General features: G+C 46.9%; 1 protein-coding gene, 1 long non-coding RNA gene and 1 pseudogene across 4 annotated transcripts; 1 reads left to right on the top strand and 2 right to left on the bottom strand.

Annotated features, from left to right (window-relative positions):
* Window positions 1-43310: 43310 nt before the first annotated feature.
* Window positions 43311-82015, bottom strand: LOC117721386 (guanine nucleotide-binding protein G(s) subunit alpha pseudogene; annotated as a pseudogene).
* Window positions 82016-84497: 2482 nt separating this feature from the next.
* On the bottom strand, window positions 84498-87963 carry LOC143434757 (uncharacterized). Its single transcript, XR_013104516.1, has 2 exons — window positions 87827-87963; window positions 84498-84979 (listed from the first exon to the last, which is right to left on the bottom strand). It is a non-coding gene; the product is annotated as an uncharacterized LOC143434757 (long non-coding RNA).
* A 241-nt stretch (window positions 87964-88204) lies between these two features.
* On the top strand, window positions 88205-138599 carry Capn2 (calpain 2). 3 transcript variants are annotated; one of them, XM_034519954.2, is made up of 21 exons: window positions 88205-88644; window positions 93503-93572; window positions 113256-113374; window positions 113931-114064; window positions 115013-115181; window positions 116055-116138; window positions 117117-117202; window positions 118538-118612; window positions 119606-119766; window positions 121806-121975; window positions 123579-123590; window positions 124380-124591; window positions 126318-126354; window positions 127512-127577; window positions 128941-128998; window positions 131907-131971; window positions 132844-132912; window positions 133269-133347; window positions 134785-134901; window positions 135367-135425; window positions 137647-138599. In XM_034519954.2, exons 1-21 carry the CDS (start codon window positions 88408-88410, stop codon window positions 137668-137670), a joined length of 2103 nt encoding a protein of 700 aa, XP_034375845.1. In that variant the 5' UTR covers window positions 88205-88407; the 3' UTR covers window positions 137671-138599. The 3 variants fall into 3 exon arrangements, with proteins under 3 accessions (XP_034375845.1, XP_076770754.1, XP_076770755.1); XM_076914639.1 differs by having other exon boundaries at window positions 123561-123590; XM_076914640.1 differs by lacking the exons at window positions 133269-133347; window positions 134785-134901; window positions 135367-135425; window positions 137647-138599 and having other exon boundaries at window positions 123561-123590; window positions 131907-132024; window positions 132470-132912.
* The last annotated feature ends 4395 nt before the right edge of the window (window positions 138600-142994 follow it).

Genomic DNA, 142994 nt, shown 5'->3' with positions numbered 1-142994 from the left:
GGAAAAACCGGACAAACTGGACAGACAGGAAAAACCAGACAAACCGGACTGACCAGATGGACATGAAAAACTGGACGGACCGGAAAAACTGGACAAACTGGACAAACCGGACAAACCCGGCAAACCGTATAGACCGGAAAAACCGGACAAACTGGACGGACCGGAAAAACAGGAAAAACTGGACAGACCAGACAAACCGGACCGACCAGATGGACCAGAAAAACTGGTCGGACCGGAAAATCCGGACAAACAGGACGGACCGGAAAAACCAGAAAAACTGGACGGACTGGAAAAACCAGACAAACTGGACGGACCAGAATAACTGGAAAAACCAGACAAGCTGGATGGACCGGAAAAAACCGGAAAAACCGGACAAACCGGACCGACCAGATGGACATAATAAACTAGACAGACCGGAAAAAGCGGACAAACTGGAAGTACCGGAAAAAACGGAAAAACAGGACCGACCAGACGGACCGGACCACCCAGAGGGACCAGAAAAACTGGAAAAACCGGACAAACTGGACAGACAGGAAAAACCGGACAAACCGGACCGACCAGATGGACATGACAAACTGGACGGACCGGGAAAACTGGACAGACTGGAAAAACTGGACAGACCGGAAAAACAGGAAAAACCGGGAAACTGGACGGACCGGCAAAACCGGACAAACCGGACAAACGGGTCGGACTGGAAAAACCAGAAAAACTGGACAAACCGCACCGACTGGACAGACTGGACCGACCAGACGGACTGGAAAAACTGGACGGACCAGAAAAACCGTAAAAAACGGACAAACTGGATGGACCGGAAAAACCGGACAAACTGGACGGAACGAAAAACCGGTCGGATCGGAAAAAACAGAAAAGCCGGAAAAACTGGACAGACCGGAATAACCGGACAAACCAGACCAACTGGACAGACCGGACCGACCAGACGGACCGGAAAAACTGGACGGACCAGAAAAACCGGACAAACTGGACAGACAAGCTGGACGGACCGGAAAAACCGGACAAGCTGGACGGACCGGAAAAACCGGACGGACCAGACCGCCCGGACTGACCGGACCACCCGGACCGACCAGATTGACTGGACCGACCAGACGAACCGGACCGAATGGACGTACCAGACGGACCGGACCAAACCGACGGACCGGACCGACCTGACCGAGGGGACGGACTGGACGGACCGCACCGACCGGACCGACCCAACCGACCGGACAGACCGGACCGACCGGACGAACTGACTAGACTGACCGAAGCGGACCGACCCGACAGACCGGACCGGATCAGACCGACCGGACGGACCAGATCGATCAGACCAACCGGTCAACCAACCGCACCCCAGTTTCACCAGACCAGACACAGAACACCGGACCAGACCAGACAACAGACCAGACCAGACCCCAGACCAGACCAGACACCAGACTAGACCAGACCAGGCCAAACGAGACCAGACGAGACCAGATGAGACACCAGACCAGACCAGAGACCAGACCAGACCAGACCAGACCCCCAGACAGACCAGACCACTAGACCCCAGACCACCAGACACCAGACCAAAAGGCACCAGACCACCAGACCACCAGACCAGACCAGACCAGACCAGATGAGACCAGACCAGAGACACCAGACCGGACACCAGACTGGACAACACTGTCCACCAGAGGGACGTCCTTTCCACTGTCCTCCACAAGGAGTTCCTTCCTAATGTCCAAAACATGGACGTCCTTCCCACAATCCACAACATAAATATCCTTCCCACTGTCCAACACATGAACTTTCTTACCAGTGTTCACCACAGAAAGGTCCTCTCTACTGTCCACCACAAGTATGTCCTTACCATTTCCAAACCAGTGACATCCTCCCCACTGTCCACCACAGAAACATCCTACACATGTCCAGCACAGGGAGGTCCTTTCACTATCCACCATAGGGACACACTCCCCTTGGCCACAACATGGACATCCTTCCAATGTCCACCACAGGGACGTCTTTCTCACAGTGTACAACATATAAGTCTTTCCAATGTCCACCACAGGGAAGTCCTCTCTACTGTCCACCACAAGTATGTCCTTTCCACTGTTCATGAAAGGGTTGTTCTCTGGTCTGGTCTGGTCGTGTCTGGTCTGGTCTGGTCTGGTCATGTCTGGTCTGGTCTGGTCTGGTGTGTCTGGTCTGGTCTGGTGTGTCTGGTCTGGTCGGGTGTGTCTGGTCTGGTCAGGTGTGTCTGGTCTGGTGTCTGATCTGGTGTCCGGTCTGGTGTCCAGTCTGGTGTCTCTGGTCTGGTGTCTGGTCTCATCTGGTCTGGTCTGGTCTGGTCTGGTCTGGTCTGGTCTGGTGGTCTGGTGGTCTGGTGGTCTGGTGCCTGGTGGTCTGGTGTCTGGTGGTCTGGGGTCTGGTGGTCTGGTGTCTGGTGGTCTGGGGTCTGGTGGTCTGGTCTGTCTGGGGGTCTGGTCTGGTCTGGTCTGGTCTCTGGTCTGGTCTGGGATCTGGTCTGGTCGTCTGGTCTGGTCTGGTCTGGTCTGGGATCTGGTCTGGGGTCTGGTCTGGGTTCTGGTCTGGGATCTGGTCTGGTCTCTGGTCTGGTCTCTGGTCTGGTCTGGTCTGTTCTGGTGTCTGGTCTGGTCTGGTGTCTGGTCTGGTCTGTTGTCTTGTCTTGTCTGGTCTGGTCTGGTCTCTGGTCTGGTCTCTGGTCTGGTCTCTGGTGTCTCTCTGGTCTGGTCTGGTCTGGTCTGGGTGTCTTGGTCTGGGGGTCTGGGTCTGGGTCTCTGGGTCTCTGGGTCTCTGGGTCTCGGGGTCTCAGGGTCTCTGGGTGTCTGGGTGTCTGTCTGGGTGTCTGGGTATCTGGGTGTCTGGGTGTCTGGGGGTCTTGGTATCTGGGGGTCTGGAGGTCTTGGTGTCTGTATGTCTGGGTGTCTGTGTGTCTGGGGGTCTGGGTGTGTCTGGGTGTCTGGGTGTGTCTGGGTGTCTGGGTTTGTCTGGGTGTCTCTGGGTGTGTCTGGGTGTCTGTCTGGGGGGTGTCTGGGTGTCTGTCTGGGTGTCTGTCTGGGTGTCTGGGTGTCTGGGTGTCTGGGTGTCTGTCTGGGTGTCTGAGTGTCTGGGTGTCTGGGTGTCTGGATATCTGGGTGTCTGGATGTCTGGGTGTCTGGATCTGGGTGTCTAGCAGTCTGGGTGTCTGGGTTTCTGTGTCTGGGTGTCTGGGTGTCTGGGTGTCTGGGTGTCTGTCTGGGTGTCTGAGTGTCTGGGTGTCTGGGTGTCTGGATATCTGGGTGTCTGGATGTCTGGGTGTCTGGATCTGGGTGTCTAGCAGTCTGGGTGTCTGGGTTTCTGTGTCTGGGTGTCTGGATGTCTGGGGGTCTGGGGGTCTCGGTGTGTCTGGGTGTCTGGGTGTATCTGGGTGTCTCTGGGTGTGTCTGAGTGTCTCTGGGTGTGTCTGGGTGTCTGGGTGTATCTGGGTGTCTCTGGGTGTGTCTGGGTGTCTCTGGGTGTGTCTGGGTGTCTGGGTGTCTGGGTGTCTGAGTGTCTGTCTGGGGGGTGTCTGCGTGTCTGGGTCTGGGTCTGGGTGTCTGGGTGTCTGGGTGTCTGGGTGTCTGAGTGTCTGGGTGTCTGGGTGTCTGGGTGTCTGGGTGTCTGGGTGTTTGGGGCTCTGGGTGTCTGGGTGTCTGGGGGTCTGGGGGTCTGTCTGGGTGTCTGTCTGGGTGTCTGGGTATCTGGGTGTCTGGATGTCTGGGTGTCTGGATGTCTGGGTGTCTGGATGTCTGGATGTCTGGGTGTCTGGGTGTCTGGGTCTGGGTGTCTGGGTCTGGGTGTCTGGGTGTCTGGGTCTGGGTGTCTGGATGTCTCGGGGTCTGGGTGTCTGGGTGTCTGGGTGTCTGGGTGTCTGGGGATCTGGGTGTCTGGGTGTCTGGGTGTCTGGGGATCTGGGTGTCTGGGTGTCTGGGTGTTTGGGGCTCTGGGGGTCTGTCTGGGGGTCTGTCTGGGTGTCTGGGTATCTGGGTGTCTGGGTATCTGGGTGTCTGGATGTCTGGGTGTCTGGATGTCTGGGTGTCTGGGTGTCTGGGTCTGGGTGTCTGGGGGTCTGTGTGTCTGGGGGTCTGGGGGTCGGGGGCCTGGGGGTCTGGGGGTCTGTCTGGGTGTCTGCCTGGGTGTCTGGGTGTCTGGTCTGGTCATCTGGTCTGGTCTGTTAATGTCTGGTCTGGTCTGGTCTGGTCTGGTCTGGTCTGGTGTGTCTGGTCTGGCCGGGTGTGTCTGGTCTAGTCTGGTGGTCTTGTCTGGTCTGGTGTGTCTGGTCTGGTCTGGTGTGTCTGGTCTGGTCTGGTGTCTGGTCTGGTCTGGTCTGGTGTCTGGTCTGGTCTGGTCTGGTCTGGTGTCTGGTCTGGTCTGGCCGTCTGGTCTGGTCTGGCCGTCTGGTCTGGTCTGGTCTGGTTGTCTGGTCTGGTCTGGTCATCTGGTCTGGTCTGGTGGTCTGGTCTGATCTGGTGTCTGGTCTGGTGTCTGGTCTGGTGTCCGGTCTGGTGTCCGGTCTGCTGTGAAGAGTGGGAAAAACTTTTCTGTGGTGGACAGTGATAAGCAAATCCCTGTGGTAGACAGTGGGTAAGAAATCTGTTTTGGACAGAGAAATGGACATCCCTGTAACAGACAGTGGGGAATATGTACTTGTGGAGTAAAGTGGAAAGGACATCCATGTGGTTTACAGTGCAGAAGATATCCCTGTGGAGGATGGTGGGAAGAATGTATCTGTGGTGTACAGTGGGGAGGACATCCCAGATGTGGACAGTGGGGAAGATGTCACTCTGGTGGACAGTGGGGAGGACGACCCTATGGTGAATAGGAGGTTATCAATGTGGTGGGCAGTGGGGAGGACATCACTGTGGTGGACAGTTGGGAGGACGTCCCTGTGGTGCTCAAGATCACGTCCCTATGGTGGACAGTGTGGAGGACATTTCTGTGGTACAGAGGAGGACATTCCTGTGGTGGACATTGGAAAGGACATTTATGTGGTGGACAGGGTGGAGGACATTCCTTTGGTGTAAAAGAGGACGTCCCTCTGGATGACAGTGGGGATGACATCCCTGTGGTGCACAGAAGGACATCCCTTTGGAGGACAGTGGAGAGGATATCCGTGTTCTGGACAGTGGGAAGGATGTCCCTTTGGTGGTCAGTTGGGAGGACACCCTGTGCGGGACATTGGTGAGGATGTCCCTGTGGTTGACAGTGTGGAGGAAGTCTTTATTGTGGACAGTGGAGAGGACATCCCTGTGGTGCACAGTTGGGACTATGTTCCTGTTGTGGACAGTGGGGAGAACATATCTGTGTTGGACAGTGTGGAGGATGTCTCTGTGGTGTACAGAGGTGATGATGTCCCTTTGGTGGACAGTGGGGAGGATGTGCCTGTGGTGGACAGTGAGAAGGACACCCCTTTAGTTAACAGTGGGTAGGATTTTCTGTGTTACACAGGAGGATGTCCCTGTGGTAGACAGTGGAAATGATGTACCTGTGGTGGACAATGTGAAGGATTTACCTGTGGGGGTAAACAGTGGGTAAAATGTCCCTGTGGAGTGCGGTGGGTAGAACATCTTCATGGTGGACAGTGGAAAGGACATACCTGTTGTGGCAAGTCGGAAGGATGTCCCTGTGATGGACAGTGTGGAGGACATCCCTATGGTGAACAATGGTGAGGACCTTTCTGTGGTGCACTGGAGAATGTCCCTTTGGTGGACCGTGGGCAGGATGTCCCTGTTTTAGAGAGTGCAGAGGACATCTCTGGGTTGGACAGTAGTGAAGATGTCTCTGGTGTGCACTGAAAGATGTCCCTGTGGTGCACAGTAGTGAGGATGACACTGTTGTGCACAGGAGGATGATACTGTGGTGAACAGCAGGGAGGATGTCCATGTTTTGAACAGTGTGTAAGAACACCCCAGTGGCAGACATTGGTGAGGACAACCCTGTGGTGGACAGTGGCGAAACATCCCTGTGGTGGACAGTGGGGTTTACGTCTCTGTGGTAGACGGGGGAAGAATGTCACTGTGGTGGACAATTTGGAGGATGTCCCTGTGGTGAACAATTGGAAGGATGTCCCTTTGATGGACAGTGGGAAGGTTGTCCCTGTGGTAGACAGTGGTGAGGACGTCTATGTGATGGACAGTGGGGAGGATATCCATGTGGTAGACATTGGGAAGGATGTCCCTGTTGTGGACAGTGAGAAGGATGTTTATGTTGTGGACATTGGAAAGGACCAATCTTTTTGGTGAACCTCTTTGTGGTGAACAATGGGAAAGATATCCCTGTGGTGGACAGTTGGGAGGACATCACTGTGTGGACAGTGATTAGGACGTCTCTGTGGTGGACAGTGGTGAGGACATTTCTGTGGTTCACAGGAAAACATTGTTTTGGTGGACTGTGGGAAGGATGTCCCTGTTTTGGAGAGTGCAGACAACATCTCTGGGGTGGACAGTGTTGAGGACGTTTATGGTGTGCACCAAAAAAAGTCCCTGTGGTGCACATTCATGAGGACATCTCTGTTGTGCACAGGAGGATGTCCCTGTGGTGAACAGTGGGGAGGATGACCCTGTGGTTTACAGTGGGAAGGACGTGCCTGTGTTTGACAGTTGGGAGAAAATTGCTGTGGTGGACTGTGGGAAGGATGTCTCTGCGGTGGACAATGGTGAGAGAATTTCACTTGGTGGACAGTGGGGATGATGGCCTTGTGGGCAGTGGGGAGGATGTTCCTGTGGTGCACAAGAAAACGTCTCTTTGGTGGACAGTGGGAAGGATTTCCCTGGAGTGGAGGGTGCAGAGGACATCTCTGCAATGGACAGTGGTAAGAACATTTCTGTTATGCACAGAAGAATGTCTCTGTGGTTCACAGTGGAAAGGATATTCCTTTGGTGAACAGTGGGAAGGATTTCTCTGTGGTGAACGTTGGTGAGGACGAACCTGTGGTAAATAGTGGTAAGGATGTCCCTGTGGTGGACAGCAGAAAGAACCTTTCTGTGGTGGACAGTGGGTAGGATGTTCCTGTGATGGAAAGAGGGGATGTAGTCACTGAGGTGGTCAGTGGGAAGGACATCTCTGTTGTATAGGATGGTAAGTACTTCACGGTAGTGCTCACTGAGAAGGACATCCCTGTGGATTACACTGTGGAGGACATCCATGTGGTGGACTATGGGGAGGACCTACCTGTGGTGGATGGTGGGGAGGACTTCTCTGTGGTCAACAGTGAGGAGGACTTTTCTGTGTTGGACATTTGGGATGACATCCCTGTGGTAAATATTGGGAAAGACATTTCTTTGGGGGATTGTGGGGAGGATGTCCCTATCATGGAGAATGCAGAGGACATCTCTGGGGTTGAGAGTGTTGCTGACATCCCTCGTGTGCAAAGGAGGATGTCCCTGTGGTTCACAGTGGTAAGGATATCCCTGTTGTGTACAGGAAAATGTCCCTGTTGTGCAAAGGGGGTACTATGTCCCTTTGGTGAACAGTGAAATGGATGTCACTGTGGTAAATGATTTGTGGGATGTCCCTGTGGTAGACAGTGGGAAGGATGTCCTTTGGTGGACAAGAGGGAGGACTTCTCTATCATGGACTGTATGAATGACATCCTTGTGGTGGTCAGTGGGTAGGATGTCCCTGTGGTGGACAGTGGGGAGGCTGTCTCTGTCATGGACAGTTGAAAGATGTACCTTTGGTGGACATTGTTAAGGACATCCTTTTGGTGGACAGTGGGAATGTAGTCCCTGTGATAGACAGTGGGTAGGATGTTCCTGTAGTGGGCAGTGAGGAGAACATCTCTGTGCTGGGCTGTGGGAAGGACATCCCTGTTGTGGACAGTGGGGAGAATATTTCTGTGGTGGACAGTTGAAATGACGTCCCTGTGTTGGACAGTGGAGAGCACTTGTGGTGGAGATTGGGGAGGACCTCCCTCTGGTAGACAGTGGTGAGGATGTCCCTGTGGTGGACATTGGTTAGTATGTACCTGTGGTGGGCACTGGCAAGGACATCCCTTTGGTAGACAATGGAAAAAACATCCCTGTTGTGGACAGTGTGGAGGACGACCCTGTGGTGGAAAGTGGAAAGAACATCACTTTGATGGACAGTAGAGAGGACATCACTGTGGTGGACAGTGGGAAGGAGGTCCCTGTGGTGGACAGTGGGAAGGACATTTATGTTGTGGACTGTGGGAAGAACATTGCTGTTGTGGACATTGGAAAAGACCTCCTTGTGGTGAACTGTGGGAAAAATGTCCCTCTTGTGGACAGAGGGAAGGACATCAGTTAGGTAGAGAGTGGGAAGGACATACCTGTGGTGGACAGCATGGAAGACCTTTCTTTGGTGGACAGTGGGAAGGACATCCCTGTTGTGGACAGTGGGGAGGATGTCACTATTTTGGACAGTGGTAAGGACATTCCTGTGGTGGACAGTAGAGAGGACCTTTCTGTGGTGAAGAGTGGGAAGAAGGTCCATGTGTTGGACAGTGAGGAGGACATTTATGTGTGGATTGTGGGAAGGATGTCAATTGGGACATTGGGAAGGACCTCCATGTGGTGGACAGTGGGAAGCATGTTCCTCTCATGGACAGTGGGGAGAAACACCATGTGGTGGACATTGGGAAGGATGTCTCTGTGGTGGACATAGGAGAGGACATCATTTAGTGGACATTGGGAAGTATGTTCCTGTTTTGGACAGCAGGGTGTACCTTTCTGTCGTGGACAGTGGGAAGGACATGTCTGTTGTGGACAGTACAAAGGATGTCCCTTTGGTGGACAGTAGAAAGGACATCCCTGTGGTGGACAGTAGAGAGGACTTCCCTGTGTTGGACAGTGGGAAGGAGGTCACTATGGTGGAGAGTGAAAAGGATATGCCTGTTGTGGACAGTGCAGAGGAGATCCCTGTGGTGAACAGTGGAAAGGACATCCCTGTGGTGGACAGTAGAGAGTATTTCTCTGTGGTGGAAAGTGGGAAGGGGGTCCCTGTGGTGAACATTGGAAGTACATATATGTTTTGTACTGTTTGAATGACGTCCATTTTGTAGACATTGGGAAAGATCTTCTTTTCATGGACAGTGGGAAGGATGACCCTCTTGTGGACAGTGGGGAGGACATCCCTGTGGTGGAAAGTGGGAAGGACATCCCTGTTGTAGACAGTGGGGAGGACATGCCTGTGCTGGACAGTGGGGAGGATTTCACTGTGGTGGAAAGTGGCTGGATGTTACTGTGGTGCACTGGAAAACGTCCTTGTGGTGCATAGTCAGAAGGATGTCCATATGGTGGAGAGTGCAGAGGACATCTCTGTGGTTGGCAATGGTTAGAACATCCCTGTTGTGCCCGGTGAGGAGGATGTCCCTTTTGTTTGCAGTGGGAAGGACCTCACTGTGTTTGATAGTTGGGAGGACATCCCTGTTGTGGACAGTTGGGAGGATGTCAGTGTGGTGGAGAGTTGAGAGGATTTCACTGTGGTGGACAGTGCAGATGACAGCCTTGTAGACAGTAAGAACAACGTTCCTGTGGTGCACAAGAGAATGTCTCTTTGGTGGACAGTGAGAAGGATGTCCTTGTAGTGGGGTTTTCAGAGGACATTTCTGGGGTTTACAGTGGTAAGAATATCCCTGTTGTACACAGGAGGATGTCCCTAAAGTGTACAGTGGGGAGGACATCACTGTGGTGGACAGGCAGAAGAATGTTCCTGTTGTGGACAGTGGGGAGAAACTCCCTGTGGTGGACAATGTGTAGGATGTCCCTGTGGTTTACAGTGTGGAGGATATTCATGTTGTGGACAGTGGTGAGGACGTCCCTGTAGTGGACATTGGTGAGGACAACCATGATGTGGACAGTGGTAGAAATGTCCTTGTGGTACACAGGATGATATCCCTGTGGTGGACAGTTGGGAGAACATCTCTTTTGTTGACAGTGGAGAGGACGTTTCTGTAGTTGACAGTGGGATGTACATGTTTGTTGTGAACAGTGAGGAGGATGTCAATGTGGTGGACAGAGGAAAGGACATCCCTGTGGTGGACAGTAGAGAGGACTTACCTGTGGAGGACAATGGGAAGGAGGTCCTTGTGGTGGACAGTGGAAAGGACATATATGTTGTGGACAGTGAGAAGGACGTCCTGTTGTGGAAAGAATTCTGTGGTGGTCAGTGGGAAGGGTGTGCCTCTTGTGGACTGTGGGAAGGACCTCCTTGTGGTGGACAGTGGGAAGGATATCCCTGTTATGCTCTGAGGAGAGGATATCACTGAGGTGGACTGTGGGAAGGACGTCCTCTTGGTAGACAGTGGGGAGGAGCATTCTGGTGTGAATAGTGGGAAGGACATCCCTGTTGTAGACAGTGGGGAGGACATCCCAGTGGTGGACAGTGGGGAGGATTTCACAGTGATGGACAGTGGGGAGGATGTTACTGTTGTGCACTGGAGAATGTCCCTGTGGTGCATAGTTGGAAGGATGTACACATGGTGGAGAGTGTGGAGGACATCTCTGTGGTGGGCAGTGGTTAGGACATCCCTGTTGTGCACAGCAGAATGTCCCTGTGGTGCAGAGTGGGGAGGATGTCCCTGTTGCTTACAGTGGGAAGGACTTCGCTGTGTTTTATAGTTGGGAGGACATCCGTGTTATGGACAGTTGGGAGGATGTCCCTGTGTTGGAGGGTTGAGAGGATTTCACTGTGGTGGACAGTGTGGATTACAGCCTTGTGGACAGTAAGGACAACGCTCCTGTGGTGCACAAGAGAATGTCTCTTTGGTGGACAGTGAAAAGGATGTCCTTGTAGTGGGGAGTGCAGAAGACATCTATGGGGTAGACAGTGATAAGAACATTCCTGTTGTGCACAGGAGGATGTCCCTGTGGTGTGGTATAGAGTGGTGAGTACTTCACTGTAGTGCACACAGAGAAGGACATCCCTGTGGAATAAACTGCGGAGGACATCCATGTGTTGGACTATGGGGAGGACCTCCCTCTGGTGGACAGAGGGGTGGATGTCCATGTAGTCGACAGTTGGAAGGACATCCTTGTGGTGGACTGTGGGAAGGACATTTCTTTGGTTTATAGTGGGAAAGACATCCATGTTGTGGACAGTGGGGAGGACCTCCCTGTGGTGGACAGTACGAAAGATATCCCTGTAGTGGACATTGGTGAGGACGCCCCTGTGTTGGATCATGCAGAAAACATCCCTGTGGTGGACAATGGGGTGTACGTCTCTTTGGTTGACACTGGAGAGGATGTCCCTGTGGTAGACAGTTGAAAGGACGTATTTCTGGTGGACAGTGGGAAGGACAACCCTGTGTTGGATAGCTGGAAGGAAGCCCCTGTTGTGGACAGTGGAGAGGACTTCCCTTTTGTGGACAGTGGGGAATACGTCCCTGTGGTGGACAGAGGGGAGGACGTCTTGTGGTGGACAGTGGTGAGGACGTTTCTCTGGAGTAAAGGAGAATGTCTTTGGTGTACATTGGGAATGATGTCTCTGTCGTGGAGAGTGCGGAGAACATCTCTGGGATAGACAGTGGTGAGGACATCCATGGTGTGCACAGGTGGATGTTCCTGTGGTGCACAGGGGTGAGGACATTTCTGTTGTGCACGGGAGGATGTCCTTGTGGTGAACAGTGAGAAATACATCCCTGTGGTGGACAGCTTGGATGAAATTTCTGTGGTGGACAGTGGGAAAAACCTCTCTGTGGTGGACAGTGGGAAGGACATCCCTCTGGTAAACAGTTGAGAGGATGTACCTGTGGTGAACAGTGGAAAAAATGTTTGATGGTGAACAGTGGGAAGAATGTCCCTGAGGTGGGGAGCAGGGAGGACCTCTCTGTGGTGGACAGTAGGAAGGACATCCCTGTTGTGAACAGTAAAAGGATGTCCCATTTGTGCACATTGAGGAAGATGTCCCTCTGGTGAATAGTGGGAAGGACATCCCTGTGGTGGACAGTGTTGAGGACGACTCTGTGGTGGACAGTGGTTAGGATGCCCCTGTGGTGGACAGCAGGGAGGACCTCACTTTGGTGGACAGTGGGAAGGATGTCCCTGTGGTGGACAATGCAAAGTATGTCCTTGTGGTGCATAGTGGTGAGGACATCCCTGTTGTGCACAGGATGTTCTTGTGGTTGACAGTGGGGAGGACCAAACTTTGGTGGACTGTGGGGTAGGACGTCCCTGTGGTGGACAGTGGAAAGGACATCCATGTGGTGGACAGTGTAAAAGATGTCTGTGTTTTGGACAGTGGGAAGGATGTCCCTTTGCTGGACTATGGGGGAGGAACTCTTTGGGGTGGACAGTTGCGAGGATGTCCCTGTGGTGGACAGTGGGTAGGACCTTTCTGGTGTGGACAGTGGGATGGATATCCTTGTGGAGGACAGTGGGGAGTACGTCCCTATTGTGTACAGTGGGATGGATGTTTTTGTAGTGGAAAGTTGGGAACATACTTGTGTGGTAGACAGATAGGAAGACATCCCTGTGGTAAACAGTGGGAAGGAAGTCCTTTTTGTGGAAAGTGAAAGGATGTCCATGTGGGGGACAATGGGAAGGGCGTCCCTGTTGTAGCCTGTGGGGAGGTTCTCCCTTTGGTGGAAAGTAAGTAGGACGTCCCGGTGGTGGACAGTGTGGAGGATGTTTCTGTTCTGGACAACTGAGAAGACTTTACTATGTTGGACAGTGTGAAGGAAGTCCCTGTGGTGGACAGTAGGGAGGACCTCTCTGTGGTGGACAGTGGTAAAGATGTCCCTGTGATAGTGATGTGGATGATTTTGTAGTGGACAGTGGAAAAAAACGTCCCTGTTGTGGACAGTGGTGAGGACCTCCCTGTCATGGATATTGGAAAGGACGTCCCTGTTGTGAACAGTGGAAAGGATGTTTCTGTGGTGGACAGTGGAGAGGACCTCCTCATGGTGGAAAGTGGAAAGGACGTCACAGTGGTAGACAGTGGTGAGGACGTTTCTGTGGTGGACAGTGGTGAGGAAGTTTCTCTAGTGCAAATGAAAACATCACTTTGGTGGACAGTGGAAAGTACATCTCTTTGAGGGACAGTAGAGAGAAACACACTGTGGTGGAGAGAGGGAAGAACATTTATGTTGTGGACAGTGGGAAGGAAGTCTCTGTTGTTGATATTGGGAAGGACCTCCTTGTGGTGAACAGTGGGAAGGATATCCCTCTGGTGGACAGTGGGGAGGACATCCCTGTGGTGGACAGTGGGGAGGACATCCCTGTGGTGGACAGTGAAGAGGACTTTTTTGTGTTGGACAGATGGGATGACATCCCTGTGGTGAATAGTGGGAAAGACGTTTCTTTGATGGATATTGGAGAGGATGTCCCTGTCGTGGAGAATGCAGAGGACATCTCTGAGGTGGAGAGTGTTGCTGACATCCCTGGTGTGCAAAGGAGGATTTCCCTGTGGTGCACTGTGGTGAGGATATCCCTGTTATGCACAGGAAAATGTCCCTGTCGTGCAAAGTGGGTAGCATGTCTCAGTGGTGAAGAATGAAAGGGATGTCACTGTGGTGGACAATTTGGAGGATGTCCCTGTGGTGGAAGTGGGAAGGTCGTCCCTATGGTGAACAACAGGGAGGACTTCTCTATATTGGACTGTATGAAGGTGTGTCTTGTGGTGGTCAGTGGACTGTATAAAGGACTGTTCTTGTGGTGGTCAGTGGAAAGGAAGTCTCTGTTGTGGATAGTGGGGAGGATGTCTCTGTGGTGTACAGTTGAAAGATGTACCTTTGGTGGACAGTGGGAAGGACGTCCCTGTGGTAGACAGTGGGTATGATGTCCCTGTGGAGAGCAGTGGGTAGAACTTCTCTGTGGTGGACAGTGGGAAGGACATCCCTGTTGTGGACAGTATGGAGGATATTTCTGTGGTGAACAGTGGGAAGGAAGTCCTTGTTGTGGACAGTGGGAAGGACTTCCCTGTGATGGATGGTGGGAAGGACGTCCCTGTGGTTGGACAATGCAAAGTATGTCCCTGTGGTGCACAGTGATGAGGACATCCCTGTTTTGCACAGGAGGATGTCTTTGTGCGGGACTGTGGGGAATACCACACTTTGGTGGACTGTGGGGTAGGACGTCCCTGTGGAGGACAGTGGGAAGGACGTCCATGTGGTGAAAAGTGGGGAAGATGTCTGTGTTTTGGACAGTGAGTAGGATGTTCTTTTAGTGGACTGTGGGGGAGGAACTCCCTGGAGTGGACAGTTGTGAAGATGTCCCTGTGGTGGACAGTGGGTAGGATGTCCATGTGGTGGACAACAGGGAGGACTTCTCTGTGGTGGACAGTGGTAAAGATATCCCTGTGATAGACAATGATGAGGATGTTTCTGTGGTGGACAGTGGAAAGAACTTCCCTATTGTGGACAATGGTTAGGATGTCACAGTTGTGGACAATGGTGAGGACGTCCCTGTGGTGGACAGAGAAAAAAATATCATTGAGGTGCACATTAGGAAGTACGTTCCTGTTTTGGACAGCAGGGTGTACCTTTCTTGGTGGACAGTGGGAAGAACATGCCTTTTGTGGACAGTGCAGTGGATATACCTGTGGTGGACAGTGGAAAGGTCATCCCTGTGGTGGACAGTAGAGAGCACTTCCCTGTGGTGGACAGTGAAAAGGAGGTCCCTGTGGTGGAGAGTGAAAAGGACATGCCAGTTGTGGACAGTACGGAGGACATCCCTGTTGTGAACAGTGGAAATGACTTCCCTGTGGTGAACAGTGCGAAGGAGGTCCCTGTGGTGGACATTGGAAGGACATATATGCTGTGGACTGTGGGAAGGACGTCCCTGTTGTGGACATTGGGAAAGACATTTTGGTGGACAGTGGGAAGTATGACATTCTTTTCGACAGTGGGGAGGACATCCCTGTGATGGAAAATGGGAAGGACATTTTGTTATGGTCTGAGGGAAGGATATCACTGATGTGGACAGAAAGAAGGACGTCCCTGTGGTTGGACAACAGGGAGGACCTTTCAGTTTTGAATTGTGGGAAGGACTTCCCTGTTGTAGACTGTGGGGAGGACCTCCCTGTGGTGGACAGTGGGGAGGATTTCACTGTGGTGGACAGTGGGGAGGATTTTACTGTGGTGCACTGGAGAACGTCCTTGTGGTGCATAGTCAGAAGGATGTCCATATGGTGGAGAGTGCTGAGGAAATCTCTGTGTAGGACAGTGGTTAGGACATCCCTGTTTTGCCCAGTGGGGAAGATGTCACTGTTGTTTACAGTGGGAAGGACTTCACTGTGTCAAATAGTTGGGAGGACATCCCAGTTGTGGACAGGGGAGGATGTCATTGTGGTGGAGAGTTGAGAGGATTTCACTGTGGTGGACAGTGCAGATGACTCTTGTCATCTTGTCAGCCTTGTACACAGTAAGAACAATGTTCCTGTGGTGCACAAGAGAATGTCTCTTTGGTGGAGAGTGAGAAGGATGTCTTGTAGTGGGGAGTACAGAGGACATCTCTTGGGTGTACAGTGATAAGAACATCCCTTTTGTACACAGGAGGATGTCCCTGAGGTGTACAGTGGGGAGGACATCACTGTGGTGGACAGGCAGAAGAATGTTCCTGTTGTGAACAGTGGGGAAGACCTTCATGTTGTGAACAATGTGTAGTTTACAGTGTGTGGTTTATGGTGTGGAGGATATTCATGTTGTGGACAGTGGTGAGGACATCTCTGAAGTGGACATTGGTGAGGCCAACCATGTTGTGGACAGTGGTAAGGATGTCCTTGTGGTACACAGGAGGATGTACCTGTGGTGGACAGTGGAAAGGACATCTCTTTGGTGAACAGTGGAAATGATGTGCCTGTGGTGGACAGTTGGGAGGACCTCCCTGTTGTGGATAGTGGAGAGGACGTTTCTGTGGTGGACAGTGGGATGTACATGTTTGTTGTAGACAGTGTGGAGGACGTCAATGTGGTGGACAGTGGAAAGGACATCCCTGTGGTGGACAGTAAAGAGGACTTCCCTGTGGTGGACAGTGGGAAGGAGGTCCCTGTGGTGGACATTGGAAGGACATATATGTTTTGGACAGTGGGAAAGACATCCCTGTTATAATCTGAGGAGAGGATATCACTGAGTTGGACAGTGGGAAGGACGTCCTCTTGGTGGACAGCGGGGAGGACCTTTCTTGTGTGAATAGTGGGAAGGACATACCTGTTGCAGACAGTGGGGAGGACATGCTGGTGGTGGACAGTGGGGAGGACATGCCAGTGGTGGACAGTTGGGAGGATTGCAATTGTGATGGACAGTATGGAGGATGTTACTGTGGTGCACTGGAGAATGTCCCTGTGGTGCATAGTTGGAAGGATGTCCATATGGTGCAGAGTGCAGAGGACATTTCTGTGGTGGACAGTGGTTAGGACATCCCTGTTGTGCACAGGAGGATGTCCCTGTGGTGCACAATGGGGAGGATGTCCCTTTTGTTTACAGTGGGAAGGACTTCACTGTGTTTGATAGTTGGGAGGACATCCGTGTTGTGGACAGTTGGGAGGATGTCCCTGTGTTGGAGGGTTGAGAGGATTTCACTGTGGTGGGCAGTGTGGATGGCGGCCTTGTAGACAATAAGGACAACGCTCCTGTGGTGCAAAAGAGGATGTCTCTTTGGTGGACAGTGAGAAGGATGTCCTTGTAGTGGGGAGTGCAGAAGACATCTCTGGTGTGGACAGTGGTAACAACATCCCTGTTGTGCACAGGAGGTTGTCCCTGTGCTATACAGTGAGAAGGACATCCTTTTGGTGGATAGTGAAGAGGACTTCCCTGTGGTGGATCATTGAAGTGACATTCTTGTGGTGGACAGTGGGAAGAACATCCCTTTGGAGGATAGTGGGGAGGACATCACTGTGGTGGACAGGCAGAAGGATGTACCTGTGGTGGACAGAGGGGAGGACCATTCTTTGGTGGACAGTAGGTAGGATGTCCCTGTGGTTTACAGTGCGGAGGATATTCCTGTGGTGGACAATGGTGAGGACTTCCCTGTAGTGCATATTGTTGAGGACAACCATGTTGTGGACAGTGGTAAGGATGTCCTTGCAGTACCAGGAAGATGTCCCTGTGGTGGAGTGTGGGAAGGCCATCTGTTTGGTGGGCTGTGGAAAGGACGTCCCTGTGGTGGACAGTTGGGAGGACTTCCCTGTGGTGGACATTGGGGAGGATATTTCGGTTGTGGGATGGACGTCTCTGTGGCGGAATGTGGGGAGGACATCCCTTTGGTGGACAGTGGGGAGGAGGTTTCTGTGGTAGAATGTGGGAAGAATGTCCTTGTGGTGGACAGCAGGGAGGACATCTTTGTGGTCTACAGTGGGAAGGACATCTGTGTTGTGGATAGTAGAAAGAATATTCCTGTGGTAATCAGTTGTGAGTATGTCCCTGTTGTGCATAAAAAGATGTCCCTGTGGTGAAAAGTGAGGAGGATGTTTCTTTGTTGGACAGTGGGAAAGACGTCCATGTGGTGGACTGTGGGGAGGTCCACTCTGTAGTGAACATTGGGGAGGATGTCCCTGTAGTGGACAGTGGAAAGGATGTCCCTGTGGTGCATATTGGTCAGGATGTCCCTGTTGTGCACAGGAGGATGTCCCTGTGGTGAGCTGTGGGAAGGACGTCACTGTGCTGGACATGGGTGAAGATAACTCTGTGGTGGAAAGTAGGGAGGACCTCTCTCTGATGGACAGTGGGGAGGAAATCCCTGTAATGGAAAGTTGGGTGGACCTCCCTGTGGTGGACAGTGTGCAGAACATCCCTGTAGCGGACAACTGGGAGGACTTCCCTGTGCTAAACTTTGGGAATAATGTCCTATTTGTGGACAGTGGAAGGATGTCCATGATGTGGACAAGGGGAGTACGTCCCTATGGTGGACAGTGGGGAGGGCCTCCCTGTAGTAGACATGGATAGGATGCCTCTGTGGTGGACAATGGGGAGGACATCCCTGTTTAAAGTGTGGAGGTCATCCTTGTGGTGGACACTGGGGAGGACATATCTCTGGTGGATAGTGGGAAGAATGTTCCCGTGGTGGACAACGGAAAGCACCTCTCTGTGGTGTACAATGGGAAGGATGTCCCACTGGTGGACAGTGGAGAGGATGTACCTGTGGTGAACAGTGGAAAAGACGTTCTATGGTGGACAGTGGGAAGACTGTCCCTGTGGTGGAGAGCAGAGAGGACCTCTCTGTGGTGGACAGTGGGAAGGATATATCAGTTGTGGACAGTAAAAGGATGTCCCTTTTGTGCACATTGTGTAATATGTTCCTCTGGTGAACAGAGGGAAGGACATCCCTGTGGTGGACAGTGGTGAGGATGACCCTGTTGTGGACAGGGGTAAGGACGCCCCTGTGGTGGACAGTAGGGAGGACCTCACTTTGGGAGGCAGTGGGAATGATGTCCCTATGGTGGACAATGCAAATTATGTCCCTGTGGTGGACAGTGGTCAGGACATCCCTCTTATTCACAGGAGGATGTCCTTGTGGTGAACAGTGGGGAGGACCACACTCTGGTGGACTGTGGGGTAGGATGTCTCATGTGGTACACTGTGGGGAAGATGTCTGTGTTGTACAGTGGGAAGGATGTCCCTTTGGTGGACAGTGGGAAGGACCTTTATGTTGTGGACAGTGGGATGGATGTCCTTATGGTGGACAGTGTGGAGTATGTCCCTTTTGTGTACAATGGGATGGATGTTTCTGTAGTGGACAGTTGGGAACATATTTGTGTGGTGGACAGTTAGGAAGACATCCCTGTGGTAAACAGTGGGAGGGAAATTCTTTTTGTGGACAGCGAAAAGATGTCCATATAGTGGACAGTTGGGAGGACCCCTCTGTCTTGGACATTGGGGAGGACATTTCTGTTGTGGACAGTGGGAAGGACGTATCTGTGGCAAAATTTGGGGAGGACAACCCTTTGGTGGACAGTGGGGAGGATGTTTCTGTGGTGGAAAGTGGGAGGAATGTCCCTGTGGTGGACAGTGTGCAGAACGTCCCTGTAGTGGACAATGGGGAGGACACCCCTGTGGTACAATATGGGAATAATGTCCTTTTTGTGGACAGTGGAAAGATGTCCATGTTGTGGACAAGGAGAGTACGTACCTATGGTGGACAGTGGGGAGGACCTCTCTGTGGTGGACATGGGTAGGATGTCTCTGTGGTGGACAGTGGGGAGGACAGCCCTGTTTAAAGTGGGGAGGTCATCCTTGTGGTGAACAGTGGAGAGGACATTACTGTGGTGGAGAGTGGGAAGAATGTCCCTGTGGTGGACAGCAGAAAGGACCACTCTGTGGTGTACAATGAGAAGGACGTCCCTCTGGTGGAGAGTGAAGAGGATGTACCTGTGGTGGACAGTGCAAAGGACGTTCTATGGTTTACAGTGGGATGACTGTCCCTGTGGTAGAGAGCATTAAGGACCTCTCTGTGGTGGACATTGGGAAGGACATCCCTGTTGTGGACAGTAAGTGGATGTCCCTTTTGTGCACATTGGGGAACATGTCCCTCTGGTGAACAATGGGAAGGACATCCCTGTGGTGGACAGTGGTGAGGACAACCCTGTGGTGGACAGTGGTAAGGATGCCCCTGTGGTGGACAGCAGGGAGGACCTCACTTTGGTGGACAGTGGGAATGATGTCCCTGTGGTGGACAATGCAAAGTATGTCCCTGAGGTGCACAGTGGTAAGGACATCCCTGTTGTGCACAGGAGAATGCCCTTGTGGTGGACAGTGGGGAGGATCACACTCTGCTGGACTGTAGGGTAGGATGTCACTGTGGTGGAAACTGGAAAGGATGTCCATGTGGTGGACAGTGGGGAAGATGTCTGTGTTGTGGACAGTGGGAATGATGTCCCTTTGGTGGACAGTGGGAAGGATGTCCATGTGGTGGACTGTGGAGGAGGAACTCTTTGGGGTGGACAGTTGGGAGGATGTCCCTGTGGTGGACAGTGGGTAGGACCTTTCTGTTGTGGACAGTAGGATGGATGTCCTTGTGGAGGACAGTTGGGAGTATGTCCCTGTTGTGTACAGTGGGATGGATGTTTTTGTAGTGGACAGTTGGGAACATATTTGTGTGGTGGACAGTTAGGAAGAAGTCCCTGTTTTAAACAGTGGGAAGGAAGTCCTTTTTGTGGGAAGTGAAAGGATGTCCATGTGGTGGACAGTGGGAAGTAAGTCTGTTTTTTGGACAGCAAAAGGATGTCCATGTGGTGGACAATGGGAAGGACGTCCCTGTTGTAGACAGTGGGGAGGTTCTCACTGTGGTGGAGAGTAAGTAGGACATACCTGTGGTGGACTGTGGGGAGGACGTGTCTGTTTTGGACAGCTGAGAGGACGTTTCTGTGGTGGACAGTGTGAAGGACGTCCCTGTGGTGGACAGCAGGGAGGACCTTTCTGTGGTGGACCGTGGTAAAGATGTCCCTGTGATAGACAGTGATGAAGATGTTTCTGTGGTGGACAGTGGAAAGTACGTCCCTTTTGTGGATATTGGGAAGGATTTCCCTGTGGTGAACAGTGGAAAGGATATTACTGTGGTTGACAGTGGAGAGGACCTCATCATGGTGAAAGTGTACAGGACGTCACAGTGGTGGACAATGGTGAGGACTTCCCTGTTGTGGATAGTGGGAAGGAGGTCACTGTGGTGGACCATGCAAAGGACATGCCTGTTTTGGACAGGGTGGAAGACATTCCTGTGGTGGACAGTAGAGAGGACTTCCCTGTGGTGGACATTCAAGGACATATGTGTTGTGAACTGTCGGAAGGACGTCTCTGTTTTGGACACTGGGAAAGAACACCTTGTGGTGAACAGTGGGAAGGATGTACCTCTGGTTGACATTTTGGAGTAACTCCCTGTGGTGGACAGTGGGAAAGATGTCCCTGTGGTGGAGAGAGGGGAGGTCGTCACTTAGGTGGACAGTGGTAAGAACATTCCTGTGGTGGATAGTAGAGAGGTCCTTTCTGTGGTGAACAGTGGCAAGAATGTCCCTGTGGTGGAGAGTGAGAAAGACATTTATGTTGTGGATTTTGGGAAGGACACACATGTTGTGGACATTGGCAAGGACCTCAGTGTGTTCTACAGTGGCAAGCATGTCCCTCTGGTGGACAGTGGGGAGGACCACCATGTGGTGGACTGTGGGTAGTATGTTCCTGTGGTGGACACTGGGAAGGACGTCCCTGTAGTAGACAGTGGAAAGAAAATCCCTGTTGTGGACAGTGGGGAAGTCCTCCCTGTGTTGGACAGTGGAAAGGACATCACTTTGATGGACAGTAGAGAGAAACTCCCTGTGGTGTACAGTGGGAAGGATGTCCCTGTGGTGGACATAGGAGAGGACATCATTTAGTGAACATTGGGAAGTATGTTCCTGTTGTGGACAGCAGGGTGTACCTTTCTGTGCTGGACAGTGGGAATGACATGCCTGTTGTGGACAGTGAGGAGGACGTCAATTGGTGGAAAGGACATCCCTGTGGTGGACAGTAGAGAGGACTTTCCTGTGGTGGACAGTGAGAAGTAGGTCCCTGTGGTGGACATTGGAAGGACATATATGTTGTGGACTGTCAGAAGGACGTCCCTGTTGTGGACATTGGGAAAAACCTCCTTGTGGTGAACAGTGGGAAGGACATCCCTATTGTGAACAGTGGGGAGGAACTCCATGTGGTAGAAAGTGGGAAGTATGCCCCCGTGGTGGAGAGTGAAGGTCGTCACTTAGGTGGACAGTTGAAAGGTGTACCTTTGTTTGACAGTGGGAAGGACGTTCCTTTGTTGGACAGTGGGAAGGATTTCCCTGTGGTAGACAGTGGGTAGGATGTCCCTGTTGAGGGCAGTGTGTAGAACATCTTTGTTGTGGACAGTGGGAAGGACATTCCTATTGTGAACAGTGGGGATGATATTTCTGTGGTGGACAGTGGGAAGGACATCCTTGTTGTGGACAGTGGGAATGACATCCCTATGGTGGACATTGGGAAGGATATCCCTATTGTGGACAGTGGGAAGGATGTCCCTGTGGTGGACAGTGGGAAGGGTGTCCCCTTGGTGGACAGTGGGGTGGACATCACTGTGGTGAACAGTAGTGAAAACGTTTCTGTGGTGCACAGGAGAACGTCTCTTTAGTGGACCATAGGAAGGATTTCCCTGTTGTGGAGAGTGCAGAGGACATCTCTGGGGTGGACAGTGGTGAGGATGTCCCTGGTATTCACTGGAAGATATCCTTATGGTTCACAGTCATGAGAATGTCCCTGTTGTGAACAGGAGATTGTTCCTGTGGTGAACAGTAGGGAGGATGCCCCTATCTTTAACAGTGGGAAAGAACACCCCAGTGGTAGACATTGATGAAGACAACCCTGTGGTGGAGAGTGAGGAAACATCCCTGTGTTGGACAGTGGGGTTTAAGTCTCTGTGGTAGATGGGGGAAGGATGTCACTGTGGTGGATAATTTGGAAGATGTCCCTGTGGTGAAAAATTGTAAGGACGTCCCTTTGACGGACAGTGGGAAGGACGTCCCTGTGGTAGACAGTGTTGAGGACATCCATGTGATGGAGAGTGGGGAGGATGTCCATGTGGTGGACAGTTGGAAGGACATCACTGTGGTGGACACTGGAAATGACGTCCCTTTGGTGGACAGTGGAAAGGATATCCCTGTGGTGGACATTGGGAAGGATGTCTTTTTGTGGAGAGTGGAAAGGACCTCCCTGTGGTGAACAGTGTGGAGGATGTCCCTGTGCTGGACAGTGGGAAGGACATCACTGTGGTGGACAGTGGTGAGGACATTTCTGTGGTGCACAGGAAAATGTTATTTTGGTGGACGATGGGAAGGATGTCCCTGTATAGGAGAGTGCAGAGGACATCTCTGTGGTGGACAGTGCTGAGGACATCTATGGTGTGCACCAGAAGATGTCCCTGTGGTGCACATTTGTGAGGATGTCACTGTAGGGCACAGGAGGATTCCCTGTGGTGCACAGTGGGGAAGATGTCCCTGTTTTTTACAGTGGGGAGGACGTCCCTGTGTTTGACCTTTGAGAGGAAATACCTGTGGTGGACTGTGGGAAGGACGTCGCTGTGCTGGACATTGGTGAAAGAATTTCACTGTAGTGGACAGTGGGGATGATGGCCTTGTGGACAGTGGGGAGGATGTTCCTGTGGTGCACAAGAAAACATCTCTTTGGTGGACAGTGGGAATGATTTCCCTGGAGTGGAGAGTGCAGAGGACATCTCTGCAATGGACAGTGGTAAGAACATTTCTGTTATGCACAGAAGAATGTCCGTGTGGTATACAGTGGAAAGGATGTTCCTGTGGTGAACAGTGGGAAGGATTTCCCTGTGGTGAACATTGGTGAGGACAACCCTGTGGTAAATAGTGGTAAGGATGTCCCTGTGGTGGACAGTAGGGAGAAACTTTCTGTGGTGGACAGTGGGTAGGATGTCCCTGTGATGAAAAGAGGGGAGGTAGTCACTGAGGTGGTCAGTGGGAAGGACATCCATGTGGTATAGAGTGGTGAGTACTTCACTGTAGTGCACACTGAGGAGGACATCCCTATGGATTACACTGTGGATGACATCCATGTGGTGAACTATGGGGAGGACCTTTCTGTGGTGAACGGTGGGGAGGACCTCCCTGTGGTGGACATTGGGGTGGATGTCCATGTAGTCAACAGTTGGAAGGACGTCCCTGTGGTGGAGTGTGGGAAGGACATTTCTTTGGTTTTCAGTAGGGAGGACATCCATGTTGTTAACAGTGGGGAGGACGTCCCTGTGGTGGACAGCAGGGAGGATCTCTCTTTGGTTGACAGTGGGAAAGATGTCCCAGTGATTGACAGTGATGAAGATGTTTCTGTGGTGGACAGTGGATTGGATGTTTTTGTGGTGGACAGTGGAGAGCAACTTTCTGTGGTGGACAGTGTGGTGGACATGCCTGTGATGGACAGTGGAGAGTACCTCACTGTGGTGGACAGTGGGAAGGATGTCCCTGTAGTGGAGAGTGGGGAGGACGTCCCTCTGGAGAACAGTAGTGAGGATGTTCCTGTGGTGGACACTGGGGAAAAAGTATCTGTGGTGGTAAGTAAAGAGGACATCACTGAGGTATACAGTGATAAGGATTCCCCTGTGGTGGACAGCAGGGAAGATATCACTTTGGAGGACAGTTCGAAGGACGGCCCTGTGGTGGACAATGCAAAGTATGTCCTCTTGGTGCACAATGGTGAGGACATCCCTGTTGTACACTGGAGGATGACTTTGTGGTGGACAGTGGGGAGGACCACACTCTGGTGGTCTGTTGGGTAGGATGTCCCTGTGGTGGACAGTGGGAAGGACGTCCATGTGGAGGACAGTGCGGAAGATGTCCGTGTTGTGGGCAGTAGGAAGGGTGTCTCTTTCGTGAACAGTGGGAAGGACGTCCCTGTAGTGGACTGTGGGGAGGAACTCCTTGGAGTGGACAGTTGGGAAGATGTCCCTGTGGTGGACAGTGGATAGGACCCTTCTGTTGTGGACAGTTGGATGGACATCCTTGTGGAGGACAGTGAGGAGTACATCCCTGTTGTGTACAGTAGGATGAATGTTTCTGTAGTGGAGAGTTGGGAACATATTTGTGTGGTGGACAGTTAGGAAGAAGTCCCTGTTTTAAACAGTGGGAAGGAAGTCCTTTTTGTGGACAGCGAATAGATGTCCATGTGGTGGACAATGGGAAGGACGTCCCTGTTGTAGACAGTGGGGAGGTTCTCACTGTGGTGGACAGTAAGTAGGACATCCCTGTGGTGGACACTGGGGAGGACGTTTCTGTTTTGGACAGCTGAGAGGACGTTACTGTGGTGGACAGTGTGAAGGACATCTCTGTGGTGGACAGAAGGGAGGACCTCTCTGTGGTGGACAGTGGTAAAGATGTCCCTGTAATAGACAATGATGAGGATATTTCTGTGGTGGACAGTGAAAAGGACTTCCATGTTGTGGACAATGGTGAGGACCTCCCTGTCATGGATATTGGGAAGGACGTCCTTGTGCTGAACAGTGGAAAGGATGTTTCTGTGGTGAACAGTGTAGAGAACCTCCTCATGGTGGAAAGTGGAAAGGACATCACAGTGTTGGACAGTGGTGAGGACGTTTCTGTGGTGGACAGTGGTGAGGAAGTTTCTCTGGTGCAAAGGAAAATGCCCCATTGGTGGACAGTGGAAAGTACATCTCTGTGGTGGACAGTAAAGAGAAACACACTGTGGTGGACACAGGGAAGAACATTTATGTTGTGGACAGTGTGCAGGAAATCCCTGTTGTTGCTATTGGGAAGGACCTCCTTGTGGTGAACACTGGGAAGGATATCTCTCAGGTGGACAGTGGGGAGGACATCCCTGTGGTGGACATGGGGAAGGACATCCCTGTTGCAGATAGTGAAGAGGACTTTTCTGTGTTGGACATTTGGGAAGACATCCCTGTGGTGAATAGTGGGAAAGACGTTTCTTTGGTGAATAGTGGGGAGGATGTCCCTCTCGTGGAGAATGTAGAGGACATCTCTGGGGTGGAGAGTGTTGCTGACATTGCAGGTGTGCAAAGGAGGATGTCCCTGTGGTGCACAGTGGTGAGGATATAACTGTTGTGCATAAGACAATGCTCCTGTTGTGCAAAGTGGGTAGGATGTCCCAGTGGTAAACAGTGAAAAATATGTCACTGTGGTGGACAATTTGGAGGATGTCCCTGTGGTGTACAGTGGGAAGGACGTCCCTTTGGTGGACAACAAGGAGGACTTCTCTATGGTGGACTGTATGAAGGACGTCCTTGTGGTGGTCATTGGGATGATGTCCCTGTGGTGGACAGTGGGGAAGATGTATCTGTGGTGGACAGTTGAAAGATGTACCTTTGGAGGACAGTGGGAAGAACGTCCCTTTGGTGGACAGTGGGAAGTACATTCCTGTGGTAGACAGTGGGTAGGATGTCCCTGTGGAGGGCAGTGGGTACAACATCTCTGTGGTGGACAGTGGGAAGGACATCCATGTTGTGTACAGTGGGGAGAATATTTCTCTGGTGGACAGTTGAAATGACGATCCTGTCGAGGACAGTAGAGAGGACCTCCATGTTGAGGAGTTTGGGGAGGACCACCCTGTGGTAGACAGTGGGTAGGATGTCCTGTGGTGGACACTGGGAGGACATCCCTGTGGTGGAGAGTGGAAAGAACATCCCATTATGGACAGTGGGGAGGATGTCAGTATGGTGGACAGTGGAAAGAACATCACTTTGATGGACAGTAGAGAGGACCTCCCTGTGGTGAACAATGGGAAGGAGGTCCCTGTGGTGGACAGTGGGAAGGACATTTAAGTTGGGGACTGTGGGAAGAACATCTCTGTTGTGGACATTGGAAAAGACCTCCTTGTGATGAACTATGGAAAGAATGTCCCTCTTGTGGACAGAGGGAAGGACATCACTTAGGAGGACAGTAAAAAGGACATCTCTGTGGTGTTGGGAGCCGTGGTAAGCGGTGACAACATTCGCCATTACAAGATGGCGCGGGCATCCTGTCCTCCCACAAGTAAACAACTTACTACGCAGGTGCAAAAGGCAAAAAGTGCGCCAAAGTCACTGCCCATCCCAGGGTGTAACATGGGTAATGAGTGAACAGCCAATCAGAAGTGAACATGCCACTCTAGGGTGTATATAAGCAGTGCCTTTTCCGGGCTTAGCATCTTCCATTTCTGCTGATACAAGATTAAAGCTTCGTTGTAGTAACCACCCGAACACTGTCTCACGTGTCTCTTTCGTGGGCAAAAGGGGACTCAGAGGGGCACGGAACATCTGGAGCCAAAACCTGGGAATTTCAAGGCGCCACAGAGACCCCCCGAAATTCGGGGCGGGTTAAAAGACTACAGGATCGAGGTATGTCTCTGAGAGATATGTTTGGGGTGGAAGCCTTCATTGCCGGCGGATTCTCACCCATTGCCGCCGCTGCAATAGTTGGCCTCTTGCTTGCGTTGCTTTCACTTTTAGCTTATTTGTGTTGGGGGGATCCAACTCGCAGCACAGCTATTAGTACAAGTCAAGAGGTTTCAGGAAAGATCCACTCCAGGCTATCAGAAACAGTGCGTGTTAGCCAGCATCAGGCCAAGGAGCCTGGGGAAAAAGATAAGGCCAAAGAGCCTGGTCATAGGAAAGAGTACTCAAAAGGAACAGAGGCCACTGCAGGGCCTATTAACACTAAGGCCGCTTCACTGGCTGGTGGAGAGAGGGTGGAGGTCAAAAGGACCCCCCCCCCATATCCCATTAAGGAGCTTGCCACCACAGATCTTAGCAGCTCCAAAGAAGAAAGCCTAGAACAGGAGGCAGCTGCCTATGCAAAGGATGGCCTTTCTGAGATAAGACTGAGAAAGACCTTGAGCCCCTCGGCCCTGCCCTTGCCTCCGGCCTATGCCTCGGGTGGCACCTCTAATTCATTTCTCAGCCCAGGAAATCGGAGGCAGCTACAACTGGCATTTCCGGTCTTTGAAGCGGCAGAAGGAGCCTGTGTTCATGCCCCAGTAGAGTATAGCCAAGTCAAAGAATTAGCTGAGGCAGTACGCGCATATGGAATTGGGGCTAATTTTACTATATCCCAAGTGGAGAGGTTAAGTGCAGCTGCTATGATGCCAGGAGACTGGCAGGACACAGTGAAGGCGGTACTTAACAATATGGGCCAATACCTAGAGTGGAAGGCCTTGTGGCACGAGGCACTACAAGCACAAGCCAGGATTAATACAAACACTGAGGGACAGCAATTATGGACTTTTGACATGCTGGCTGGAGTTGGCGTACATGCGAACGACCAGACCACTCATACCTGGCAGGTCTACGCACAGATAGCATCAGCTACAATAAAGGCATAGAAGTCTCTCCCTAGGAAGGAAGGCAGTAACCTTTATTTGTCCAAGATAATTCAGACATCGAATGAGTCTTTTTTCTGATTTTATGTGTCATAAGGATTTAAGTACTTTACAGACCTCATACCCCTTATTATTAAACACCTTGGAACAGTGGGGTCTGCATGTTGCTACTGAGAAAGTACAATTTTCAGAAATTGGCTCCTTTTTAGGGACGGTTATCTATCCAGAAAAGATAATTCCTCAGAAATTGGAGATTCGTAGAGACCATTTACATACTTTGAATGATTTTCAGAAATTATTAGGTGATATAAATTGGTTAAGACCATTTTTAAAAATTCCCTCGGCCGAGCTGAAACCTTTATTTGATATTTTAGAAGGAGATGCTGATATTTCCTCACCAAGGACATTAACACCGGCTGCGAGCCATGCTCTGCAAGTAATAGAAAATGCGTTACAAGTTGCCCAGTTGAAACGCATAGATGAAACCAAAACCTTTGACTTTTGTGTTTTTAAAACCAGACACTTACCAACTGCTGTATTATGGCAAGAGGGGCCTTTGTTATGGATTCATCCCAATGCTTCTCCCGCAAAGACTATTGAAATGTATCCAGATTCAGTTGCTCAGCTTGCCCTTCGTGGACTAAAAGCAGCCATTACTCATTTTGGAAGGGAGCCTAAGGTTTTGAGGGTGCGTTATACTACCCATCAAGTCCAAATATTAATGGCGACCTCTGATGTTTGGGCAGTGCTGGTTACTTCCTTCAATGGTCAAATAGATAATCATTATCCTAAGCATCCCATTTTACAATTTGCCTTAACTCAAGCTATCATTTTTCCACATATTGTGTCTCAGGAGCCACTCCCAGATGGAATGGTGGTTTATACGAATGGGTCTAAAACAGGAGTGGGTGCCTATGTGGTTAATGCTAAGGTTACATCCAAACAATACTATGAAACCTCACCTCAAATTGTGGAATGCTTAGTGGTGTCAGAGGTTCTGGAAATCTTTCCAGGTCCCTTAAATATTGTTTCAGATTCCTTCTATGTGGTTAATGCAGTGAAAGCATTAGAAGTTGCTGGGTTAATTAAGACATCTAGCAGACTTGTAGAAGTTTTTCAAAAGATTCAGCTTACCTTGGTTAATAGAAGATTCCCTGTCTTTATAACTCATATTAGGGCTCACTCAGGCTTGCCAGGACCTATGTCCCGTGGAAATGACCTGGCAGATCAAGCCACAAAGTTGATTGCAATTGCCCTCTCACCAAAATTGGATTTGGCTAAAGCCTTTCACAAAAGGTTTCATGTGACAGCTGAGACGCTACGAGGTCAATTTAACATTACTAGAAAGGAGGCTAGAGATATCGTGACTCAATGCCAAAACTGCTGTCAATTCCTACCTGTTCCCCATACCGGAATTAACCCTCAGGGAATTAGGCCATTACAGATTTGGCAAATGGATGTTACCCACATCCCATCCTTTGGCAAATTACAATATTTGCATGTCTCCATTGATACCTGTTCTGGAGTTATGTTTGCCTCTCCATTGACTGGAGAAAAGGCGGCCCATGTTATTCAACATTGTCTCGAAGCTTGGAGTACCTGAGGAAAGCCTAAAATCCTTAAAACGGAAAATGGACCAGCCTACACTTGTCAAAAATTTCAACAATTTTGTCGCCAAATGGAGGTGGCACACCTGACGGGTCTTCCTTACAACCCTCAGGGACAGGGCATCATTGAGCGTGCTCATCATACCCTTAAAACTTATTTGATAAAACAAAAAGGAGAAGTTGAGGAAGCTCTGCCCATGGTGCCATGGGTTACTGTTTCTCTGGCACTTTTTACACTCAACTTTTTGAATTTGGACAGTCAGGGCAATACAGCGGCTGATCGCCATTGCCTGGAACCAACTAGGCCAAAAGAAATGATAAAATGGAAAGATATTTTGACTGGTCAATGGAAAGGCCCAGATCCTATTTTAATAAGATCCAGGGGAGCAGTTTGTGTTTTTCCACAGGAAGAAGACAACCCATTTTGGCTGCCAGAGCGACTGACGTGGCGGCTCACGGTTCCTGAAAATGACCCCCCCAAAGGATTCATCTGAAGATGCTCGCAGTTCTCACTTGGACTCTCCTAAATTGGGTTCCTAGTATATATAGTGAATTTAGATGGCTATCCTATCTGCTTTTCCAAAACCTACTCCCTTGCCTTCTTAAGAGGCGCCGCTTCTACTAAACAGAATTTCTCCTATACCCTTAACTGTAATGCCTCACTCCAGTTTGTGTGTATCCTCCATTTCTTTTCATCCTATCCAACAACTCCTTTAATACTTCTACCTATGTAACTTGCTTTATGTCCCAGTGCCGGTCTGCTCTTGTCTATAAGCAGGCCCTAATAGCCAGTATACCACTTGGATTCCTGTTCAGACGTCTGGAACCTTGACCTTATTTTGACAGAAGACAGATTTTGATATAACTGCAGCCATTATCACTGCTGTTGCCATCTCTGCAGCTGCAGCTGTGACAGCCAGCATGGCCTTGGCTGATCAGGTTACAGCAGCTACTGTTGTTAATCAAATTTCAGAAAAGACCTCTGAGGCTTTGACCACTCTACAGAAAGTGGATGCATACTTGGCATCAGGCATCCTGTTGGTCAATCAGAGAGTTGATTTGCTCCAAGCCCATGTGGAGCAGCTCACGGATGTGGTTCAAATGAGCTGCATGTCAGCAACCCCACATCTATGTATTACACCTCTGAGATTTATGAATGATATATTTATTCAAAGCCATAATCTTTCTGCTTATTTACAAGGGAATTGGACTAGGGAGCTGGACCAGATGCAGCAGCAATTGCAGGTCTGGATTTCGAGCCTTAATGGAACACGAGTGGACCCTGTTACCCCTGGCGATTTTACTTCTTGCCTTACCTCTGCCTTTTCTTTCTTTCTTAAAGGGTGGGGATAGGCCTGTTTGGTGCAGCCCTATGTTGTGGATTAGTGTTCATGTTATGGTTGGTCTGTAAGCTCAGAGCCCAACAGAAATGTGACAAGGCCGCTATCACCCAAGCACTAGCAGCCTTGGAGCAAGGATCTCCCCCTGAAATTTGGCTATTTATGCTAAGAAAGTAACTGATGACTGAGACCCTCAGTCGATGCACCCCAAGGGTTCAGCCCATTGTACTGGGTCGATGAGAGGTCTAAGTCCAGCCAGCTCTTGCCTGAATAACTGTGGTACCTGAATATTTAGAGGTGTTTGGGAGTGGGTACTCGACAGGGAATGTTCCACGAATGTGGATAGATTTCCTGAAAGTATGCCTGATTGCACAAAGTTTTGATGCCAAAACCTCCTCTCCGCACACAGACGGCCGCTGGGCGCTCCAGAGTGGAGGCTCCCTTTCCCTGACAAAAATGCATTGAGATGGGTATGGGAAGTATTACTCATTGCACAGTGACAAGAGAAGAAACCCATTACAATATCTCATTTTGCACAGGGGATCAGGCCTCTGTTTTCCCTCACTGAGTTGGTGCCGCTTGATAGGCAAAAGGCTGTTCCATCTTAATAATATAAATAGGGGGAGATGTAGGGAGCCACAGTTAGCGGTGATAACATCCGCCATTACAAGATGGCGCTGGCATCCTGTGCTCTCACAAGTAAACAACTAACTGCGCAGGTGCAAGAGGTGAAAGCACGCCAAGCCACTGCCAATCCCGAGGCGTAACAAGGGGTGATGAGTGAACAGCCAATCCGAAGTGAACATGCCTCTCTAGGGTACATATAGCAGTGCCTTTCCCGGGCTTGGGGTCTTTCCACTTCTGCTGATACAAGAATAAAGCCTTGCTGTAGTAACCACCTGAACACTGCCTCACATGTCTTTTTTGCAGGTGAAGGGGACACAGAAGGGGCCCGGAATATCCTAGTTTTTGTAGATACCTTCTCAGAATGGGTGGCGGTTTTTCCTGTCAGGACTGAGACTGCCCAGGTGGTGGCTAAAAAGATTTTGGAAGAAATCTTTCCCAGATTCGGGATCCCCAAGGTAATAGGCTCTGGCAATGGCCCTGCCTTCATTGCCCAGGTAAGTCAGGGACTGGCCAAGGCAATGAGGTTTGATTGGAAATTACATTGTGCTTATAGACCTCAAAGCTCAGGACAGGTAGAAAGGATGAATAGGTCTCTAAAGGATTTCACTAAAAGAGACCTTAACTAAATTGGCTTTGGAGACCTGCGGAAATGACTGGACATCTCTCCTACCTTTTGCTTTTTTCTGAGTATGGAACACTCCTGGGAGGTTTGGGCTTACTCTGTTTGAACTTCTCTGTGGCAGTCCACCTCCTCTCACTGAGGCAGGGGGAATACATGACCCTGATGCTCCCTTTTCTCAGCCTCTGTATGCTAGACTCAAAGCTCTTGAGTTGTTCCATCAGCAGGCATGGAAGCAGCTCCAGGAGGCATACACTACCTCAGATACTTTGGTGCCTCATCAGTTCCAAGTTGGAGATGCTGTTTATGTCTGACTCCACCAGACCAGGAATCTAGAGCCTCGCTGGAAAGGACCTTATCTGGTACTGCTGACTACACCTATGGCTGTCAAAGTAGAAGGAATCCCCCCTGGATCCATGCATCCCATGTCAAGAAGGCCCAGGCTCCAGACCCTCAGGAATGGAGGGTGAAAAGAACTGCTAATCTTTTTAAACTTAGGGTGGTGTGTACAATGGGAAGAGGGGACCCCTTATAACTCCCATGCCCCTCAAAAGCTGATTTGGCAAATCTCATCACAAACTGGTGAGGTAGTGGGGTCCATCTCCAGAACAGCTCCATCACACACCTGGTGGCCTGACATGGTCTTTGACTTCTGCCTATTAGTTGCCTGATTAGACTCGTGGGACATCCCTGAGTTTGGTCCTGATAAGTTACCGGTGTTATCTGAGGCTACCCACTCCCAAGGAACCGGTTCCTTGGGCTGTGCCAGACCCTGGTCACAGTGTCAGCTGTGTTGACTCCCTTCTATGTGTGCCCCCATGACAGGCACAGAGAGGGAGGTATGTGCCATTCTCTGACGCCACTTGCAACAGAGGGCAGTGCAATCCTATAGTCATCTACTTTACTGAGAAGGGTAAATTGTTCACTGACTGGATTCCAGGGTGCATGTGAGGAATCCAGTTTTATGTGTCTGGCATTGATCCCGGAGTTGCATTCTCCATATGGTTAAAAAATTGAAAGTCCAGCTGACCAACCCATAGGACCCAATAAAGTACTACCCAGGAAAGGCCCTTCAGCCCCAGTAACCCCACCCATTCAGTCAACAAACCTACCGGCTCCACCAGAACCCACTAGAAACACCCTCTCCCTGTCAGCCAGCCCAATATCAACTGTCAGCCAAACTGTAAGCAGTACTGATCAGAGACTTCTCAATTTGATCCAAGGGGCTGTAAAGGGGCAGTAAATGTCTTAAACAATTCTAACCCCAACATGACTGAGTCCTGCTGGCTGTGCCTGGCCTCAAGACCCCCTTATTATGAGGGGGTAGCAGTGTCTGGGAGATTGAACAGCACCACTAGCCATGAGGCCTGTACCTGGGGAACAGGGAGCAAATTAACCCTGGCTGAAGTTTTATGTAGGGGAACTTGTTTAGGAAACCCCCCCAGCAGCTTATCATCATCTGTGTTGTGAGACTAGTGAGAGTTCTAAAACCACTGACAATAGATATTTATTCCCTTGGATTGATAAGTGGTGGGCATGTGGCTCAGGATTGATACTTTTTGTATCTACTTCAATTTTCAGTGATAACCAAAGATAATTATGTCCTGGTACAGTTAGTGCCTAGAGTTTTGTACCACCCTCCAGATGCCTTTATAGATGAATTTAACTCCCATCCTAGACAGTTCAAGTGGGAGCCAGTCTCCTTGACTTAAGCGGTGATTTTAGGGCTAGGAGTAGCAGCTGGAGTTGGAACAGAGACAGCTGCCCTCATGCAGGGCCTTCAGTATTTCGAAGAACTTAGGTCAGCCATGGATGAAGATCTTAGGGCCCTCAAACAGTCAATTTCCAAACTAGAAGAATCTTTGACTTCCCTTTCTGAAGTAGTGTTACAAAGTAGGAGAGGATTAGATCTGCTGTTTTTGAAGGACGGAGGTCTTTGTGCCACCTTACGTGAAGAGTGCTGCTTTTACATGGACCATTCTGGAGTAATTAGAGACTCTATGAATAAACTTAGAGAAAGGTTAGACAAAAGACAGAAAGACCAGGAAGCAAAACAGGGATCATTTGAAAATTGGTTTGGCAGGTCCCCACTGATGACAACTCTTGTATCCTCTCTTTTGGGACCCTTACTGAGTTTACTTTTACTCCTAATCATAGGTTTGTGTGTTCTAAACAAATTAGTAACTTTCATTAGAGAAAGAATTAGTGCTGTCCAGATATTAATGCTCAGATAGCAATACCAGTCAGTACCACGACAGGAGCTTGGAATTGAATAAGGTGATACTACAAATTAAAGTTCTAAGATGAGAAACTTACATATGAAGACCCCCTCCCTGGGGAGACCCTCACTCAAGTCTTGGGAAGTCATGGCCACTCAAAAACTCGCAAGACACCAAATCTGGATGCAAACAGCAGAGGCTTTATTTGGGAGAGTTAGCCGGCTAACGGTCAATTCATTTGCCCACACAGGAGCTGAATTGACAAAGACCAGCTGGCTGAGGGGCTTTTTAAAGGGGAAAACCACAAACCAGGGGAGTGAGGAGGGGGTGAGGGGCTGCTAAGGAAATATAACATAAAAATAGCAGAGAATTCCAGAGGAACCCAACCTAAGTGAGTCAGGGTCTGTATGTTCATTCTTTTCAAAAATGTGGTCTTGCCATGTCACTGTGACCTTGCCCTGTCATTGTGGCCTTGCCTTGTCACTTGCTCAACTATTTCTCAGTTGCTCCGGATGCAGCCCTGCCCTGTCATCATGCTTACTAGTATCTCAGTACCACCTAGATGACTTGCATTCTTTTCTTCCCTTTGTGCTTTAGCTGGTTCCTGAAACCAGCCAGTCTACATTTTTAGCTTTCATCAGAGAAAATTTTCCATGTCCTTTAAGGTGAGGCCTAAAGAAAAGCCTATATACATTTTATAAAATGATTTTTATAATTTTTCACTCTATACATAAAAGGAAAAAATTGGGACATGAAAGATAGAAAAATTTAAGTTGACCCCCTGAACCCTACTCTTAAAAGCAAAGACATAAAAACCTATAAGTCAAACACTGTGGCGCCTCAGTCCCAAGAAATTAGCTGACCATTTGAACAGATGGCCCTAACTAAAAAAGCCCTGAGATTAATGGTGTCAGGATAATATGGACCTGAGATAAGCCTGACTGTGCTTTGAACTAACAGCCCTGAGACAATTGGTACCAGGATGCTAAAAGTTTGAGATGAGCCTGACCCCTTTGAACCAGAGCTCATGATAAATAGTGTGAAGCTAGTCTGAAATAGCCAATTATAAAGTGACTCACCATCCATCTTAAGAATTTGAGATCAAATGTATCGATGACCTAGTGACCTGTTCCCCCTCCTTCCCCCTTCCCTAACTCCACCCCCACCTGGTTTGTAGATTCTCCCCTTAAAAATTGTAAAAATCTGTTGCTGGTGCTAATTTCCTCTACCCCTGCATGGGTTACGAGTGAAGGATGGGTGCCCTAGCATGCTAGTTTTGAGTAAACCTCTTGCTATTGCATGAAGCCATGTTTCTTGTGAGTGATTTGGGGTGTGTCTGCAGTTCTCCACAGATCATGAGGTTCTTTTCTTTGGGCTTTACAGTCCTAGAAAAATCTCTGTAACAAGGTGCTTTTATCTTAAAATTACAGCTAGAGAAGGCAAGAAATGTTGTTTGGTCTAAATATATAAGATGTGTTGTCACTTCATTTTTGTTTCTGATTGGTTTTAAAGATATGAATATTTTCTGCATGCCTTGGTTATAGATTATTGGCCTATAAGTTATTGGGTATGATTAAGAATTTACAACCTTGGTAACAGAAAGTTGACTTAAGATTGGTAACTCAGGGTTGGAGTCATTCAGAAATTGGATGTATAAAGATAAGATTTAAAAAACAGTGTCTCTTTAGTGAGATATTAAAAGCCGCACTATCATGCACTCATATTGAAGACCCCCAAAGTAGGGAGACCCTCACTCAAGTCTCGGGAAGTCACGGCCACCCACAAACTCTCACAAGACACCATGCCTGGATGTAATCAGCAGAGGCTTTATTAGGGAAGTTGGCCGGCAGTCAAACCATAAGCTCTCTCAAGAGCAGAGTTTGACCCAGAGTGTCAGGCTAAGGGGTCTTTTAAAGAGGAAAACCACAAACCAGGGGAGTGAGGAGGGGGTGAGAGGTTGTCAAGGATACATAACATAAAAATATCGGAACATTCCAGAGGAACCACCCTGAATGATTAGAGTCATGTGAAAATTACTCTGTGCACTCATTCTTCTCAAAAATGTAGTCTTACCATGTCACTGTGCCCTACCCTGTCATTTACCAACTATTTATTAACTATTTCTCACTTGCTCTGGCCATGGCCCAGTCATTGTGTTTCACCACCTAAGTGACTTACATTCTTTACTTTCTTTTTCTGTACAGCCAGTTCTCGAAACTGGCCTGGCTTGTTTCAGAGAAAATTTTCCATGTCCCTAAAAGAACTTTTAAAAAAAAGAATATATATATGTATGTGTGTGTGTGTGTATATATATATATATATATATATATATATATATATATGTATGTATATATGTATATATATACATACACACACATATATATTCTATAAAATGATTTTTATAATTTTTCACATTACAATATATAGGAATTGGCAGCAAAACTTTGTAACATAAAGCTAATCTACTTGGAGATTTTAGAGAAAATAGATTGTTTACATCATGAAAAATTGGTTCTATTTTTCAAAAATTTGGTTATACTTTAATATTGCAAAAGAAGCTTTAAGATATAGCTAAACTGCCAATATTCCATTGGCTACAGTTGGCAGTTCAATTGTGAGTTTGAGATTTTTTGATTTGCCCCTGTTTATAGAGAAAATGATACAGCACATGGAGTTAAATTAAAGTTTAAAAAAAAACTTACACTGCAATACAGGCCTAGTCTTTGGGTCAGACCTCAGAAAACAGGCTGAGATTAAGAACATTTACATTTGAATTAAGACAATGCAGACTGAACTCAGCAGAAGCTTAGGTGCCAAACATTCCTTTTGTCCTGGGTCTTCTAGACCAGCTCCTAGAAAGGTGTTTTCTGGAATGTTTTTTGCCTTGCTTGTTTCTTGCTGAAGAGGAGGGATAAATCTAAGACCCAAAGACATTCATAACAGTCTGTGGGCCAAGAGTTATAATGATTATGCTGGAGAAATTAAAATGATGCCTGCTTCCCTCTATGACATTATAACTGTACCTGCTGGTAAAATAATTATTCTATTGTTTTGGTTCTTTTGCATCTGCTTCCTTCCAAATTTGTTAAGAATAAGAATGAGATGGCTTCAGTTCAGCTAATGTATATTGGGTTCAATCTATTACTATCAAGAGATCTAATCTTAAGTTATATAAGAATTATTAGAGGACAAGGTTGCCTTCAGCTTGGCTTTTATCTGATACTCTCACTCAGCTAAAAAAAGATTGGTTATTGAATTAATTCAAAACAAAGTTCAAACTTAAGATTTATGAAACTAATAAGGCATTACAGTCTAACTTGCCTATTCCATCTGATATTCCAGTAAATACATATAAAATTATTATAGATCTAGAAGATTGTTTTTTATACCATTCCCTTACATTTCTGGTAAAGGTGGGAGGTGTGCATTCAGTAAATTAGCCTGTAATTTTTGAGAGCCCATGAAGCGATATCATTAGAAAGGTTTGCCTCAAAAAATGGTTAATTGCTTTATATTATATATATATAAATACTGCTGTTGCTTTAATACAAGAAATTAAGAGTTTGAATCTTTTAGTGTATATTATTCATTGTGTGATACTTTATTAGCTGATCTCACTGAAGGAGGTTTTTCTGCAAGCCTTTGCTCCAATATAATGAGCTTTAAAAATTTTGGAGTACTTGTTGCTCCAGAAAAGATTCAAAGACAGTATCTTTTTAGTATTTGAGAATTCAGTTATATCCTAAACAGATTATGGCACAGAAAATTCTAATAAAAATAGGTAGCTGGGGCTCAGCCGTTAAAGGCTAGACTCATAACTAAAAATATTTAACAGTTGAATTCCCAGCAACCATATGGTGGCTCACAACCATTTGTGGTGGGATCTAGTGACCTCTTCTGGCTTGTAGGTATATAAGCAAAAAGGAAATGGTTTGCTCTTAATTTGATTTGCATCTAATGATTTTCAAAAGTTGTTAAGAGATATTAATTGGCTAATACCTCATCTTAAGCTTACCATAGGAGGATTTGAACCTCTGTTTGATATTTTCAAGGGGATGCAAGTCCTAATTCCCCTTGACAATTAACTAATAAAGGAGAGATAGCTTTGCTGAAAGTAGAGTATGCTATTAGTTAACAACAGATAAATTATATAGACTATGATAAATTGTTGGTTGTTTGCATTATTGCTACTCATGTGCTCACAGCAGCCATTTGGCAAAAGAAACCATTAATGTGGATTTATCTTTCTTCATCTACAAGTTTGAACATCCTGTTATAAAATTATTATTGTGTTAATACAAGATTATAAGATAGAATCCTAAAAGCATTTTGGATAAAAGGTTTATTCCCTATTCCAAATAACAATTAAATTGGTTAATGAAAAATAATATTGCCAGGTGGTGGTGGCGCACACCTTTAATCCCAGCACTTGGGAGGCAGAGGCAGGCGGATTTCTGAGTTCGAGGCCAGCCTGGTCTACAGAGTGAGTTCCAGGATAGCCAGGACTACACAGAGAAACCCTGTCTCAAAAAAAAAGAAAAGAAAAGAAAAATAATATTTGGCCTATTACATGGCAAACTTTTTAGGCAAATTTGATGATCATTATCCAAAAGACAAGTTGTTACAGCTTTTCTCTATGCATGCTTTTATATTTCCTAAAATTTACTATGCATGCAGCCCATAGAAAAGATGTTTGCTGTATTTACTCTATTTCCAGATGCCTCATCTATTGAGAAGGCAGTATATGTAATTAGATCACATGTTTATTTTCTTGAGTTTCCCTGCTTCAATACAAATAGTTAAATTATGTGTTGTAGCCACTGTTTAAAATGCTGAAAAATCAAGCTTTCAATTTGTATACTCATAGCCAGTATATGGCTCATAATTTATAATTGCTTAAAATTGTTCCTTTTTTAGATATAGCTAATTCTCAAATTTTATTTATAAAAATACAGCTTAATTTAAGAAACATGTACTTTTTCTTAACTTTATAAGACATTTAAAAGCTCATTAGATTGTCTGAACCCCAGGATAATGCCAGAGCAGATTTGTATACTAGACATATTATAGGCCTTTCAAAAATAATTGGCCATAAAGTTTTATTCTTTACAGCATCAAAAAAGTAATAGCTTAAGACAACAATTTGGCATTTCTAGAAAGTGTGCAAGTTAAATTGCAAAAACTTATTCTCAGTATCTTCAATTTTTCATAATGGTGTTAAACCTTGAAGACTTATATGTAATCAATTTTGGCATTGATTATGTAATCATACGTAATCAATTTTAGATGTGACTCATTTTTGATTTTAAAAAATTAAAATATGTACATGTGACTTGACACCTTTTAGGCTTTCTAGTTGCAACTATTTTAACAAGAGAAGAAACTAAAAATATAATTAATTATTGCCTATATTATTTTCCTGTGCTTGGTGTTCCATATCAGAGACCCCTTAACTAATACTTGGTGTGGTCCCGATCCTATTTTAATTTGGGGTTGTGGGTCAGTCTACATTTTTTTTTTCAGAAAAAGAAAATAGAGCCTGATGGCTGCCTGAAAGACTGGTCCATCAAGTAGACACAGATCTTGAGCCTAATAATTATGATTCTTATGATGAAGATGGCTCAAAATCTTTATCAACCAGCTGGTTTAACTTGGCATATAATCTCCACTTTTACTGGAGAGTGTTTTTTATCATTACTTAAAGCCACCCACTATATACCTGGTGGCTAGACTTATGTCTGATCCCTGTTAATTAGCAGTCGGATTAGATACTGGAACATTTCCGCTCTCAAACTTACTTTCTACATTGCTTGGATAACCATGTTGCTTTTAACCTTTGAACCTTGTCTTTTAAGCAGATTGATTGCCCTCACATAGGATCACTCTCAGCAAGCTCAGCTATGAATCCTGGCAGTTACACATCACTGTGAAGAATTGCATCTAGTGCATGCCCACAGGTCCTTTGGCCTAAATGTGGTCTTGGTCTAAAGAGTGTGCCAATGATGGGCGGTTAGTCAACAACAGGTAAGAGTGTCTTGAGCTCCTATAAACCTAAGACGGAGGCATACATCAATATGCTATGTATGTTTTCCTCAAAGACGGGTAATATAGGAGTAATATAAATGCCAACCTAAGCCAAACACAGTCGCCCGGCCATTCAAGACCCTAGATGGGATGAAACTTTGTGCCCAGTCCAGATATTGGCACTGCCATCTTTAAAAATTAAGGGGGGAACTGTGCCCTCTCCCACAGCCTTGAGAAGGCTTTCAAGTCATTTACCACAGTAGACCAAACAACAATAGGACCTAGGAGGCATTGCATTGCCGGCCTTGGTGCCCTGGAGTCTGCTACAGGAGCTAGAAGAATGGACCGCCTGCTGAGCTTGCCTTGACACCTCCAGGCTGCTATCCCCTCACTCAGCCACTGGGCTGAAACAAGAAGAGATTCTGGGGGTGGGGCTTCCCCCTTTATATGTGAAAGCAAAATATTAAACTTTGGGCCTTGATCAGAATAGGTTATCTTGGCCTCATGTTTTCTCTCGACCTCCATTCCCCTTTCATCCCCAGCCTTCCTCTCAGGTGAACCCGGTTACCCATAGCTGCTGGCAGCTACACAGGTCATGTATTTAAGACCCAACTTCCTTAGAAGTGTGACACACACAATCTAGTAAGTTTCCAGAATTAATTGGAAACATTGGCCATTGAAGAAACTGAGAACAAATGAATCCTAATGTCTTTTAGGAACATAAAATTAGAATGGGCTGGCTTGATAGCCAGTGGTCTAATGTTAATAGCAATTATCTGGTTAAGAAAAAGAAGGAGGGTATGTTTCTTTGAAGTCACAATCTTCATTTTTGTACTTGGTAAATTATTAACCATTCTATTAGAAAAAATAATGAGGAGAGGTAGATTAAATGGCAAAGGCATAGTTAGAAAAAAAAAAAGAAAAAGAAAGGCCTTTTGATGGCTTTGGCCATGGGGATGAGATAGGTATGGATTAGAAGTAGAAGCTTATTTCCTCAGCTTATTTCTTTTTACCACCACATAAAGTAGACATGGTTCTAAGCACAGTGCAAGGACAGTAAGACTATTCCATCCCCTTCAACTAAAGATATTGGGAATGTGTAAAAGTCTCAAATTAGTTTAATTAAATTGAAGACACCACTGCTGAAAGACTACTGTAGGCAGAATTCTGAGCTAGGGCTTTGAGGATAAAGAGACTATAAAGTCTAATAAAGAACTTATCTTCTGGCTGTTGAAACAAGTAGAAACCTGATAAATGTGTGAAGTGTGTGTGTGTGTGTGTGTGTGTGTGTGTGTGTGTGTGTGTGCAGGGCATGTGGATATGGATGTGTGTGATCACATAGAGGTAACAAGTTATGAGGGGTCTTTCTCACTGTTCTTTGCCTTAAAATTTGAGACAGAGTCTTTCACTAAACCTACTGCTCACTGATTGGGTAGACTGGCTGGTCAGCAAGCTCTGGGGGATCTGTTTGTCTTTGCTCCCACAGTAATGGGATAACAGGCATTTACCACCATGCTTTTGCTTTTATGTGAGTGCTAGGGATCTGAACTCGGGTCCTCATGCTGGCACAGAAAACACTTTGCCCACTGATCCATCACTCTAGTCTGTGTAATTCTTTTGGGGCACAATGTGTGTGGGTAACATGGGGTGATATGTTGTATATTAGAGGTATTTGAGAGTAATGGTATTTTTTAAAGGTACAAATCATGAGGATCATCAATTCATGTGTTTACATGGAAAGGGTAATTGTAGCTAACGAAGAAAGATGATATGGACACTTGCAATAAGCAGGGCATGTGCTAGATGGGATCTCAGGGGATAGGTAGAATATAAAAAGGTCCCCATCCCTCTTAGTTTGTATTAAACTTCTATGATATCTCCTTCTCCATCCCCTTCCCAGTTATCTTTTCTCTCTGGTCATTACATATTGCAGTTCCTCAACAATCAGTCATGAACCACATGCTTTTCTCCATCTATACCTGTCAGGGACTCTTATCCAGTTCCAAGGCTTTAACATGATAATGTTCTTGGTTTCATCTCAGATTGCTCTCAGGCTCCAGACCTGTGTTAATGGTTGCAGTTGCTTTGCTGACACTTCTTGGATATCTCAATGGATTTTTTCAAAAGCATAGGCATGGGAGTGGGATAATTTAACTTCCTTGTACACTTCCTTCCTCTAAAGAATCCTTGGTTGAGAAATGGTAGCACTACTAGATGATGGGCAAGCCAAAGAACTGAAGGTCCTCTTTGAGGTTGCCATTCATTTTGGTCCTGTATGAGCTCCTCACCAAGGCCTAACAACACTGTCTCCACAATACCTTGCACACTCAACCACACTTCCATTGCTTTGCAATTTAGATCCTACCCCTTCGGCACTTGCTTCCTGCAGTCAAAGTTCTTCCTTTCTTAGCCCCAAACTTGAAACTATGTCATAGTTTGCCCCCTTGGTTCATTTCTACCTTTTTCCTTAGTAATAAAAATATGAACTTTGTTTGGTGCCCACTACTTTCTATCACTCATACTGCAGCCATTATTCCCATGTCACAGTAAATATTCTTGCCAATGACTGGTGAATAATCAGGTAAATGGGGCTGGAGAGGTAGCTCAGCAGATAAGAGCACTTTCTGTTCTTGCAGATGACTTGAGCTCCATTTCTAGTACTCATAACTCCTACTTGATCTCACACCCTCTTCTGGCTTCTGAAAGCACCAGGCACACATATAGTGTACATACATGCATACAGGCAAGCACTTTATACACATACACATATCTGCTCAGTGCTAGGTCCCAGACCAGAAGGAACCAGTGCTCCGGGCCAGGAGTGACTTCCTGGGTCCTAGTGGGTCCCAGTTACTCCCTGTTTGGGGCTGGTGTTGCTTTCTCTTTACCTAAGATACTGCCTGGGTTAGAGCTCCTGCGAGGCCTGCTTCCTCTGGGTTCTGTGAGATTGGGGGTAGAGCTGCCTCCTGGGATCTGCTCAGTCACCCCTATACTCTTGAAGGAATTTTTTTTTGCTCACATTTAATTTTGATTTTGATTTTTTAAAATGCTGCATAACACAAAATTTCTTTCATTTTGAATTTTGTTTTATTTTATTTCATTTACTTCTTTATTACTGTTTGTTGCTGCTTTTATTTTATTTACCAAAAGTGAGAGAGCACTTTTGTGGCCTATTTCTCTTTCTTCCATAGGCCACCTTAAGCTTACTAAATTTGAAACATCTAAGCAAGCTGAAGAAAAATCAGGAATCAGAAACATTGTGAGGGGAGAGAAAAGATTGTATAGTCAATCATGGCGGGTGATCAACTAGTTGTACAATTATGTTTTACTCTTAATTAATTATGCTTAAGGCTGAATTGAATGTGGATGTTCCCTTTGTAGAGCAGCTCATATTGGTGAAGATGTGTGCACTGGATGACATCACAACAATCTTTGAAGATGCAGAGAACGTTCTCAGTGTCCAGTGTGCAGGTAAAGTGGGGGTAACAGTAGTGGTGCTCATCTCCACTAGCAGAAACTTATCCCGGATGAAGGAGCTAACCCAGGTAGCACACAGGTCCTCTCATGGTTCAGGAGTTGCATCCTTTGGAGGAGTGTGGCAGCTGAACTCTGGAAAGTAGTCCTCAGTCTCTGATTACCCAGTGAGAACTTTCTCAATAAGCAGGTCTTACTCGCTAGGGAAGAGGATCACAGAGATGGTGTACAGACTCCTAAGATGCTCTTGAAGAGGTTTGGAGGCTCCTGCAGGTTAATGGAGTAATTGTCCTCCCTGACAACTATGTAGTAACTGCTGCTGGCCACCACAAAAATCACGGGTGTCACACCACTGAAGCAGTGGATTCACATACATGGTTCACAGCAAAGCCACCCACTTAAAACACATGAGTTGACTTTGTCCACCTGAAACTTGGTTTTGAAGATTCCAGAGGTCAGGATGCCACAGCAAAGCAGGTCCTGGTCAGTTGGCACATAATCAGCCTGCTTGATTGCACTGACCTTGTCCAGGAAGTACTGGTCTCATTGGAGCTCATAGCAGGCACGCACTTCCTCATCCTCCCACAGAGCCTTGACATGAGAAAAAGTCAACATTCTGCACAGTCACCATGCTCACAATATTGTCAAGTCAGAGCTGGTTCAGGTTGGCTGGCTCCACAGTGGGCACCAGGTTGCCCATGAAGGCAACAGTGGTCTCAAAGGCCTCCTTCTGCTAATGCCCTACACTTTGGTGGCCTTCTTGCCATCTCTGTTGAAATACAATCATGCTGTCTCAGACTCTCCAGCAGTCAGCAGCAGGGAGTGCATGACCTAGAAGCTAGAAGTGTTATACTTCTGCAGCTGCTTCTCCATCTTTCAGTTGGCCTCGCTTAGAGGCTTTCTCCTTGTGGCTGGTCCTCTTCAGCCTTTTGCTCCAAGGAGAGCAGGAGCTGGGAGAGCTGAAGACCCCGCCTCTCTCATTGTGGAGGAGGTAAGGGGTCCCTGCAGCCTATCCACCCCAGGTGAAATGCACAGTGGGATCACCTCCTGACCCCATCCACAGCTTGAGGCCAGCCTGCCATGTGTGAGGGTAGAGAAGGAGGCCCCACCATAGTGAAGCTCCCTCTTATGTACCTAATTTTTTATGATTTGCTTAATGAATCAAAGAACCATCCAGGGCTGGAGTGATGGCTCAGCCATTAAGAGCACTGAGTGCTCTTCCAGAGGTCCTGAGTTCAATTCCCAGCAACCACATGGTGGCTCACAACCATCTGTAATGAGATCGGATGCCTTCTTCTGGTGTGTCTGAAGACAGATACAGTGTATTCATATAAATAAAAATAAATAAATCTTTTTTAAAAACCATCCAATGATAAAGCTGGCTCAAAGAGGCACAAACTGGTTGACACAGATCTGGAAATTTCTAAATCTGTTTTGTTTTTTTTGGTTTTTTTGTTTTTTGTTTTTTGTTTTTTTGAGGGGGGATTTTTGTTTCCATTTTCATTATTTTTCTTTTTAACTTGTAGAAAATACTTGCATCTATACTGGTTTTTTTTTTTTAAATCTATGTGTTAAAATGTTAAAATGCTCAGATCTAGGGTTATCCATGAAAGAGACCATGGCTCCTTAAGAAACAGTCCATTCCAGAGCAGGAAACAGAACATGTGTAAAAAGAATATAGAACATATTTTTGTTCACTGTGGTGGGTGAGGACATGACAGAACAGCAGATGAGGTGACTTGAAAGGACAAACCCTGGCAAACTCAGAGTCAAAGTGAGCACCAAAATAAATAATAATGGTAATACACTCTAAGCCATGAGTAAAGTCAGACTCCACATCTCGTTATCTACATAAATGGCCAGAAGGGATAGCTCTTTTTTTTTTTTTTTTGAAAAGTTCTTCCATTTTGTTTCTTTTTTTTTCCTTTTTTTTAATTAGATATTTTATTTACACTTCAGATGCCATCCCCTTTCCCCATTCTCCCCCTTAGAAAACCCCTATCCCATGCCCCCTTTTCCTTTTTGCATTTATACATTTTTTTAAATAATGTTAATCATAAGCGTTATAAGTTTGGAATTGTTCAATCAGAGGTGTAACCCACTGACCGACCTAGATATAACAACTATCTTTGACTGGTGGAGATACATGAATATCTGCCTCCCTGTCTCCCCCCTCTTTCTCTCTTTCATCACCTAGCTTCTCCTATCCTTCTTCTCCTCCTCTTCTTACTCCTTTTCTTCCTCTCAGTACTCCTCCTACCTTAGCTCCTCCTACACATCACCCTTCCTGTTAAAATGAAACTTTTCTCTCAAAATACAATTAGAGCATAATTATGCCAATTTGTACCAGTGAGGTACAAGATAGTCCTAATACCCAGTCCATCATTTTGTTGACTAACCAACACCTCTGTCATCTATCCTAACTAAAGCATTTAGTTCTGAACCTGGCTTTAGGATGAATGTCAGCTGACGACTATCCACTCAAATCTTTTCTCTTACGGTAAATAGCTATAAGTTTTCAACCCTGTCAGAAATCCAGAATGACTGAGTTAACTATAATTGTGGGAAGCACAAAGCATAGCTTCTAAAACTTAGCCAATTTATAGAGACCTCTGAACACCTGAAAAGCCCCTATACTACCGAACGTTGGAGCATCAAATCTTCAGCCTTCTGGCCCAGAATCATCTGACAGACCTTGGTGATGCAGGATTATTAAGGACTGATTACTCTGTCTAGGCAGATATAATCAGTCGACTATTCTGCATGTGTGTCCTTTTCTGGACAGTAATTTGTCTGTAGATGGAGAGAGGCAATTCTTGCCTAGTGGCTGTTACCACACAACTGGAGTAACTCCAAGGATGCTCAATTTCTTCTTAGAATCCACGACAGGAAGCTGTCAGGAGCAGACAGGGCTCTAATCAATATGAACATTAATATATAAATATTTGTAGCATCAGTTCTATGGACTTCTGATGTTTTGAAAACCAACTATCCATGTAAGGTAACCTGGACTGTTTTCTGTTAACTCCTCTCAGCTATTTCTAAGTAAAATATGGAAAGCACCCTAACAATAAACTCAAAAATGTGAATTTGCTATAGTCCCTTAACTCATAGGTTAACCGTCCCAAATCAGTTTAAAAAGTTAAAAAAGGGCTGGGTCTAGGCAGTGTATTCCTAAATGTGTTATACAGGCACAATGCCCATGAGTGTATCAATATTCATCTCATTTTTATATTAATAAGAGGCTCGTACCAATGAAAACCTTAAATTTGAGATCAAAGTAAATTTTGTACCATTTAAGAATTTATAACTTCATCTTGATAATAATTATACAGATTTCTACCAGTAGGTTATGGCTATGCAGTAAGTCCTAGCTAATCCCCCCTGTTCCAACAAAACCACTACTTGTCCCTAGAAAGACAGACCATTATTAACCACATTAGTCCCCAAGCTCAGGGAATAGAGGCGCTGACTCTTCTTTAACTTCTTCAAGCTGATTAAGGGCGTTGAGATTTTAGAAGAGGGGTGGGGGGGAGAGTAAGTTGATAAGCCTCTGATGCTATGTCTTCACTGAATCCAGATGGAATTCCAGGACATCAGAGGTTTGAGCAGGTCTGCTCAGTATGCTTGATGAGTAGATACACCAAGGCTGTGTATTCTGCAATATACAATTCTCAGAACAAGTTTTAGTATCAAGGAAAAAAAAATTCCCACCCCCAGGGGGCTGACATTTTTTTTTAAAGATGTTGGTTCTGAAGACTTTTTTTTCCCCGCTTCTTAAAATTGGTTGTAGTATTTACGTTTCAGATTTTAGCCCCTTAGCCTACCTCCTCCCACCACCCAGAAACCTATCCCATCCCCCTCCTCATGCTTCTATGAGGTAGTGACCACACCTACCCCCCTCACTATCCCCTCCCCGCCCTCACATCCCCCCCTACTGTGTGTTCATTCATTCATTTTTCATTCATTTTTTTTTATGGGACCAAGAAACTCCTCTCCCACCTATGTCCGACAGGGCCATCCTCCCCTACATATGCCTCTGGAGTCTTGGGTCCCTCCCTATGTGTTCCCAGGCTGGTGGTTTAGACCCTGGGGGGCTCTGGTTGTTTGGTATTGGTGCTTTCCACCTGGGGTCAATAACCCTTTCTGCTCCTTCAGTCCTCTCACTAAGTTCTCCATTGGGAAACCCCTGATCATATCAGTGGTTAATTGTGAACATTGTCCTCTGAGTGTTTTAGTCTTTGGCTGACCTCTAAGGAGACAGCTATATCATGTTCCTCACATTATGCACTTCCAGCCATCCACAACAGTGTTTAGATTAGGTGGCTGTACATGGGGTGAATACCCAGGTGGAAAGGTCTCCTGATGGCCCCTCCTTCAGTTTCTGTTCCATGTTTTGTTTCCCTATTTGCTCCCTTGAGCATTTTTATTTCTCGTTCTAAGTAGAACTGAGGCATCCCCTCTTGGTCTTCCTTCTTCATGAGCTTCATGTGGTCTGTGGGTTGAGTCTTTGCTAATCCAAGCTTTTGGGCTAACATCCATGGAGATATGTTTTTGTAACTATCTTCTTTTGGGGTTTTTGGAACATTACTTTCTTGCTTTTTCTGGGTTGTAGTTTCCCTCCTTATGTTGGAGTTTTCCACCAATTATTCTTTGAAGTGCTGGATTTGTGTTGAGATACTGTGTAAATTTGGATTTGTCATGGAATATTTTGGTTTCTCCATCAATAATGATTGACAGTTTTGCTGGGTTTAGTAGTCTGGGCTGGCATTTGTGTTCTCTTAGGGTCTGTATGATATCGGTCCAGGATCTTCTGGCTTTTATGGTCTCTGGTGAGAAGTCTGGTGTAATTCTTATAGGTCTGCCTTTATATGTTACTTTGCCTTTTTCCCTTACTGCTTTTAGTATTTTTTCTTTGTTTTGTACATTTGATGTTTTGACTATTATATGGCGGGAAGTATTTCTTTTCTGGTCTAAACTATTTGGAGTTCTGTAAGCTTCTTGTATATTTATGGACATCTCTTTCTTTAGGTTAGGGAAGTTTTCCTCTATAATTTTGTTGAGGATATTTACTGGTCCTTTTAGTTGGGAGTCTTCCCCCTCATCTATACCTATTATCCTTAGGTTTGGCCTTCTCATTGTGTCTTGGATTTCTTGTATATTTTGGGTTAGTAGCTTTTTGTATTTTGCATTTTCTTTGACAGTTGTGTCAATGTTTTCCATGGTATCTTCTGCACATGAGATTCTCTCTTCCATCTCTTGAATTCTGTTGGTGATACTTGTACACCACATACTTGAATTCTGTTGGTGATACAGGTATGACTCCTGATCTTTTTTTTAGTTTTTCTATCTCCAGGGTATTGTCCCTTTGTGATTTCTTTATTGTTTCTACTTCCATTTTTAGATCCTGCATGGTTCTGTTTAATTCCTTTTCCCATTTGGTTGCATTTTCTTGAAATTCCTTAAGGGATTTTTGTGTTTCCTCTTTAAGGGTTTCTATCTGTCTACCAGTGCTCTCCTTAAGTTCTTTGAGAGTGTTATTTATGTCTTTCTTAAAGCCCTCTATCATCATCATGAGAAGTGATTTTAATTCTGATCCCTGCTTTTCTGGTGTGATGGGGTGTTCAGGGCTTGCTCTGATGGGGGAGCTGGGTTCTGATGATGCCATGTAACTTTGGTTTCTGTTGCTTACATTCTTGCTCTTGCCTTTTGCCATCTGGTTAACTCTAGTGCTGCCTGTACTTGCTGTCTCTGACTGAAGCCTGTCTTTCTAGTTATCTAGCTTGTGTCTGATCTCCTAGGGGTCCAGATGTCTCTGTGATCTTTTCCAGCTGCACTGATTACAGTGGTACCTCTAGGATGCCTCAGGATATGGTGCCTCCAAGGTAGTAATCCAGTTAGGTGTCTGCTGTTCTGGGTGCAGTGTCTCCTCTAAAATATCTCAGGATATGTTGTCTGAAGCTCTGAGTTCATTTGTTCCTCTGTGGCTCTGGATTGAGTGGACCTTCCAGTATGTCTCAGGTGGAATTCGGGGTCCACACAACAGCAGACCTGGCAGAGGTCTGATCTAGGCCTCAGATCTGAGAACTAGTTTCTAAGACACTGTCCAAGTTAGAGCGCCTGGGATCCCTGCTTCCTCTGGGTTCTTGGAGGTTGGGGACAGAGCTGCCACCCAAGATCTGCTCAGTGCTCTGGCCCAGACTGGAAGGAACCAGTGTTCTGGGCCAGGAGTAACTTCCTGGGTCCTTTTGGTTCCCAGTTACTCCCTGTTGAGGGCGGGCCCTGCTGTCTGCTTACCTAGGATACTGCCTGAGTTCGAGCACCTGGGATCCCTGCTTCCTTTGGGTTCTTGGATGTTGGGGGCAGAGCTGCCACCGAAGGTCTGCTCAGTGCTCTGGCCCAGACCGGAAGGAACCCAGGATAGCTCTTTATAACCATGAAAGGCCAACCAGCAAAGGAAGAGGACATTACTAAAAATTTAAAACACTAATTCATAATAATGGTAGATTCAGACAAAAAATACTGATAAAGGCTGTTGTTGGCTATCTTAGTTAGGGTTTCTATTGCTGTGAAGAGACACCATGACCAAGGCAACTCTTATAAAGGACAACATTTAATTGAGGCTGGCTCATAGTTTCTGAGGTTTAGTCTATTATCAGCATGGCAGGAAGCATGGCACCATCCAAGCAGGCATGGCACTGGAGGAGCTGAGAGTTTACATCTTGTTCTAAAGGCAAACAGGAGAAGACTCAGCATTCTCAGGCAGCTAGGAGAAGGGTCTCAAACCCCACCCCACCCCCAGTGACACTTTCTCTAACAAGGCCACACCCACTCCACCAAAGCCACACCCCCTAATAGTGCCACTCCCTGAGCCAAGAATATTCAAATCACCACATGGGTCTTTGTGAGAGAAGAATACTTGGACATGGGTTTAAACCAATAGAAAGTGTATTAGCCGGCTGATGACTACACTGGGTGTTCAAGATCCTAGTGCAGGCTCAGTTGAGCCTTTCTCAAGGTGAGCTTTTAAACCCAGAAATCATGCCCTGGATTGACATACTTCAGTCAACAACAACAGTTAGCCAGAAGCAGAACTTCAGAGGCAGGAAAAAAAAAGAAAAGAAAAGTTAGTACATTTAGAGACTTCCCATAACTATGAAACTTTGATGGATTCCAGTCTTTATTTTTGGCAGGTGGTATTGTCCACCTGCTAAGTTTTACAGCACGAGTGGTGCTTCCACCATGGAGTCGATTGTGCTGAAGTTTCAGGACCCTGTTACAAAGGCTAGTAGGCAAAAGTTTGATGAAGAAAAGTATGTGGTGTCAAAGTACTTCCCAACCAATACTGATTGATTACAAAGGGAGAAGTAACTTAGTAATACAGGAAATGACAGTCCCTACCCTGCCTAGGTGATCAAAATTAACATCACCAGGAATTAAACAAATCAATGTTGCACATCTCCTTAAAGTAATGCCCTACAATGGACACACTGTTCCTGTGATGTTATTGCCAAAAGAAAAATCATATCTCAATTTTGTTCAAAGAGCAGAGAAACTCCAATTGAAGGCATTGTGCCAAGCATACCTTGTGTTCTAAAAAAAAAAAAAAAAAAAAAAAAAAAAAAAAAAAAAAATGCCAGGGTCACAAGAAACAATGTAAGTAGAGAAATCACTGTGGCTTGAAGACTGAGGTGATATATTATCTGAATACAGTCCATGTTGGAGCATTTGCCAGGGAATTGCTACAGCTGTAAAAATAACTAATGAAATTAAAATATAAACTATGGGTTAGATGATAGCAATCTATGTCAGTGTTAAATATTCTATCTGTAATGTATCTTCATCTAGGGAACAACTGTCTAATGTCTGCCACCAATTCTCGGGTGTTATAGAAGCAAGGACACACAAATGCACATATGCAGATAAAAATGATATATGTATATTATATGCATATAATTAATTAATTAATTAATAGACAGTAGACATGCGGTAGATAGATCTACACAGTAGAACAAAGGAAGAAACTTACAAAAAGTGAGCAACTGGTAGGGGGTCTTGGTATTATTTTCCCCTAAGTTTGAAATGCATTGTACAAGTCTATTTTCATTACTATTACAAAATATCTGAGGCTAACTTTATGGAGTAAAAGCTTATTTGGATTCACAGTTCTGCAAGTGTAAGGCCCAGAGGACCTACCTTTTATGGCTTCTCTTGAGAGCTCAAGTGTGTGTGTGTGTGTGTGTGTGTGAGAGAGAGAGAGAGAGAGAGAGAGAGAGAGAGAGAGAGAGAGAGAGAGAGAGCTAGCACACAAACCTCTTCTCTACATTTACAGCCATGGGGTACCCTCATTTCATTCCAACCACCTGTGTGCTTACCTCTAAACACCACAGGGGATGAAGCTCTCAGTTTCTTAATGTCTTGCAGCAGGGATTACAAGGCAGGGCTTTCAGCCTGGAAGTCACTCATGTCACATGTGAACCACAGCATTTGTCAAGAGAAACATTCTCCAAGAAAACTGCAAAATGAGTGAGTCCACCTCCATCAGACTCCAGGGTGAGTCTTAGACACCCGAGATCAGCATTTACAATTCCCAATTAGGGAACAAGCAATAGGCCACTATCCTCCCCTTTGGTCACTAGATAGAAAGGGTCAGAATGGCAAATAACTCCCAGCACACAGGGTCCAGCAGCCCATGAAAGAGAGGGGAATGGCCCCAAGTCACAAGCACAGTCACCCTCAGCCACTAATACCCTTGGAGAAAGATCCTGTGTCTTCTGGTCCCTGAAACTCTAAATTCCAGGATCTGCCTGCTTATGGTGTTGTGAGTCTAGGACTTTAAAGACCAAGGAAAATGGGAACGAGAACTTCAGCAGACAGCCACAGGTGATGCAGCACGTTCTCATAACAAAAAGAAAACACTCTCACAGACTAAACATCCAGGTTCAAAATCAGAAAGCGTTGGGAGGAACAAGGACTCTGCTGAGACACATGGAGCATGCTAGAAAGAATGTTAACCTAGCAAGGAGATTTCTTATCCCAGTAAGAGTGGTAGTGCTTGATGTAAAGACAGATGCAGAAAATGGATATAATCTCTATAAGCACAGCTAGAACTCAAAGGATTTTACCTTCGAGATGGCAGTACAAAACAGAACATCTGACCACACCACCACAGAGGAGGTCACACTCTTCTTGCTGTCAGGGCTCTGAAAGTTGTCTCCTGGCCATCATTTCCAGAAATAGAAATGGGAATCCTTCAATAAGGTAGTTGTCATTATTGTTTTTATTCCACTTAGTGGCCATCCCCAGCCTCAGGGGTCACTGACATCTGCTCTGCCCCTAGAGGCCTACATGGCCCACACAACTGCAAGCTGGAAAAGAACACAATGTTTGAAACTGTCTCCCGAAGTATTTTCCCATCCCTGTTGTTGTCTTCTGAGCCAAGTGAGCCAATCCCAGCACATTCCAGAACAAATGCAGTGGTCCAGATGAAAGGAATTTCACTCACAAACCCGCTCTCAGCACATTCCAGAATAAGTTTTGCTTTCTGAGAGGAGAGCAGAGTGAGTCACTTGCAGGCTGCTTCAGGGCCTGATTGCCTCACTGGGGCCCTTTAAAATCCACTCAGAGAAATCTGCTCAGAGAAGATCCACCTGAGAAACACAGCAGAGGCCTGGATCCCAGAACTTCAGCTGAAAGAACACCATGAAAATAAGTGGAAAATAAGTGGGGTGGAGCACTGTAAGCACCAGAGGTAGCCAATAGCATCTAGGAGTGGCTTGAGAGCTGAAGAGTGGGTCCCAGTCAATCTCACTGGATTAAATTCAGAGTTCCTTGCATGCAGAGGTTCATGTACTTGCCATCCTTGAAGTTTAGAAACTAACTGCATACTTTGGTTTATGGTCTGCCTCTTATCACTTCTTTTCCTGGCTTTTGTTGTCATGTCACCTCCCACTCAACTTCCTGCCTCCCTCATAAGGACTTTGTAATGATGCTGGGTCTACCTGAACAGTCAGTGAGTCTCACCCCATCTCAAGATCCTTTACATCACTTCTTCAATGTCCCATTTACCCTGCAATGTAGCATAATGCAGGTTCAGAAGATTAAGGTGTCATCTTCAGGAAGCTGTTACTCAGCCTACCACAATCACTATGCCTCAGCCAGTGGGAACAAACATAAAACAAGGGGTTCTTAGAGGCAGGTTCCTGTGTGCATATTATGAAGTAGAGGTAGACAGATTATAGGTAAATGATAGATGATATATAGAGTGAGAGATGATAGATAGATAAATGGTAAATAAATGAGAGAGATGATAGAGACAGATAATAGGCAGATAGATAGATGATAGATAGATAGATAGATAGATAGATAGATAGATAGATAGATAGATAATGGATAGATTATTATAAGTAGATCATATATGATAAAATGAGAAATGATAAATGGTAGATAAATAAGATAGATAGATGATAGATAAATAGGTAGATACATAGATAGATGATAGATAGATGATAGATAGATAGACAGATAGATGATAGATAGATAGATAGATAGATAGATAGATAGATAGATGATAGACAATGATAGATTATTGGTAGATTATGATGGATAGGTGATAGATAGATGATAGATTGATAGATAATGATAGGTATGATAGATATAGGATAATAGATAAATTATACATAGATGATGATAAAAATAGGTTATAGATAGATAATATGTAGATTATATATAAAAGCATAGATAATAAATTGATTATAGATACACATACATACATACATACATACATACATAGATCTGCAATGACAGACAGATAATTGGTAAATACATGAATAATAGAGACAGATATCACATACATATTGTGAAGGAGTTGGCATTAGACTCCAGAGGGCTTTGAAATCTGGATCTTGATAAATACACCAGTGTGCTTTGCTAATTTTAATTACTTATGCTGGAATGGCTTTTTAGATAGAGATTTCTTTTTTACATTGCTGAATTAAATGGATTTTTTTCCTTGAAATAACATTACTGTATTTTGCCACACGGTGGAGCCAATGAAACATCAAAGAGGCCTCCAAAGTTTTTGACCGGTTGTGACATCATCCACCACTCACGGTTCCCTGTGTGGTTCAAATATAAAGACAATCTGTATTTGTTCAAGAAACCTCAGGAAGCATTACTGGTTTTTGTACTCAAAGAAACTGTCCAAGCTCCACACAAGAGTAAAGAGAGATGTTCTCTCCTGACAGCTGTCAGTGTGAGGGAAGAGAGAATGCTAGGTGCCATCATAAGTGAGCAGAAGCCGGGGAAGCTGCAAAGTGTCACTGTCATCAAGAAACCCAAGCCCTTCCCAGGTCTGCAGGAGAGGCTCTCAGCTGAGCTGGGAATGTAGGAGATCTCTCCAGACAGGAGCTTTGCTCCCAGGGATGCATCTTCATTGCCCTTGGCATGCCTGTGACAGAGTTCCTCTCCTTCCACACCTATCACACAGGCTCCTTCACTTCAACACAGTCACAGGTCACCACACCTACTGCTCTTATTGGCCATGCACCCTCTGGCCTCTGTGTACCACAAGGTTCACCTCTGGCCTCCACCAGCACCTACACAAAGATTCTTTGTGTGACCAAACTTTGGTCAGGCTCTTGAACCTTCTGAGCACATCTCATAAACTCTATTTTTGACAAAGAACTCTATTAAGTCACCTTAATATCCTCAGGCCATCCTCAGGCCAGCCAGACCCTAAAGGTGCTTGCTGCCATGCCTGACAACCTCAGTTCCATCCCTGGAATAGCGATTCTCATCCTTTAATACAGTTAGCTCCTCAGGTTCTTGCAAACCCAACCATAAAATTATTTTCATTGGTTTTCATAATTGTAATTTTGCTACTGTTTTGTAATGTAAATGATGCACAGGATATCTGATATGTGACCCCTGTGAAAGGGTCTTGAGACCCCCAAAGAGGTTGTAAGCCACAAGTTGAGAACCACTGTCTTGGAACAACATAGTGAAAGAGAACAGACCCCTTTAGATTGTCCTGTGACCTACACACACACACACACACACACACACACACACACCACACACACACACAGGAATGAATAAATACATGAATGGAAAAATAAAAAATTCCTCCACCCACATTGTTTGGCATTAATGTCTAATGTGGTCCCTGACACCCACTATCCTCTGGGTGATGTCTGATCACCTGACTTGGCTTCATCAAAAATGTTGTTAGGTGGATGTGATGGCTAGTTTTGACTGTCAACTTGATTGAGTTAAGAAATAGCAGTGAGGCATATCCTTGGGTGTGTCTCACAACAGGGTTTCTAGAGTGTTTTAAATGAGGGAGTACCTACCCTAGGTGATGCTACCTTGTGAGCTAAATTTGGTACAGAAGAAAAAGGAAAAAGGAGAAAGTCCACTGAGCCCCAGCCTCGCCTGTCTCTGCTTGCTGGTGTGCACAAACCCAAGGCACAGCAGCCACAGTCTTTGCCATGCCTTCACACAATGATAGAGTACTGTGCCCTCTAAAACCACAAGCAAAAAACAGCTCATCATCCCAGGGGTTGCTCTTTGCCAGGGACTTATTCTCGGTGATGACTCAGGTAACTGAGTTATAAATAACTGGATTAATCCAATCCCCAAACCCTGAGACTTCTACCTACTGACCAAGACCTGCCCCTTGACTGTCACTTCCCACTTGCTCACTAGCATCCTTGCTCCAAAACCCCATTGCCACAGTCCTTATGGTCCAGAATAGTCTTCCTTATCATTCTTAAGTATACCACTGAATCATGTTTTCTTCAAAACTCCCATCCCACATAACCACCACCCTCCTACTCATCCCAATCCCACCCACACACTATTCTCAAGAGGCCAAGAGAGATGTCAGACGGTTCCTAGCTTCCACGATTGGCCCTAAAAGTGCCCTGAGGGAAACAGGAAGCAGCTGAGCCATGTGAGCCATGAGCAGTCTGATCCCAAATGGACTCCCACAAAAATTTTTTTAGCCTGAATCCTCAAACTCTCATATCAGCCAAAACTCACAGTTTAAGGATGGGCTGAGCTACAAAGAGTAAGAAAAAGAAACAACAGGAAATGTTTGCAGGGTCTTGATCTCAAGGTGATTCTACTGTAGATAAGCAATTCACCTTAAGGGGTAAGGGGTTATCTTGTGTCTTAGTTAGAGTTTTACTGCTGTGAACAGTTGCCTTATGGTGATAAGGCAACTCTTATAAGGACAGTATTTAATTGGGACTTGTAATGGAAGTTATTATAAAGGAGCATGTATTCCGGGCCCCTTCTGAGTCCCCTTCACCCACGAAAGAGACACATGAGGCAGTGTTTGGGTGGTTCTACAGAGAGGCTTTATTCTTGTATCAGCAGAAGCGGAAAGACCCCGAACCCGGAAGAGGCACTGCTATATGTACCCTAGAGAGGTATGTTCACTTCTGATTGGCTGTTCACTCATCACCCCTTGTTACGCCTCGGGATTGGCAGTGGCTTGGCGTGTTTTCGCCTCTTGCACCTGAGCAGTTAGTTGTTTACTTGTGAGAGCACAGGATGCCAGCGCCATCTTGTAATGGTGGATGCTATCACTGCTAACCGCAGCTTCCTACATCTCCCCCTATCTATATTATTAAGATGGAACAGCCTTTTGCCTATCAAGCGCGGCACCAACTCAGTGAGGGAAAGCAGAGGCCTGATCCCCTGTGCAAAATGAGATATTGTAATGGGTTTCTTCTTTTGTCATCGTGCAATGAGTAATACTTCCCATACCCATCTCAATGCATTTTTGTCAGGGAAAGGGAGCCTCCACTCTGGAGTGCCCGGCGGCCATCCGTGTGCGGAGAGGAGGTTTTGGCATCAAACCTTTGTGCAATCAGGCATACTTTCAGGAAATCTATCCACACTCGTGGAACATTCCCTGTCGAGTACCCACTCGCAAACACCTCTAAATATTCAGGTACCACAGTTATTCAGGCAAGGGCTGGCTAGACTTAGACCTCTCATCGACCCAGTGCAATGGGCTGAACCCTTGGGGTGCATCGACTGAGGGTCTCAGTCATCAGTTACTTTCTTAGCATAAATAGCCAAATTTCAGGGGGAGATCCTTGCTCCAAGGCTGCGAGTGCTTGGGTGATAGCGGCCTTGTCACATTTCTGTTGGGCTCTGAGCTTACAGACCAACCATAACATGAACACTAATCCACAACATAGGGCTGCACCAAACAGGCCTATCCCCACCCTTTCCTTAAAGAAAGAAAACGGCAGAAGAAATTCAAGAAGTAAAATCGCAAAGGGTAACAGGGTCCACCCATGCTCTATCAAGGCTCAAGATCCAGACCTGCAATTGCTGCTGCATCTGGTCCAGCTCCCCAGTCCAACTCCCTTGTAAATAAGCAGAAATATTATGGCTTTGAACAAATGCATCATTCACAAATCTCAAAGGTGTAATACATAGATGTGGGGTTGCTGACATGCAGCTCATTTGAACCACATCCGTGAGCTGCTCCACATGGGCTTGGAGCAAATCAACTCTCTGATTGACCAAGTATGCATCCACTTTCTGTAGAGTGGTCAAAGCCTCAGAGGTCTTTTCTGAAATTTGATTAACAACAGTAGCTGCTGTAACCTGATCAGCCAAGGCCATGCTGGCTGTCACAGCTGCAGCTGCAGAGATGGCAACAGCAGTGATAATGGCTGCAGTTATATCAAAATCTCTCTTCTGTCGAAATAAGGTCAAGGTCCCAGACATCTGAATGGGAATAGGGATCCAAGTGGTATACTGGCTATTAGGGCCTGCTTATAGACAAGAGCAGACCGGCACTGGGACATAAAGCAAGTTACATAGGTAGAAGTATTAAAGGAGCTGTTGGATAGGATGAAAAGAAATGGCGGATACACACAAACTGGAGTGAGGCATTAGAGTTAAGGGTATAGGAGAAATTCTGTTTAGTAGAAGCGGCGCCTCTTAAGAAGGCAAGGGAGTAGGTTTTGGAAAAGCAGATAGGATAGCCATCTAAATTCACTATATATACTAGGAACCCAATTTAGGAGAGTCCAAGTGAGAACTGAGAGTGTCTGCAGATGAATCCTTCGGGGGGTCATTTTCAGGAACCGTGAACCGCCACGTCAGTCGCTCTGGCAGCCAAAATGGGTTGTCTTCTTCCTGTGGAAAAACACAAACCGCTCCCCTGGATCTTACTAAAATAGGATCCGGGCCTTTCCATTGACCAGTCAAAATATCTTTCCATTTTATCATTTCTTTTGGCCTAGTTGGTTCTAGGCAATGGCGATCAGCTGCTGTATTGCCCTGACTGTCCAAATTCAAAAAGTTGAGAGTAAAAAGTGCCAGAGAAACAGTAACCCGTGGCACCGTGGGCAGAGCTTCCTCAACTTCTCCTTTTTGTTTTATCAAATAAGTTTTAAGGGTACGATGAGCACGCTCAATGATGCCCTGTCCCTGAGGGTTGTAAGGAAGACCTATCAGGTGTGTCACCTCCATTTGGCGACAAAATTGTTGAAATTTTTGAGAAGTGTAGGCTGGTCCATTTTCCGTTTTAAGGATTTTAGGCTTTCCTGTGGCACTCCAAGCCTCGAGACAATCTTGAATAACATGGTCCACCTTTTCTCCAGTCAATGGAGAGGCAAACATAACTCCAGAACAGGTATCAATGGAGACATGCAAATATTGTAATTTGCCAAAGGATGGGATGTGAGTAACATCCATTTGCCAGATCTGTAATGGCCTAATTCCCTGAGGGTTAATTCCGGTATGGGGAACAGGTAGGAATTGACAGCAGTTTTGGCATTGAGTCACGATATCTCTACCTTCCTTTCTAGTAATGGTAAATCAACATCGTAGCGTTTCAGCTGTCACATGAAACCTTTTGTGAAAGGCTTTAGCCAAATCCAATTTTGGTGAGAGGGCAATTGCAATCAACTTTGTGGCTCGATCTGCCAGGTCATTTCCACAGGACATAGGTCCCGGTAAGCCTGAGTGAGCCCTAATATGAGTTATAAAGACAGGGAATCTTTGCTTAGCCAGGGTAAGCTGAATCTTTTGAAAAACTTCTACAAGTCTGCTACATGTCTTAATTAACCCAGCAACTTCTAATGCTTTCACTGCATTAACCACATAGAAGGAATCTGAAACAATATTTAACGGACCTGGAAAGATTTCCAGAACCTCTGACACCACTAAGCATTCCACAATTTGAGGTGAGGTTTCATGGTATTGTTTGGATGTAACCTTATCATTAACCACATAGGCACCCACTCCTGTTTTAGACCCATTCGTATAAACTACCATTCCATCTGGGAGTGGCTCCTGAGACACAATATGTGGAAATATGATAGCTTGAGTTAAGGCAAATTGTAAAATGGGATGCTTAGGATAATGATTATCTACTTGACCATTGAAGGAAGTAACCAGCACTGCCCAAACATCAGAGGTCGCCGTTAATATTTGGACTTGATGGGCAGTATAAGGCACTATCAAAACCTTAGGCTCCCTTCCAAAATGGGTAATGGCTGCTTTTAGTCCACGAAGGGCAAGCTGAGCGACTGAATCTGGATACCTTTCAATAATCTTTGCGGGAGAAGCATTGGGATGAATCCATAACAAAGGCCCCCCTTGCCATAATACAGCAGTTGGTAAGTGTCTGGTTTTAAAAACACATAAGTCAAAGGTTTTGGTTTCATCTATGCGCTTTAGTTGGGCATCTTGTAAAGCATTTTCTACTGCTTGTAGAGCATGGCTCGCAGCCAGTGTTAAGGCCCTCGGTGAGGAAATATGAGCATCCCCTTCCAAAATATCAAATAAAGGTTTCATCTTGGCCGAGGGAATTTTTAAAAATGGTCTTAACCAATTTATATCACCTAATAATTTCTGAAAATCATTCAAAGTATGTAAATGGTCTCTACGAATCTCCAATTTCTGAGGAATTATCTTTTCTGGATAGATAACCGTCCCTAAAAAGGAGCCAATTTCTGAAAATTGTACTTTCTCAGTAGCAACATGCAGACCCCACTGTTCCAAGGTGTTTAATAATAAGGGGTATGAGGTCTGTAAAGTACTTAAATCCTTATGACACATAATAATGTCATCTGTGTAATGGGCCAGCAGCAGAGAGGGGAATTGTTTCTTAATTGGCTCGAGGGCCATTTGTACATACAGCTGACATATAGTGGGGCTGTTATCCATACCCTGAGGCAGGACTTTCCACTGATATCTTTTATCAGTTTCAAAATGATTAATAGCAGGTAGTGTAAATGCAAATCTTGGTCTATCTTGTGAACACAAAGGAATTGAGAAAAAAACATCTTTAATATCTATAATTATGATTTTCCACTGCTTAGGCAAGGCAGAGAGTAAAGGCAAGCCTGGTTGCACAGAGCCAAATAGTCGCATCTGTGCATTGACGGCTCTTAAATCATGTAAAAGTCTCCACTTTCCGGATTTCTTTTTAATGACAAATATGGGTGTATTCCAGAAAGAGGTAGAAGGTTCTAAATGACCTAGCTGCATTTGTTCTTTAATTAGTCTTGTAGCAGCTTCCAGTTTTTCAGAGGATAGGGACCATTGAGGAACCCACACGGCCTCCTCTGTGAGCCAGGGTATGGGCATAGAACCCTCAATGGCAACTAGGGAAAACCCAGGCCTTGTCTTCCTGTGTTTGATTCTTGTGAGACAGGATCTAACCTTCCTTGTTAGTTCCTACAAAGACCCTTCCCTTCTTTAAATCCCATGCTCTTCATAATGTTTATAGCTTGTGGGGAGTATTCACTAGTCAGAACTAGCCCTAGGTCTTGTAAGATGTCTCTTCCCCAGAGATTGACAGGGAGAGGAAGCACATAAGGTATAAAACATCCTGTTTGACCCTCTGGTGCCTGCCAAGTCAACGAGCAATAACTGACTGCGGGACTGGCCTCATATCCCAATCCTTGTAGGGAGTGGGATGATCGTTTTACAGGCCATGCCTTAGGCCACCAGTTAGAAGAAATAATACTTTTATCAGCTCCTGAGTCCAGAATTCCAGTAAAGTTCTTCCCCTCTATTGCTAACTGTAAGGTGGGTCTAGTTTTAAGGTCAACCACCAGATGAGAGAAGTCAGTTTCTGAGGAACCAAGCCCGTGAGCACCTCTAAGCTTCTCGGTGGATGGAAAACAATCATGTAAGCTTGGAAGGACAACCAATTGAGCAATCCTGTCCCCAGGGGAAATGGAGAATACACCTTGTGGGCTAGAACAGAGAACTTGAAGTTCTCCGGTATAATCCTGATCTATTACACCGGGGTGTACCACGAGTCCTTTTAAAGTAAGAGAGGATTGGCCTAAAATAAGGCAGACACTTCCCCCTGGCAGGGGGCCTCTATAATCAACCAGGATCGGCTGCACCTCCATGTGTGGCATTAGTAGGACTCAGGAGGTGGAACGGAGGTCCACTCCTACGGAACCCCTTGTGGCTCTGCAGCGAAAAGAGTCCCCTGAGTGTTCAGGAGTGTCCCATATCTTTTGGGGCCCTGGGATCTTGGGCCCGTATATCGGTTTTTTGAAAATTTTCCTTCCTTAATGGCTGAGGGATTTGGAGGGAGGATCTGACCTCTTATATCTCTAACAGAGCGGCAATCCCGAGCCAGATGATAGCCCTTTCCACACCTAGTGCACAGCTTTGATGGTATTTGATTATTTGGGCATTCTTTCTTCATATGTTCCGCCTTCCCACAGGCAAAGCATCGGGCCATATGTTTTGAAGGGAATTTTCCATGATTCTGACCCTTAAGGAGGACTGCAGCCATTTCTAAGTTAGCTGCTGAAAGTCCGGCATTAGTAAGGGGACCTCCCAAGCCGCGGCAGACTCTTAACCAGTCTTGTAACCCTTTGGCTCTCTGAGGAGCAATGGCTGCACGGCATTCAGCTGTGGCATTTTCAAAGATCATCTGTTCAATTAATGGCATTGCTTGCTCTGGGTCACCAAAAATCCTACCCACTGCCTCGGTCATTTGGGCCACAAAATCAGAAAAAGACTCATTAGATGTCTGAACTACCTTGGATGAATAAAGGTTACTGCCTTCCTTCCTAGGGAGAGACTTTCATGCCTTTATTGTAGCTGATGCTATCTGTGCGTAGACCTGCCAAGGGTGATCGGTCTGGTCGTTTGCGTATACGCCAACTCCAGCCAGCATGTCAAAAGTCCATAATTGCTGTCTCTCAGTGTTTGCATTAATCCTGGCTTGTGCTTGCAGTGCCTCATGCCACAAGGCCTTCCACTCTAGGTATTGGCCCATATTGTTAAGTACCGCCTTCACTGTGTCCTGCCAGTCTCCTGGTGTCATAGCAGCTGTACTTAACTTCTCCACTTGGGATATGGTAAAATTAGCTCCAATTCCATATGCGTGTACTTCCTCAGCTAATTCTTTGACCTGCCTATACTCTACTGGGCCATGAACATGTGCTCCTTCTGCCACTTCAAAGACCGGAAATGCAAGCTGTAGCTGTCTCCGATCTCCTGGGCTGAGAAAGAAATGAATTAGAGGCACTGCCCAGGGCATAGGCCGGAGGCAAGCCCGGGGCTGAGGGGCTCAAGGTCTTCTTATCTCAGAACGGTTATTTTTTGCATAGGTGGGTGCTTCCTCCTCTAGGCTCTCCTCCTCGGAGCTGCCAAGGTCTATGGAGGCAAGCTCCTTAATGGGATATAGGGGGGTCCTTTTGACCTCCACTCTCTCTTCACCAGCCAGTGAAGGGTCCTTAACCTTAACAGACCCTGCAGTGGCCCCTGTTCCTTTTGAGTACTCTTTTCTTTGACCAGGCTCCTTGGCCTGCTCTGCTGCCCAGGCTTTTTTGCCTGCTTCTCCTTTCCAGGCTCCTTGGCCTGATCTTTTTCCCCAGGCTCCTTGGCCTGATGCCGGCTAACACACTCTGTTTCTGATACCCTGGAGTGAACCTCTCCTGAAACCTCTTGACTTGCCCTAATAGCTGTGCTGCAAGCTGGATCCCCACAACACAAATAAGCTAAAAGCAAAAACAACACAAGCAAGAGGCCAACTAGTGCAGTGGAGGCAATGGGTAAGAATCCGATCGCAACGAAGGCTTTCACCCCAAACATATCTCTCAGAGACGTACCTCGATCCTGTGGTCTTTTAACCCGCCCCGAATCTCGGGGGGGGGTCTCCCGCGGCACCTTGAAGATCCTGGGTTTCTGCACCAGATATTCCGGGCCCCTTCTGAGTCCCCTTCGCCCTCGAAAGAGACACATGAGGCAGTGTTCGGGTGATTACTACAGAGAGGCTTTATTCTTGTATCAGCAGAAGCGGAAAGACCCTGAACCCGGAAGAGGCACTGCTATATGTACCCTAGAGTGGCATGTTCACTTCTGATTGGCTGTTCACTCATCACCCCTTGTTACGCCTCGGGATTGGCAGTAGCTTGGCGTGTTTTCGCCTCTTGCACCTGAGCAGTTAGTTGTTTACTTGTGAGAGCACAGGATGCCAGCGCCATCTTGTAATGGTGGATGTTATCACTGCTAACCGCAGCTTCCTACAAGCATGTCTGGCTGGCTCCTGGCTTAGCCACCATGTTCCTGCACTAGTGCTAGCTACCACCAGCAGGCTGCCTGGCCCCAGCGGGGTGTCCTCATTTCAGCAAGCTCTCCAGAGGGCCCAAAACTCCTGATCTGGTTCCTCTGAGCTATTTTTTTTAGCTTGCCCCCATTGCAACCAGTCACTGTGCTTCCAGCTTCAGTTTGCTCATCCCTGGAGCCGCTAGTTCCTCCACAGCCATAACCACTGGGTTTTTGGTGGGCCCACCTTCCAGTAACCCAGTAAATCAAAACTCTTGATGCTTAAAATTTATATATATATAAATATATATATATATATATATAAATATATATATATATATAATGCCCACACAGATTAGAAAGTTATCCCAATATTCCCAACCTTTAGATTTCATATCTTCCTATTTACTTGAATCACATGGTGCAGGGCTGTGGGTCATCGTGGGCGTGGGTCCTGTTGGGCTGAGTTGTGATTCCTAAGTGTCTGCCATAGCTCAGGGAGACAGAATTTGACTGAGTTCACTCCACATGGCACAGAGCAGATGCTGGGCTGAAAAGCCGTGGGGCTTCATCTGGGCATGGAGAGGTCTCAGCCTGAAGTCCTGCAGGGCAAGAGTTCTTGGTTTGGGGGTCTCCAGCTGAAGCAGCTGACCGGGAGACCAGTGATCTCTGTCTTTGGGCTCTCAGATGCCATTGGGATCTGTGGAAGAACTGAGACATAAGGGCATACGGGCTGGACTGGCCTGCAGCCGAGAGGGATAAGAGGGAGAGAAGCTCCAGCGGTGCCCCGTGGGGTAGAGACTCTTGATTCCAGCACTCGCTTGGCTGGGTCAGCTAGCTTGCTTGAGCTGGCAGCCTTCACGGCAGGAATATAGAGAAGTCTTCTAGGCAGGAGAATAGGCAGCGATGGCTCAGTAGTCAAAGGTTTTCTCCATGGTTCCCCATGGTGGGGGCCCCAAAGACACGAGGAAGTCCATGGTTTTAAAAGGTTTATTGTCATGGTGGAAAGTGGATGTGGTTGTACCCCACTACCCCCAGGGTGGGCCTTTGGTTAAAGTTTGTAAGGAGGAGGGTCTGGGAAGGAATGCTTAATTGGTTATGCCCTCTGGCCTTTAGGTATCTCATTAATATGGAGATCTCTTGAAGCTCTGAGGCCTGTAGTCACGCCCTCTACCTGTGTTAGGTGACACAAACCTCTCTTTGGGGGGGGGCTGTAGAGACATTGCCCTAGTGACTGAAAGGCACGGATCAATGGAGGTCTTGTTAGGAAGAAAAAAAAACATTTAAATAAAAAGGAAGAAAATTTTAGGTTGAAAAGCATGAACATTGTTTCAGCTATTCCTGTTAGTGAGAAAAAGCATTAAAAAGTTAGGTTAAGAGTCTCAGGTATGTTTCTCTGTTGTCCTTAGTGTTTTTAAAAACAGTGGAGGAGATGCCTGCTCTGCCATGTGGAGGCTGAGTGCTCTAGTAGAGAGGTCTCCTGTACTCCTGTTTGTTTTTCTTAGCCAGTAAATCCTAAACATAGATAAAAAGAAGAAAGGCCAACCTTGGAAGAAAAGCTTAAAGGAAGAAGCATAGAGGCTTGATAGGACAGTCAGAAACAAAAGAAGTGAGAGACTGTGTAAAAGACTGAGCCATGGGGGAAACACGTGGAAGCTGGGTTGGAGCTGGCAGCTCCTGGGAGCAGTTCCTCCAGGTCTGGCCTGGAGCTCTCAGCTGAGAAAAATAAACTGTCTCAAAAGGAAAGGGGAATTTTTTTACCCAAGGGAAGAAGTCCTAAAACGAGGGTCCTAGTAATACAGGGGCAATGGGAGCAAGCAGGGTCCTGGACCCGCTGCTTCAGGCAAACCAGCTGGACTGGCTGAAGTGGCTGCAGCTGGCCGCAAATGACAGTGGAGGAGGGGGAGAAACCTATGCTAGCAGGTGGCACACGAAAGACTGACCCCTGGAGGAGACATGCTGGGGACTAGAGCTTGGAGCCAGTGCTCCTGAGAGAGAGAGAGAGGACAGTCTGTCTAGGCCTGGCCTGGGGTTCTCAGCTGTGAGAAGGAAACTGTCTCAAAAGGAAAAGAAATCTCTCACCCAAGGGAAAGAGTCTTAGAACAAGGATCACGGCAGGCGCTGTGGCCTGAAAGGCAGCTGTTAGCTGTGAGGGAGCCCTCTCTGTGGGGCTGGGGGATGGGCAGAGAGTGAAGGCTAGGAGATTGTCGACATCTTGTCCTTGAGTTGGAAGCTGTAGCTAAAAATCAATGGGAAGAAGCTGGCCAGGAACACAGGGAGAGAGACAGAGAGAAAGAGAGAGAGAGAGAGAGAGAGAGAGAGAGAGAGAGAGAGACCTAGTCTTTTGAACTGGGCAGGAGTTAGACTGTAGCTAGGAGTCAAAGGGGAGAAGCTGACTAGGAACATGTGGGGGGCGGAGGATATAGAGAGGCCTAGTCTTTTCAACTAGGCTGGGTGTTACTCACTATCCTTGAGTTCCATGGAGAGGTTCTTCGTGGGTACCGGGGGGGGGGGGGGGTACTCTTGGAGCTGGCTTTGCCCACATCTTCCACCAGTTGTGGGGCTGTAGTTTGTGCACTTGGGCATGGGTCTAAAGAACCCCTCTCTGGGGAGACCCTCACTCAAGTCTCAGGACTCAAGTCTCAGGAAGTCACAGCCACCCAAAAACTTGCAAGACACCAAATCTGGATGCAAACAGCAGAGGCTTTATTTGGGAGAGTTAGCCGGCTAACGGTCAATTTGTTTGCCCATGCAGGAGCTGAATTGACCAAGACCAGCTGGCTGAGGGGCTTTTTAAAGGGGAAAACCACAAACCAGGGGAGTGAGGAGGGGGTGAGGGGCTGCTAAGGAAATATAACATAAAAATAGCAGAGAATTCCAGAGGAACCCAACCTAAGTGAGTCAGGGTCATGTGGAAAACACTCTGTATACTCATTCTTCTCAAAAATGTGGTCTTGCCATGTCACTGTGGCCTTGCCCTGTTATTGTGGCCTTGCCCTGTCACTTGCTCAACTATTTCTCAGTTGCTCCGGACATGGCCCCACCCTGTCATCATGCTTACTAGTATCTCAGCACCACCTAGATGATTTGCATTTCTCTCTTCCGGTTCCTGAAACATTTTTAGCTTGCTTCAGAGAAAATTTTCCATGCCCTTTAAAGTGAGGCTTAGAGAAAAGCCTATATACATTTTATAAAATGATTTTTATAATTTTCACTCTACAGGTCCTGTTGGGCGAAGTTATGGATCTAGGTGTACCCCTGTACCCCCAAGGTGGGCCTTTGGTTAAATACTGTTTGTAAGTAGGAGGGTCTGGAAAGGAATGCTTAATTGGCTATGCCCTCTGGCCTTTAGGTATCTCATTACTATGGAGATCTCTTGAGGCTCTGAGGCCCATGGTCATGCCCTCTACCTGTGTTAGGTGACACAAACCTCTCTTTGGGAGGGGCTGTAGGGGCATTGCCCTAATGACTGAAAGGCACGGATCAATGGAGGTCTTCAGCTGAGTGCCAGGAGCCTGGAGTCTGGGTGTGTGGAGAAATGTATGCCATCCCTTACAGTGTGGGACTCCGGCTATCTCTAGCCAGTGCTCCACCAGAAACCAAGCTATCCTTTCACGGTCCCACAACGGGTTTACAATTTTGTCTTTCTCCTCTCTTCAAGTCTCTCTCTGCCTGTCTCTCTGCCTCCCTTTTCCCTTTCCAATCATAGGCCTTCCACTGCAGATAGATTGGGCAGGGAAATTTCTGTCACAGGGGCTATCTTAGGTTCAGCCCATTATCATCAAGGTGGAAACATGGCAGCATCCAGGCAGGCATGGTGCAGGAGGAGCTGAGAGTTCTACATCTTCATCTGAAGGCTGCTAGCAGAATACTCACTTCCACGCAGCTAGGATGAGGGTCATAAAGCCCATGCCCACAGTGACACACCTACTTCAATAAAGCCACACCTCCACATAGTGCTACTCCTTGGGCCAAGCATATTCAAACCATCACATCTTGTAAAGAGGAATGATACATCACGCCCCATTTTAAATGTAGTACATAAGGCCAACAGCACCCTTGCCCAGCCAAAATCAGTGGGTCTAACATCAAAGATGCCAACAACCTTTGCCTCAGGAAAACTCTGTGTCTCTATCTCCATTCAATAAATCTTTAACAAGCACCTTCCAAGTGCCAGGGACTCTGCCAAGACACAGAAATCCACAAGGACACAGGCTTGTGTCTTAGCATATCATAACACAATAAAGCTAGAAACCAATGGCAGGAGTAACTAGAGACAGTAAACAGCAATATGAGAGCAAGCAGACACTTTAACCAATGAACCATTGAAGAAATCAATGGAGACATCCTAAAACTCCCTAGAATCAAATGGAAATGAAAACACAATATACAATAACTTTGAATACAAAAAAAATTAAAACTAATTATCAATGTCTATATTAAACTATCCAAAAAAAAAAAAAAAAAAAAAAAAAGACTTCCAGGTATAATGACAGTTTAGAACCTACCTCTGTGCGGTCTAGCAAAAGAGAAGTGTCAGGATAAGAAAAAAGTTAAAATAAACTCTATTCCAAAGAAAGACAGAGGGAGGAAAGGCTTTGGAAATCCAAGAAAGGACTGATAGGACAGAAAGAGAGATTGCTGGGCGATTCTTCTTTCTTGTTTGGTTCTTCTTTAGGCAAAGTAAGGGGTAGAGTGTGGGGGTGGGGTGAGGTAAGATTTGGTCTTATGAGATGTTTAGGGTTGCTGTACAATAATAAAACATTTACCTGCTTTAAGTCTATGTCACTTAACTGTGATAGCTAACTTGCCTGTTTGAGTTCCTCTGAGGGGAGAAACTGTTTAGCACCTCATCATAAAACAGCAAGAGATAAGTGAAAAGATTTATTGCTGCTGCTCCTTTCTCTGGTGAATAAACCAGATAAACTGGATAAACTGGTTAACTCTTTCTTAACCAGAGAGGAAGGAAAGGAAAAGAATTAAGATGCTGTATACAGGCAAATATGCACAGACACGTATACATTCAATCATTCATACACCCACATTCTGGCTGGCCCAACCATCTGTCACAATCACCTTCACAAGTATTCATGCATGCTTACATCTTTCTAGCAAAAAAAAAAAAAAAAACCAAAACACAGCTGGGCAGTGGTGGCGTAAGCCTTTAATCCCAGCACTTGGGGGGCAGAGACAGGAGGATTTCTGAGTTCGAAGCCAGCCTGGTCTACAGAGTGAGTTCCAGGACAGCCAGGACTACACAGAGAAACCCTGTCTCAACAAAACAAAACAAAACAAACAAAAAAAAAAAACACACACACACAAATAAATACACATACACAAAAATCCTACAACGAACATATAAACAAACAGACATACATATTTAGATAGATGGATGGATGGGTGGTTGGATGGGAGGGTGGGTAGATGGATGGATGGATGGATGGATGGATGGATGGATGGATGGATGGCTGAATGAATGGGTGGATAGATAGGGGGTGGGTGGATGGATGAATGGATGGATGGGAGGGAGAGAGAGGGGGTGGGTGGATGGATGGATGGATGGATGGATGGATGGATGGATGGATGGATGGATAGGGCAAAGCTCCCCAAGGCAAACCATTCATTCAACAACTTTATTTCTTTTCTCTGGTCATTTTGTACCTACTTAGAAAAAAGTTCTTTAGAAAATTACCTCAGAGATAAATGTTACATAAAATGGGAGTTGCAGAAGAATGTTGATATTAAGTTCAAAGCAGCGTTTCATTAGAATACACTCATTAAAAGTTCAAAACAACAGTTTTTACATAATCTTGTCTTACCATGGTGCACACCTGTGACTTTATCCTTGGACCGAAAAGTTTTTCCTTGAACACAAAATTGTCCCAAGTCTACTACTCTTTTTAGTGTGATTATGAAAGCTCACTGTATTTTTTATTACTCAGCCTTTACTTACTATTCTGAGGAGTGGGCACATTCTATTCTTGATTCTAACTTTATTACATCTTTCTAGCAAAGCCACAAAAACCATCTCTAAAAACCTTTTTCCTAAAATTATTTGAATCAAATCAGTAATTATATAGAATTATTATCTACTTGACTACATAGCATCACTACAAGATAGTACACCTTCATAGGTCTGCAGAGACCTGCTCAAAAGGGTGATACATAATACCTAGTGATTATTGCATATTTAATAATAGCAGAAAAGCATATTAATAGCAGGAATCTTTCCTAAAATGAATTTTCCCTGGGCCTTGCCTAAGGAAGCAAATCCATCGTGGATTTGAAACCAAGGCAGATTCATCTAAGGATGATCACCTGCTAGTTATTAGCTTCTCCTATGATGGCTCCTGACAAAGGATAAAAGGAAATGAAAGATGGGCTGCTGGAAAGAAAAAAGCTAAGCAGAATACTAATCAAGTTCTATGGCTGGGGTGAGGCAGAAGAGGGGTAGGGTAAAAAGACCATTTTAGACCATCCTGATAGTCCTACCTACATGGCAATCCTACCCACAAAACCAGTGCATAGCCCTCATGAGCCTAAAGTCCCATTGTGGGTCTTGCTGAAGCAGAGCTTCTCTTGTGGAAAGTGTTAGCAGTTGTGGTTGGCAGACTGGCCCTGGCTCAGAGGACTGTGGCTGGGTGCCATCTCACATAAAAGGTATCTAGAGATTAAGGATGAGTAAGTACCCTTGAAGCTTGGACAGGAAATAGTCCCAAATCTTGAGACCCTAGCACAAACTACCACAGTCCCAGAGTTAGAAGGAAGCCCTAAGAGATAGTTGTGGAGAGTGGGAAGGCCAGATGGTAAGTAGCTAAAGCGTGTAAGCAGCATGTAGCTTGACTCAGGCAGTCAAGTGTATAGGAAAGATGGCTCCTTTCTTGGTGGCTGAGAGCACACATCAGTGACTGAAAATAGTTCCAGAGCTTGATAGCCCCGAGCAAGAGATCAGCAGAGCAGACCAGCCCCTGGAGCCAGCTATATGCTGTAAGGTTCACTTCTGATGTCAGATAACTCTGCAGAACGCTCAGGATCTATGGCTGTGTATCCCCAGCAGAGTAATGAATGCTTTGAAAGTGTTGAAAGGGTGAAGACAGGTCTTTCCATGTGGTTGCTTCCTTCCCTCTCATTAAACTTGAGAAATACACTCTGCCAGAACATCACCTATGCCAGAGGATACAAACTGGGGTGTCCTAGAAAAGTGGAAGAACCTGTTTGGTCCACAGATACAAAACCAGGGGTGGATAGCCAGTAGAAGCTCTATGTGTACAAAGAGCTACTGATGTTAAGGTGGCTCTGACAAACAGCAGGCAGGCTCAATACAACCTCAACTCAGCACAGCATGCAACACGCCACTTGTAATTCCCTCTTTGCACATTTAATTATGTATACTTTTAAAAGTATTTCGCGTTTATCTTATTGGGGTTTTTTGTTTTGTGTTTCCCTTTTTTATATTTATTCTTCGTTGCTTTTCTATTACTATGAAGATATACCATACCCAAGGCAATTGATAGAAGAAAGAGTTTATTGGGGCTTATAGTTCCAAGGGTTAGAGTCCATGGCCATCATGGCAGGAAACCTGGCAGCAGACAGGCACAGTGCTAAAGCAGTAGTCAATTTCTTCGAAAGTAGGAGAGAGAGAGAGAGAGAGAGAGAGAGAGAGAGAGAGAGAGAGAGAGAGAAGCTAACCAGGTGTGGCAAGGGCTTTTGAAACCACCCTGAGTGACACACTGTAGTGGGATATCTTCCCACTACTTTGTATAAAGCTCGGCGATTGGGTTGTGTGAGAGGTAGGCAGAGTGAGGAGGTCGGGAGGAGATGAAGAGGAGGAGGAGGAGGAGCTAGGAGGGAGGAGAGATGTAGGAGTCAAGGAGAACCACAGGTCCAGGACAGGCCTAGGTAACGATTTATACCTTAAGGTTAAATATTGGGAAACAACTCTAATTATGTGGGCATTTTGTTAATTGAGCATTATCAAATATATAAAGTCATTGGATAATCTTTAAGCATTAGAGTCTTATTTCTACTGAGAACTGTGTGGATGGCGGGACAGTCTGGGCTCAGCCAAGGATTGTAGAGACAGTGTGGTAGATTGACAGAGCCATCTTCCATGCTGGCATCTTGTGGGTGCCAGGGCCAGTGCTTCTGGCCTGCCTGAGATAGTAGCCTGAGCCAAGCAGTGGCGGGAGCACCTCGCCACTCGTAGCCTCAGGCCTTGTCTAGTCGGAAATATGGCAGCTTCATAACAACAAGCCAGGTTTGGTGTCACTGCATTAAATATTAACCATAACACACACCTCCTCCAACAAGGCCACACCTCCTAATCCTTCCCAGAGAGTGCCAAAGCAGGGAACAGTATTCAAATAAATGAACCATGAACCTTATAGGGTCTATTCTCATTCAAAGAACCTCATTCCACTTCCTGGCTCTATTATAATATAGAATACATTTAGTTCAACTTCAGAAGTCTCCATAGTCTTTCTCAGTCTCAACATAGTTTATAACTCCAAAGTCTCTTAACTGTCATCTAACGTAAAATCAAAATCAAATCCTGTACTTCCCACATACAGTGCCACAGATTGTACATTACCATTCTAAAAGGGAGGCATAGGGGCACAGCAAGGAAATACTGACTAAAGAAAGCCTGAAACCCAGCAGGTAAAACTTCAAACCTCATAAGTCCATGTCTGATATCAAAGAGCTCAGGTGGCTCTCCCCTTCCAGCTGTGACAACTGCAACACACTTCTCTCTTGGGCTGGTTGCTGCTCTCCCTGACAGATATCCTACAGCTCTAGCATCCCCCATGTTTTGTAGTCTCCAACACAATCCAGGCTTCACTTTTATAATATAAAACATGAGATGGGTCCTGATTAATTAATGCATTTTCATGTATGGATAATCACCCAATCTATGCCATAGATGAGGCGGGCTTGGGTGACATCTCCATCAAACATATGGAATACACATTCTTCTCAGCACATGGAATCTTTTCTAAAGTAGATCACATTCAAGGGCACAATATAAGTTTTAACAAATATGAAAGAACCTTGTAATTTCTTGTATAAAACTAGAAATCACAATAAAAATGTAAGTACTTGGAGACTGAAGAATATACTCTGGAACGGACAATGTGCAGTTAAATATTAACATAAAATTGTTTTAAAGTCCTATAATCAAATTAAAATGAAAACATAACTTGCCAACTTCAGGAACAAAGCTAAGGCAATTCCAAGAGGACAGTTTATAGCTGTTGGTGCTTATACTAAGAAAGTCAGAGAAATCACAAGTAGTAACTTAATGCTGCATCACTAGAGTTTAGAAAAACAATGACAAGCTAAGCTCAAAAGAAGTAGACAACAAGAAATAATAAAAATTAAAACAAAAACTAATGAACTAGTGACTAAAATAACAAATAAGTAGTTGGGGATTTTTGACGACATAAACTTGATTGACAAGTAGCTAACAAATCTAACCAAAAAAAAAAAAAAAGAGGAAATCCAAATTAATAAAATTAGAGGAAGGAGGAATATTGAAACAGACTCCAGTGAAATCCAGAAGATCATTAGGGAAGATGAGAAATCCAGAAGAAATGGACCAATATTTGAACATATATGACATACCAAAATGAAGTCAGGACACTATGAGCAGTTTGAAGAGATCTATAGCAAGCAACAAGACTGAGTTTCCTGAGAAATAAAGTCCCAAGACTGAAGATTCTGCCAAGCTCTTAAAGAAGAGCTAATGGCAACACTCCTCAGACTATCCCATAAAACAGAACAGGAATAAACAGTACCAAACCAAGTATAACCCTGAAACCAAAATCAGATAAAGACACAAGGGAAAAAAAACTACAGCCCAATACCCTTGTGGAACAAGAATACAAATATCCTCAAGAAAACACTTGAATTTAACAGTAATTAAGATCATACTCTGTGACCAAGGTGGTTTCATCCCAAGGATGCAAGAATGATTCAACACAAATTAACAGATGTAATAAAGCACATAAACATACTTAAGGGCAGAAACTACATGACCATTCCTGTTGGGGGCCGACTTTTAGCAGAAAGCGGCTATCAGCTTTGCAGCCATCTTGAGCCATATACCCTGACATGAGATTTAAATTACAATAGCCTACAACAGCTGAGAACACTCTGATAATCTTGGTTTAGATACCTTGAGATTAAAGGTGTGTGAGATTAAAGGTGTGTGACTTAAGAAGTATAGAGATCAGGGTTAGAGACAAGACCTAAAGGCATGATTAAAGGTGTAACTTAGAGGCGTGGCTTAGAAGTGAGACATATAAAAGGCAGAGACAGAACAGATCAGAATTCAGACATTAGGGAGACACAGCAGAGAGAAGACATTAGGGAAACTATAGAGAGAGATTCATACACATCAGACATTAGGTAGAATCTGCCGTCACCCTCGCTCTTGCTGAAGCCCGACCTGCAGACCGGAGCAGCAGCTTGGGCCGGGATACAGTGGCCGCCCAAACGTGGGTCGGCCCAGGCCTCAACATTTTGCCTGGGCTGCAACATTTATTTTGGCCACCCCAACTTGGGGCTAGTGCGGTCCCCAACACATTCCAACATATGCAGAAAAGGACTATGATGAAGTTCAGCATCTGTATCGGTTACTTCTGTTGTTGAGATCAAATCCCTGATAAAAGCAACTTAAAGAAGAAAGGGTTTGTCTGGGCTCAGAGTTCAAGGATACAGTTTATCACAATTGGAAAGTCATGGCAACAAGAGCATGAAGCATCACAACTGATCTGAAATCAAGAAACAATGAGAGATAAATGCTGATACTCAGCTCACTTTCTCCTCTTTATTCATCCTAGGACACCAACCTACGCAACAATGCCATCTGTATTCAAGGTGGGTCTTCTGTACTCAGCTAAAGCTTTCTGAAAACACTCTTGCAGGTACACACAGAAATGTGTTTCCATGGCAAGTGTAAATAATGTTTTTTTTAAAGTATTCTGTTATCTACAAACTGATACTTTGGCTTCTTCCTTTTCAATTTGTATCTTTTCTCCTTTTCTCCTGTCTTACCACTCTAGTTAAGATGATATAAGAGCAGAAGAATGGAAACTTTGTCTCATCCTGATTTTAAAAGTTGTTCCTCCTTTGACATTGACATTGGCTATGAGTTCGCTGTGCATATGGCCTTTATTGTGTCACAGTATGTCCTTTCTACCTTCCTCAAGACTCTTACCATGAAGGGACCCTAGAATGGTTGGTTAATCTTGACAGTCAACTATTGGGATTTAGAATTACCTCATCTTTGACAGTTGTAGCAATAATGTAAGTTGAAGAAAAGACAGCCCCTTCACAAATGGGAAAATTGGATATTCATGGTGGAGTAATAAAACTGTCTCTCAACCTGCACAAAAATAAATTCAAAATAGACCAAAGACCTTAATGTAAAATATATATTTAAAAACAAAAACAAAAAAAGCTTGAACCCATGGGGCAAAAGATTCAGGTTCCGGCAAGGGGTTTTCTGAAAAAAAAAAAAAAACAAAAAAAAAAAAAAAAAAAAAAACAAAAAAAAAAACAAAAAAAAAAAACGCTCCTAGCTCAGGAAGACATAGCAAGAATTGTCAAATGGGGGTTGAATCGACTTAAAAGGTTTCTACACAGCAAAGGGACCAATTAACTTAGTGAAGAGAGCCTGCAGGATGGGAGAGAGTTGTCAGCTATACAACTGACAGAGAATTCATACCTAGAACCTATAAGGAACACAAAAAATAAAATACAAAATACAATCAATAAATGAACAAATTAAATGAATAGACAGTCCCCAAAGATGAAGTAAAATGTCCAATAAACATACAAAACACATTGGCATCCTGAACCACCAGACAATTTACATAGACTCCATCTCACTGTGGTTAGAATAACTATCATCAAGAAAAGATGTGATAGGTATGATAGGCTGCTGTAGAAATAAATTAGTGAATCCACTATGTGAATCAGTGCTGCCCCTCAAAAAAAAAAAAAAAAAATAGAACTACTATATCAAGATCTATCTAAATCAAGCCCAGGGATGTAAGTCGGCTTACAATAGAGACCTGCACACCATGCTTGTGATGCACCATTCACAGCAGCCAGGTCAGGGAGGCAGCCTAGGAGTCAGGCCCTCGGTGGATGAATGGACAAAGAAAATGTGCTGCCTTTACACCGTGGAGTATTACCCAGCCACAAAGAGTGAAGTTGTATTGTTTTCAGGTAAATGATGAGACAAGAGATCATCATGTTGGGCAATCTCTCTGTCTCTCTCTGTCTCTGTGTCTCTCTCTATCTCTGTGTCTCTCTCTGTCTCTCTCTGTGACTCTATCTCTCTCTGTCTCTCTGTCTCTGTGTGTGTGTCTCTCTGTCTCTCTCTCCTCTCTCTCTCTCTGTCACACACACACACATGTTTTTTCTGATCAGTGTTTCTCCTCTGGAGTGTCAGGATTACAGACAGGTGCCACTACATTCAACTTCAGAACCAGAACATAATAATAATAATAATAATAATAATAATAATAATAATAATAATAATAATAATTAGAAGGAACCCAGGTTGGGGAATAAGAGCAGGGAGGGAAAGACACAAGAGAGACAGTGATGGGGCAGTGGGACACTTATCAAAGTCCTTTATGTGAATATGTGAGAATGTCTCAATGAAACCAATTGTTTTGTACAACTAATACATATTAATAAAAAAATTAGTTCCAAAAAAAAGAAAGAAAGAAAGAAGAGAGAGCAGAGGAATCCACAGACTAGTGGACAATCCGGCAGATTTTTTGTGGCACCAGGGGACATATAGAAAGAGCTAATGGGGCTGGATAGGTGGCTGGGTTGTTAAACGTGCTTACGGTGCAGGATTCCTGTGCAAGCATGGGAACTGCAGTTCGGACTGCAACGCCCACCTAAAGCCTGGGAGTGGCCCTGCACACACCAGTAACCGCTGCACTGAGGTGGGTGGAGACAGGAAAATAGCTAGGGTTTGCTGGCGTGGCTAGCTGACAAATTCGAGTGAGTTCCAGGTTCAACAGAAGGTGAACAAGGCAGAAAGTGGTACAGGGAGACACCCCCTGTCCTCCTCTGGTCTCTGTAAGAGGCACATGCAGCCCTCCCCACACATAAATAAAAATAATAAAACACTGAACAGAATTCAGTTTTACAACTCTAAGAGAACAGCTTCACTCACCACAAGTGCCTTCCGGTTTATGAGCTCACACCTCAGAAGGCAAGTGGGAAAGCTCCCCCTCCTGGTGTGATTTGCATTTCAATTAGTGCCAAGGCACTCCCTTTTGAGCATGAGTCAGGAGACTGAGGCCTCCCTGCAGAACCTGCTCTGTACTGGGCCTCAACCACACCCTTAGTCCAGTCAGACTGGGCACAGCCCGAGGAGCCGAGGCCCTGTGAGCTGTCTCGGGGGAGTATGAAAACCCCATCCCCAGCTGACAGCAAGTCCTCCTTCACTGTCTGTCATCAGCCTTTGCTGTTCATCCACACATAGTGAACTAGATGAGCAGAAAGGTCCTGCCCTCCAGACCCCCTCAGAACCTCTTTTATGAATATTAAGAAACCCGTGCTCCGAGTCCGAAGCTGCGGAGACACATAGCTGAGCGTGACTAAGTCCCAGGCTCAGCTCTGAGGTTCCTCTCAGATTATTCCCTTTTTTGGCCGCAGGCAGGGTTTCCCTCTTCTCTCTTAGGTGCTGCCGGGCAGAGCCTTAAAAAGCCCCGGATGAGCAGCATTACAACTCACAGGCTCCCTCTCCAGAAGGGCTGGGTGCAAGGAACCTCTCCCCAGGACTTAAGATCCTCCAGGAGGATGAAGGGCACCACTAAACCTCCTCTAACCAGGCCTGAGAGGCCAAGCTAAGGTTCTAGTGAACCGTCTACTCCAAGTCCATAGGAAATAAATTTCCTTCTTGGGTGTATAAAGGGAAAAGGAAGGAGAAAGGGAGGGGGTGGGGAGGGAAGAACAGGAGGAGGGACAGGAAGGGTGGGAGTCTCTACCAGCGGAAGCATCCCCCAAGATTCTAGCAGTATTCACAAATGACCCCGATGGCAAGTAAAAAACCCAGGCGGGTTTTGAGATAGAAAAGGCAAAAGACTCAAAGACAAGAGCGCAGGGAAAGAGGATGAGTGAGTGAGTGTGTGTGTGTGTGTGTGTGTGTGTGTGTGTGTGTGTGTGTGTGTGTTGGAAATGTATGTGTGTTGGAAGGGGGGGTGGGGGGCGGGTTGGGGGGTGTGCTTAAGGCAGTGTATCCAGGACAGAAAAAAAAAAACCCGGAGAGAAGAGAGAAGGGTCTGCTGGGAGAGGCAGGGGAGGGGCAGAGTGTCTGGTAGTCACAGAAGTGACTAGTGACATCCAGCCTTGCAGTCCACAGTGTGCTGACAGGGAGCTCAGGGCATTAGCTTCTCCCTCCCCTCGGACTGATGTAAATGTTAGTCCTACTTTCATTGAGGTCAGAATTCCTGGTGCAGCCCACCTTCACAATCCAGAGCCACAACTCCCTGGCTGCATGGTCCAAAGAAAGCAAACAAATCTCTAGACGCCTCCATTTTCTCAACTATAATTGGCAACGATGGCAAGACATGGCTCACAGGGCTACCGAGATGATCTAATGAATGAATATGTGCCATGCCTTTGAGAAGAGGACTCCCCATGCTGCTCCACCAGTGACAGCACACAGAGGTTCTGGACTGGTAATAATTGCAGCCCATGCAGATCTCCACCAAGCAAGCCGCTATTGTTCTGGAGACTCCAGTGGAGTTTCCTCGCAGCTACTTTGTTTTCCTCCGAGCTACATTGTGTCTTTTTGCCCTACGATATTTTCTTCTCTATCTTCTTTGTTTCTGTAAGATCTTCCTTAGAATCAGAAGGCTTCCCCACCTCCTGTTCTCTATATTCTCACAGTTGGTACCCCCAAAGCATCTTTTCTTGTTTAGTATTCTGAACAGTGGCTTACTCAGGCCCAGGCTGGTCACACACTCATAGCAATGCCCCTGTCCAACCTCCCAAGAGTTGAGATTACAGATTAAATCACCATGCCTGGATCTCTCGTGCCTCTGTTCCAGTTTGCTTTCTGTGGCTCAGATACAAATCATGACCAAATGCAACTTGGGACAATCTGTTTGGCTTAGAGTTTATAATCCATCACAGAAGGAAACCAAGATAGGAATCCAAGATAGGAGGAACACTGCTTCCTAGCTTGCTCCCTCTGGCTCTCTGTTACCTTTCTCATACAACCCAGGCCACTTGCCTAGGGGTGGCAACTGCTCAGTGGGCTGGGCCCTCATACATAAATTAGCAACCAAGAACATGTCACACCCATTCTTATGGAAGCAGTTCTTCAACCCAGGTGTATCAAGTTGACAACCACAACCTCTACTTTTTTTTATTTTTGGAAAGGAACATTGTGCCTAGAGGACACAAATAGGTACACAAAGTTAAGCATAATTCTTTGCTATAGGACTCATCAGAGTCCTTAACATATAAACAGCATTATGGATCATCAAGAATGTGAAATGTGAATGTGAAATCTTTTCCAATATCACTTGGCTGTGAAAAAAAAAAGTTACAGATACACACACACACAGAGACTGCCCACTGATGTGTCATGAGACTCGGGCTGCTTTACAGAACCAAGTTGCAACTAGAGAACCTTTAAAGTTCTGTCTAGTCCTGGTTTCTGTGATGCATATCTCACATTGTGAAGCATCCCTGGTATGACCCATCCTTGTCTGCGGGGTTAATGCAAGCCCACCTCTGCATTGCATCAGCAACCTGAGCTCTGTCTGTAAGCCGTCATCCACCTGAGAGTCACTGAACACTTTGTCAGCACTATGACCCCTCTTTCACACACAGAGAAACTAAGGCCCAAGAAGACAAAGATACCAGCTCAGATCCACAGTCAAACAAATTCTTAGTGTGCTCACTGAGTGGCCCCCTGGCAGATGGATGGATACCAAAGGGCTCACTGAGGAGGAGCTGGGACCAGAGAGGTGTTTGAAATCAAAGCCTTACAATGAATGAGACCTCAGCAATTATGCTATGTCACTGAGGCAGGTCAATAACAATAAGAAAATAATACCTGACCCCAGGGAGACCACAGCAGAAAGCAGAGGAAGCATATGGACCATGTCTCAATAAAGCAGACGCAGCAGAGAGCAGAGGCAAGGTAAGACCTAGCATATTAGGTGATTGCTGTGGTTTAGATTTTTTTATTTGTTCATTTTATCTTATGTGTGTGACTATTTTGCTTATGTGTATGTATGTTCACTACATGCATGTTTGGTACCTGTAGAAGAGGGCACTGTATCTCTGGAACTGGAGTTGTGGATGGGTTCTGGGAACCACGCCCAGGCCCTCTGCAAAAGCAACAAGTACTCTTAACCAGAGACATCTGGTTAAGAAGCTCTAGCTTCTGGTTTGGATTTTAAATGCTTATCAAATGCCTATAGGGCGGAGGCTAGGTGCCAGAGTACAGAACTTTCAGAAGACATTAGAACTGTTAGGAGATGGAGCCCAGTGGGAGGAAATTTGATTGTTTGATTGGGAAACATCCCTGTATAGGTCTATCTTGAATTGTTGTGAAGAGACACTGTAACCATAGCAACTCATTCAAAAAAGGCATTGAGTTGGAACTTGCTTACATTCAGATGTTTAGCCCATTATCATCATGGCGGAAAGCATGGCAGCGCACACAGAGACATGGTACTGGAGAAGTAGCTGAGGTAGCTGGAGAAGTACCTGGCTTGGCAAGCAGCAGGAAGAGACAGTGGATCTGGCTTGAGCATTTGAAACCTCAAAGCCCACCCCAGTGACACACTTTCTCCAACAAGGCCACACCTCCTAATCCTTCTCAAGGACTACACTCTCTAATGACCAAGCACCTATGAGCCTATGGGGGATATTCCTATTGAAAACACCACAATCCCTATAGGCTCACATATTTAAACACTTGATCCTTAGTTGATGGCACTGTTTACTGAGGTTTGGGAGGTTTAGGTTTTAGGTTTGTTAGAGGCAGTTTGTCTCTGGGGAGAGGGAGTAAATTTTGAGTTTATAACCTCACTTTATGATTGCAGTTGAAGATATTACCTCTCAGAATCCTGCTCCTGCTGTCACTTGTTGTCACGACTTCCACTGAGATGGACTTTATCCTTCTGTATCCATAAACTTAAATAAACTCATCCTATTCGTTGCTTTGCTCATGGTAATTTATCACACCAACAGAAAAGAAGCTAGTACATTTGGTCACTAGGAGCATACACCTTAAGGGGCTATTGAGAGCCCAGCCTCTCCTGCCTCTCTCTGCTTTTGGAGGCCAGGCAGTGAATAGTCAGCCCTGCTATGACATAGTATGCCACCATCAGCTCAAACCCACAGGCCCAAGTGACCATAAAACAGCCTATGAAACCAGAAGCTGAAATAAACTTTCTCCTTTAAGTTGGTTGTCTTAGATGTTTTGTCAGAAGGGCGGAAAGATGACTCACTAGTTTGTTAGTTGGCTCTCCCAGCCCCTTCCTGACCCTTTACTATTCCAGGGTCCTCGCCCCTCAGCCCCTTATCTGCAACCCTCATATGATCCCTTCAACATCCACTGACTGATTAATGGCTGACAGATTTCCTGCTCCAAGACCAATATCAGCTTCCTCTCCACTATCGTAGCATACAATGCTACAAGAAGCTATTCAGTGTTTTCAGTATCACTTCTTGGCGATGAGCCTACTCACCTTTGACTGAAAAAAAGGAATGGAATTGGATGAAGAGGCCAGGTAGACCATGTTCCTGTAACTGCAAATGTCCTGACATCATAACTGAGCAAGCCCAGTGCAGTGCTCAACCTCCATTGTTAACTTGCATGGATTTGATGTGTCTGAGGATGTTTCCAGAAGGGAAGGAGGACCCACTCTGGATGTGGGTGGCTCCTTCCCAGTGGCAAGGGTTCCAGACTGATAAATGGGAGAAGCAGGAGGCTACCTGGGCACCAGAATTCATGTCTGCCTCCTGACCATGGATAGAATGTGATAAGACACCTCATGTTCCCACTGCTAGGATAGATGTTATTCCTCAAGCTAGAATCAAAACACTGGGAGGCTTTTTCCATGTACTTTCTCATAAGAGTAATGGAGGTAATTTGGTGTTAATACACCCAGGGACGTTTACAGTGAAGATGGCTACTAGAAGCAGTGAGAATCTGGCACTGATGTGTTTGGCATGTTGGGAGAAATTACATGCTGACCATCCAGGCTATACACTCAGGAGCCAAATGACCAATTAGCACACTGGCCTCTTACCTTGTAAACTTGAGCATGTATTTGAATAGTTCTAGAATTTCTACTTGGGAGGGACTTCGGGACTGAAAAACTGCAGATGGTAGATGGAGCTGCAAAGGATAGTCTTGGGGCTATTTTTGCTTAAAGGTTGTTCTGGTTGGAAACATTGATTTGGAGGATTGGGATACTACAGATGGAACAGTGCAGGGCCACACCCCTCTGGTACCCTGTGGTGCCTCCCATAGGGCAGGCAATGAATCGCTGTATCTGATCCCTTCATCAGGGACTATGAAGATAGAGAATCAGCGCAGCACTCGTGTGCTCTTACATAGAAGTGACATTGCTGTGGCTGCTGGCAATGGCGGTGACGATGATGGAGGTAATGGTGCAACACCTAAGGTCCTGCTGTTTCCCAAACAATTCACAGACATTATCAGCTGATACTTGTAACAACTCTGACTATGCCAAGTAGGCAGTGGGTCCCCACTTGAGCAGACACCCTAATTTGCTTCTCTGTTGCTCTGATAGAGTACCAACTAAGCAAAACTTGTGGGGGAAAAAAAGGTTTATTTCACCCTACATTTTCATTGTCTTAGGGTTTTATTGCTGTGAAAAGACACCATGACCATGGTAACTCTTAAATTTTTTTTTTTTTTTTTTTTTTTTTTTTGGTTTTTTGAGACAGGGTTTCTCTGTGTAGCCCTGGCTGTCCTGGAACTCACTCTGTAGCTCTGTAGACCAGACTGGTCTCGAACTCAGAAATCCACCTGCCTCTGCCTTGCAAGTGCTGGGATCAAAGGCATGCGCCACCACTGCCTGGCTTAAAAAAAAAATTTTTTTTTAATTAGGGCTGGCTTACAGTTTCAAAAGTTTAGTCCATTATCATCAGGAAGGAAGAAAACATAGTGGCATGCAGGGAGACATGGTGCTGGAGAAGTGGCCAAGAGTTCCACATCTTGATGCACAGTCAGAGAAAACTGACTACATACAGCTAGTATGGCAAAGAGAGACTGCATGCCATACTAGCTGTAGCTTGAGCAGAGGAAACCTCAAAGTCCACCCCCACAGTGACACCCTTCCTCCAACAAGGCCACACCTCCTAATAGTGCCACTTCCTATGGGCCAAGCATTCAAACACATGAGTCTATGAAAGCCATACTTTTTAACCACCACATCAATCCTGGAGGGAAGTCAGGGCAGGGTCTCAAGGCAGGAACCTAGAGGTAAGCACTGAAGCAGAGTCTGTGGAAGCACTGTCCACTGGCTTGTTTCTAGGCTTATGTTCAGCTGCCTCATTTATACAACCCCAGGTCTAGGGATAGCACTCACTACAGTGGGATAGGCCCTCCTCTATCAACTAGTCTTCAAGGAAATACACCCTTCAGACATGCCCAGGAGCCAATCTGATGGAGGCAATTTCTCAAACAAGGTCTCCCAGCCCCCAGTTATCTCTAGTTGGTGTCAAGTTGACAAAAATGATCAGGTATGAGAAGGACACAGATGGGGGCTCGGGGCTGGCATTTTGAAAATGGCAAGAGATCCCACAAGCGAAGATGTAATTTATCCTTAGCAAATCTGCCATTAAGAGATGCTCCTATGAAGACCCCTCTGAGAGAGAGCATTGGTGCCTAAGGTGTGGCCTCATCTGTGGCCCCACGTACAGGCTGGAGACATGGGCAAAAGCTCAGAATGCATCTGGGCATCTGGAACTTGATTCAAACTGTTTCCTCTCCCTTCTAGTCCCAGTCCTTTTCACACTTTGTAACATTAAAGAGAACCTGCGTGATCTCTCCTTCAGCTCTTGAACACCCTCCTGGAGCCCTGTCTGCTTCATGGTACACTGCAGTCTTGAGGGAAGAATACATCCTAATAAATATAATGTCTCCAGAGAAAAGGAAATCACACTCCGTGCTACTCAGCTTTCCATAGCTGTGATACAAGCACATGGAAGAATAGGTTAAAGGCAGGAATGACTTGTATGGGCTCAGGCTTCCAGAGAGTTCGGTCTGTGTTCAGCTGGTTCCACTGTTATAGGGCTGAGGTGAAGGTGAAAATTGTGGAGGCAGGAGGCTGCAGAGGAGAAAGCTGTTTGCTTCATTGTAGACAGGAAGCAATCAGAGAGGAAGAACCTGAAGGCCATGTATACCCTTCAAAGGCCATTCACTTTCCAGTGACTTCTTCCTCTCACTAAGCCCTGTGTGCTAAAGTTTCTCCCATTTCTCAAAATAGTGTCACCAGCTGGGGACCAAGCATTCACCATCTGAGCCTGGGGGTACATTAATGCTCAAGCAAACTTGGCACACAAAACCGGGTCCTTTGTTTTCGTCTCCTGCACATTGATACAGGGGACTGAACTCAGGCCTATGTACACTTAGACAACTGCTCTACCAGTGAACTACAGCTCCAAGTGGATTTCAGTAACACAGTAGAATTCATCTTGTCTGTGATCCGCTTTGGACTCATACCACAGACCTGAAACAGAGAAGAGGAAAGCATAGGTTTGCCTTGTGGTCCACCTGCCTTGTCCTTTGCTGTCTGAAGTCAGAAAGGGAGGTCCTGCTATGGTCTAGGGTTTCAGAGTAAGGCTTACTCCCATCACGTGTCAGCTGCTGCCCTCTTCAAATGGAGAGTGGGAATTTCCTGTGGCCAGCTGTAAAGTTTGTGAGTGCAACAAAAAACTGCCCCCCCCCCCTCATTTTCTTCCTGTCTCTCACATTCCAGATATGCCAGCTGTTTCTGATTCACCGCTATCCTTCTGGGCTGGATGACTCATTTGGAAAGAGGGATCTGTGTATGTCTCTATGGTTCCCTGACAGGGATCATGTGGCCACAGAAAGAAAAGACTAGGCCAGCTCCCCTGAGAAAACATGGCAGGGGAAGCTTTGAGAAGCATAAAGAAGTGTTGACTCAGATTACAAGCTGGTCCTTGTCCAAATAGTGAGGTCAGTCATTACTCTATTGCAGTAATTCTAGACTGTCTGGGGCCTTTGGGGAGCAGAGTTCTATGCATACAAACTAAGTTGGCTGCAGTACCTGAATGTGCTTCATGCACAGTGCACCATGAAGAGTGTCACTAAATTGGAAGAGGAAGCCCTGGGTGAGAAGAGACATTCTGGTACCTCAGCCTTGTAAAGCTTCAGTCTTGCAAGTTGCTGACTTGACAGCAGTGATGGGTGTAGCCTGCCCAGGCATTTGTAGCTAGAAGGATTGGGGAGGGAGGACTAGCCTCCAGCTGCCAGGGAGGAGGAACTTCCTTCAGCAGAGAACCAAACTTCCTGCTACAGCAGGTTTGGGACAAATTTTTCTCCAAGAGCCCCAAGCCCAAAAGAAATCAGGGTAGGGCCAATGGAAATGAGATAGTGGAAAAAATAAAAGCTCCCAGGAAAGTACTGTGAAGCTTCTAAAACCATTGCATAGAAAACCCCTGAACTACCAAAGACTACTGTGGTAGACTTCAATTCTTTCAGTCACATAAGACAAGACAGAGCCTGGTGACAAGCAGTGTGCCTGTCAGGCAACGTGCTAGGAGCTGAAACCTGAAGATGGAGGATATCAAACAAAGTCAAATGTAAGTAGGGAGAGATTGTCTTTCCAAAGAAAGACCCTGGTCCTGGGCAGAATGGCCCTCTCTCAAGACTCTGCAAGCATCTCAGATTCTAACAGAAGAATAGGGGAGAGGAGGCTTGTTTTCTGTGGCAGAGGAAGGACAAACAGAGTCAGGTAGAATCTGGAAGAGAAGCTGGAGAAACACTGGGAAATGACTAGCTAAGCAGGGGAATGTTCTGGCTATGGACAGCCCCTTCCCAGAGGCTGGTAGAGGTGGGCGGGAAGCCCTCTGTTTCATTTGTGTGTGCACCAGTCTGGAGGAAGCAGAGCTGGGGAACCAGTAAAGAAAGAAAGAGCCCCAAGTAAAGTTTGAGCAAGTGAAGCACTGGGTCAGCCTTGGGCAACAGTGGACACCCGGTTAAAGACAAGAATAGACACAGTGAGGAGGCTAATACAGTGATGAATCGTTCTTAGAGCTAAAATGGCTGTCATATTGATACAAAATGAATACATTTAAAAAAATTTTATTTGACAAAGACAGATGGAATAACCAGACATGTCATGTTTTGTTTGTGCTTTTGTTTCTTAGACAGGGTATTGCTGTGTAGCCCTAGCTAGCCTGGAACTCTCCATAAAGACCAGGCTGGCCTAGAATTCCTGAAGAGCTGCCTGTCCCTGCCTCCCCTGTATTGGGATTTAAAGACATGGGTCGCCATGCTCACTAGCAAGCATTTGCTTGCAGCGTGATGGTTTCTAAGCCTCACAGCCCTTTCCCGGGATTTGTTCAGTTTTCCTCACCATTTGATTTCCTTTGGCCTCACCCTGATTCCTTCTAGGCTCAGGATTCAAAAGGAAACTGGGGGGAAGACACCAGACAAACACTTGTCATGCACAGGGGAGAATAGTGAGGTAGCAGTACAGACAGACAACCCCTGGCTTTGCCACAGGGAGACAGACACTTTGATTCCTCCAGGGACAGAGTCATTTGCATATTACATAGATATTTCAAGTTGCTACAGCTTCCTGAAACTTCCAGAGTTACAAACTATCTCAGAAACCATGCAATGCTGAACCAAGATGAGGTCCAAACCAGGGATTCTCAGCCTGGTACAGAGACATTTCAGACTACATTGTTCTTCCTTTTCTCTCTGTAGGGCCATGCCCTCCACCCGACCATCCTTCAGTGTGGTACCCAGCTTCCACCCAGTAGAGGCCAACAGCCTCTTTTGTCCCAGTTGTGACAACATGAATAAGGTCTGCAGTTAGGGTCAAAAGCCTCTTGGGTCACACTGGTAGGTGTGGGTTGCTTCCAGTTGAGAACCCGTGCTTTAAATAATTCATAGCACAAGCAGATACTAAGCCCATCCAGTATTCATTCCAGAACCATGTTCTGTGTGTGAGCTTTCCCTGGAGAGAGCAGTGGGACTGGCCATCAACAGGGGCTCTGTTCTAAATGCTCTCCCAGCAGCAACTTAATAAATCCTCCCAGGTAAATCAGAGTTTTAAATAAGCGGCACATTATTATTCTAGTGTCGATTTGCCCAGGGTGATATGGGAGGCTACACATGCTAAAACCACACACTTTCCTCCATTTCTTGAAATTTAGATTTAACAAAGATGAATGGTTTTTGCCAAATTGCACAACCCTACTTATGCACAAATAACTTCAGTAACTGCAGAGGCCCTGGGACCTTAAAAACCCTGTGTTGCCAGTGACTAACTTTAATTCATGTGGGTAACATATTTGAGCTTCTAGGGGGCTCAGTTTCTCACCTGTAAGATGACACATCCGTAGCCATTTTTTCTCACAGAGTTTGGGGTGTTAGCTTGTGTGCCCAGAGCCTGCAGAGCTCTCTTTCGATCCTGAGCCCAGTGAAGTGGCAACTGGCTTAGTCGCCTCGCTCACTCCCTCATCCGCGCCTGACTCATCCGATGTTTCCTGGACACTCATTGCTGAGTTTCGCCCAGCGTTCCTCCCCACTGGCTGGGGTCTGAGTCTCAACTTTCGCACCCCAATTTGCGATTGCCCTCCCCCTCCTCACTGCCACCGGACCCCGCCATCCCGGGAGCGGTCCAAAGGTGGCAGCATCGGCCCCGCAGTCCTCCACTGTCGGGCTGGCGCGGTGCAAGTCACCGGCTGGCTGTGTCCGGAGCCCGGCGCCGAGCAGGCCTGGAGAGACGGAGGCCACACCCCGCGCGCGGCCCAGGCGCTTTTCGCCGGTGAATCATCCCCCGCAGCCGCGGCTCTTGCAGTCCGCTGCAGCGCCCCGGGCCGGGCCGCGCCCCAGCCGAGTGCCGCGCCCCGCCTCTCTGCGACCCTTCTCTCTGTGCAGTGCGCCATCTCGATCGGTACCATGGCGGGCATCGCGATGAAGCTGGCCAAAGACCGCGAGGCGGCCGAGGGGCTGGGATCGCACGAGAGAGCCATCAAGTACCTCAACCAGGACTACGAGACTCTGCGGAACCAGTGCCTGGAGGCCGGGGCGCTCTTCCAGGATCCTTCCTTCCCCGCCCTGCCGTCGTCCCTGGGCTTCAAGGAGTTGGGGCCCTACTCCAGCAAAACTCGGGGTATCGAATGGAAGCGGCCCACGGTAGGAAGCGCGAGGGGAACCGGCAGGGCCGGGATGGCCTGGAAGGACACTCGGGGTTCTAGGAGGCTGCGAGCCCCAGGCTCCCTGGCTCGGTAGTCCTGGCTTAGTAGTGCTCCGCGATAGCTGCTAAGGGGACTCCCGATGCAGGCTGAGGCCCACCCGGTAGACCTGCCCCAAGCTGCGCCCAGAGCGCTTCACAGGAAGGGACCCCAAGTCCCATTAGTGGACACGCCCTGGAGGCCGCCTTCGGCTTCGCAAAGCGGCAGGGACACAGGGCCGCTGGGGTGAAACTTTTATTGGACTCCTATGGTGACAGGGTCGGCTGTAGAAGTTGGAGTGGGGAGGTCGGAGTAAGGTAGAAGACGCGGGACTGCTGGCGGGGAAGGGGAGGCAAGGAGTGGGCATAGCTTAGCGCTGGCTGACATAGGTAGTCTCAAGTACGTCTGGTAGTTACATTGATCCAACTTGGATCTTGCCTATTTCTCAAAGTGCAGTTAGAGGATCCCTTAACTAAAGAACTGAGGGATAACTTAAAGAATTGAAGGGCTCCAACAATCCTGTTAATCATTATTTGCTGATCTAGCAACCTCTGCTCAACTCCGAGATGCTCTTGTTCCAACCCTCAGGGGCTCTGCCCTTAAGCCCTTCCCATTCCCTTGTAGTCTCCAGTGAAGCCCTGCTGGTCCTCATCCCATGGGACCCTCTCTTGACTTTTCCAGGGAACCTACAGGAAGTCTAAACTTCTAGATTCCTGTTAGGACAATGGACATTTATACCCTGCTTCCATACTCTTGGTTCTCCTAGGCCACTTTTGTTATCCTGACTCTAGTCTGAAAGCACCCAAGACTCGCTAGGGTGTAGCTCAGTTAGTAGAGTCTTTACTTAGCATGGATCTGTCCCAAGTACTATATAAAATCAGGTTCATGGTAATGTATGCCTGTAATTCCAGCATTCAGGAGGCGGAGACTGGAGGATCAGAAATTCAAAGCCTGGGGCCACAAAGATGGCTCATTGAGTAAGGGCCATTCTTACCGACCTTAGTTCTATCATAGAACCCACCTGGAAAAGGAGAACCAACTCCCAGAAATTGTTCTCTGACCTCCACATGCACACTGTGGCACACATGCAGTCTTGTAGGCATGTGCGCGTGCGCACACATGCACACACACACACACACACACGCACACGCACACGCACACGCACACGCACACGCACACACACACACACACACACACACACACACAAAATAAATAATAATAACAACAAAAGATGGAGGCTGACCTTGGCTATCCAGTGAGTACATTTGAGGCCAGCCTGTACCACATGAGACTCAAATTTAAAAATAAATGAAAAGGAAGCTAGAAGTGTCTCTGTGGAGTAGGATCCAAAGCACCTGGGGACCTTGGGTGAGTCACTGGCTCTCTCTTCCTCACCTCAGTTGGTGTGGTGATACTCACCCTTGATCCCAGCCCTCAAGACACTTTGTAACTTGGGCTGTTCAGTAAGTTGGAGGCCAACATGAGCTACAAAGTAAGAGTGTGTCTACTGTGTCTCAATATTAAATGAGTAAGATAACACATAAGAACAACCTAGGCCTCTCTGTTTTCTCTCTTGCCTAGCACACCCTGTGCAGCAGCCACCACTGTTTCAGTTCCCTGGAAACACCAGGTTGTCTCTCTGGCCCTTCTCCTCTCCCCAAGTCTGGCCCATTTACATTCTTTCAAAGTCTCCTCCTCAGAGAGTCCCTCCTCACCCTGCCACTCTCTGCCCTGTGCTCATTCCTGTCCTGGAGTTGTCACGATGAACCAATGCAGTCACATACTTTTCTTCCTCTGCTGAGCTACTATGTGTTATTTGGCATGTGCTCTCAGTGTCTTGCCAGGATAGTGCCCCTTCTTAATATCCATTCAGTCACTCATTCATTCATTCACCAGCATTTAGGGAGTGCTTACTCTAGCCTAGACGTTGAGACATCCATGAACAACAGGCTGCTGACTGTTTGGAGAATGAGTGAATGAATGAACAGTCATTGTGAGTCTCAGATGACATCCTGACTGGGGAGACAATTCACATACAGGAGAACGTGTTCCTCACATTTGCATACCGTTTTACAACTTTCTTTTTATTCTAGTATCATTTCTGTGATTATGAGACACCCTAACCAAAAGCAACTGAAGGGAAGAAAGAATTGTCTTGGTTTACATTTCCAGGTTGCAGCACATCATTGAGGGGAAGTCAATGCAGGAACTCAAGGTTGAGGCGTGCTCACTACCCACACACATCTGAGGCCACAAACTTTCCATTCAGTCGATGAGCAATTATTGAACACCTATTATATTTCAGGCACAGTACACTTAGTTTCTGTCTCTGAAGCCTACAGAGGACAAAAAAAAAAAAAAAAAAAAAAAAAAAAAAAAGTCCTTCAACAGGTGATACTGCCTGTGGGCTTTCTGAGTAGAAAACCAGAGCTCCAGAGCAACTTCAGGGCCACTGCCTAGGGCAGACAGGCTGTGTATCACACATCATCATACAGTTGAAGAAACCGAAGCATGGGGATGTCAAACTTGCTCAGAACAAATCAGGACTGAAGCCATGGCCTGGCTAGCTGTCCTAACCTGTCCCGTCAGACCTTGGTGGGGCCAGGCAACAGGAATTTTTAAAAATGCACTCACTGGATTCATTAGCCGGTTATTGGAGACTGAAATAAAACAAGGTCAATGGATGGTGGGGTAGGGACCAGACAGGCTTCAGATCCTGGAGGAGGAGAAATGGGAGGGAATTGGGTGTTTCACTCATTTAAAAAGGATGTCTAAAGGACAGGAGAGTGAAGAGGGAAGGAGAAAGAAGTGAAGAGAGAGAGAAAGAGGGAGAGAGAGAGAGAAAGTGTGCACTTGTGGCTTGATTTAAGAGTTGTTCAGCTGTGATCAACTTGAGTTTTCTAGAGGTTGAATCTTGAGAGGGGAAGGGGTTAGAGGTAACTCCCAGAGAAAGAATGAACCAATCCAAAGAAAGCAGGGAAGGCAAGGAGCCTGGGTAGCCATTTTGGGGGTGTAGGGGGGGCTGATAACTCTTCTTGAGAGAATGTCGTAACATTGGCAAGAGAATTCTCCACTGCAAAGAGATGAGATAGACAATGACCACAATCACACTGAGGGCAGTGCCCATACCAGGTCAAAGTGCTGAGAGACCCAGCATCATCTGAGGATGGCACATCAGGTCCTCCCAACTGTTGTAATAGAGTACTTGCCAAGGCCATTCACCGGACCCTGAGAACAGTCCTATGTGGGAGGTACATTTTTCTCCTTCAAACCCATTATACAGATGCAGAACAAGCTTCAGGATGTCAAGTAACCTACCAGCATCCTAGGCCTTATGCAATAAATGACAAGGCTGAGATTCTCACTGGCTTATCAGAATCGAAGCTTGAGCTTGCCCTCCTTTCTTCTATGACTACATCATGTTTAATTCCAGGCTCCACAAGCTGTGATTGGGGCCCAGTTTTCTAAAGTATCTGGGTTGTGAAGTCTGAACCTGGACTTCTCTGGAGACCCCAAGGCAGTCTCTGAAGTATAATGGTACCCCACCCCACCCACCCACCCCCACCCCCACCCCCAGGAAAGAGCTTGGCCCCTGGATGATCAGTATGACAGAGGCTTTTGGAACCAAATCAGTCTGCTCCATCCCCGGGGTTAAGTGCTTGCCTTGCAGGCCTTGGGAAAAGTTGGCTCAGACGGAAATGCTTTCTCATTGGCCCTGCATCCAGCAGGAAGACCGGTGGAGAAGCGGGAAGTGAGCATGCTCTGTGAGCTGCTGTGCTGCTGGAGGCTACCAAGATAGACCCAGCTTTCACCCAGGAAAGAAGACTCCTGGTAGACAGAATAGTGCCAAAAGTCAAAGCCACACTATGCAGATGTGACACTCCTACAAACCAGCTTAGATTTGGGCCCCCAACTTCCTTTGTGGCTTTTGGATGGAGCTCTTCAGAATCTGGAAACACATACAGGGGCCTGCTGGAGACCTGAGCCCTTCCACATTGGCTGTAGAGAGCAACCGCACCAGAGGCATAAGGGCATTAGCACTTGACACCAATGAGTTCAAATCCCAGTCGTCTGTACCACTGGGGAACTGTGAAGCTTTGAGCAATCACTTTACCTCCTGAGGTGTTCTCCACAGGACTCCATCTTGAGTCCCTACAAGGCTACAAGAGAGAAGGCTCCCTGTGGTTTCTGTGCAGCAGGTGCAGAACGCATGGATTCTCCAAGCGCTGGGAGGATGTAGAAGGGCTGGATTCAGCCTGTCTCCAAGAAGCACGTGCATTAGAAAGATGGAAGAGGACCCATGAGTGTCACCAGATTTAGGTTCTCAAAAACCCTAGGACAGAACTCAAAAGGGAGGGTGGGGATAAATGAGGAGGAAAGGCTTCATCCTGGAAGGAGAGGAAGTGAATATTGAAATATGAATGCACGTGGGAAATGTAGGCAAAGGAAGAAGGTGTAAACCCACCTCTTGTGTGCAGGCCCAGAAGAGAAGCTGCCAGAATGGTGGGCAGGGGCCACTTAATGTGGAAGGTTCCCCTGGCAGGGAATGCTGGATGCATCCCCTGGCCCTGGTAAACACTATAATGGAGCAGGCTGCAGGGAATTTAGAGTGTGTAGATCTGATGACTTCCTGGAAGCCTTCCCCCACCACACACAAGGGCCAATGGGGCGGGGTCATATGGATCTCCTCCTAGCATGGAGGTCGGACTATGAAACGTTCCTCAGAACTGAGCAGCATGAGGAGGAGGGGTTTGAAACACCCACTGAGAACCGAGGCTCCTGTCCACTGTGCTGACCATGCTCTGTGCATTTGTTTCCAGGAGATCTGCGCTGACCCCCAATTCATTATTGGAGGAGCCACCCGCACAGACATCTGCCAAGGAGCCCTGGGTAAGTAGTGGAGTCTGGAGCAAGCTGTGCTGTCAACTGCAAGTTCTGTGGCTTCTCTCCTCAAGCTGTGTTGTGACTTCCATTTCCAGAAGCTCCCTGGATATCTTGTCTCCCGGGGATGCCCCCATAGCCAGTCACAGTGCTGAGGTGGAAGGTCTGTGAGGTCCAAGACAGGTCCCAGAGGAGGCAGCGATTCAGTGTGAAAAAAGGGGAATCCTTTCACTGCTGAGAGGAAGTGGAAAGCATCAGGGCGAGCTCCACCTTGCAGTAGCTTTCTGCAGAAGAAGCTCACTAGGGAAAGCCAAGCTGTGTCCATGGTGAACAGTCCTGTAATTGTAATGATCATGTAATTCAAACTAACCCGAGCATCGATCAGGGTTGGAAAGGCCCTGTCAGAGAATTAGGGCTCTAGGGTCGCCAGCTTCTGAAACTTTCTAGGCTTCTGGTGAATCTCAGCAATGAGAATCCACATACACTTTTTCTTCTACCTAATAAACATGACCCTATAATTATTTGGGGCAGATTACTTGCTCTGATAATCAGAAACCTGCTATCTGCCTCAGTGGGCTTCCTAGACAAGTTCACTATAACAAAGCTGGTTCTCTAGAATTCACCACCTTCCCATGCCCACTTCATAGGGGTTCTGGTCTCATACTGATGGCAGCCACTATTTAGTAAGCCAGTCACTAAACCACGCTTGCCCACACTCTAAGATACCCCTGAACACTCTCATTTTACAGATGCACATTGCTATACCATAATCAGAGAAAGAGGCCTGACCCCAGCACTGGTGTGTTAAATGCCAAGATGGCCTACCTAGAAAGAGGCCTGCAAAAATACCACCCTGTGGGAGATGTGATAGCCTGTGCAAATTCTCAGGACAGGGCAACCTCTAGAGAAAACAGGACCCAGGGTCCTGTTGGAACACAACGTTGATGAGTGAGTATTCCTAAAATTCCATAGAGTTTTCTCACCTGCAGAAAATAAGACTCTCCTCTCTGCCATCTCTCCCCTGGAAAGGGAGCAGACCAGGCATCCTAGGGTGCCTAAGACCAGTGCTCTGTGGGGATAAGCCACTAGTTAGAGGAACTGGAGATGCTACGGTTGAAAGTTGATTGAGATTTTGACCAACCTAAGAGCATTTGAAGGTTCTAGGTAAATACAGCAGTTGGTGAGTGCTAACAAAGAATACACAGCTACTTCAAAAGTCTGCCCACATCCTAAAGGCAAGCTGCATGTAACAAGTACCTGAGTTAAGACCCATTTCAGTGCCACCAGGCAGTCTGGGAAAGGCCACGAGGGTTAAACTCCTGGGAGGAACTATTCACTATATGTCCAGAACCTAGTGGGAAAGAGAAATTTAAACCTTCCTAAACTTTCTCAGTAATTGGTCTAATGTTTAAGGTTCCTGAAAGTACCAGATGAGCCATTTGATTTTTTTTTTTTTTTTTGGCTTCTTATTCTAGAAGATTCTAATGAGATCATGGATGGCGAAATGTGGCTTACTGAACTGTCACCCTTATGTTGACATCTGAGCATGAGATCCTGAAGGGGTGGTACCATTGCCAAGTCCCAAGGCTCAGAGGCAATAGAAGGACTGTGGCAGAGACACAGGCTCAGTGGGGTTGTTAACAACATCTCCAAATCCTCAACGGCTGAGGAGCAACTGAACAGGGCTGTGGCAAAGACAAGGGTTTCAGTAATGTCAGTAGTTGGGAGACCTTGGCCCAGGCATCCTAGGGACCTCAGTTTCCCCAAACTGCAGAAGGAAGGAAGGAAGGAAGGAAGGAAGGAAGGAAGGAAGGAAGGAAGGAAGGAAGGAAAGAAAGAAAGAAAGAAATAAGATGCTCTCAGAGCCCACCGATGTGTGGCATGCAGCCCTCTACAACTGTCCTTACTGTGGGGTGGGAGAGTGGTGCAGTTCTTGACCAGCATGCATGAATGAGGCCCTTGGTTCAATCCCTGTGGCAGCAACCCATCACTCAATAAAATCAAGCCTGTCCACAGTTAGCTGTTTTCCATTCCTTGGTCTGGTAGGTGAGCAAGAGGTATCACCTGAGAAACAATGCTTAACTCAGACAGCATTGGGATTTGTTTGGTTTGGTTGCACTGTGGCATCCGAAATCCCAAGTACATAGTTTCACACATGCTGTGCGGATATGAAAAACTGAAGCACAGAGGCAGGAGGGTCGATGTAAGGCTGCGCCTTAGTCATTGTCAGAGCCCTGGTCTGATACCAAGTCCTGCACTCATTTTATAACCTGACAGGATCTGAATCCTCGGTGCTGAGCTGTGTGGGGAAATAAATCTCGCGGGCGGGGGGAAGAGGGAGTCCGGCGGCTGGGTCCCACGGTGGTCTGGCATCAGGGTCCCGGGCAGGCTTCCCACGCCACCAGCAGAGGGTCCCACATTGGTACAGCCACCGCGGGCTGGCGGTGGGCGGCTCAAGTTTCCAAAGGCTGGGAACCTGGTGGTGGCAGATCAGGCGACACCACGTGGAGTCCGTTTTCCAAAGCTTTTATTGTTCATGGCATGGTAAATGGATGTAGGTGGTATGCGCTTCCCCCGCCAAAGGCCAGGGGAGCTTAATTTTATAGGGAGGGGAAAAAAGGGAGGGAATAACTTAATTAGCTATGCCCCTGGCCTTTAGATAACTCATTAATATTTAAATCTCTGGAGGTGGAGACCTCTACCTGTGCTACGTGATTGAAGGTTGCAGGTTAAATGGAGTTACCTCGTCCAAGGCCCAACAGAGCTGGGCAAGGATGTTTCATTTTCTCCATTTGTATCTCCTACCCAAATGCATTCACTGACCCAGTGAGCCTAGGCAAATGGCCTTTTTAGACGTGAACACATTTCTGCATCTGTCCATACCCTCCTACACCCTTTACCGGGCTGCCCTCAAGTGTTTTACTCAGTCCCTCACCTGCATTCCTGGAAGGCTCAGCTTCTGGCCTTCCCTCAAGTGATCCTCCCCTCCCATGTGTGTTCACGCGTCTGTGTGTGTGTGTGTGTGTGTGTGTGTGTGTGTGTGTGTGTGTGTCTGTGTGTGTCTGTGTCTGTGTGTGTGTCTGTGTGTGTGTCTGTGTGTACGTGTGCATTCATGTGCTCAAGCACACACAGAGGCACAGAGGTACTCCTACCTGCATTGTAGAACATGGTCATGCAAGGAATGGACTCAGCAAAGAAAAATGTTGCTGACTGCTCTGCCCCACGCTTGGGGGCCAAAATGTTGAGAACCGCACTATCAGTGTTGGAACCCGCACCGCCAAAAGCCTTGGGGGCTAAATTGTTAGAGCCTACAGGCCCCAAGCTGCTCCAGTCCGCAGGTCGGGTTTCAGCAAGAGAAAGAGTGAGGACGGATACGAAGAATGGATACCAGACAGAGTGTGATTTAATCCTGCTTATTCTTCAGTCTTTCTTCTTCTCTCCAAGTCCCTAGTTCCTAGTACCAAGTCTCAGGTCCTAATTCCCAGTTCCAGCTGTAATAAGACTCAAGTCCTTATCCTAGTTCCAGCTGCTAGTCTCTTTCCCAGTTCCAAGTTCCAAGTTCTTGCTCCAAGTCTTAAGTACTTTCTTCTGTCTGCCTCTCGCCTTTTATATGTCTCACTTCTGAGTCACGCCTTTAAGTCACATCTTTAAGTCTCACACCTTTAAGTCTCATACACCCAAGGGAAGATCCTGGGTATCTAAAACAAGATGTTATCAGAGTGTGCTCAGCTGTTGTAGGCTGTTGTAAACAAGTCTCTTGTCAGGGTATATGGCTCGAGATGGCTGCAAGGGTGATAGCCGCCTTCTCTCTGCTCCCCATAGAAAAACATCAGCCCTTCTTCAAGGAAGGCTGGAAAAGAAAGGCTGAGCCTCAGCTAGCCCAGCCCAGAGGCCAGCCACTCTGTACTCTGTAACTGCTGATGGGGATAGATCCTGTGCCCAGCAGGCCTCTGAGATCCAGGAGAGAGCTTAAGATTTCTAGTGCTAACACAGCTATTCAAATGGCAGGCCTGTGCTCTCTGGGCCCTTAAAGTGGGCCACTTCACCTCCACCTTCATTTGGCTCCCAGAACACCTACCAAGAGGTGTTTGGCTGCAGGGTACCCTTCTGAACAGTGTCCTGGTGTTTACCTCTTTAGAGATGCATCAGGGAGGCAGCCTGTGGGAACTGTACTCTTGAAGGTGGAGTTTCTGACCTTACCCCTCCTTCACTGAGTAACCTTTATGATCTTGAGCAGACCACCCATCTTTTATGAGCTTTTGGTGTACCTTTATAATAGGCATTGCTTTTTATTTTTTCATTTTAATAAATAAAACTTTGTGCTTTTAGAATAATGTTAGATTTACAGAAAAACCAAGGAGGTGTTGCATAGAATCAGAACTAGTTTCCAGTCACGACCATCACACAAGAGTATGTGCATTTGCTATCACAGATGAACCGGCACCAGTGCATTCTCCTAAGGTCCATGGTTCATGGAGACTCAGGTTTATGCAGTGACCTTTTGCATCTCAGGGTCTCTCCAGAATGCCACATTGCATCACCTTCATGGCCCCCAAGGCACCTCTTGACTGTAACAGCTTCTCAGTCCTGTTTTGTTCTTGTTAAACATGACAGTTTCAAAGAGCACCAGCCAAGAGTCCTGTATGATGTTCTTCTCTTAGGATTTGCAGGCATCTCTTTTAAAGTCATATATAGAGATGTGGAGCATGGTAGTGCATGCCTCTAGTCCCGGCACTCAGGAGGCTGAGACAGGAGGATTGCTACCAGGCTAACCTGATCTGTGTTGCAGGAGCAAACATCATGATCATGATGATGATGATGATGATGATGATGATGATGATGATGATGATGATGAGAGTCATAGGAAGGAGAAAGAGGATGATGAGAGTCATAGGAAGGAGGAAAAGGAGGAGGAAGAGGAGGGGGAGGAGGAGGAAGAGGAGGAGAAGAAGAAGGAGGAGAAGAAGGAGAAGGAGAAGGAGAAGGAGAAGGAGAAGGAGAAGGAGAAGGAGAAGGAGAAGAAAAGAAAAGAAAAGAAGAAAGCTGTAGAAAAAAAAAAAAAAAAAAGACAATGCCCAGAAAACTGATGTGGGCTGGTTTAATGAAGAAAGTGAACCCATCCTTCTCTCTTCATGGTCCTTCTACCAGCCCCACCTCCAGTCCCTATCTCTCATCCTGCCCTGCCCCATAGAGGCCCCTCTCGGAGCACTTTAGCATCTGTGAGTCATGACTTCCGCAGCTTCCTTTCTGCTGCAAACATTTGCACAGCATTCAGCCTCCTAGTTGTTTGTCCTGCTGTAGCTAAGGCAGCAGAAACCGGACTCTGGTGAAGGGTTACACTGCTGTTTTGCCCTAGGCCCTGTCTTGTCCTGGCTGGCCCCAGCCTTGGCCATCAGACAGCAAGGCTACAGTCCCACCTGAGGGAGCAGAAGCCGTGGGAAGCCATCAGAGCTTCCAGCTCCCCATGGACTCTTCTCTGAAGCCACAGAGTGCCCAGCAGGTAGCAGGGCCGCAGGGTTTTAGGTCTGTGGATCAGGATGTGATCTTTGGTTTGTCTGAGTACTCCCTGAACCTTGCCACTCGGTGTCTGTGACTAGGAGCCATGCCACACCCCTGTATCGACCTAGTCACCATGTCTGAGAAGGAAGAGTTGGGTCAGATTTTCCTAAGGCCCACACTTACAACATTCTGTAATTTTAAAATCTATCAGCTCAACTATGCTTAAGAGCAGAGTCCTAAGTCAGTGGATCCTTGCTCAACCTCAACTCCCAATAGTATTAGCTCTGGGGAAGTCCCTCTCCAGGGCTCTAGCAGTAAGGACTTCATGTCCTGTGAGGTCCAGTGGGGTTCTGGCCACAATGCTGTGTGGATGGTGAGTCACAGGACGAGGTGCCCTAGAAGGCAGGTGTGCAATAAAGCAGGCTAGTCCAGCTCTGTCCCCACAGAGCACTTAGCAATGATGTAAATGTCCAAGTATACCACCCAATACGCTAACTGCCAGCCATGTCTCTAAGTGACACTCAAGTGTGAGGTGTGCAACCAAGGAACTGAACTTGGTGTTTTGTTTTCTGAAGTGAGATCTCACTCCATAGCTCACTCCCTGAGTTCAAGGAGTTCTTCCTGCCTCAATTTCCCATGTAAGGGGATTATAGATGTGTACCATGATGACAGGTGGAGGAGCTGAACTTGTAGGTTTTATTTAAATTCCACTAAATGTGACTATGGCAGCGAATAGTGCAGCAGAGGGTGCGGCTTTGGTGCCCGGTGATTAGCTCTGTCACTTTGAACAGTGAGAGTGCTTTTCCATATACTGGGTATAATAATCCTGAAGATGAAATGGAAAGACTTATAGAGACTCAGCATGCAAGAGGCTGAGGCATGGAAAAGGTTTATAAGATCTTCAGGGACAGAGCGTCAGAGGAGAGTATGCTCAGAAGAGGTTCCTTCACCCCGCTCATCTTCCATGCCTGGATAGGTCCAGCCCTGTCCTAGTGTGGTGAGCACGGTGTTGTCAGAGAGAGAGATGTGACAGATCGGTGTAATACTGGGGAAGGTTACAGATTCTGCTCCTGTGCATTTGGTGTTGTTATGGTCACAATTTCTGGCTGTTTCCTCTCTACAACCAAAGGCCATTAGTGCCACAGAGCCCAGGTTCCTACACCACACAGCCTGGGCTCCTACAGCACACAGCCCGGGCTCCTACACCACACAGCCCGGGTTCCTACACCACACAGCCTGGGTTCCTACACCACACAGCCCGGGTTCCTATACCACACAGCCCGGGTTCCTACACCACACAGCCCAGGTTCCTGTGCTTGCTTCCAACACCCTGGGAATGTTAGTCATCAGTTTCCAATTACCCATCTGTGAAATGGGAACTGTGAGGACATTTGAGTCCTTTTTCCTTTTCCCACACAATAAGGCATCTTGAGACTTCTGACTCTAAGGTGCTCTTGAGGCCCAGGGCCTCTTGGGGTTCCTCTATCCCTCTGAAGATCAGAGAGAAACACACACACACACACACACCATTCCCTGTCAAGCCAGCCTTCATTCTGGTGTTACTCCTACATCTAGTTGCCTCAGCTCAGTTCCTTTGCATCCCTCTGGATCCTGCAGGAAGGGAGGAAGAATGGCTGATGGAGAGCAGGAGCCTCGGTGGACAACAAGAGCCCCCCTCTCTCCTCCTGTGTGGGTGTGGGAGGCAGTGAGTCCTGCAGGCTCCCCCTCACCCCACTGCCAAGATATTTCAGGGAGTCCCCACAGCAAGAGAGAGAAAGACAGGGGATGAATTTGGGTCTGCTAACCTTATGTTGATAAGGAGGGGCTTAGCTCCAGCTCCAGCTCCAGCCCTCTCCAAGCCAGATGGAAACAATAGGATTGCACATATGTTGGGAACTCCCATTTGTGGAAGCCTCTTCTGGCTTGCTGCCAGGCTGTGGAATGAGTAACAGGAGGCCAGGCCCACAGTGACTTATCATCACCCTGTCACAGGCCTGGGTCTGGGCTGGGTGTTTCCTCTAGAGAAAAACCACACAGCTAGCTCCCTGGGAACCCTAGATTGTCATTAGGGTCATTTTTTCTTACCCTTTTAAAGTTGAGGCCTTCAGCTGTCTGAGAACTGGAGTTCCCTCCCTCTCTGGGCTGCCTGGGACAGGAGATCAGCTTGTCCCCTCCCCCACAAGGTGCCAGGTGGGATGGAGACTGAAGGCAACAATGAAGGCAGGAATGTAGCTAGGAGCTGCTTCCATGCTCTGTATTATCCATCCGATGTGGACCAGTGAGGGGAGTAAGGGAGCCAGCACACGGAAGAGCCACAAAGCCAGCAGGACTGGAAGCAGGCTTTTCTCCCGGGTGCCATTCTTGACATTTGGGGCAGAAAATTCTTGGTTGGTGAAGGGGTTGGGAGTCCCTTCAGAGTCTGTGCAGAACACACCCAGATACCAAATTCTCAGCACAAAGGAGATTAATTACCATGGAGGGATGGGGTGAGGGTGGAGTGGAGGTAGGGGGTAGAGGTAGAGCTGCCTCTGGATTGGGAAAAGGCAGACAGCAAGAAGCAGCAGGTGGTTTTTGCAGGAGTGCATTTTCAAGGGTAGTCTGTGCTAGGATAAACTGGCAAGTCCTTATGGACAGATTAGCCTGTGTCACCAAATACTGACTGTTGGACCTTGATGGGAATGTGTCAGTGCTAAATAAGGAAATAGACCTTGGGGGCTAGCTTTGGGGATGGAATCTAACTGTTTAGCAAGGGAGAAGGAAGTGGGGTGGGCAAGACCTGCCTGCAGTGTTTAGGCCTGCTAGAGAGTCCTTCAGTTAGGGGCAGGTGGGAGTGTGGGGGATGTTCTTACACAGCAGTATGCCGGGCCTCTACCCAGGACTTGCTAGGAACACTTCCTCAGATGGGTTGAAATGTTCCCTGTGTGGGGAAGATGGAAATGCCCCAGTCAGGAGCACTAGCAAAGGAGTAATGGTAAAGCCATGGACACCTAAAGCATCACAAAGTCTCAGACACAAAGCCATAGAGGGCCACATTGTGCTGGGGTGGCCATAGAGGAGGATCCCCAGATGGGTGACAGTGATCAATGTACATGCTGAAGACAGAGCCACACACCACAGCATTGAAGCAGCTTAACTGAGGCAAGATTAAAGTTAGAGCAACATTGCAGCCATGACCAGCTGCAGGGGGGAGGCGGGGTTCAGCATTGTTGGGATATTTGAGCAAGGGAGAGGAGTACCAGGCTTCCCCCCAGCACTGGGAGGAGCTTCAAGGGAGGAAGTGGGGAGGACTTCTCTGAGTTTCTGTCAGGCCTGTCTGTTTCCTCAGTTTCTTAGCTCTGGGTCCGTTCTAAAGCACTCACTTGGAAGTGTGTGGTAATGTATCTCGAGACCAGGGTCCCCTGCGACCTGCAGAGTGTCTGATGTCCTGGGCATCCTGACAATAGCATCTGTATTTGTTTTCTCAAACCCTTAGAGACTCAGCCAGCTGGCGCAGCTAAAATCCAAGTGGCTTTGTTGTGCCTGGAGGGGCTGACACACTGGGACAGACTGGTATCAGAAAGTGAAGCGTTAAGAAGGAACCTCAGTCTCAATCCCCCTCACCCCCTCTTCCCAAGACTGGGTGTGGGACACTTCAGATTCTGAACCTATTGACTTTCTACGCTGAGCTGCGCCTATTCTCCAAGCTGTAGCTAGCCCTTCCCTCTCTCCCACTCTCCTCACTCAGTCCCAGCTGCTCCTCTGCTAAGCCAACCCACAGCCCACTCTTCCCTGTCCAGGCCAGTGTTCACCACCACCATCATTAGGATCAAGTCTCCATGGCTGTCCTTGCTAGTGGTGAGCCAGCTGCCCAAGTGCCTTGGCGAAGCCTAAGGCTACATTAGAGGCACCCTCCTGCCTGAATGCATGGGGGGTGAGGGCAGAAGAACCACAGAAAGTTAAGCACAAACGAGAAAAGTAACCATCAAAACTTGCGAGGCACAAGGAGGCTTTTTAGGAGTGATGGCGCTGGCTGGGCTGTGTCCTGCCTCCCTTCCCCAAGCTTAAGCACCACCACCTTGGCCTGGGTTTGAAGTTTATGAATGATGGGTATCTTCCTTCTCTGGGCTTGTAACTCACTCATAGCCATGGCAGGGCTAAGCTGAAGCAGTGCATGGCCAGAGTTTATTCACAGGCTATTGCCTTCTAGTGTGTAAAGCTGTACAGAGCCCAGCATGTCCTAGGTCCCCTGGGTGCTTCTCTACTCTGCTTCACTTTCCTGTTTTGTTTGGGAAGGAAAGATGTTGATGCCTGAAGGAAATGAAAGAGAAAACACCCAACAAATATTTCATCTTCCCCTTAGTAACCTACAAACAGCTGCAAACATGAGTAACCCAGCCACAGACATTTCCTACAGTGGTACAGGGGACCCTGGCCTGGACACGGGTCTGCCACACAGGGAGCAGAGACCAGGAGTACAGCTCTGGAAATTTACCGACATAGTCCTGAATGAGTTTATCTTTTCAGAAGAGAGCCCTGAAGATTAAAGGAACTATCAGTAAAGCCTGTCCTAAGGCAGGGTCTGGGATGCCAACAGAGACCTGCCTGTAGGCTTGGGTGTGGCAGGAAGGCCATGGGGTCTAGGGGTGCTCACAGGAGCCAGACCAACTGGAAACAGTTAGCCTTTTCATCCAGAAAGGCTAAGTGAGTCTCCAAGGGGTGGAAAAGCCCAGACTCCAGCTTTAACTGGCTTTGGCCAAGCAAATTTAAATGGGGAAAGTCTGAATCTGTAGAAACCTCAAGGGCCCATGGATAAAAGGTCTTCTCAAGTACCCCAGACTAGAGAAAATATCACTGAATAGTTGAGAAATAGATAAATCAGGAAGTAGACGCTGGTCTGCCAAGGCAGGAGTCTCGGGGGAACAAATCAATAGCATAGCCATAGACTCAGGAAGGGAAGAAGCCAGTACCCAAGAGCCTTGCAGCCTTGTGCCCTGGCAGGGCGCCAGGCAGAGAAGGGGTCACAAAGGGCCTGGAATTCTCAGGTTTGGGGCCCAGCTCTGGATGGCATAAAGAGAAACTAGGGTTCCCATAAAAGATTGATCTGGTGAAGCAGGGCATGAGATTTTCTCTGCAGGGGTCACTCTCTGCTCTTAAGCAATTGTGTGAACATGGCTTCGATATCAGTGCCGGCCTTTACCTCCATATTGACCTTGACCTCTGTGTTGATCTTGACCTCAGTGCTGACCTTCTGGGTGCTGACCTTGACCTCTGTGCTGACCTTGACCTCCATGTTGACCTTGACCTCTGTGCTGACCTTGACCTCCATGTTGACCTTGACCTCTGTGCTGACCTTGACCTCCATGTTGACCTTGACCTCAGTGCTGACCTTGACCTCAGTGATCTGTTCCCTATGTTTGGACAGCAGCACTTTCTGCAACTTCGGAAGCTCTTCCAAAGGCTCAGCCAGAATCATGAGACAGAGCTATGCACACCACTGTCCTCTCCCCCTCTCATTTCCACCTCAATGACAATCCCTACCCTTCCTCCTCAAGCCCTTCAGCCAGCTTCACACCTCCCAGAACAAACCTGCCAAAAGCGACTAAGTGCAGCAGCAGCAGCAGCAGGACCAGACCTAAGTTTCTAACCAGAACTGTGGCTCCTGGGTCTCACTCACCTAGCTTCTCCCACCCAGGCTGGGCCAGTGCCTCCAGCCTTAGTGTCCAAGGCTCTTAGGTCATGAGTTCAGTGGGCAACTGCCATATCCTTTTGTTTGCCTCCTATTTGGCAGATGGGACAGAGTGGTGCTTAGGACAATGTCAAAAGGGCTGCTCACATCCAGGGAAGGAAAGGCCACAGGAAGGGAGAGCCTGGGCCAAGGAACAAAGTGAACAAAGTAGCTACAGGGGCCTGAGAGAGTAAAGAACCTAGAGTCTGAGGAGTCTGGGAGGGTGGTGTTGAGGTTTATGGTGCCTTCTGGTGCTGGAAGGCAAACGGGTGTGTGGAACATGCCAGAGGAGTAAAACACTAGAGATGGAACCGGGTAGGCCAGGTCTGTGACGGTAGAGCATGAACTCTGCTTGCAGTAAGACACACCCTGGATGGGAACCCTGGAGGACCGAACCAGAGGAAAGCAGGATTTCTCAATGTGTCCCTAAGCAAAAGATGAAAAGGCCAGGCTGGCTGTGAGGCCCTAGGCCACTTCCCTAGCCACAGTAATGTCCTTTCAGTGCTGGCTCTAGACTCCAGAGCTTTGCCTCCCCGACCTTCCTCAAACTGTCAGTTATTTTACCTCAGAGTCTTAAAATCCAAAGCTTTCCCTCTCTGTAGGTATGCGTAACTCAAGTCTGGTCTCTCTATTTGGAGCAAGATATTCCATCTCTCTGTACTATCGCAGAAGCAAAGTCCAGTGGGAGCAGGTGACAGAGAGGGCACAGGAGGCCCCTGACACTCAATCTGCAGTGTTGGTGTCTTCCAGGATGACGTTTGACTGATGTGGAGCAACCTGGGTGACAGACTGGCATCCTGTGGACAGTGGTCACAGGCAGCTCAGTAACCTCTGGGCTAACCATGCAGTTCAGCAGCTGCCAGCTCCCACCCTGGGGACGCGCAACCTTGGGGACTCTCATGAGCGATAAGTGCCACAGTGACCCGTCTCTGACCCTTGTCCCTGCTCTCATCCCGGGTGCTGGACAGAAGCCAGTATGAGGCTCCCTGGGCAAGAAAGGCAGACTAGAGATGGTATGTCACAGTTGTACAGCGGCCAGGGCAGAATTTGTATGTGTATGTGCCTGTCCTCATTCCCAGGGCACACAGCCAGCAATGTAAATATAGACAGTACAAAGCATGATAGCCTTTAAAGAAAACCAAGCAGCTTTAAAGAAAATACAGTGCAGAGCCAGGCAGATTATAGACACTTGTAATCTCTGCACATGGGAGGCTGAGGCAGGATTGCTGTGAATTTGAGGCCAATCGAGATTATTAGTGAGGTCTAGGTCAGCCTAAGCCTCAGTCTTACGGTCTGAGACCCTGTCTTAATAAAGAGAGATGTCCAAAAGGACCAGGGTGTCCCAACTCAGAGAGAAGCTGCCAAGGGCACTCACTGTGGCAGGTAGGCCTGTCCTGGGGGCGCTGAGGGTCTCTGGCTGCTGGCCAGCCAGCCTAGCCTAAGTCCAGTGAGAAAGCCTGTCTCTAAAAAGCAGAGTGAACGGCACCTGAAGGTAAACTACACACACATGCATAGCCTCATGCTCTTATGCACATAACACACACACACACACACACACACACACAGGCACACTCTCCTGCTCCTGTGAATATACACACACATAAACAGTCTCCTGCTCTCCTGTATGCACACAATACACACAAGCACAGCCTCCTATTCTTGTGTATGTCACATAACACATACACACACATGCACACACACACAAACATACACATAGGCAGAGCCTTCTGCTCTCATATATATGCACACGCAATGAACACATACACATCATTTTTCCTTTTTCTGTATTTTTATTTTTCTAGTAAGCTTGGCCTTTTACTCTTTATATACTAAAAAAATGTGACCTATGGTCTAGGTCTGAACAACATTCATTTTTCACGTTTTTTGATATTTTCATTATTTTACTTATTGTGACTTTTACCATGTAATTTCTTTAATGTAGCTAAATTTATTATTTTACATTTAAACATTTTTAACTTATGATTTTAAAACTTCATGACTTCTACATTACAATTACATAGCTAATTTCCACTCAAAGATTACGAAAGAATTCTCTCACTTTTCCTAGAATGTTCATGAATTCACACACTATGTCAAATATTACCATAATGTAAAATATCCAAATACATAAAGAGGATGAATTGTATAAATGGATAGTTTATTGTAGTTAAGAGTGTATACATAGTATGTGTAAATATAAATTTAATCTGCATAATCTGATTGTTCATATATGAATATCAAACCATCTCTCATTGTTTTCTGTGTGACCACCACACTCGTGGAGGTCAGAGGACAACTTGCAGGGGTCAGTTCTCTCCTTTCACCATGTGAGCTCTGGGGATCAAACGCAGATCTTAGGAGCCAGAGCCTCTGCCCTCGGAGAGTGTCCCACAGCCCGTCCTTTTGTTCATGGTTTTAGACATTTTAATTCATGGTCACTTTGTCACTTAGCTCTGTTGTTCAGGGTGATTCGAGGGGGGAGGCAGGCGTGGTCTGGGACTTATGCTAGGCATGAGCCGGAGGGCCTGGGAACTCTTCCTAAGTTTCAAGTGCTAGAGTTACAGGCTGCACCATGACTCTGGGTCACTTAGATATTGTTCTCCAGCTGGGCCTCATGTTTAACTTCCCCTATAAACTTAGGTGTCAACTAGATTCCAATTTTTAAAACTCTTTTGTTATTTTTATAGGGATCATGTTGTTTATAGGCCAATTTAAGAGGAAAAGAACATTTTTATGATTATGAATCTTTGTAGCTGAGAATATGGGCTACTTTAAAAAAAAAGTCTTTAAAAAACACAAGCTCCTGTGCAACTTTATTACTACACCTCAACAGCCGCCCAGGGCTCTTCTCTGGATCTCATTCTGCAGATTGGGGGCAATTGACAGAATTCTAGATCCCAGAGTGGGACTTGTACAGTGCCACCAAGAGAGAGCCACATGAGAAAACATGCCCTGGCCTTAGTCTCCAGGTCTCCCACTGGCTGAAGCACACCAGAGGCCATAGCCCCTGGGCCTACTGGTCAGGGGGCTTCTAAGCAGAGACCAGGTTGGAGGCTACAAACTAAACACAGAGGCAAGTAGAGGGGATTGACCAGGCTCCTAACCTCAGCTTCCCACAGTCCAGCGCTCAGGCTCCAGAGACAAGTGTTTCTGGTTGAGGTAAACAGAATAATTTGGGGGTCCAAAAATAGTCCACAGAAGATGATGCACCTATGTAACAACAGTGATGGCTGCCAGGAGCGGAAGACAGGAGTTTGACTAATGTCAAGGTATGACATAGAGACAGTCCTTTCCCCCAGAGTGGGACAAAGTCTGAGTGGCCATCTCACCCTCCCCACTCCCCCACCCCACCCCCCACTACATCATCCTGTTATGACTGGCAAGCAGAGCCAAAAGCCTGCTAGTGGGGAACATAGTGTTCAAGTCTTGAGTCTCTTACAGGTGCTGGTTAAAACCTGTACATTTCTCCCAAGCCACATCCACGTGGCCACATTCCAGGGCCTCCACCCCGGACCCTAAAGGCACCCTTTAAAGCTGTTTTGCTGGAGCTAAAAGAGATTAGTTGAATCCCTTTGTGGCTGGTTGAGTGAATCCACTTATCAGATCCTCCCAAACTAGCCAGCTGACTTATTACCAGCCCAGGTTTTAACTGCCCCAAGCAAGTTCTGCTGAGAGGGAACCCCAGGGACTTCTCCAGCTAGGGTACCTGCCCAGGAACTACTCATTGCGATTATCCAGAAGGGAAGTGTTTCCATAAAATGTTATAGAAGAGGTGGATTCTGACTTTGGTGGGGGGTAAATCAAGGATGGGTGGGGCTGAGGGAGAAGGCCACCAATGATGCAGTTGTATGACAGGTGTCATGGGGAGAAACCGTCCCATGCAGATGGGGCTTGCAGGTGGAGTGAGTGTTCTGCAGAGACATCTCAGATCACCTCTTGAAGATTCAAGTCTCCCAACACTGCTCCGAGTTGGGTGAATCTGGAAGAGGCACCAAACTATCTGCAAAGCAAGGCATGAAACGGTGTGCAAGAAAGTGTTTAAATTAACAGACAACTGTGGTCGGTGTTCAGTAGCTGAGACTGCACCCACTGAAACTGGTTTCCGCCATGAAGTAGGCACTGTTTAGTGACCATGAAAGAACAAGGTACTGTGAAGATGTATGCACACGTTTATGCAGGCCTGCAAGCCTTTGAGCGTGTCAGCTGCACGATCACTGCGTAGAGATTGGTGCCAATACATTTTGTATGAATCAATATTTAAAAAAATAAATGGGTAATGGAGTTTCCCAACTTATCTCAAAATATTCTGCTAATTGGGATGAGAAAGAAAGTGAAGGAACCACATATGAAATGTGATTTCAAGTGTTTCCACCTTATTAAATAAAAACCAAAATGTTCTCCTGCCCCTAAGGCTTCCTCACTGGGATCAAGACTTAGAAAAGTTGAGTGTGTGTCTGTAAGATGTGTATGGTTGTGTTTGTAAGATGTGCATGGTTTGAGCAGAGTGTGTTACAGCACACCTTTGGTCCCAGCACACGGGAGTCCTGGGCAGGAGACTTTTTGAGTTTTTGGCTAGCCTATGCTACACAGTGAGACCTTGTTTCAACACAGCGACAAATCCAAAGTGCACATCATCCATTGCTTCCCGCCTTGGCTTTGATTGTAGTGTTGTCTTGGCTGTGTAATGATAAGCTTTCATGTTACCTTGCATTGAAGAGATTTCATAAATGTGGCAGTTTGCATACTAATGACCCCATGTGAGCAAATATATTTGAATATATTTGGATGCTTAGTTGCCGTTTGAAGGGATTACAAAGATCAGGAGGTGTAGCCTTGTTACAGGAAGTGGGCTATTGAAACTGGTAGACTGTTAGCATATTCTTCCAAAGTGTTGAATTCATATTTACAGTTGAGTGTTCCTAGTGGGAACTGGAGACTCTTGAAATTACTGTCATGGTGTTATTCTGAAACAAAACCCAAGACTTAGCTGGGTATGATAGCACATACCTTTAATTACAGCACTAGAGAGGCAGAGGCAGGCAGAGAGCTCCATGAGTTCAGGACCACATATTGAGTCCAAACCAGCCAGAGCTCCATAGTGATACTGTGTCTCAAGAAAACAAAACAAGGCCGGGCAGTGGTGGCGCATGCCTTTAATCCCAGCACTTGGGAGGCAGAGACAGGTGGATTTCTGAGTTCAAGGTCAGCCTGGTCTACAGAGTGAGTTCCAGGACAGCCAGGGCTACACAGAAAAACCCTGTCTCGAAAAACAAACAAAAAAGAAAGAAAGAAAGAAAGAAAGAAAGAAAGAAAAAAAGAAAGAAAGAAAGAAAAAAAAAAAAAAAGCAAGAAATGTCCCAGAGTTTGAGCTCAGAGACTGTGTGTGAGAGACCTGACAAATGTCTGCTCCATGGCCTCCTGACCTTTGGAGATAAGAGTGATGGTAGGGATGGCCTGAGTGCTATGAGAAGTCTGAGAAAAATGCAGACTATTCTCTGTCAGCGTTGAAGTATCATACAAGTGTTAGATGCCTGTTAGTTTTTAAATTCCTGCTGGTAGGAGGAACACAGACTAGAAGTGGAGGTGTCTGGGCTGTCCCCCTTCCAGGAAACCTAGCTTAAAGCCACTGTCTTGTCGCCCAGGGGACCCTTTAGCATCATAACCCTTTCAGAAGAAGCTGGGAAGGAAAGTGGTCCTCTCTAAAGGCGGCTGGAGAAGAGGCCTAAATCTTACCTGTCTAAGATAGATATGAGCTTCTGGGACATGAAGGGAGAAAGCCAGAAGCCACAAAGTGTGGCCACTGTTTTCCAGGATGTGGCAAGAGCACCCAGGACTGCTAGTGGTAACGTGAGACAGGTGTGCCGACACTTTCCAAGGCCAGTCCTGTACACACTCAGTCATTGTTCCCTAAATAGCAAGCTGGTCTGCAGTGACCTCTGAGATTATAAAGGCCTGGCCCTGCATACATGCTTGTGTTTCCATGTGCACTCTAATGTAAAATCACTGATTGCTGGGGCTGAGGGGATCAGAAGGAAGGGAGGACTGACACTGGTCACTGACCGGCTCACACAGTACCAGGCATACCCTGGGCAGATGCTCAAGATTTGATGGGACCTTACACAGAATCCATGCAAGCTCCAACTCAGGTCTGACTCTGCACAGTGGGTCCATTTTCATGCCCCAGGCTTGTGTCTTCCAGATGCCATAGAGAGTCTCAAGTCTAGGCAGTTTGCAAGAGTCCTAGAAAATGCAATAAGTTCAAAGTGATATAGAATCACAACCATTGCCAGGCTCCTAAAGAGGCCTAACGAAGAGGTGAGACAGGATAAAAAGGGGGTGGGGGGCTCCTATCACCTCAGGAGCAACTGGAGCCTGGAGAACTAGACCTTCAGTTATGGAGACTTTGAATGGCTTGGACAGGCAGGCGGCAGATCTCAGGAAACTGGCAGGTCTTTCTGAACACTGCATCCACAGGTCCATCCAAGGCACCACGTGGAGTTAAGGAGGAAAAGCACTCCCAGGTAGATACCCATCCTTACCAATCCTCAGGTCCTCCTGCTATCTGGAGCTACAAAGGATCACTGACACATTTCTTTCCAGCTCCCTAGCCTCAGTGTCTCAGGGTCTTCAGTATGGGTGGTATGGTGGCCTCAGTGACCCAAAAGGTTGGATCCCCTGGAAGTCTGACAGCCAATAAAGCCCCACCCTTTAAAACTTGGTTGAGCCTGTGGTTGTTTGACTGTGCACAGTGGACACAGAGGCTTGCTAAGCCTTGTTACTCTCTCACATGGAGACAGCGATTGCACCTCATGCCCTCCTGGGGCTGTCATGAGGAGTAACAACAAGAATCTGAATCTCCTAGAGCAGTGGGCAGCGTGCGGGAGGCCTGAACAAGCAATGACACTTGTCCACCTTCCCCTAGCAGTAAGCTGCAGAGACTTGTAACCCTGTACGCTGGGTCAGGAAATGGGGAAATGATCAGCTCATGTGAGGGAAATACTTCAAGCCAGGTCTGGCATCAGGAATGGCTCAATTCGGGGACCTAGCTTTCACATCTCCCATCCTCTCTTCATCAGCACTGGCAGAGTTTCATGGAGGCAGGATGATGTCAGCTCTTCAGTCTACACACATTCTTACAGACACAATGCAGAGGCTGCCTGCCCCCAACCCCCGTTCAGCTGGGGGTCGTTACACTTTGTTCCTGAAGTCAGGAAATACCCCAGTCAGCGTTCCGGTAGTCTGGAATTGGAGTCAGAGCCGTCACTACTGAACCTTGGAGACCTGAAGTCATGGGAAGGCCCTGGTGTCACGCAGAGAACAGCTAATGGTTGTAGTGGAAAACTACAGAGTCTGCAGTGCTCCACCTCCCACTCGATTTCAGAAGCAGCAGATTCACTTTGTTTTGCTGCTGACTAATTAGGGAGGCTCTGTGTTCACTCACCACACACTGCCACCATTTGTCACACAGCACAACCTGAAGAGCTGAGCGCAGTCCTGTCAGAAGGACTGTCTAGCCCAGGCTCCATCAGGATTTGCCTAGTAGCCACCAGAATTCAGACCGCCATAAAGGATGCAAGTATTCTAATTAACCAAGCTATTCCCTGTGGTTGCCATGGAAACTTTTACTGAAAAACATCTTCATTCTCTTCCCAACTCCCCTTTGTGGTATGTTTTTGTTTTGTTTTGGTGCTCAACAATGTCCCTGTCTGCAAACTGTCTGGAGCTGGTGCTGGACTAGGTTATTTGTAACTGCAGGGGTGGTCATGGTGCTTTCTATACAAAGCTCCTGCAGTGGGCACCAATGGGGACTGCGTACTTTAGATACACATCCTCCTTCACAAAGAACAGGCCTGATGATCAGAGAGCCTCATCTGGTTGTCCCTGTCCCTGTCCAGTCCTTTCCACGTCCACACCCCAGAAATGAGCTCTGTCTCTACCCCTCAGAGTCAGACCAGGCTCATGCATACCGGCTCATGGCTGTTCTGTCTGCGTTGTTGCACACTCCTGTAATCACACTGCACCCCCTTCCTTGTCTCTGAGATGTAAGAGATGTGCAGTGTCCAGCTCCTCCCCATCTATTGCTGCATTTTTTCTCATTCAAACTCCCATCAAAAAAAAAAAAAACTCTTCATTGAGGCCTCTGTTGCTCTGTCAAGTTCAGTTCATCATAGATGGGCATAGCTCTTGTGTATCAGGCACAGAGCTGGGCTCCAAGGACACAGTTGAGCCGTCACAGAGTTCTGAGTTTCTCAAGAGAACGAACCTCTCTTGTTTCCAGCCATCCACCCAACACAGCATTTCTCCTTTATCGGGTCCATCAAAATATCCACACTAGATGAGGTGACTTATCCCATAGCAGAGGAGTGTCTGAAACACTACTCCATCTACTCCAGGGTAAGGCTGGGTTTCAAGTTCCCAGCTGCAGGATCAAGACTTCACATCCTCTGGGAACTAAGACCTGACCAGAGCTCTTGGTTTTGTGTTCTCAGGGGACTGCTGGCTACTGGCTGCCATTGCCTCTCTCACCTTGAATGAAGAAATCCTGGCTCGGGTTGTGCCTCTAGATCAGAGCTTCCAGGAAAACTATGCAGGCATCTTCCACTTTCAGGTAACTTCATAGTTGGCTGAGGCACCTCCTCACCCTGGCTCAGGGGCTCAGCTGATTCCTCCAGCTTGACTTGCTCCTTGACTCCCCAGTCCCTGGTAGTTTAAAAGCTCCAGAGACCAGTTCTGTTTTGCAAAGGATGCTGGAATAGACACACAAGATTTTCCCAACCTGCCCACGATGTGGAATCCCATGAGATGGCTGGGAGCTAGGGGGTGGGTGTGGTCCATGAAGGTGATCACGGTGTACAGGAAGTGATGTGTTCAGGAAGTAATATCCTTGGGTTTTTTTTAAGTTTATTATTTGAGGTTGAGATAAAAGGTTAAAAAAAAAGCTTCCTTTTATGATAGCAAATGAGAGATGATATTTGTAAAAGTGTGTGTGGCTTTGGAGACACAGATGAGCTCCACTGGCTTCTTGCTTGGTGACGGGTACACTTAACATAGGCTACTGAAGAGTATCACGGGAATGTACAACAAAGGTCTGGGCCAGGGAAAGCCGGATGAGGGCAAGGCTCAGAGTCCCAATGCCACCCTCTCTTGTCCCCCTTGCCCTGCAGTTCTGGCAATATGGCGAGTGGGTGGAGGTGGTGGTGGACGACAGGCTGCCTACTAAGGACGGGGAGCTGCTCTTTGTGCATTCAGCTGAGGGGAGCGAGTTCTGGAGTGCCCTTCTGGAGAAGGCCTACGCCAAGTAAGTAACCACGCCCCTTTCCCAAGATCCCATCTTGCCTCTGCTGCCTTGGACTCCAAGACAGCAGGAGTTATGTCGGGGACTGTTTTGAATAGACATTCTGTTCTATAAAAGGATGACTTTGGCCCAAATTGGTCTCTTAATTCAAGGAGATAATGAGGGTATGGTGGTTATCCACATGATGCTGTTACAGGATAGTCATTGCTGGTTTTGAGCAAGTGAACTGGAACATTCTGGGGCTGAGTGCTCTGGTCTTGAGAAAGGACTCTGCTTCTTTGGTGAGCCTCGTTGCATCTTAACCGAAAAGACCAAAAGCTTCTACCAATAGGCAAAGCTACCCATTGCAGTGGTAGGGAAATTGTGAAAACTCACCCAGAATAAATCATGTGGCTGGTAAGAATGGTTTCCCAGTTCTAATCCTAGCTGTGTCTCACCCAGCTTGGATCTGCCCAGAATGTGAGCCCTCTGCAGCAGGGGCCTCCGCTGCTGGTGGACTGAGTCACTGCATTAAGATGGGAGCTAGTGGGTTTAGGATCCCCACAGCCCCAGGCTAGAAATGTGGGTGGGGCTTCATGTCCTTAGCCAAGAGAACTTGGGGCATAGAGCTCAGGTCATGACCAGAGGAACCTGCTGTGTGCTTCTTAGGAAGCTGGGTTCATTACTGAAGTGTCTCTAGCCAACCTCTGTGTCTGGGCTAGAGTCAGCACCAGGGGCTGGAGCAGAGAGCATCACTAAGTCCTTCCAGCTCTGGGATTCGGTACCATTTCTGAAACAAAGTGCCTTCCTGGGCACCCTGAGTTAGAGACAAAGACAAAGGGGATGAAAACAGAGGACCCCATGAGTCCCAGGAGCCGGGTCTGAGTTGGAGTGGGGTGGCATTGTTAGGGCTGAAAGCACACCGCAGCAGCATGCAGAGCAGTGAGTGACAGTGTGTATCCCCTCCTGCAGGATCAACGGATGCTATGAAGCACTCTCAGGGGGCGCCACCACTGAGGGCTTTGAAGACTTCACAGGAGGCATTGCCGAGTGGTACGAGCTGAGGAAGCCTCCTCCCAACTTGTTCAAGATCATCCAGAAAGCTTTGCAGAAAGGTTCTCTGCTTGGCTGTTCTATCGATGTAAGTCTCCATCACCCTCGGCAAGCACTCCTGCCTGCCGTTGCTCAGGGGGAACCCTGACAGGGCCCAGAAGCTCTTTAAGACATGGGTGCATCCCTTGCCCACCATGTCACTCAGCTCCTGAAGCCCAGGGTCACTAGGCAATAGCTCTAGGGGGCACCTTTGATATAGTAATAGTGCCGTCTTCTTCATCCCCAGCCCATGTTCCATTCTAACTGTGCTGAATCCCTCCACTCACAGAACGAAGGTTACAGAAAGTCCCCCATTCCCCTTCTGCTGGTCTTGACACCTTGTCCCGCACCCGCAGGGCTGTTTGAGCAGCCCTGAAGCCTCTCCTCGCTCTGGCTCAGTTGTTGTGGGTCCAGGAGAAGACCAGGGAGTGCCAGAAGAAACTGTTTCTTCAAAATAGCTTTGCAGGCAAATCTCACCAGGGAGATGGAAAGTGTACCTGGTCCAGGACCCAGGAGCCTCCCCAAGCTGTGCCTAGAGGATGGGAAAGGAGGGGCTTTAAGGAGTTGGCAACCCAATACACGGATTCTGAAGTGAGGGTAGAAATAAAGAACAGAACCACCATCATGTGCAACTGAGCTGGGCGGGGTGGGGGTGCGGAATCAGAACATCTTGCTACAATTGCCTGTTGGGTGTCTATCATTACTTCCACAGACCCTTGTCTGGAAGGTGAAATCCTACATGCCCTCCCCATCCAGAAGATGACTCGTGGGGGGCTGGGGGACTTGCCCTCTGGTGATCAGCAACTGAAATTGCTCCTCCAGGTGGCAGGATGGATGCTCAGAGTTCCCCAGGCTGGGCCCGGGTGCTTTGTGCGTCCTTCTGGGCTGGAGCACCCGCCGCCTACTGTCCTTGTGTTTGCAGATCACCAGCGCTGCGGACTCTGAGGCCGTTACCTACCAGAAGTTGGTGAAAGGACACGCGTACTCTGTCACTGGCGCCGAGGAGGTACCTGCCCCAGCTAGCACGTGACTGTCCGGGGTGGGGCCTGCAGGCCTGCAGCTGCCCGGAGCACGCTGCCCCCTGCTGGTCACAGTGGCGGCTGCAGGCGTTCTTCTGTTACTCTTTGGATCAGTTTGAAAAACAAAACCCAAAACCAGCACTTCCTATTTTATACTCTTCAAATTACTGTTCGTGGGGCGTGGTGGCTCATACCTGAAATCCTAGCCTTTGTTTCTCAAGTACTAGTATTTTTAAAAATACATGTTTTTAAATGTGTATTTTAACTTGGCTAAGTTTTGCTACAGATGCTGTCTCCATATAAGTGGCTGGTTTTTCCCCAGCCATTTGCAAGTAAGCCACAGATATGTTGGGCCTGTCGTCCCAGCTACTTTGGAGCCTAGACAGGAGGGCCATCTGAGTCCATGTGTTAAGGGGCAGCCTAGGTAACCCAATGAAACCTTGTCAAAACAAAAAGACAAACAAACAACAAAAACCCAAATGCATCTTCCTTTTTATATAACAACACTTTAACCAACTGAGAAAGCATCTCTGAGAGCCTGTGACAAAAGCACAGCCTATTATAGTTAGTTATCTGAGGTTTAGCTCTGACAGCCCAACCATAGACACTCCAGGCAAGCCAGGCTGTTGGTGCCTCCCAAGATTAAACAAAGATTAAAGGGCCCAGTCTTTAGAGCCAGCTCCAGGGAACTTTAATCTCATTTTCTTTGTTTTGGGGGAGGTTGTGGTATTTGTTTTGTTTGGTTCAGACAGAGTCTCCCTGGCTTCCCTAGAACTTGGGGAGAGAGCTCCTAGGTGCTTGGGTTTAATTAGGATTTTCCAAAGCTGGCCAGCAGTGATCTGAGGGTCAAGCCCCTTCCAGCTTCAATGATCCTCCTCTACCCACTTGTCTGGGGCAGAATCCAAGCCCCTCCGAGCCTGAATGACCCTTAGCCTCTCCCTCCCTTCTTTCATTGGATCCTTCAGGTTGAAAGCTCGGGAAGCCTGCAGAAATTGATCCGAATCAGGAATCCCTGGGGACAGGTGGAGTGGACCGGGAAGTGGAATGACAAGTGAGAAGGGAACAGGATGGGTGGGTCCGGGATCGAGCAGCCTACAGGGAGGTACGAGGAGGGCCAAGAAGGAGGCCAAGGAGGAGGGCCAGGAAGCTCACAGCCTACAGGGAGGGCTGGCTGAAGCTCAGAGAGGAGACACTGTGGGCAGTGCCAAAAACTGAGGTTCTGAGGTCACTCCTCGCGTGGACCCCAGGGCTGTGGCTTGCTAAAGGGCTTTGTTAACAAGTCACTACTGTCAGCACTAGGGAGCCCTGGCCTGGCCCAGGCCTCCAGCAGGGCACATTCTTTCCTACCTCACAGTGGTCTGTTCTCCTTTTCCAGCTCATGCTCACTCTGCTACTGGGCCCTCTGGGGAAAATGCACCCCATAGGCTAGTGAGACAGTTTATCGGCCATGGCACCAAGCCAGGCCATGAGTTTTTAATCCCTGGGACCCACATGGAGGAATGAAAGAACCACAAGTCATCCTCTGACCTTCACAAGGCACAGTGGGAGGGCACGCCATAACCCTGCTGGAATATTCCAGCGACCACACACACACATACACACACACACACACTAAACAAGTGTAAACAGAAAATGACCTTCACAAAGCACAGTGGGAGGGCACGCCATAACCCTGCTGGAATATTCCAGCGAGCACACACACACATGCACGCACACACAAAATAAACAAGTATAAACAGAAAATAAAGAAAGAAATGGCACAGTCATCCTAATAAATCAAGAGCATGAACTATGTGCCAAGAGCAGAGATGAGCCTGTCGGTCCCCAGGGCTTTCTGGGAGCTGTTAAGCTTCGACCCTCTGGGGGAAGACGCACTATTGAGCCTCCCTGCCGGGTCCCAGACTCTTTCCCAGATGCATTTCCCATCCATCTACCTCTTTTCCGGCTCATTTTAGGCAGCCCTGGCCTGAGCAGAGAAACGAATATGGGCAGACTTCCTTCCAGGTTGCTCTGGGGGTGGTTCGTGGTGGATTTCCAGTTGTCCCTAAAAGAGCTACCAGGAGCATCTTCCCTGACACAGGCAATGCTCCTTCATCCTTGATGGTGGGCCTTGCTCATTTCCTACTCTTCTATCCACTATGTTCCAGGAGAGCGGGACCTCTCTCCTAGCTCCCTGTACAAGGTTCTATGCTTCTTAGATTATGCTTTGTGATTCTCCATGGGGTCTGGATGTGGGTGGAAGAATCCCTTCCTTTCTGAGGCCTAGGCCCTCAGTAGGTAGTAAAAGTGGGTGTGTTCTGTGCCTCAGCCTTTGGAGATTGTGAACAGAAATGGTCATTCCCACACACTTTGTTCCTAAGGCCTCTCTTCTTGCTTTGCTTTCCAGTTGCCCCAGCTGGAACACGGTTGACCCAGAAGTAAGGGCAAATCTAACAGAACGGCAGGAGGACGGAGAATTCTGGTAAGGCAGTGGAGGCTCCAGGAAAGTCCCTAGCCAGAACATCAGTCAGAAATTCATTCAACACACTGAGGGCCTGTGGTAGGGCACCTGGGCTTTGCTGCTTTTTATGCATCTAAGTGCCAAGCAGGTGGTGCACTTCTGTAATCTTAGCTCTCTAGAAATTGAGAAACAGGGCTCTCAAACTGGAGACCGAGCTGCATAGCCTCTGCTATCCAGAAAGAACCTGTTTACAACAAAGAAAAAAATTTCTATATGATCCTGAACAACTCTTAAATCTCTTCAATGTGTCCATCTCAATGGTGGAGTTGACACCCTGGGCAATTTCACAAAGGCTGAGAGGAACTCCTTCAGAAATGTTCAGACCCCAAAAGAAAACACAGAGAAAGATGGGACTTTTCATCCCACCAGTCTCTAAAGAGACACCCTGGCTCATTAAGAAATCAACTCCAAGGAAGGACTGGCTCCATGATTACGCACAGTGCTCTCTGCTCACGCAAACCCGAGTTCAGCTCCCAATCCCACGTGGCAGCTCAGGATTGGAATTCTAATTCCAGGGGATCTGGCTTCCTCAGGCTCCTGCATGTGTGCAGGGCACAAAAACTCAGTAAAGCAAACACATGTAATATTAATAAAATGACGCTTACAAAGAAAGAAACCAGTTTGTTAGTGAGCAGAGAGGGCCCCTGTGTGCACTGCCCCACAGAACACCTAGAGTGGCTACTGTTCACTCCGAGAGCCCATATGTTGTCTCAGTTCGCATGTATTCATGGCTTTCATTTCACAGCTGGGAACTCTGGGACGCAAAGAGAACTCATCAATTTGTCCATAATCACCCCTTAGAAAGTGGCTGGTACAGAACTAGATTTGAGGCTCTCTGAGTCTGGCCATAGTACCCACCACTGGGTCTTAGGCAGTCCCTCATCAACCAGGTTGAAGTTTAAGGCTGACCCTGTGTCTTCTGTAACTCAGGACACCCTATCTCTGCTTTGCTAGGATGTCCTTCAGTGACTTCCTGAGGCACTATTCTCGCCTAGAGATCTGCAACCTGACCCCAGACACCCTCACCTGTGACTCCTACAAGAAGTGGAAACTCACCAAGATGGATGGGAACTGGAGGCGAGGATCCACCGCAGGGGGCTGCAGGAATTACCCAAGTAAGGGCCATGACCCTGTGTGGCTGTGGTCCCATGGCATCAGCCTGGAAGCCCAGGGGAGTTGACTCCCATTCACCCAGAGGCTCATTCTCTTCCTTCACCACCAGCCTGCATCTCAACATCTTTTTCCATTTTCTCAGCCTTACTGCTTCCTGCATTCATTTGCTGCGATACACTTTGGACCCCACATCCTCTGGTGGCTGTGACCTTCATCCAGCTTATGCAGGCAGTGCTAAGTCCTAGTTCATAATGAGCCACCCCAGGCCACTCCAGCCTCTTGTGGCAGTCTGCCAACTTCTTCTGTGTCACGTTCGCTTATAAAATGTTTATAGCTGGGTTTTGGTAGATGCACGTCTTTAATCCCAGCACTCGAGAGGCAGAGACAGGTAGATCTTGGAGTTAGAGGCCATTGTGCTGTACAGAGTGAGTTGTAGGACAGCCAGGACTACACAGATAAATGTTGCTCAAACACACCAAGAGAAAGGAAGGAAGGAAGGAAGGAAGGAAGGAAGGAAGGAAGGAAGGAAGGAAGGAAGGAAGAAGATGCTGACTGAGACCAGCTCATGTCAGGAGAGGGCTTCCCCTCTGCTCTGTTGATCCCTTTGCTGATCTCTTCTGTTGTCTGGACAGCTCAGTCCTCTCCTACTCTTTGTCCCCTAGATACTGTCTGAGCTCAATGACACAGCCAGTCATAGCGTCGGGTGTACATAGAGTGCTGGGAACTGTCCTAACGAGCTTCATCTGTATATTAATCTTCTCGATGAACTTGCCTATTTTCATTTTCAATTTGATGATGATGCGACTGAGACAAGGGAAGTAAGTGGCTGGCCCATGGCCACAGAGCTTTCTGGGGTCTGAACACAGGCAGTATGGCTATAAAGTTACTCTTACACTGCTGGCAGGCCATTGTCATATTTCAACTCTGTTGCAGATAAGGAAACAGAGGCTCTCTGTAGGTTGTATACCGGACCAACAGAGCAAGTAGACTAGCAGGCCAGTCCCTCCAGTCCCATGCAGTCACCAAGTGGCAGTTCTAGAGGCCACCACTGAGAAGCCCTTCCACCACTCACAGAAACACCCTGTACCCTGTACCTGTAGATGGGAGGTCTGCAGACACTCTCTCAAGGACCTCAGAAGTGAATGCTCTTGGTCTTGGGGACACTCTTCCTCAACAGTGTTTACTCAGGCCACTGAGGTAGCCTAGAGCTTCGTACACAAGTGAGTGTGTGCCAACACAACTGAGATTAAAGAAGCAGTTGTAACATGGCTGCCAACACTGTGAAACCGTACTTCTAATTCTACCTCAGAGGTCATTGCATGAGAGATGGGAGGGACTCAGTGTCTTTCTGCAGATGGGCTTTGGAAGTACAGGTTATAGAAACACCATGAGGGTAAGCAAGACACACAGATGCTTTCTGGCCTCTGAATTTGCCAAGAGGTGGGATCCAAAAACATAGGCACAGTGTGTGGACGTGTTTTAGGGAGCACCAAGGCAAGCCAGTCTAAAGGCAAAAAAGAGTGATTCTTAGTTTAGGTCTTTCTGAGATTCACACTGTGCCAACGGCCCTCCATTTGCTATGACTTGGGTGATAAGCCTTTTCAAAGACCTCATAATGAGACTAAGAATGTTGCTCTGATGGGAGTGATTACCTAGCATGTCTGAAGCCCTAGTACTTGCAATCCCTGCACTGAGGATGCAGAGTCAGGAGGATCAGAAATTCAAGGTCATCCTCAGAGACATAAGCAAGTTTGAGGCCAGCTTGAGCTGTAAGAACCCCTGTGCCAGAGGAGAGAACCCGAGGAATCGAGGAAGCCATCTCTTCAGGATAGCTGAAGGCAGATCTGCCTTGATAGCCCACCCTGTCAGTAAACACTCCATCTAAGGGGTTGCTTTTGGCTTCTTCTGTGCTTCCTTGTCTCCCACCAGCTCCTTTTTCTCATCCTTGACCCACCACCTCCAGCCACAAGGCCAGGCCCACCCCAGTTCTCAGCTCCTGAACGTTTATTCAGGCTTGGGTTCCTCTGACCCCATTCCACAGATACCTTCTGGATGAACCCTCAGTACCTAATCAAGCTGGAGGAAGAAGATGAAGATGATGATGATGGGGAGAGGGGATGTACCTTCCTGGTGGGTCTCATCCAGAAGCATCGGAGGCGGCAGAGGAAGATGGGCGAGGACATGCACACCATTGGCTTTGGCATCTATGAGGTACGGGCACTGGATGGATGGAGCTCCGCCTTCCCTTGCCTTCCCTTCTCCCAGCCCCAGCCACACAGACCCCAGAGAAAAGACTTGGAATATGACAGAGGACAGGGAACTTAATCAAGCCAAAGTAAAGATGCCAGCACAGTCAGACTTAGCAGTAGCTAACACAAGGTCTGTATAGCTCTCTGTGTTCCCAGGGACCTCCTAGCCCTTCCTTGGGCCCCCATACCTACTCTCTTGGGAGTTCTGTGCTTGGAACCAAGACCTCTGTGTCCCTGTTCACATCCTCTAGTCCTGTAATTCTGGTTGACCCAGCAAACTTTAAAAAAAAAATAGAAAAGACTTAGGCTAGAACAGAATATTCTAGAGCACACCAGTAAGTATTGTGAGGGCTGGGCTAAGCCAACAGGTCCTAATGGTTAGAGACCAGCCAAGTCTTTGGCCTGGATGGACAAGAGCCCACAAGAGGATAATGAAGGGTCATTATGCTCCCCTGGGGCCTGCTGGCTGCAGCTCTGCTCTCACAGGCCCCTTACTGCTTAAGAAGCCCTCTGTCATTCCAAGCCAAAGAAAAGCCCTTCCTGTTCAACTGCACCAGAAAGGCAGCCTTGTCAAGGCCGTCTCTCTTCTTCAAGCTAAGGGCTAGAGCCAGGAGACCTGACTCCATGCTGGGGCTCAGTGGTACAAAACATGGCCTTGCTTGGCAGATGAGTGGAGCATGGAAAACTTCAGGGTGACTACATGGATGCCTTTTTGTTTAGTGAGTGAAATCCGGCAATTTGCTGGATGACTCCTGGTTCTGCAAGCCCGCTGCTCATCATTCCCTCAGCCCGATGTTTAGCAAGATTACGTAGTAGCCTGAACATGACTTTGGGAAATGGCAAACAGAAACCAGGCCTCTGCCCACAAACTCTAAGCACACTCCTAGAACTGAGAAACCAGATGAGGTGTCAGGTCCAGCTCCTGTGCTCATCACTGGCAATGTGGCTGCTTCTGATTGGCTGCTGATCTGAGCCACACCCACCAACCTGGGAAGTAGGTTGGACAAAAACCCTCAATTGTAAAGTATGCGTAGTCCCTGACTCTCAGCCTCTGAAATAGGGCAGATTAGCTCAAAAATACACAGTGAATTGTGTCTGCTCATGCATGCGCTTGGAAGTCCAGTCATGCTTTCAGAGTTAGGCAGGATGTTGGCAGTTATCTGTCCCATTTGACATGTAAGAAAACTAAGGCCAATGAGGGAAAGTGGCTTAGTGGAGGAGATACATACAGACTGGATGTGACTGGCCTGGCCTGGCCTGGCCTGTTGCTTTCTCTACCTGTACCCAGCCCTTCTTTTCCTGAGCGAGAGGTGGGTATGGGCTTCCACACAGCTAGCTGGTGACCAAAACCAAGTCACCATATGCACGAATGGTGGTAAGGGCCTATCTACCATATCACTGAGTTCTAAGAGGGTTTCCTTCCAATGTGGCCTACGTACTTTGAGCTTCAGTGCTGACTTAGTTAATAGCACCGAAGCTACCTAGAAAATACTCGGTGAAGAGCACAATGTTAATGTGTTCATATCTGCTCCCTAAATCTGAAACAGGCCTCTTTTGTTTTTCAGGTCCCAGAGGAGGTACGTCTGGCACATGTCAGTCCTCAACCCCAGGCCTCCAGCTGCCAACAAGATTGAGGCTTAGTCAACCTGATCTCAGGGAGTAGTAGGTGCTTCAGAAGGGCTAATGGCTGAGGGATGAGCCCTTGACCCCTTAGAGGCCCCGTGCAGGTGCCTCCAACTCTACGGCCAAGTGGACTAAGCTCAGGGCTAAGTATCTAGAGAGTTCATTGGTGCTGTTTCCCCATGACCCTAGAGTAGCCCTGAGAAAAGCAGGGAGGAGGGAAGGAAGCAGAAGCAACTCCTAGGCTATGTGACCTTCCATGCAGGACATATTCTTTCTGAGCTCTGCTTTCTTTTCCAGTTTAAGTAATCAACCATCACCCCTCTGGGCATTGTGGGCAGGAACTGGGGTACAGAAGGCCACAGTTAATAATAATAAAATGCATAGCAGCCAGGTGATTCACAAGGCCATTTATTAAATGGCCACACCTGCTGCCCTGACCCATCCATGGGCATTCAGATAGACAGTTGAGCTTTATTGAGATGTGAACCCAGCCTTGGGTTATATCTAGTTTGACAGCTGGGCTCCTGTCTCTGCTTTGTCTTTCCTTTTGTCAGCTAACAGGGCAGACCAACATCCTTGCCATCACACCTGGTCATGTGTGAGCTCCTTAGCAGTCGAGTGATGCTTAGGGTGGAAATTTCAATTCCCATCTAAAATGATCCGGGCACCGTCCCCATTGTCCCTCTGGGAGTGAACTCAGCATGCGTGTGTGCCCCTTTCTCATTGCTTTGTTTAACCATCAGCTGACAGGGCAGACCAACATCCACCTTGGCAAGAACTTTTTCCTCACAACCCGAGCCAGGGAGCGGTCAGACACCTTCATCAACCTCCGGGAGGTCCTCAACCGCTTCAAGCTGCCCCCCGGAGAGTATGTCCTCGTTCCTTCCACCTTCGAGCCCCACAAGGATGGCGATTTTTGCATCCGAGTCTTCTCCGAGAAGAAGGCTGACTACCAGTAGGTTCTGCTACCTCTCTCTGTTCTCGGGCCTGGTCTGCCCTTCGCTCTTCTTTTTCTCTAATACTTGACAAGTCAGTGTAGAATTGGAGAGCTCTGAAGGTTCTACTCAAGAAAAAGCCAATCAGTACATATTAAGTTGGAATAGAGCAGCTGGGGACATGAGCAGCTTGCAGTCCAGTTTCACAGTCTGTCTATGAATTACCAATTGTTAATATCATCTTAATGGCTCGTGTACACACACTGTGAGCCCAGCATCACCCTTGCTTTTCCATGTCATCTTTAATGGACAGTGTTGATGTCTGAAACCTTCCCAGTTTTAGTCAGAAGTTTTTGGTGGAGCCTTTTAAGCAGATATGACAAGTTCCCACCATTGTCCCTGTGCCCTCAGCTCACAGTAGCATCTGCTACCCTGTCACTGTGTCAGTCATTTAGCCATCAGACAGAACCATCCTTGGACAGTGTAAGCCAAAGGAGGATCACTGAAAGGCTGTGTGGACCCCAGCACTGATAGGGGACCAGGGACAAAATGGAAAGGACAGGAACAAGGGTGTTCTGGGGAACCATAGTTGAGACAACCTTTGCCAAAGGCCCCAAAGTCCCATAGATTGTGTCTGATGGGGTGGGCCCAGGCTAGTCCTTACCCATCACCTCCTGTGAAAGGAAAGAGGCAGAGGGAGAGAGACCAGGATACCTTTGCTTCAAGACAATACACAACAGAGAAAAAGCTTCAGTTCTCAACAGCTGTGAACCAGTAAATGCCACTAGAGCATGGCGGTGGCTCCCCTGTGCCATGACAGGTCCTCCTGTTTGATTGACACTTGCTGCAGGGAAAGGGCTGAGTCATTTTACTTGGGGGAATCCCAGTGTGTCCAGCTTCATCTCCACTTATGAGATGGAGTCAAGCCCTAATATCATTGTGAAGGCTCTACTCTTGGTCAAACCGTATCCTGCTCTTCTCCCAGGGAAGGGTTAGTCCCCAGGGTGAGCGCTCTGCCATTCAAAGCTGCTGTCCTGACCTAGGATAGCCAACCTGAGGATCCCAGCTAGCAGCACTTACAAGCCCCTTACCATCTTGTGATGCTTCAGGCCTGCAGGTGGGACTCTTAGTAACCTAGTTTAAGATAACAGGCACGCAGGGAAAGCCCTCCCAGGCTTAAGTATCCTCACCAAAGGGCCCAGGTCATGTAAGAGACTGTGTGAGAGTAAGCTTACTTTGCCATCAGGTTCCATATGGCTTGATCCAGCACAGTGTGAGACAGAGTCAGAGGTTCATACAAGCAAATATGATATTTTTCCATGGCATTCGAAGATAGAACTTCAAAGTTGTCCTTTGAGACTAGGGATGTAGCTCAGTGGTACTTGCTCAACATTTTGAGGCCCCAGCACACACACACACACACACACACACACACACACACACACACACACACAAAAGCAAAGAAACAGGTGTCAAGAAACTATCCAGCCAGAAGCTAAGTGAGTCCCAGAGCCCTTGCTCTGTACTACATGGGAAGCTGTTTGAAAAAGACCTGAAACCAACAAAGTATCTCTGCCTTGGCTACTGTTGCCAAGGGGCTGTTATCATGGAACTCCAGGTACAGAGACTCCCTCTGCTACAGCATGGTGGACGGAAGCGCTGCTGTTCCAGCTCAGAGTGACTTCTGTAGTACTTCCGGTTCACCCTCCCCAGCCATCTAGTAATAAAATTTCCTTCTGTTTCCAGAGCTGTTGATGATGAAATTGAGGCCAACATTGAAGAGGTATTTCTTCCTTAACTTCTAACTCTGCTCATTTGATGGGCACACAGTATGTGACAGAGCAAAACCACTGTAAGGGCCTGGGCACCCTTTGGCTGTGTGAAGACAGTTTGAAAGCCAGGCTACAGCCAGTCAGTCTCTTGCTCACTAAAGCCCAGTTTATCCGGGTGCAGGGGTTTGAGGGGTGGGAAGGACAGATCACCAATGTTGCACTAAGCAGTCTGGGTTCTGGTCACTCCCCCTTACTCAGCCTCACGTTTATCATTTATAAAATGGACTCAAAGGATGACAAGATTCCTCAAGTTTCTGAGAGTTCCAAGAATGGTTCAGTGGTAAATCCTGAAGAGCTTTCAGGGATATAATTCAGGAACTTCACCGAAGGCCCAGTCTTAGCGAAGCTGAGTAAAAGTACCTCATGCTAGAGAAAGGAAGGGTCTTGCCCTGAGGTGACTCTTTGATTGGATCATAGCTGTTGAAGTCTGGTGACTGTCATATGTACCCAGTGGGACACCAAACAGTTTGTAATTGACTAAACGGTTCCCCAGTAGTCCACTGGGTTCCTGCAGGAGTAGATCATAGGCCTTTTGGCTAAATAGTAAAGACACTTGGGATTACAAGAAGTTAAAGGGTAACCTCTCTACTGTGTGTTTTCCACTCCTTCTCATGGGCTTTAGCTAAAACAAAACAAAACAAAAACAAAACACCTTACCTGGGTATTGTGGTGCACACCTGTGATCTCAGCACAAAAGAGGTAGACACAGGAGGATGAAGAGTTCAAAGCATCTTTGGCTCTACAGTGAGTTCAAGGCCACCCTGGACTACTTGAGATCCTGTCTTAAGAAGGAAAAGGTTCTTTAAAGACAGGTGTAGTGACACAGACCTGTAATCCCAGCACACGGGAGAAGAATCAGGAATCCAAGACCATCCTCAACTACATAAAGAGTCTGGGGCCAGCCTGTGTTATATGAGACCTTGCCTCAAAACAAAATAAGTAATTCTTCATACTACCATTCATTGTAGGCCCAGCAACCTTAGAATTCTGGCCCGAGGGACAGGAAAAGTAGAGATCAGGGGCTGGAGGGAGCACTATGGAAGGGGAAGAGCCCTTGCTGTCAGTCTCCCCTTTAACTCATTTCCTATTCCTGTGTCTCACTTTCTAGATTGATGCTAGTGAGGAGGACATTGACGATGGATTCAGAAGGCTGTTTGTACAGCTGGCTGGGGAGGTAGGTGTCACCAAGGTCCTTCTGACACAAAGGAAAAGTGATTTCCTGGAGGGGACTTCCGTCTAAGGGAGAAAAAAGCAAACTAAACAAGAGCTGAAGAATTGTCACTGTCGCTCAGATCCTTAGCTCAGCATCTCTTGTCTACATCTTCTCAAGCCCTCTGCTGGCTTCCAGGGCAGCCCTGGCTCTTCTTTCTGTAAGATTCTTGGCTCACTTTGAGGTTATTTTGTGTCCTCTCTGTCCCATGCCAACGGAGACGTGAAACTTGACTCCCAGTCTTGATCTCCATACACAGACCTGAGATAGAAGGGTCCCATCCCTCCAGAATGTCAGCAGTTTACACCAAAGCATTACTTGTTTTTTTTTTCTTGAAATAGTTCCCTAGCCCTACAGTCTCACGACAGAGCCAGTCAGCCCTTTGTTCCCAGCAAATCCAGAAGCAAAGTGTCCTTCTCCACTGTGTAGCTCTCTCCAGTGTAACCACAAAGCAATCGCATCACAGTGCAAAGCTAGAAGCTATTCATACTGAGGCACCACCTGTCTCCCTCCCCTCGGCTTCTCAAGGAAAGGGGCTTCAGAGAAACTTACTATCCCCACTGACTGAACCACACATACCCCTCCACACACACCCTGGGCCTTATCCAGGTTACATAAGTTACACAAACACATCTAAGTGAACAGAGTTAGCTAGACCATGTCTGAGGAGCCCTGGCAAGTGACCCCCGCGTGGAGATGAGCCATGTTGAAAATGGCTGGTCTTTTTTCCCCCTTTTTTTCTTTTCATTAATAAATTTATTTACTTACCAGTCCCCGTCTCCCCCAGTACCTTCTCACACAGATCCTCCCCCTTTTCTCCCCTCCCCTTCTCCTCAGAGAAGAGGGATACCTCTCCCCCTGGGTATCCCCCCCTGTTCCCTACACATCCAGTCAATGCAGGACTAGGTGCATCCTCTCCCACAGAGGCCAGACAAGGTGGCCCAGGAAATGACTGATCTTTAGCAGTTTCAGGAAGCCCAAACTCTGAGTATAGAGGGTAGAGAAAGCCTGACAGGTAGGAAGGATGGTTAGGGAGGACTAGGCTGCCACAGAGAAAGGGTGACTGACTAGACCTAGTATGTGCCCTATATTATAATAGTATGCTAAATGCAAGCCAGTTCAGTACTTATTGTAGGCCAGGGACAACATCTCCAACATCACTTGTCTACATCTTCTCAAGCCCTCTGCTGGCTTCCACTGTAACAACTTAGGTTGTTAACAGTGCATTCAGATTGCATGGCTAAGATGCTAACCACTTAAGATGTTCACGGTGTTCACCGAGCTCCCACAGGGAGCCCTTAATGATGTTCTGGTTATATGTCCACAGGATGCGGAGATCTCTGCCTTTGAGCTGCAGACTATCTTGAGAAGAGTTCTAGCCAAGCGTAAGTGTCCCCTTTGCGAATCCCTCATCATACTCTTCCCACTTTGGACATGAGACTGCAGCTGTGGCTAACCATCACTCTCTGCTCCTACACCAGTGTCACCTTGGCACTGCCAGCACTGGGGAGGAATAAGATGAAGCAGGCTCTGAGTGAGGTAATGCCTAGAGCAAAGGTTCCCAGGTCTAGAGATGACAGATCAAATCCAAGCTCTTCTACATATGAGCTCTGTGATCTAAGCCAAGTTAGACCACCTGTCAGACTCTCCACACCCCATCTGCAAGATAGACATATATGACTTCCTCTTCCCAGGGGTTGAGTATTACCTCATGAGATAACATATAACATTTGTCTGCATGCTGTAAACGGAAGGTCTGATAATGACTAGCTGGTAAGAAAAGGTTAAGTTGGGCCAGAGGATGGACACCAGAGCCCTGAGTTCCTAGGTTCTCTGCCTACATAGGGGAGTGCTCACCTGTCACTGATTGGCCAGAATGGAGGATGATATGCCACCTTACCCACAGGCTAAGAGAAATAGATTGCAAAGTCTCAACTCCCCACCTTGAATTAAATGAGCTTCAATTCACTGAGCCAATGGGACAAAGCAAAAGCATCTACATTCTGTAAATACATGCTCAGGTCCAGGTTGGAGGCTTCCATAAAGAAGGGAACAAGATGAGGTGGAGGTCAGAGTGAGGCAGAGCCAAGGTTATCATCAGCTTTTTTTTTTTTTTTAAATTTTAGCTTATGGCTATTACTTTTTTGATTTAAAAAATATAGTTATTATTTTTCATATGTATAGATGCATGCACATGTATGTGCAGATGTGTATGTGTGTGCACATGAATGCTACAGTGCACACATAAAGAACAATGTGCAGGAGTAGTTCTTTTCTTTCACTGTCTTGGTTCTAGACATTGAACTTACATCATCAGGTTTGCTGACAGTGACAAGCACCTTTGCCTTGAGACCCATCCTGATGGCCTTTTAGGCTTTGAGATAGGGTCTCATTCTATAGCCTAGAATGACCTCCTTGAACTCAATGTGTAGCCCAGGCTGGTCTTGATCTCATAGCAATATTCCTGCCTTGGGCTTGTAACTACTGAGATTATAGGTATAATCAACCATGCCAGCTTTTCCAGCTGTTTCTTAAATAAGAAATTATCTAAAGAGTAACACTTACCTCCTCTGATGCTGCTCATCCCTAGAGAAGAGGAAAAATATACTTTTCCCACCTCAAATCCTTACAAATCATGATGCTCCTGATATGATAGAGGAGTAGTTAGCGTGCAATGCCTGAAGTCATGCGGATCAGAAACAAACACACACATTGTGACATCCATCAGCTCTACCAGTCATCATGGATTCCAGGGGCTGCCGTTCCATCTGACACCACCAGATGGCCTCCCACTTGACCCTTCAGCATAAAAGTAAATCCTTGTTTTAAAGCCAAAGAATAATCTACGATCTGTAAGGTCTTCCATACATGATGTGTGTCCCTCACAGATACAGAAGACAATGGGTTGCAGCCTGTGGCTCCTGAACGAACAGCTATAGGATAGCATTTGTGCACCACAGAACACTCAGCAGTCAGAGCATCCATGGTTGGGCCAGCTACACTCTCCCTCTTCTAGGACAAAAGAACAGTGGCTGCCAGGCACAAGGATGGTCAGAGGACTCCTCAGATGTTGGCTGTAGTACATGCAAAAGACAGAGTCTCTTTGTCTTTCACAGCTGAAATGCAGGAAGAGCTAAGCAATGCTTGGTCCAGTCTGCTCCTAGTTAAGGGAAAGCATGTACTGCTGAGCTCAGGCTCCTCCCCTGCCTGCCTGGTGACTCCAGCCTTCTGCCTAAGTGTCCCTACACAGCCTCATGACTATACTGGACAATGGGTTGCTGTCTAGTGGAACAAGCAGTCTAGGCCAAAATATTCTACAATGGCAACACCAAAAGGGTTATTCATGGTGGTCTAGAGAGATGACTATTGGGTAATGTGCTTGCCATGCTGGCATGAGGACCTGAGTTTGAGTCCCTAGAACCTATGTAAAGCCAGGCACCTATACCCCGTGTTCCTATAGTGAGATGGGAGATGGAGACAAGCGTCCCCAGACTCCTGTGGGCATCACAGTCTAGCATCCACAGGGGTTAACAACAAAAAGACCCTGTCTCAAACAAGATGAAAGATGACTGACACCCAAGGCAGTCCTGATACTGATCCATACTCACACACACGTATACACATCCATCATACACACACATTACTATCCTCCTCATTACACACACACACACAAACACACACACACACACACACACACACACAGTTGCTCCTCATGAAGTTCATGGGGAGTGTGACAAGAGTCTCATACCACCTGCCACCACCAATGGCACAGGACTCATCTAGTAAGGTTCTGGGTTCTCAGATCTCTCTGTCATCTCAGGCAGAGACACAACTGTCTGCAGATGGACCAGTGAAACAGCTGTCTTCTCCCTCTCTCTTCTCAGAGCCTACAATGAACACACATGCTCTCTGGCAGTGTGAGTGACCATAGGCAGTTCTCTACCCTGTCAGCATTTAAAGGTTGAGCCATAACCAGGGGTAACACATGCCTATAATTTCAGGACTTGTGAGGTACAAGTGTTGAGTTTGAAGCATGCCTGAGCCCGATCACAAAGCTAGAAAAGTTTTATTGCTGAGTTTAATATTAAACCCTGTTTGCCCATGACAGTTATAGAAAGAAATCAAGCATGTCTAAGACCCTCTGTACTGCCCCCATTTGACAGCCAGCTAAAGTAATCACATTGGCTGTTGTAGTGGCCAGCATGGAGGAAGGACATGTCTATCTTTGTAGAAACTTCTGGGAGACAGCGCTTGTCTGGAAGGCTCTCCTCATACATTTATTTTATCTTTTAGGCCAAGACATCAAGTCAGATGGCTTCAGTATCGAGACCTGTAAGATCATGGTAGACATGCTGGATGTATCCTTTCATGTGCTCCAGAGAATAGAGCCTGCTTCCTCAGAGAGAGGAAAGTGAGTCCACTCCCCACATGCCTTCAGAGGCTTGAGGTGTGGACAGGCAGCCTGTTAGGTCTGGAGCTAGAAACCTGGACCATGCACTTGCCATCTCTGGTGACTTCTTGAGTGACATCATTCTCTTCCTTTTCCTAAGCAGAGCTTCCCAAACCATAGTGGGTCTGACATGAATTTATGTCCTTGGCAAGATTTTCTTCTAAAACCATGTGTGGTGGTATACTTCTGTTAATTCCAGCACATGGTGGGGCTGAGGCAGGAGGATTTCCAGTTTGAGGTCAGCCTGGGCTACATAGAAAAACTGTCTCAAACAAACAAACAAACAAGTTTCTAGACCTGAAGATGAAGGTCTGCCTCCGCTGTTATTTATTCCCTTTGGCCTGGCCCCTCTGGGATACCCACCAGTCCCTGGAGCAGACTAACCATGCTCTCTGTCCATTTCTAGTGCTCAGTGATGGAACAGTCCAAGCTTCTGTGACACTGTGCCTACTGGCCACACGGCATGTACCTATGACACCTCTCCCTTCGCAAGATGACTCTTCAAAATACTCGCATAACACTCAATCGCCTCATAGCAAACTGTTAGAGAGATCTGGGGGCCCCATAGCCACTCAGTCAGCAGATAACAGCGCTCTATCACACCCTTCCTGCTGCTTCCTTTTGAGGAAACTCAAGAATGTGAAAAGCAGAAGGCAAATCCTTCTGTGAAACCTCCCTGTGCTTGTGTTGGGAAGACCAGCAGACCCAGCCCGTAGGCCAACCAGATGGCATTGCACCCACTGGCTGTATACTCCGGGAGCTTTCCTTAACTGAGGGCAGGAAGATGGGAGTGGCAAGCTGGGGCTGAAGGAGTTCTACATCCTCTGGACGAAGATTCAGAAATACCAAGTAGGGCCCTGGGTACCCTGGGGCGGGTAGATCAATGTTGGGGGACTTCTAGGCATATACTTTAAGATGTAATGGCTCTGGAGGGTAAGGGCACATTTCCAAGGGAATTGCACTTTATCCATTGTAGAACTCAGCAGAAGTGAAGTTTGCTTGTATGGCAAACAACCAAGCAAAGCAGGACATAGCAAGTAACATAGCCTTGTTTCTTCCTTTGCCTGATTAATGGCCAGAAATGAGGTCACTGTCAAGAGTTTCCCCAAGAAGACCTTCAAGCCCACTCAGCACACACCTAACAGTCATCTTGACACCTGTTTTGCTTTGGGTCACGGTTCTAATAAGAATTTTGCCTGTTCCAGAAAATTTACCGGGAAATTGATGTGGACAGGTCTGGAACCATGAATTCCTATGAGATGCGGAAAGCACTGGAAGAAGCAGGTAACACTTTAGACCCACACCTCCTCGCCTGTGTTTTCTGCTGAGCCCCTCTATACCATATAACAAAGCTTTGCTTTCTGGATCTGGAGATGTTGCTCAGAGGTAGTGCTCTTACCTACCATGCACAAGGCCTTGTGTTCAATCCCCGGGAACAGCCTGGCAGAGCAAGCAGGTGAAGCCAACTTCGAGTGTGTGTGTCTGTCTTGGTGTGTTTGCATGTAATATCCCTCATGTGTATTCCTCGTCATATTCCTTACACTCTTTTCTGCTGAGTGTGTGTGTGTGCCTGTGCGTGTGTGTGTGTGTGTGTGTGTGTGTGTGTGTGTGTGTGTGTGTGCGCGCGCCTAGGAAAGCCCCAGTAGAACAGACATCAGTAATTAGGGTGTGAACCTAGCAAAGACCAACACAGGAGACTTCTGTGCTCTGAGGACAAGTCTGACTACAGGAGACTCCAAACAACAGTGGTTTAAACAGGGTGCGTCTTTCCCTCAAGCAGCCAAGGCTGGGATGGGGCCTTCTACTGTTAGCATCCCAGGCTTCTCCTGTCTACTGCTTAGGAATCTGGGACAACAGGTCACCACCGTCACATGCCGGCAGTAAGTCCACACACAAAAGGTTCCTTCCTTTTGAAGGCACACCCATGACTTCTGCTCACACACACTATTGTCCAGAACTTACTCACAGGGTCTCATACAGCTGTAAGGAAAGCTGGGAAATACAGCCAACATGCCCAGTCATGGGCCTGTTGAAGTTCCCTTTTAGTTCAGAAGGAAGATTTAATATGAATTAGTTTGCCACAGTCAGTCCTCTACGAGAGCTAAATTTTCCTAAAACTAATCTCCAAGCTAACTTAGTTTTGTATGTTAGTTAACTTACAAACAAATGGGATCATAGTTATCAATACAGAGTAGCAAGACCATTGCAGAAAAGCAATCGAAAGCTTTACTTGTTAGTGAGGAAATAGACCAGGGTGATGGGATAGCTTAGAAACAAAAGAAACATCAGAAGGGGCTGCACTGCAAACCAAACTAGCCCCACTGCCCATGGACAAAAGCTATTATAGCTGTAATTTAAACTGTCACATGGTGCAGGGAGCTGGAAAGATGGTTCAGTCATTCAGAGTATTTGCTGCTCTCACGAGGACTGACTGGTTCCCAACACCCACACTGGGCAGCTCACAACCACCACATCTCCAACTCTCGGGGATCCAGCACCCTCTTCTGGCATCTGCAGGCAGTGAATACAGGTGGTGCTCATATAACACATGTAAATGTTAAATATAAAAATAAAGTGATGGAGAGACAGACAGACAGACAGACAGACAGACAGACATTCGTTTCACAGCATGTTAGAAGAGCTAGATGGTAAGTCTGACACTGGCACAGCCAAGCAGTGGGCCTGACACTCACAGATTGTCCCTTGTCCACTCTCCTCCAGGTTTCAAGCTGCCCTGTCAACTCCACCAAGTCATTGTTGCCCGGTTTGCAGATGATGAACTCATCATTGATTTTGACAATTTTGTTCGGTGCTTGGTTCGGCTGGAAACACTGTTCAGTACGTGGCTCTCTACATTCACTCTTAGGTCAAGGCCTCTCTCCAGTGGCTCTCAACCTGTGGGTCCCACCTTCTTTGGGGCTTAATGACCTTTTTTCACAAGTCTCACCTAAGACCATAGGAAAACACATATTTTTACATTACAATTCCTAACAGTAGCAAACTTCTGATTGTGAAGTATCAATGAAAATAATTGTATGGCCAGGGTCACCACACCATGAGGAACTGTGTGAAAGGGTGGCAGAGTTAGGAAGGTTGAGAAGCACTAGCCTATCTTGTCCTTCACCAGGGATACAGTCACAGGATATGTCTGTGAATTGAGAATAAATTTCTCTTTTGTTAAACTGGGGAAGCAGGAAAGAGTAGTAGTTTGTGGCATCCAACAAAAATCAGCAGCCTCATTGGACACTGATGCAGTCTGCAGCTCTGCTCCCTCATTTCTCACACCCTGATCTCCCTCCACAGAGATATTCAAGCAGCTGGACCCTGAGAACACTGGAACGATACAGCTCAACCTTGTCTCGGTACGTCAAAAGCTCACACAAACCCTGACTTCTGGGAAAGCTGTTGCAAGATGGATCAGAACAGGCTATTTTGGGGGCTACCTCAACAAGCTGTTCCTGGGGTAACTGACCTGAACAGATTGTTCCTAGGGTGACCTAAATAGACTACTCCTAGGGTGACCTGAACAGGTGCTCCTAGGATGATATTCTTTTGAAATTTTGCTTCTGGATTTTTTTTTTTCTGGTCTGTTGGGATAAGCCTGTAAATGGTTAGGAAGTCCCATGATGCACTTTGAATTGCTATTTCTGAATGACTTGCTTATTCTCCAACCTTGGAAAACACACCTGGCTCTCTTGTCCCATGAGCTTTGACTGGAGCATAAACATTGGGTTAAACTAAGGTGGCTGGGTATACCAGATGGCTGAGGAGAGAACTGGTCAGCATTTGAAAGAATGTGTTTGTAGACTAAAACCCTTAGGGGAGAATTCAGGCTGACTCCTGAGAAGAGCTGTCATTCGTAGGACATATCTACTTAAAGCATTTTCTAGGACAAATACTTCTTTCTTCTCTCTAATCTCTCTCTCCTTTTTAAAAGGAAAGTAACAACAATAGACACATTTGTCGTATGCCATGATAGGCTCATGTGTCTGGAATGCAACAACACATCTCTGAGATCAATCTAAGTCAATGTGGTGGCAACTTCACCAAAAACAAAATATAGGACATCCCCTTGTGAGCCAGCAGAAGGCTCACACTCACAGAAGCAGCTGGGTAGCAGAGATCCTTCTGAGCACTTAAAACGAGACCACATGAGTCCAGTTGGTCCCAGCGCTTGGTGGAGCACAGACCACACAAGGTTGTAGTACTGGGTAGGAACGGTAATTCTGTTTGCTACTTCTCTGTGTCACACAGGAGAGCAGAATGGCAAGACGACAGAGTTAACCATGTTTCTTTTTTTCTTGAATGTTGAACTGATGCTTAAACGATGAATGGTAGTGATGCTCACTGCTCTGCTGAGTGTTGTAAAGTACACGTATCCAAGTGGAAACCTTTTAACCAGTTACAAACGACCAGTTGCTTAAAGCTATATCTGTTTTATCACCTGGAAAGCACCTAAGCCTAAGCCTGCAATTTAAAAGGAAGTCAATACAACTGGAGCATGAGACATGCCGTGCTAGGTTCCAGAAACTAGCCTATTCCTCGTTCCTGCTGGACATCCAGGACCCCAACCCCACTCCCTGCTCACACATACAGGCCTGTCTATGCTGACCAGCCCCTTCCTAGTTTCTAAGGAACATGTACCCTCCATTTCATTTACCTTTCACAGGCTCCTAAAGATCCCTCAGGAGACATTGCCAAGGAGAAGCCATGTCTAGAATGTTGCCCCTTAATTATGCAGTGGCTTCCATGATTTCAACCTTAGTTGTGGGTTCCATCACCCCGGAGGTCTTTGCCAAAGTCCTGATGACTTGGTGTATTCTACATCAATTTAGAGTCTGATAGAGTTCCTGTCATTCCAATATAGAACCAAAATAGAACCAAGGCTGAAAACAGCCAATGCCTACACTTAAACACTTTGTATCTGGACCTTGAACTTACGGGAACATTGTATAACCATCTGAGATAGATGAACTTTTCACATATCAGAGTAACAGATTTGCACACCATTGAACCAAATGCAAATGAATTGGATAACCCTTGGTAAGGTCAAAGGAAGCTTTACGCCTGTAAATCGTATATCCTTTTTGGATGTCCACATCTCAAACCCATTTTTTTTTTTTTTTTTGAGACAGGTTCTCACTATGTAACCTGGCTGTCCCAAAATTCTCTATGTAAACCAAGCTAGCCTCAAATTCACAGCAGTCTGCCTGCCTCTGCCTCCCTATAACTCAAGGTATGCACCACCACACCAGCCCCCAAGCAAACCTCTGGTGTGGTGTGTTGGGGCAGAGGTGTGAAAAGCTGGTTCACAGGTTATTTGAATATCACCCTTCATGTATTCAATACTACAATGACCACCAGTTCAAATCACTCAAATCATCAAACTTCTAAACCTAGACTCCAGACCGTAGGTAGAATAAACCATTAAGACACTGCTGTCTTAGTCCTTGGTAAGCTTTCACGTTCAGCCATCTTCCAGAATAACTCAAAGCCACCTATAAGGTCTTTCATTTTAACAATGCTCCCTGAATGACTGTTTTTTTTTTTTTTTTCTTCTTCTTCTTCTTCTTCTTCACACAGTGGCTGAGTTTTTCAGTTCTCTGAAGTTACATGCCTGGAGACTTGTAGTGGAAGAAAACAGCCAATGCCTACACTTAAATGCTTTATATTTGGACCTTAAACTTCGGGAACATTTACTTCATCGAATGATTATAACTGAAGAATATAACCATCTGAGATAGATGAACTTTTCACATATCAGAGTAACAGATTTGCACACCATTGAACCAAATGCAAATGAATTGGATAACCCTTGGTAAGGTCAAAGGAAGCTTTACGCCTGTAAATCGTATATCCTTTTTACTTCTACACATTATCCTGGTCATAGCAATATTAAATCAGGAAGGAATGCAGAGAGCTTTAAATAACGGGGCAAACAGTAAATCAATCTCAGAGGCCACAAGGCCTTGATGGGAATATTTAAAGAAATTTTAAGTGTTAAAATGCAGTTGTGACATCTGCCACAGCAGCCCAGAAACTGCCTCTTGCCCAGAGCAAACTGGGAAATACAATGATAAAGTAGTCTGGAGGCATCTAAAGAATCCAGGAGCCTGGAGGCCAACCTGGGCTACCTAGCAAGACTCAATCTCAAAAAATAAATGCCAATTCAAAAAAAAAAAAAAGCATGTTTCCATCATTTGGTTCTAACAAAAGATGGTTTTTATGCACCTTTATGAACAGCAAATCATTCTTAAACTCAAGTCCTTGTCCATATTTGGCTTTAGACATTTAGGTCTTACAAGTAGTAAGTAGTGAGATCATTCTACTGACCAACTGAGCCAGGTGTGCCATCTGCAAGAAGATCGTGATAAACCCCAGGGATTGTGCCTACAGCTGGGGAGGACAGGGCTCGGAAGATCTTCCTAAACCAACCAAGCTGGCTTCTTGATCCTGGGAAAATGCTAGCAGCCATACAGACGTTATTGCCTTATTTACTTCCAAACATACTGTTAATAAAGAGTTACAACACAGTCGCACCATGCCTTATTTTTCTTTGTAGAGCTTGGCCCTCATGGGAGGGTTTATGATGCCACAGGTAACAGCTGGGTTCTACTGAAGTGAGGTCTGCTGCTATGAGAATTCATACACTGAGAAGGCATCGTGCCTATAGCTAAACTACGGAATGTTTTAAAACTCTAGTTCAGAAGTTCTGGTCATTCTACCAGAAAGGACAACCCTAATTTCACCTGCTTTGTCTGGTTTAGGAAGGCTGTTGGGAAGCCCCCTATATCATTGCTGGCTCCATTGCTTAGGCCAACTCCTGGGGGGATGAGGGACCAGCATGGGAGCTGAGAAACCCACATATTAAATCATTAATCTAGGGGTAGGCCTGTCACTGATGATCCTTGAAGAATCACAAAACAGGAAGGAAAGAAACAAAGAAGATGGCCAAATGGGAAAGTGCTACCAGATATTTCATGGACAGTTTAGTGGGCAGATCCCCGCCCCCTAGGAGCAGGGGATATATAACAGGACTTCATATAGTCCTGACAGATCTGGACCTATGTAGCTAACATTGGCCTTGAACTCCTGATCCTCCTGCCTCCACCTCCACAGTTAAGGCATTATATCACCATGTCAAGTAGTGGATGGGTTTCTCCAACATAGCTAAAAGTAGGCTGGGAAGGCTAAGAAGTTGGAAGAGTGTATATGGAACTAACTTGGGTCACTAGCATGAGCTTCCTCTGTTCAACACTGAGGGGTTTCAGGATAGGGAGGAATGGATTGTCTCAGGACTATGGGTAGCCAGGGTACTGCTGGTGAAGGACTGAAGATGGGACTGGATGAAGGAAGGTTTGAATGTTTGAAGTCTGAGATTAGGAGACCTAGCAGGAAGACTGTGGTTACTCAAATAAGGGCAGTAGTTCTAGACTCGGGTGGGAGGGATGGGAGTGCAGGCAGGAGTCCTGCCATAAGAAACTGAGGAGGGTGGTCTCAGGTGAGGTATAAAATGGGGCAGGAGAGCTGTCCCCTCCCAAGTGACAGGGGCTATTCTTTACATCACTAGCTGGCAGCATGCAGCCAGACCATCCGCTGCTCTCCCTGATGCCAACTTTGCTCTTCGTTGCAATGAGGAGGACAGGGTTCAGTTCCCAGCATCCCATGGCAGCTCACAACCTGCTATGACTCCGGTTCCAGTGGATCCAATGCCCTCTTCTGACCTCCATAGGCACTACATGCATGTGGTGCACAAGCATATATAAGCAGGCAAAACCATAAGCACAAAATAGAAATAGGTAAGCCCGAGGGAAGTGGTGGCGCACGCCTTTAATCCCAGCACTTGGGAGGCAGAGGCAGGCGGATTTCTGAGTTCGAGGACAGCCTGGTCTACAGAGTGAGTTCCAGGACAGCCAGAGCTATGCAGAGAAACCCTGTCTCGAAAAGCAAAACATAACAAAAAAGTAAAAATAAGTAAGCCTAAAACCAACTGGTTGGTGCCCATTCTACAAGGAAGAAATAGACTCCCAACCTTTTTGACCACATGGGAACTGTTCTGGCCGACATCTTACCACCAGTCCTGTAGACTTCTGTCCTGAATTGCAAGCCCACACCTGTCTTGGCTCTTCTGTGGACTTGGTACACTCATCTCTTCAGGGTTTTTTTTTTTTTCTCTCATAGCTCCTCCTCAACAGCATCCCAATCATATCCCCGCCCCACCCTGCCCTGTCCTTTCCCGGGACCAGGGATTCTAAACTACCCTCCTAGATTCACGTCTCTGTTCACAAATCATTTCTCCACCTGGCACCATCTAGTTAATTAGCAGCCTATCAGTCTTCTTCCATGGCTAAGGTCCAAGTTATCCCTCATGGGTACTCCTCGGAACACCTCCAGCATCCAGCCCAGCCCAGCGACCCCCTACCCTCCCGCTAGGCTCAGCTGCCTTTAATTCCACTCACTATTTCCTCTGACCTGAGTCCACATTTTCCTAGTTTCTTTCTGTCCCTTGCTTTTGTCAACTGCGACTCCAGTCACATGACACTACCTCCAGCCAAGGCTTCACTGCCTACTGTGAAAAGTTTACACTCTCCTCCTTAGGATGGTCCACTGCACAGTGCTTCCTTCTCCCTTTTGCAAAAACCTATAAATCCTGCTGTTAGAACGGCTACCACAGCAACACACGAAACTGAAGAACAGTTAAATCATTTGATAAATTATGAGTTTGATATAGCCATTGAATCCTACCTCACAATGGCGGGCAAGCAACAGAATACAGAATTGTTTCCAGCAGGCTCTCAATTATGTGATAAGAATCTAAAACAAGACTACAAAACATTCCCAGCAGTGTCTTTCCAGTGTCTGCTGCCTAATTCTACACAAGAATTACTGCTTCATATATGAAATTTGTAGTGAAATTACAAATGAAATAAATCATATGTATTTAAGTAGTATTAAAAGGAGAGAAAGCACTAGACTGAGTTCTGTTGTAACAACCACTTGTGGCTTACTTTCATCATGATTTGAAGAAATATTGACAACCTACAATTCCAAAATCTTAAAAAACCCTGAATACCAGAGATTGTATTGAGCCAACTGCATGTAAAATCTGGCCAGAGTCAATGCCTTCGTTGTGTAATCCATGTCAAAGTCACATGGGTATTGTTTAAGGTGGTTTGCGTATATGAGTTCTATGTGATAAGATCTTCATGTAAAGTCTGAACATCTGTGAATCCCAAATACATCTCTAGTGTGGGTGGGCAAGGAGTTGTAGAATCGTGCTAGTATTGCAGAGGATTAATAGATAAAAACTGTTTAAAGTCTATTAACCTAGAGTCTAAGAATGTCATCACATAGCATCTGAGACCTATAGATCCCTGTCTTGCTATAACTGCCTCTCTGATGTACCCACCAATTTCCTAAGTGGCCTTGATTCATGGTTTTCTTTGCCCTTCTACTGTAGCTACTTCATTGCAGCTGCTTCCTTGTGGGAACGAGGAACCTTGGAGTAACCTGACTCCATGTCTCCTGGGCCTTGGTCATTCAAATTGACTGCATGATAAACTGTCTCCTATTCCCTTGAAAGCTGTGTTGAGTCAATACCTTTTTCTACACTTTCAAGTATTAACCCCAAGAAGCTTTGATACTTTAATAATGAAACAGGTAAAAACCTACACAGAGAATAAAATGAATGGCAAGGGTAGGGAATTTGCAACCTGATTGGCTTCCTTCCCTACTTCCCACATCTCCTGCTTTTGTAGACTTGTGAAATTCTTCAGCAGTCTCTACAGCACTTTCCATGATTTCTCTCAACAACCCCTTAGGTTTCACTACATACGTTAAGGGAACAAGTCTCCCAGAGGTCAACTGTCTTGGCAGGGCCATACAAGAAATTACTGCACTCGACAGTCCAGTTCTAGAACCCATGTCATTATTTGTCTTCTACTGTAACATCATACAAACCCAATGGCTTAAAAAATATCCATTCTCTCACACATATACAGACTGGGGTCCAACACAACTTTCATTAGGGTACCCCACACACATGGGCAGTCACCTCCAGACAGATCAGCTTGCTTGGTGGGGTATACTCAGGTCCACATGGCCTGAGGTCTTACCTCCTTACGGTCCAGAGTTTTTCTTTGTCATAGTTTCTGGCTCATGACCTCTTTCATCTTCAAAAATACCCCATGTCTGGCTGACCACCCCTTCAGTCTCAGGCTCCTGCCTCCCCTTCTGCTTTCCAAGAGCTCATGTGATTACACTGGGCGCACCTGGATAATCCAAGCTGGGCTCCCTATTGTGTTAGCTGATTAGGGAACCTAGTCTGGAAAAGTCCCTAGATCTGTGCCACTCACTAACTGGAGAAGGGGCCTGGGTTTAGAATTCTTTCTGCTGTGCAGTCTCCATTATTTAATTCATGTTGTCATTATTTCTTCATTATCTGAAAGGTTATGTTCTGTTTTTTATCTACTTTCCTTGTTAGAATTCAGCTATTCTTAAAAACAGCCAGAAAAAGTAACCACTGTTTTTGCACCTATGCCTTTTATTATGTTTTCACTAAGCAAAATGGGTTCTAAAACAACTCCTTTCTTGATTGGTAGTAAAAATGAATAAGTAAACAAATAAATGTATATAACTTTATGAAGAATGTGAAAAAAAAAAATGAGGACATTAAAATGGCCTGGCAGAAGTTGCAGGTCTGGCCGGGCGGTGGTGGCGCACGCCTTTAATCCCAGCACTTGGGAGGCAGAGGCAGGTGGATTTCTGAGTTAGAGGACAGTCTGGTCTACAGAGTGAGTTCCAGGACAGCCAGGGCTACACAGAGAAACCCTGTCTCAAAAAAACAAAAAACAAAAACCAAACAAACAAACAAAAAAAGAAGTTGCAGGTCTGTATACGCTTTCCTTCACTATGGTCTCCACAATCTTTTT

This window comes from Arvicanthis niloticus, chromosome 16 (assembly GCF_011762505.2).
Source record: "Arvicanthis niloticus isolate mArvNil1 chromosome 16, mArvNil1.pat.X, whole genome shotgun sequence".
In the NCBI taxonomy this organism is placed as follows: Eukaryota; Metazoa; Chordata; class Mammalia; order Rodentia; family Muridae; genus Arvicanthis; species Arvicanthis niloticus.
Note: the sequence above shows the minus strand (reverse complement) of the source record. Positions and strands in the feature narration are given on the sequence as shown.

Bases quoted from the DNA above. Each gene is read 5' to 3' on its own strand.
- Capn2 (XM_076914639.1), top strand. From the start codon at position 88,408: ATGGCGGGCATCGCGATGAAGCTGGCCAAAGACCGCGAGGCGGCCGAG. The intron at 115,182-116,054 runs GTAAGTCTCCAT...TTGTGTTTGCAG, and splicing joins TGCTTGGCTGTTCTATCGAT to ATCACCAGCGCTGCGGACTC. The intron at 133,348-134,784 runs GTAACACTTTAG...ACTCTCCTCCAG, and splicing joins GAAAGCACTGGAAGAAGCAG to GTTTCAAGCTGCCCTGTCAA.